The sequence below is a fragment of the Anoplophora glabripennis genome, unplaced genomic scaffold, assembly GCF_000390285.2.
Source record: "Anoplophora glabripennis isolate ALB-LARVAE unplaced genomic scaffold, Agla_2.0 scaffold378, whole genome shotgun sequence".
NCBI classification, from domain to species: domain Eukaryota; kingdom Metazoa; phylum Arthropoda; class Insecta; order Coleoptera; family Cerambycidae; genus Anoplophora; species Anoplophora glabripennis.
The window spans coordinates 71,340-215,518 of record NW_019416540.1 but is presented as its reverse complement, the minus strand read 5'-3'; the positions used below and the strand labels follow the sequence as shown (position 1 = coordinate 215,518).

Sequence of the window (144,179 nt, the reverse complement as noted above, 5' to 3'; positions counted from 1 at the left end):
CAAACATAAGCAGGAAAGTCTACTTGATTGGCACATTGCCGTAAAAACTATATGCAAAAACGCATTCGTTGGTCACAATCCGGGGTTAAAATCTGTTGAACTGGTTGCAGATGATAGGCGTGCAGCAGCTGTTCTCTTAAGATGCGATGCCCGATGTACGGTACGAGAGAGGTTACTACTTGCTGTGCGAGTCGTCGAGTACTAATTGTGGGGTCTTTGTTTCCCATGTTTTCCAACACTGCATCTTCAACATTAAGGTTCACTTGCTGACCAGGTCCTTCTCCTCGAGAAATAACACTTCCCGTATCTCGCAACCGCTGAATGCACTGTAGGATTGTATTTGCACATGGGGGGTGACGTTGTGGCCATTGTACGACATAGTCGCCGCGAGCGCATTTTCTCCGGGTGCACTATACACTAACACCATATCGACACGTTCGGAAATAGTAAATGCATTGTTTTCTCGGTTCATTGTAAAACTAGTTTATGCACAAACTAAATAATTAAGCAAATCATGAAATAAAAATCTCGTTTTTAATGTAATCGGCACGCTATTCTTATTTTTTACTTCTTTAAAAAATTACACTGTCACTATCATAAACAAAAATAAATAAAATAAAAACTTTTGATTGGAATCTTTCACTTTCTAACACTGATCGGTCGATGGACGATGCTTAATATTTAATAATGAAGTGAATAATGAATTCAATACAAATACAAAATCAGTTGACTGCACAAATTTTTTGACAATGTAACCTAACCTTCTTTTAGTATTACTAGTATTAGATTATACAGACTTAAATTATAAGGTTGCATCTCGGGACGCATAAAAATATTTCCAAAGTTTTTAATAAATAACACAGGGTCGGCCTTCATTTTCGTTGAATAAATGAACTTTAGAAAAAAAAAAACGCGAAGATAGAATACATATTCGTATAAGAGTTTTCCATTACCAATATCATCAGGAAGCTGTAGTAAATTTTTATAGGTTATTCACGCCACACCCTGTATATAATTCAGTGTATTATTACAAGTAATAAAATGTGATATTCCCGGCATCCTCATCAACACCTAGTACGTGGGTGATGGTGAGTCATCGTCGTCCGAAAGGACGGCACGCAACAATTGTGGACAGGTGAGTCTATAAGCTTTTTAAAGTAAATATTATACCGTGAACTTTTTTATAATTTTCTGTTCTTTGACCCCTTCTCAAGTAGTACGCCTATGGAATCTTGTCCCCTGCACCCTTCACCTCCTTTATTAGTTCAAGTGCTGGATATGAATCACTGCCCATTATTATGGTACACGGGTATACATGATACTTTTCTAAAGTTGATACTTTTGAAACCTCCAACTTACGTTTGGGTAAATGTTACCAACCTTACCAAAACATTTAAAAGAGCTATTTATTTATTTTTTATCATGATGGCGATAAAGATATTAATGCTGATGATGATGATAACGATGACGATGATGATTATGATGAAGATGACGAAAATAATGATGAAGACGAAAATACGATGATGATGATGATGATGATGATGATGATGATGATGATGATGATGATGATGATGATGATGATGATGATGATGATGATGATGATGATGATGATGACGATAAGGATGATGACAACGAAGATGACGATGACGACGACGCAATATATGATTTCTGGTTTACTGATTAAATTTAAGACCGGATTAAACCGAGGAAACCCGCTCCGCTGCCGATTTGAAATGTTTGCACGCTTTCAGCGTCCATTTCATTAAGGGTATATTTTGTGTGAAAAGGCCGTGCCCGGTTTTCCGCGGATCCGTTGACGCGGCGGGCGTCAGCGGTACCGGGGTAGTGTGGGATTGTAAATGCAACGGCTATTTGTTTGAAACGCGTGTGTAGAAACACGCGGCCGACCCGACAAACGATATATAAAAGGGAGCGTTTCCTTTGGTCACTTTGCACCCCTGTCAAAATATCAAAGTGAAAAATCACACCGTCAGATGCACTTGTGTTCAGATGTTTCGCCGGCGAAAATGTAATCCCGGAAACGTTTACCGGATTCGAAGGAACGTACACGTATTTGTTTCGATTCTGGTCGGCGTCCTGCCACGCCGCGCCGCGCCGTGCCGTTGCTCGCAAAAGATTGTAGTCATGGCCTTGATGTATGGATTTACCTATTTATTTTACATAAAGTACACAAATTCAATAGAATTTTCGTTCGATTTACAGGGTCGAAACAAACAAAAGATGGAAGTATACAAAGCAATTATATATTTAGGGACACCTGCATATTTTATACAACCTTCATAAATGATTACAATTCACGTGACCGCCGAGCTTAGGCAACCAAAATTGCACGGCTGCTACTGTCAATTAAAAGTCCCTGAATTCTTAGCGTCACCAATATTGATGATTGGTTTACAATGAACAATGACAAACCGTTACGCCTACGGTCGAGATAATGCGATCGCTGAATGGTTGAATAGAATCTCGTGAAAAATTACACCAATCATCAGCTGATGAAAGAGAATGAAGTGTTTCAATGTAATCTTGATCTTATTGTATTAATAACGTTTAGTTTTATCGAAATTTAATTGCCAACGTGAAGGATGTAACTTGAGGGGTTATTTCTTTATCTTTCTACCTATCGTTATGACCAGTATCATAACGAGTGTGGATTTCAAAAGAGTTTACTATTGAATTCTCGAAAGGGAGTTTATAATTATTATTATACTTTAATTAATTCGTGGGAACTTAGAAATGTTGTACATTCAGAGAATGAATTTTCAGGCACTTACCCTCTATCGCATACGTAGAATGTAATCCAGTTGCTGGCTATACAGGGTAACACTGAAGTTGAGAGAAACAAAAGGAAACACCAATACTTCCAAGAAGGGTTTTAATAACAATAAACAAAACAAACAAACAAAATAACGACACAATGGCTCGAACAACGTTATTAATTAATTTATTACCGAGATTCAGGAAATGCGCGATCCATAGCAAAATTTGAAATGACTATCCATTATTAAATTAACCCGAGACTCTAAAACTAAGTAGACTGCTCAATGTCAATCCCAAGGAAGAACTGCCTTTTTTTCGTAGATCTCTCCTGAATTCGACACTTCGCTTCGATACGCCCATTTCTTGGGTCCAGTTCTAATTTTACTGGCGAGAATCCTGTATATCGGGACGCTTTGGCATAACTATGCCATGTTAATAGCTGTCTAATAAACTGAATTTTACATTTATCTAAATAATTTTGAGACTAAACTTAAAAATAACCCTAGCCTTCCTCTAGTGACTCCGCATAGCAATACGGGACGGATTAGTCCATCTCATTTAATCTATTCTTATAGCTTGGAAAATCCGCCTAAAAACCAGCTATTTGATCTATTACTTTCTTTTCCTCATAACATTCTAACAACTTATTCTTGGAATTCCTACGTTCTTTGGAATGCATTTCGCGAGGTCTTTGAAATATCTATTTTTCTCTTTACCAGATGCTCAATACATGGCCCCGACAGTCTAAGTGAATTAGTTAAAAAATATTACTAAATTTCTCCTAAGGACGACGCTAAACCTACTTGAGAGCCCTTAACTTTCGATAAATTAGTGTTGACTGAAATGTTTTACTTTTTGGCCCATTCTTTCCGAGAATTAATAAACAAATGATCACGCGTCCCGGCTTTTGTTACAAGGAAATAAATTTACTGTTCCAAACAAAATTACAGGTCACGCACACTTATTTATAGTTATAACTTCGCATTATTTATAAAAAAATAATAATGATGAGAATATTGACTTAATATTACAAAATGTGTTCTTTATAATTAGAATTCAATTATGCTTAATCGTAACCCCAATTTTAATTTCTAATAAAAAAATCCTAAACGATTGAATTTCAACTAATTAAATACTATCATAAAATTTAAAATCGCGATATTTAAAAAGCAAATCTATTAAATAAATGAACTGGGAAATATTACAAAAAGGAAAATATTACAAACAAATGCTTAACTAGTTATTGAAAAATAAGGTACTTAAATAGTTACTCCAATAGTATTTTAAAAAACTAGTTTAGAAAGGCAAAGTTTTACTAAACGAATATAGCTTTTGAGTACGAGCAAGCAGAGCGAGCGAGTAACTTAAAAGTTATATGAATTTAGTAAAACTGTTTTCTTACGAGATTTGCTTATACCATTTTTTCGCATTTTGTGTTAGTAGGTAATTGTAAACAAATAGTGTTAGATATAAAAGGACTGCAAAGTTAGAAATTTAAAAAATTTCATAGTAGGTACCTGTGTAGGATTTCCGTAACCTAGTCCTGAGATGGTTTTGTTTATTTATATAATATCAGTTAAATATTTCATTTTTGTGAGTCGAATTAATTCTAAGTTATACATTAATCATAAAAATAAGTCTTGCTACTGAAAACAACATAGACAATTGTTCCGCTCGAGAAGCATCTTCGAGTTTGCTTCCTTTAAAATCCAAAGAAAAATACGTGAAGATATATGAAATATTTTATAAGTGGAAGATCACAAAAACGCACAGAGAACTGATGGAANATTTAGTAAAATAGCATATTATCAGTCAAGATGCGAAAAATACTACAACAAATCTGTTAAGCTAAGGTAATTATGACTACTGCCATGTAGTTATACAGAACTACTCATAATACACAACACAAGTAGGTTGTTAATTAAGAATAGGAAATTGACAGTTGAAAACACAAAACACTTCATTGTTTTCATAATCTCTAACTACAACGCATTAAACAATTAAAAAAATTGATTGCAATACACAAATAACGAATATTAGATATTTTGTTATTTTTACATAGATATTATTATGTCTCTAGTTACTTAACGTACTTGTTGCTGTTAAATTACTAAATTTATAAACATCTAGGTTAGGTTGGTAATTTAATCGTACTAACAATTTCTAAAAAAATATTTGCTAGATACATCGACAATATACTTCGGAATATGACAGTTTAGAGAAAATTGCAAAGAGATATTAGGCATACTTCATTTGGCTGTCATTCATTTACTAATTAAGGTAATAACTTGATTGTATTTGAAGAATGTTAGAAAACATTGCAATTTCAATAAAAACAGCGTCGAAAATGTTGTTTTGTCTTAATAAATTTAAGATTTTGCTCGGTAAAAATGCCGTATGTGCAGTATGTGCTACATTTTCAACAGAAATGAATAGAAGACCCAGAACATGTACATCCTATACATGATATTGTGGATATTTTTGCAGAGTATTTTACAATTTTTAATATATTGTTAATATTTAATTGTTCTTTAGTTTAAAACAACGCATGTAAACACATACGAATTTAATTTGTTAAAAACATCGTATTTCAACGCTTCTGCTAGAGAAGAAAGCCGTATGTGGTCACATGCGGCGTTTATACTATTACCTCTTTAATGAAATACATGTACATAAATAAGTCTGCTAAGTGACACAATAATAGAAATTTAAAATGTAAAAATTTTTAAATTTAAAGAAACGAAAACGATATTTTTGATATTTATATATGGGTATTGTATAATGCGATATAGATTTCGAAATTGTAATTATCTCAATTTGTCACAAAACTGCATTTACGGTCTTTTTCCGAAGTAGGGCAGTATAGTATAATTAAAGTAACATACAACAAGACAAAATTATTAGTTACATATAAAATTTCACCTTGTAAACACTTTTTTTTCTTGAAAATAAACAGACGAACCAAGGAATTTGTCTGAATAATGCAAAGATCTGCCGATTTTAATCCTTTTTTTCGCTCGATTGATCGATGTTATCACAAGGGAACGGGATGCGCACGCAAACCAAACAGGGCGCTCACGCGCGCCATGCGCTATGTCGCTAAACGGACGTGTTCTATTCAAAAATTTCCCGCGCGGGAACAAAGGTAAGTTTTAGTGTGTCCACTGTTGCTCCATGTACCATTGTAGTGGGATACATTGTATATATATTTTTTAATTTTACTGTATCTTTTTAAAAAACGTAGATACTGTTTATTAAGAGCGGCCATATAAAAAAATTACTTTGATAAAGAAATTGCTTTCCTGACCTTACAGAGATCCACGATTAAATTTAAACACTGTCTATTGTACCATTTTTTTTAAACACATTTCTCTTGTAGAACATTCCCATTAAACGAATTAAAACCTTCCAATTCGGAAAATAATCCTGTTCATCTCGCAGAAAATTAAACGGCTCGAAATAAAAAATATATATTTATTTCATTACTCCCATCCAATCCGGGCCCGGCTTCCTGTCGGACGCAAATATTATCCCCATCCCCCGGCACTCTAGATTGAATTTAATATTTTTCCGCAAATTTAACTCGGAAGACGTCTTAACGTAGCCGTTGCGTTTGACAAGTCAAAAATTATACCGGGGTGTATTTAATTATTCTTTATTTAATAAATTAATCCCCATTCTTTCCCCTCCTCGAGTTTAAATGCAAGAAACCCGTCGCAGAAGTCTTAAATTGCTCGGGAGCGGCGGGATCGGGGGCTTAATTAATTTTTTTTTATACTGCTCCGCGTGAGAAGGACGAATTTTTCCGGTTTAATTAAATATTTTTGATAAAGGAGCGTGATTATTTTGCTCGCGCGAGGAAACGCCGTTTTCGGGTGCTTTATTGCTTTAATACTAACACGACAGTGCCATTAATATAACGGAAAAATATCGGCGAATGTACTTTTTAAATCATCGCCTTCTTAGTTGCCGTCGATCTTCTTGATTTTTTCGTATGGCAGCCAAATTTGGCGTCACAGATTATCTGAAGGAAACCTCAGACCACCTAGACTGGCTTATAGAGCGACTTGGGTGAAAACACTTTGGAGCCTGATTTGGAGCCCAGCGCTCAGTCGTGTCCTAGCATTTGATGTGTATGCATCGCTGTGATTTCGATAATTAGACGTTCTATCATGGGCAAGTGTATTGTAAAACATTGTATAAATGGAAGTGATCGAGTTGGTGAAGAGAGGCGAAAAGTTTCCTTCTTTAGGTAAGTAAAAAAAAGGAATATATAAAAGGTAAATATGTACGCCATTTTTCGGTTAACGTCACAAGTTTCCAGGGTTAGCTTTATAATTTTGTTCGCCCACATAGTGTAGTGATTAACGTGATATTGTTATTATAAAATAATGAATGAATTACTGTAAAATATTTTTAGTAATTATTTACTTTATGTGAGTCTTAAATTTTTATGAAATTTTACCAATTCCCGTCATTTCGAGATAGCTGAAAATTAATTAAATATTTTTTTCAATTAAAAAAATCGCAAACAAAACTAATTTCAGATTCAGTATTCGTACAGTCAATTAATTTTTATTAAAGATCGTGGTTGTTTGACGTATCCATCTCGAGATGTCGTAGTAATATGCTAAGAAACAGAAAAATTAATAAAATTTTTAAATAATGATGAAAGCAGAACACCTAGGCTACAGAAAAATAAAATTGTTTATCATGTATTAAAAAACTTTCTGAATGTGAACATATTTGAAAATTTGCATGAACATCAATTTGATAATTTGCCTAACAATTGTAATCATTTAATAGAACTTGTAAGGGCTGAATGTGAAAAGTATATCGATGTACGAATAAATCATGAAGTCAAATTATTTAATTCGGTAAAATCTACGAAAAGGCAAATATTAAATAAATTAATATTATTTAGAGGACAATAAATATATTTAAATTATTTTGTAGTTTTATTTAATATGACACTAAAATATACTATTTTCTGAATTACAAACTTAAAATTGAATATTTGTCATAAGATGCAATATAATGTTTAATATGTAATAAAAATATTACTTAATCCGGATCTGCTTAAAGATGCGCGCGATCAGATTGCCTTCCACACTCCACTTCCCCGGATTTTGCATTCACTGGTACCCGTGCATTAGAATTAGATACGGCCAGTCTAGGTGGTCTGTGGAAGGAAACCCTTGAGCTCGCTCCAGATCATGTGATCACTTACATGATATTCGATAAACGTGAATAAGTGCCCTATCGTGTGGATGGTGCATATCGATACATCCAGAAGCATGTCTTCACTTATTAGATATTCGTCAAGGCTATACTGGGTGTAACTTAAAGTCGAGGTAAGTTTTTTAGGGGTACCTACGTGTTCCTCTGACACGAATCTGAAATTATTTTTTTTTAATTCAGTATAGCTGAAAACTGCACTGTTTCATTTGGTTACATATTATTTGTTTAGTCTTCGACATTATCGGTTTGGGGAAGGTTGTACATAAAGTAACCTCTACGTATGCGGTGTAAGTATACAGGGTGGCACAAAAGTATGGAAACCCCTGAATAACTCGTCAGGAGTGCATTTTCTTAAAAAATGATAAAAACAAAAGTTTTAGGATTTTTCCCTGGCTATTCAATGGCGCCCTTGTATTCGACCTTGACCTTAACCTTCAAGGTCATTTCAAGGTCAAAATTGATTTTTCAAATGGGAACCCCTATTTTTTATTGCGGATTTGGAAAGAGCAGGAAATTCTACGTCCAAATTTGGTCTCAAATGTGGGTCGACTTCCAAAAGTCCCGATACGGTGAAACTTTCGAAGAATGCATTTTAGGAAAAAATGTTTCAGACAAAAGTGTAAGGATTTTTCCATGGCTATCTGATGTTGATCTTGAATTTGACTTTGACTTTAACCTTCAAGGCCATTTGAAAGTCAAGTTAAGTTTTTTAAATGGGAATCCCTTTTTTATTGCGGATTTGGAAAGAGCAAGGTCACTGTCAAAATCATGATCAAGACCATTTTTGGACGTAAAATTTCCTGCTCTTTCCAAATCCGCAATAGAAAAATAGGGGTTCTCATTTAAAAAAAAATGACCTTGAAATAACCTCGAAGGTCAAGGTCGAATACAAGGGCGCACGTTTCACTGAGTACTAGTAAGAAATATCAAGTCGTACGAATATATTTTTATTAAATTTCAATAATTCTGACCACAAATATGACTGTGATATGATTATGTATAAAACGTTGTATTGCATTCGTGTTTTAGTTGCCTTTTATCCAATTAAGAATATTAAACGCTCGAACTATGTTCACGCGTTTAAACATTCTTGCGTAGATAAAATGCTGCTTAAAACACTTATACAGTAAATAACTATTGTGTGTTTCATTTATCATTATTGATTGCTGTTTGAGTTTGCTGATAGGTTATTTGGTAAATACTATTTCATAGTTTGTCTTATTTAAAAGAATCAAACTACTTTGTTTGTTGTGGGATGGTAGAGCTTGTGGTGAACACCCTCTCAACAAAACTAACGCGTCAAACCTCAAGGCGAGTGGTGTAAAAATTTGCTTTTTTAAAAATAAGACTTGACAACAATGCACAGCCCAGTCCCAAATTGCGCATGTTTTGCGACTAAAGCGCGCCGTAGTTTGAAGTTACACTAGCTTGTCCAGCTACGGACTAAGAAAATTAAGTTTTCACGACGGAATTTTAAAAGATTAACTATTGATACTTGTTTTTAAATATCAAAGGAACCCTCTGTAAAAATGTAGCACCCACACCCTTTATAAATGGCACACCAAGAAAATGTAAACAGTATCTGCTGCACTAACCAGTAGGGCCCATTGTTCATTTCCACATAAATGCCCTATCGTGTGGATGGTGCATATCGATACATCCGCTTTTTAAAAATTATGTGTTTATTTTTATTATTGTTACACGTTGAAACAAACCTTTGTTTGTATTATGTTTCTAATTACGAAAAAGCCTGTAATGAAAAAAATGATTTTAACGGCTCTGAAGATGTCTCAATAATACGGCAAAACGTTGGATAAATTTTCTTTTTGAATAAAAACAGAGTACGACATTTTTAAACACCTATGAGAGTAAAACCGCCAAGTTACACCTGCACCATATAGACAGAAGCCACGTTTTATGCATTTTTGATTGTCCAATTGAATAAAAAAAGGCAGATAAAACCGCCGTATAAATAAGCCGGAGCAGATTGCGCGGCGCGTTCACCGCCAAGGCCTGGCGTGTAAATTATGTAAATTTAATCATTCTAATGAGCCGTGTCGCCCTTATTTATTTTGAAAATATTTTAATAAAGCGACCCACGGGCTCGCGTAACATGATTAGTTACGGGTGTCTTCGGATAATTCCTTTTGTGTCTCGGCGGGAGAGGGCGGGAGTCAAAGGGTTCGGGGAGGCGTATGAAATGTTTCCATTCGCTCGGGTACGCGTTTTTATAATTGAATTTTAATAGTTCCAGAATACGCTTTGAATTTTAAAATCGAAAATAAAACAGATAGACTGTGATAAAGAGCTTGGAGAAAGGTTTAGTTAATCAGTCATATAAATAATCCTTAAAATGCAGAAATATGTTATACAATTTATCATGGCTGAGTTTATTGTTGATATTTGTCCAAAGTGATGTTATAGCTATTAGAAACCAGAATACGAGATAATTCCTTTGTAAGTTTGCAAGATTACTGAATAATAAGGTGGGGCCTTAACTTTAACAGTTGTCTATTTTGACAGAAGCTGTTTTAGAGAAAAAATTAAAAAAATATCTCTCAACAGTTGCTCGTTGTTGTACACAATATTTTTTATTGTGTTGAGTGATGAAAAATTGATATAACAGTAATTACAAATTTTATTAAAATTAATACATATACAGGGTGGTCCGAATTTTATGCAGGAAACTTCGAGGTCAGATAGATCTCTTTAAAATACTATGTGTTTACCTTATAAACATAGGTCTGGAACGGCACCGTTTTAGAGATACAGGGTGTTGAAGTTGTCAAAAAAAATTGATTTTTTGTTTATATCTCCGGATTCTATTAACCGATCTCAATAAAATTTGGTACATATAATGTACGATAGTAGGCCTTATATTCCCTGAAATATGAGCTTTAAAGGTTCAACCAGTGGTGTACAACTGGATAGGGGTCACCCCCTTTTTTACAAAAAAACTTACGCCACTGCATTTTTTACACGTCATTGTAACTGATTTATATTTTAATGCATAAATTACGTAAAAAAGGTAACTTTAATTTTTTTCCTAAGTTTCGCCGTTCTCAAGTTATTCATACCAATACAATCCCCTTGTGGCAGACACTTCTAACGATAATATTACAAGAATATTTGTTTATGTTTAAAAGTAAGTGCATATCAACAAAATTATTTACACTCCTTTCTACACCACCTGTGAGGTAGTGTGCGATATAAACAAAAAATTATTTTTTTTTTAAAACCTCAACACCCTGTATCTCTAAAACGGGGCCGTTCCAGACCTATGTTTATAAGGCAAACACATATTATTTTAAAGAGATCTATCTACCCTCGAAGTTTCCTGCATAAAATTCGGACCACCCTGTATACACTGTGTCCCAAAATGGAACAAAATTCATAATTTTTTTCTAGTTGCTTTTAAAAAATCGCTGAAACAGGACAATTAGTTAATAGAAGTTTCACGTTTCACGTTTCTGCAATATTTTCTATTTTTTTTGAGCCATGTTTGACAGACCTATAACATCACCGACATTTTTTTAAATAGAACACTCTATATTTTATAGTATAAATAGATAGCCCTTCTAAAGACGAATTCAGCGATGTAAGGTTATAGCTGCATAGTTGTCAAAAAATTTTAAAAAACTGTCTTTTATGTCGTAGTGACGACTATTACAAAGAAATCATCATATTTTCAACAATCATTTGTACTTTAAAAAACGTACCTACACTTTAAAAACAGAGAATTGAAATTTTAATTATGGATGCGGAGATAAAATGCGTAGTCAACAGGAGGTATGTGACTTATTTCACCATAAGTATCCAGACCAGAGAATTAGTCGAGCTACAATAAGTAATGTATCCAAAAAGTTTAAAGAAACCTGAAGTATAAATGATTTACCTGGATCAGGTTACCCGTTACTGAAAATCCTCACTCATCCATTAGATCTATCTCAGCCAGCTTCAACTTGTCGAAGTCCTCAGTTCACAAAATTCTGAAATCTCAAAAGTGGCATCTCTACAAAATTAACGTCTAACAAGAACTATAGGCAAATGACACAGACAGAAGATTACAGTTTTGCGAGGAAATTATAAATTCATTTGAAAGACCACTTAAAAAATCACATTAATTTTCACTGACGAAGCAACTTTTTACTTAAACGGAACCATGAACAGGCAAAACAGTTGATTTTGGAGCCCAGAAAATCCCCATTGGATGCAAGATAAATATACACAACGGCCGGAAAAAGTCAATATTTGGGCTGGCATAGTAGGAAATCACATACTGGGACCTTATTTCTTTGAGGGCAATTAGACAGGCGACATTTATTTGTTTTTTTGCGTTTTCAGCTGATTCCAACCCTGGAATAAATTTTTCCTATCCCTAATGAGCACGATATGCCTGCTGGTGATGTCTGGTTCCAACAAAATAGTACCCCTCCACATTTTCTCCTCGTTGTAAGAAATTACCTTAACGAAGTTTTCCCAAATCGCTGGAGAAGAGGACTTCTTGAATGATCATCCACGCTTCCCTGACTTAACGCCACTTTTTTTCTGGAGTTATCTAAAAAGCAAAGTGTATGTGAACAGACCAGACACCATCGAAGGATTGAAAAATCGTATCAGAGAAGAAGTTCGAAACATAACACCAAATGTTAATCAAAATGTAAAAAATAACTTTGAATTGGGCATTGCGCAATGGTTAATGGGGGCCACTTTGAACATTTGCTGTAATAAAATAAAAAGTAGTACTAAATTATTGTTTTCATTTAATTCCTCCATTTTTTAAAGACTATGACAAAAAAGTACGTATAACCTTATATCGCTGAATTCGTCTTTAGAAGGGCTATAAAATATAGAGCGTCCTATTAAAGAAAATGTCGGTAATGTTATAGGTCTGTCAAACATGCCTCTAAAAATAGAAAATATTGCAGAAAAGTGACAATTTCTATTTACTAATTGACCTGTTTCAGCGATTTTTTTAAATTTCAACTGGAAAAAATATGAATTTTGTTCCATCATTTTGGGACATAGTGTATACAATGTTCTTCACACTCAATACTTGTATAAATTTTTTATATCATCTGCAAATCTTCGGGATCTAAATTACATCACATAAGGTAACAATTCGTATAGAAATAATAAATCATATACCTAGTTACTGCATTGTAAAGAGTTGATTAGTTGATGACAATGCAGGGTCGACCTATGTTTCGTGTAATAATTATTGATTCATTTTCTGGAATACATGACACTTTGGATATTTTTTTTCCAACATGGTACAGAAATCACTACATATAAAACAAAGTCCTCCGCCGCGTCTGTCTGTCTGTCTGTCTGTTCGCGATAAACTCAAAATCTACTGCACCGATTTTCATGCTGTTTTCGCCGATGGATAGAGTGGTTCTCGAGGAAGGTTTTAGTATATAATTTGTTAAGTTTTTGTATACATTAACGATATTTGTTGGAGGTGGTGGAAAAAATAAGCCGTCTGGGAGCTTTCAACGAAAACGCTGCCTAAACCCTTTGAGATATAACAAAATAATGTATGGTGGAATTGTGTATCTTATGTAGGTGTACAGAAAAGTCCGCGATGGCATATGTCTATCACTTAAGGATAACATACTATATCCATTTTAATACTTTAAAAAATGGGCAATTATAAAGCGGTAATTGGAAAGTTATTTACACAAATACGGCATTAATCCTTATCATTTTAAGTACGTTGGCTTGAGCATTTCATGAAGATTATTTTTTCCCTTTACACGATGCAAATTAAATGAATACCTTAGGATATCTTAGCGAATGGAGGTGACGACTGACGACTGTGTTTTCTTTCTGGGTGTTGTTGGAAAGTTATAATTGCGTTCGATATTTTAAGGTCACATTTTTGTTTTGTATTTGTTGTCTTTAGGTAGTCGGAACATACATAGATACTTGCAAACATACTTTTATTTCATGAGTTTTAATAATTTGTTTGTTTTTTTCTTATTGTGAATCATTTAAAACTTCATAGTCGCATTTTTGTTTCGTGTTTGTTTTCTTTAGGTAGTTAGATACCTAACTACTTACTTATTAATTAAAATTGGTAGTCCTGAACATAGGTACTTTAATTTAATTAGTTTTGTTTTCACATTGTTGGTAGTTACCTATATTGTTTTAAATTTAAAGGTTTTGCATTTTTAGTTTTGAGTTCGTTTGTTGTCTTTAGGTGTATAGATATATCGTGAATTATTTTAAAATTAATATTAGGGTCGCATTAGATGAAAGATGATTGATTTTTTGTTTGTTACGATTTAACTCAAAAACTACTCAACCAATTTTACCGAAAGCTATATCTCCTCGGAGTAAAATAGGCTATTTTATATTTGCCCGTGCGAAGCCGGGGCGGGTTGCTAGTAAAATATATATGACAAGATTATCACTTCTGATATCGAAATCTTAAAAGATAGATGCATTAATTTTATCTGTACACCTTGACGCTAGAGAAGATTATTTATCATTTCAATTTTTAAATTGGATTAATACAAAAACTAAATCTTTACTTAAAAGTATGAATAATTTTAGGCATTGTATCCATTGTAATCCATGTCATAACTTTAGAGGCGTATTTCTAGGATCATATTAGAGCCTGAATAAAACAGGATTTAATCATTCTGAGGTGCAGAATATTGAAATATTAAATAAATAATACATTTTTTTCAAACATTTTAGAGGCATTTTACGTAGATTGATGAACTGGAATACAAATATGTTAATCAGTAGCGGAGACACCGTCATTGAAAACCCAGAATATCTACGCCATTAATTTTTTTTAAATTCGCAGAATTTTATCCGAAAAAACAATTATTGTATCATTAATTTAAAATAAGTTTATCAAGTTGAATAAATTTAAAATATAGTATACCTATGAAATTCACAAACAAAATTTATAAAATTTTTCATTTAAAACTCAATTTTAGATACAGTGTAACCATCAGTTAAAAAATAAAAACATTGATATATAATAATTAAAAATTGTCTGCGGTAATTATTTTGTTGAACTTTTGATGATTACATTTTATTTAAAAGTGTATTTTCAACAAAAATGTTCTGCAAATATGTTTTCGACACTGTAGATGCTTTTAAAATAACTTGTTCCTAGTGCGCTTTACTTGTATGCCTCGTAATTTGAACCAGTACGCGGTCGAAAATAAACCAAATAGCTGTGATTTATAAAAATTACATCCGACGCTACTTAAGTTGCCCCCGCGGCCTCTTGCTTGCTCCGGTGGTTTCCCGCAATTACTGGCAGTTCGGCCATATTTATACCGCTGCTAATACACAAAATAAATTTCAACCATCAAAACCAGAAGAATATCATTTTAAAAGCCGGGCGAGCGCGAGCTGTTCGCTGTTTTCTTTTAAAAAACAATTTTCCATTAATAATTTAAAAAGTGCAGTTAGTTAAAGTGTTGATTAAAAATTAAACTCCCCGCGCCTGAAAAAAATCACCCTTTTATGATTATAAATTAAATCAAACCCAGGCCGGCGTGTTTCACCATTATAACGGGTGACTAATTTCCAATTTGCTTATATAGATTGGATAAAAAAGGCCAAAATAACGAAGTAAAAGTTCAGGGAGGGTTACGGTAAATTGCCCTAGTCCCAGGTCAGAACCTACTCAGAAATATACGTGCGTAATCGTTATTAAAACAGATTAATATTTAATCTTGTATTTATTTATATATTTTCTTTTGTTTTCGGTATTTTCTCGCGCTTCTAGCTAGAAAATTTAAAAAATAAATTTACGAACAAACTAATTTTTGTTTACTTTGAAATCTCCCAACGAGAAGATATAAATTTATCTGTATAGGGTGTCACTTTCAGTGGGAATCATATTTATACGGAGGCTGATCTTCAGAAACACGTACCAATAGTTTATTCTTCAAATTCCGTGACAACTTAATATTTTTTAAAACTTTTTTTAGTTATTTTCATACCCCGCCGCTAGACAAGGTAGTGTGTCCTCAAACAACGGCGCGCGTTTGTCTCAGAGCATGCACAATTGGGAACTGGGCTATGCATTGTTGTCAAACATCATAAAGGCAGCGTACCTACAAAAAAATCAAAGTGCAATTAAAAAAAACTAATATAACTCGACTATTTTTTTTATTAAAAAAAAAATTTAGATTATTATTCAGGGGAACACATACCATTACCCCTAAAAAACTGATCCCCACTTAAAGTTACATCATGTCTGCACTATACGTTTTCGATCTTGTATTTGAAGATGAAAATGTCCGATGTGAATGTAATTTGTTTTTTAATTTTTTCATGTCTATTATATTGTACTGTATTGTTTTATATAAGTCCTAAATGAAAAGTATTAAGAGGCATTTTTGTGTAGGGGTGAAGGAACACATAAAAATACATAAAAAAATTAAAAACTAGGTATACGAGTATTTTTCTGTGATTAGTATTGTAATATTCCACAATGACTCTGCTGATGGTGGATCAAATTATATTTTGAACCAAAACATATCTTTCTATATCTAGATAGATATTTGTGTGAATTTGACACCTTCTATTTTGCAACTAATCAAATGATGTTATTTTAAATCGTTATCACAGCAACAAAAAAAAAAACAGGTATTGTACAAATTACACTAGGAGTTTTCTGGTATTTACTTTGACTTTATTTTATAAATAACTTTTCGTTCCGCAACCCAATAAACTATTCCATACACCTGCTTTAATTTTTTTTATATTATTGGATACAAATCTTTGACTTATTTACTAATGTTTGGAAAAGAAAGATTAAACAATTAACGTCAATGTGAGAGCGATAACAAATCAAATCCGCATAGATTGTATAACTTTCTTCATAGTTTTGATTACAATGACGACTTTTAAAATATCATGTTTGATTTTTGACTGTATTTACAATTTAATTTGAAATTCACTTACCTGGAAAACATGTGGAGCATTTTTTTCGAATTTCACATGGACATTTCACTAAGATCCTCATATCAGATACAACGTTATAAATACAAAAAACAGTGGCGTGTAAACTTCATTCTCAAGGTCCTTTTATAAAAAATAAGTGTTGCTACGCTGTGTAGAGCTGAAACATTGAAATAATTAAAATTTAAAAAACGTATAATTGTTAGATAACGCATGATTTTAGAAAAAAATAAATTAAATTTTCTATTGCAGTCGGCAGTTACAATTCTATTCAAATGTCAACGTCTAATGAGGTGCAATCGTTTAGAAGTAACGCTGTAAACCAACAAACAGAAATCTTAGAAATCTATAAGATCTCATTAGGTGTTGATAGAGGTAAATCGTAAAAAAAATTATTAATACTAGTGACCGATTAGTAACTGGACACCCTGTATACAAATTAAAATCAAAATTCAAAAAATCGCAAATACAGTATGTACACAATATTCTGCCGGTTAATCTTCGACGCCTCTAAATGTTAGAATTAGTGAACATCAAATAATAAAAATAATAAAGGAGAATTTGAAAAATTAAAAAATTGTAAATATATTTGGGAAAACAATCATATTATTATATATTATTAAATGGAACTTTTAAAAAATGTGGAAAATGAAAACCATAATAGAAAAAATAAAACTAAAGGTATAGGCTATCATTTTGTTAAATGAAAAAATAGTGAATTTGATGACGAAAGAAGGGATAAGTAACAATATGTAAATCATTGACGAAAGGCACAAAACTTTTTTCTATAAGTCACTATTTATTTTTGTATTCGACTAAATAAGTTTGCATCTGAGTTAAATAATAATATGCTCAAAAAATCTTTTATTATGCAAAACTGGGATATATGAATGCGTAATTAATTAATTAATTAATTAATTAACTAAGTAACTAATTAATAAGTAACATTCGAAACGTTTTCCTGTATACAAAGCTATTAGATACATACTTATTACAAAAATAATAATTCTAGCTCTAGTTGCTATGATTAGGTACTGCAAATAAGCTTTTTATAAAATTGATCATTTCTGCCGTTTCAGATATTTGCAACAGTATTTGCAATACAAATAATGTTATGTATATTGAGATGAAAATATAGGCATTCAGAAGACAGCCAAAAATGTTGATGACAAAAAAAAATCAAAGGAACGATATAATTTTTTACATTCAAAGTTTAAAGACAGTACACTACAAACCAACGAGATCAAAAATGTTTACAAGAATAAAAAAGGGGCATCCCAAAAGAAATATTTGTTGATGAAGGTATATTATTTTTAACAACAATGATTCTATTTTTTCGACCTGATCTTAAGTGGTTGCAAGTATTGGGGTCTATGGAGCTTGCCGTAAAGAGGAACTTTTTGAATGGCATTTAAGACAAAAAATATTTTATATGAATAAATATCCCTGAATGGAAATAAAACGCAAGGAACTTACTATCACCGACGATGAGATGGACGTTCATTTTCTTGATATATTTAGAAAATAAGAATTCAAATCTAAAATTGTTAACCAAGAATATAGTTGAAAGAGGAAAATGTGTAAATCAAATTACTTGTGTATTTTCTTAATTACCGTTTAATATTTAAAGTTGTCGAAATTTTGTTAGTCTAAAATTAGACTTGGAACAACCCCAAAAAAAAAGTTCAACGGCGTTAAATTGCATGATCTGGGCGACCAATTCTGATCATCAAAACGGGTAATTACACGACCAGGAAATAACTCATGTAGCAATTGAATTGTTTCTGGGGCTTGCATGGCATGTGACACCGTTTTGTTGAAACAACATGTCGTCTGCATTTATATCTTGCAATTTGACACAAAAACTGGATTATCATGTCGCGATAGCAAGCACCATTAACTGTTATTGCCTGAACAGTGACACGTTGTGGATGCATTTGTTTCTCAACAATCACTCGTGGAATTTCTGGACCTCAAATGCGACAATTTTGTCGATTAACAAAGCCATCAAAATGAAAATAATTTTATTCGAATAATCAGCATCCATTCAATAAACTCGTTTCACTCTGCATGGTCAGTAGACTTCAGTTCTTGAGTCAACTGAACTTTGTAGATGCCAATGTGTGGATACGTTGTAGAGAGCTCCTTGAAATACCCAGTTCTTGACCACATTGACGAATTGATGGTCCTGGAGTCTCAGCAACACTCTCAGGAACTGCTTCGATATTTTGCGTTGAACGACTTGTTTAAGGATGGCCAAAGTATTTAAGATCACTAAATTGATCCAACCTCTCTGACTTCTTCAATTATTAATCTCTTCACTGTTGATGAAGTTAATTCAATATTCTGACCATATTTTGTAGGTACGAAAATTGCGAACAGTAGCTGCCAAACTTTCAGTATTTTTAAAATATTAATCAACAATGAAAATGCATTGTTCTTTCTTGCAGGACCCCATTTTTAAAAACCCTGAACTATCAATTGTCACACTGTCTTCTTTTTCGGTGACAACACCGCACAAATGGCGCAAATATCAAATCTTGCATGAATTTTGTGACACCCACTTGACCCACTTCGCATTGCGAGATTTCTAAATTATTGGCAAACAGGTTTTAAAAACAATCCCAATAAAAGAAAAATTATTATATTACCTGCAAAGTTGAGTTTGTTTTGAAAGAAAATAATAAGTACTTAGGTAATATTCAAATATTAAGAAGATTTAAAACTCTTTTGGAGTGCCAAGGGAGATCAGAGTCGCGTCGGCCCGACCAGTCGAATTGACCGCTCCCCTACGCCAAGTAAAAATAAAATTCATTTCCCGGGATTATAAAAAATCATTGATTTACTGCAAGTCTTTACTGTACGGTGGTGGGGGCAGAACCGAACCAATCAAAATAGATTATTTCCCAGGCACGCCTTTTATAAATGTGCCCTCTTATGTTTTTATTTCTTTTTTATGAGGGTTTTATGGCCCCTACCACCGCAACGAATGCGTTCTGTTTTTATTTTTATAACGTGCATTTTACATAGAGAACACCGAATGGATTGCCGTTCGGAAACGAGTGTTTTACAATGCATTGCCACTTTATATCATGAATAGTAACGGTTTATCATTCCGGGGCCGATGTGCCTTGTTAAGCGCACTGCATTCGCTTAAAATGCCATTACCGAAATAAGGTAAGTCGGAAGTAATCATTGGAAACCGTCTTAAAAGTTTAAAAAAGAAATTGATAAATCTAACATTTGTAAATATTTACACATACTCTTGGACCGACCTATATTGCTATTCACTAAATTCAAGATTTAACATATCTTTTATTTATTCAATTGGATCCTTCTCCTACACTGAAAAGGATTTTTTTTTTTTGCTCCAAAATCCTCTGCCATATCTTAAGTCATGCCAAAAACAGCTTTGATGTTGGTCTCGTCTCTTCTTCGACTCTCATGTCATCTTCATCAGTCAATACGAGTTTTTTCAAAAATGTGTCGCAGGACTGTTCTTTGTATTTCAGCACCAATTTTTGATCACAAACATAGTTTTTTGATATTTTATTAATTCGCAGTTGTTGAGCTTTATTTTCTTTCCTTCTCTTAGAAACTTTTCAAATACCTAACGTTTCCTGATTATGATTTTAGTAACACAACACTAAGCAACTGATAGTTGCGAAACACAAAATATCTAAACGAAGATAAATACTGCGGATTTTGTCGAAGTACAAATGACATTTACATAGATGTGACTTAATTCGCTCGGATTTGTGTTGCTGTATTTTGTAGTTTTATTTTATCAAAAATATTATCAATCTCGCTCATAATATAAAAATACATAAATACGTTTTTTATAATCCATTAATCATATTTCATTAGATAAATACATAATTTTAGTGATTCTTGGTTACTGTCATCTAGCCTATTATATACAAATGCATAAATTAGTCATTTTTTGAAACGCACGAATTGCATAATTTATCTTTTTTGTTATCTGCAAAGATTCTGTAAATTTTTCATTCAATTTAATGAAAAAATAGTATATTGTGTAGGACCTAGTAGCAAAAGCAATATATTGGTGGAAAATGTGCTTTTACTACGAGATACACACACGTACTTACTATTTTTTCTGAAATCGCAAACAATATTAATTAATTAATATCAACTAAGAAATTTTTATTAATTCATAGGTACCTAACATTTCTTCATTACACAATCTAATCGCAAATGAAATAGTTTTCTTGACAACCATTGTTTATTTATTGTTGTGATAAAAGTCAAGTTCGTTTAATACCTACAAGTGCGAACATATATTTAAAAATAATTAAAATGGTCAGTGATGACGATGTTCGGGTGTCCGGGACACCACCAGAGTTATATAGTAGCAATTACAAAAAATGTGACTTTAAATTCGTTACCAAACAAATCTACGGAAAAGTACGAATTCGCTTAGAAACATTTCAAGACATTGCCTTATTGCATAGTTTTCCGATTTATCTACAAAGTTGAAGGCATTTACGTTATGGTCAATTTACTCCATATTGGAGCCAAAGATGTCAAAAGTTTTGTCCAATAAGCAACTTGATGTTGCCGGTGCATGTCGCCGTGATGAACTGTATCGATTAAAGAATGATATGATTTAAGATCAAAGCTTCTGATTAAAATACCGGATAATAAAACGAAAAAAACCGATATCATTTGTGATAAATGAAACTTATATGCCACTGTATGTATAGAAAATATATTGCATGTCGCCCAGAAAATTTTGGGAGTTGCCGCTTTCTCTTTAAATATGTAATCAAATGGGAAAAGTTGCAGGTAAGTAGTAGAAATACGTCAATTTAGTAAAGTTTAATCCCGTCGCATTTTTTTTTATAAAATTTTATTTGTTAGCTTGCCGCTAAGATAAAATAGGTACCTATTTGTTCCAGTTTCAAATGATACCAACAAGTATTACCTAGTTAAAGAAAAAAATATTGTTACTCAGAAGATCAAGTTCTTGGAAGCATTAAAGAAGAACCGCTTTGCTTGCGGCAAAAATTATACAACTTTATTAAAAAAAACTGAACTTATAGGATTTTAGCTTCTACATCGTCATGAATGGTGAACTGAAGATTTTCAGTTTAAATACATTTATGTAATTTCTTCTCAACACTATATTTCTAGAATAAAATATCATTGCGTTGAAAACTATCAATTGTCCCAAAATTTTGCGTCTTTTGTACGGTAATGAAAAAAAAGGAGCGCTACACGAAAGAAAAACGCGTTGTTGCGCAATATTTTAAAAACAATGAAGGTTTGGCAGCTACAATTCGCAATCTTCGTACAAAATATAGTGGAATAGTGATATAACTCCATCAGCTGTGAAAAATTCGGGGAGACTGGATCGATTAGTAATCTTAAACACTCTGGCCGTTCTTCAACAAGTGGTTCAACACAAAACATCGAACCAGTTCGTAAGAGTGCTGCTGAGAGTCCAGGAACATCAATTCGGCATCGTGGTTAAGAATTGGACTTTTTGAGTAGCGTAGCGTACAGCGTATTCTCACAAAAGATTTGCAGCTTCATGCTTTCAAAGTTCGATTGACTCAAGAACTGAAGCCTACTGACCACGCAGAGCGAAGAAAATTCGTTGAATGGATTATGGAGCTATAACAAGCGTATGCTGATTTTTCGAATAAAATCATCATCAGCGATGAGGCTCATTTTCATCTTAATGGCTTCGTTAATCGACAAAAATGTAACATTTCGGTTTCAAAAAATTCAACGTGTCCTTGTTTGGTGCGGATTTTGTGCTGGGGGGCATCATCGGATCATTCTTCTTCGAAAATGCGTTTGGTCAGGCAATAATAAATTAATGGTGCTCACTATTGCGACAAGATATAGATATAGACAGTGCTATATGTCATACAGCCCAAGAAACAATTCAATTACTGCAAGAATCATTTCATGGCTGTGTAATTTCCCGTTTTGGTGGTCAGAATTGGCCGCCCAGATTATGCTATTTAACGCTGTTAGACTTTTTCTTTGGGGTTTATGCCAATTGTGGCGGCATGGGCCGAGAGGGCAAATTTATCTTAGATCAGACAAAGAAACGACATTATTAGTATGGGTTAAGACTTGTTCCCGATCGGTCGTGCTGTCCTGTAAAGAAGCGTTCAATAAAGTTATATTGTTACACGTTGCGTTTTTCTTTGGATGAACTCGAAGCACCCATACCAACAATACCTTAATGAATGAAACTGAGCGCTGTATCAACGAAATTCAGTCGCATTTGTGCAGAATGGTCAGGGAAAATTACATAAGAATGCGTATGTGCCGGTATACTATTCCATACATAACTACTAATTTACAATTTTTACTTAAAAAACCTGTTTTTTTCTATCAAAATTACTTCTTACGTGAATTTTGGAACACGGTTTATTTAATATTATTAAGAAAATAAAGGAACTTGATTATTACGATTTTACTGTATATAACTGTCATAATTGGCACGAACCAGAGGTGTGCGGATCATCAACATAAAATAATGTGAACAATGGTTATAAGATTTATGTCATTTTATCATTGTGAAACACATAAATTGTTTACGCATCGTTGCATCGGTTCCACAATCTGGATAGGATCCGTTATAGATCGCATCATAAGGTATATTTCTACCCTTGCTTCAGCGAAACTTATTCACGGCGGCGATAAGAAAATATCTTAATCTGAAGAGAACAACCATTAGACATCTACTGATGTAATTAAATAGTCTACTTCCACGCTGGTCTGACATGGTAATTTCCACTCGGGGTTGTATTTATTCCAGTAGGAATGAAATGTTTTATTATTTACTATATCAAATGGCAGGTTACATTCAATCAGATTGAAAATTAAATCAAACATAAATTGAGTCTTCTGGTTTTCGCCAGTTTTTTTTATAAGTGTGTTGTGCACTGTTTAATACTTATTACTTTATGTTTATTAATATTTACTTTAAAGGTATTTATACATAAAGAAGTATGTATATTCTGAATTACATTAAGCATTGTTTATAAGCTTTTAATAAAAGAAAATATTGTTTGTTATTTAACTTTCCCTATGATCATATTGACTTGAAAATAACAAGTGTTGAGTGCCGCTTTGTCGAACAAATTTTCTACTGATAAAGCTGTGATGCTAACCTAATTTATTAATTTTATAGCTACTTACCGGTAAATTTGTTTTTTTTTTGTCAGTATAGTATGAATTGTTTGCTGTTTTTTAGCACTAACTATATACATAATTACACACAATTATGCATCAGAAGACGACTAAAATCGTAAAAGAAATCGTTATAGAGAAATAGGCGACTAAATCGACAGCTAGGCAGTTCGCGTGACTAACTGACTGCGCCAATCAGGCCCGGTCTGGCCAGGTCGGGCAGTCGGCAAAACCCGACTTATTTTGGCAGATAGGCCCCCAAACGACTAACGAGGCTCCAAAAGTATAAGAAAATTTTTTGTAAAAAACATAAAAATGAAAATTGAATCTTGTAGAAATGGGATTTTCCCAAGTCAAAAAAATAACACAAGTTTTATTATTTTGCCATATACCCCTAAAACAATGTACCTACAGAAAAGAAAGAGAGAAATACATATATATTTCAAACCATAAGCCCTTTAAACTAATAACTCCTTTATCTATAAGCTGTGGGCCTGGAGGAAAAACGAGTAAAATTAATAACTCCCAAACTGTAAACCTTTTAACCTTATAATAACCCTTTACCCTATAGCCGTATAAGCTATGTGCTCGGAAGAAAAAATGAGAATATAAATAATAACCGAGAGCTTTAAAATTTTTTAAAGCCCTCGGACTATGTCCAAACTATTATTGATTTCCTGTATCCTGTATCCCGGGTCGATAGGTTTAAATGCAACAAAAAAATAAATGAAGAAGCTAGAAAAGTCATTTTTGACGAATTTTGGAACCTTGGAGATCATACTCGGCAGTGGGATTTTCTTGTAAGGTGCGTGACACGAGAAAAAGAGCAGGTTAGGTACTGTACATAATAAATATTCCAGAAGGAATTTTTCTCGCAATTATTATAAGTTTGTCATTGACAATAATGAGAAACAAATTTGCAAAACGATGTTTTTAAATACGCTTGCAATTTCTGAAACAGTTGTAAGCGCCGTTTTGCAAAAAAATTGGTGAAGGTGGTACTGTAGAACGGGACAGAAGAGGAAAACACAATACTAGACTGCATATGAACCCGGATGCTCTAATAAAAAACATTATGGAAAATGGAACACATAAAACTTTTTCCACTTATGCCTTCTCATTAAAAACTCAAAACGAATGTACTTGGAAGAAGGTTTGAGTATTTCACGAATGCACAGAATGCAGGTACCTATTTAGAATATGCAAAACAACAAAAAATGGGATGCAGTAGCTACACTCAGACAACACAGGGATATTCTTAATTCGAAATTTAATATAGCTTTCTTTAAGCCAAAAAAAGATCAGTGTTCCGTGTGTAGTGCCTATAAGAATACAGATCCCGAGAAGAGAACAGAAAAAATGGAAGATGATTATAATAATCATAATTTAAACAAAATCGCGGTTCGAAATCTGAAAGACATTGTTAAAGAATTGCCGAAAAATTGATAAATCGCTAATAACAGCATGCTTTGATTTTTATTATAAAAGTAAAATCGCAACATACAACTTTATAATTTATGATTTAGGCAGCAATCAAGGCTATTGCTATCTATGGATGGCATGAGCAAATATCGAAGAGAGGACCGGATGAAATTGGAAGTTGTTTATGGATCTTTTTAAAACGTGTTAAAGAAAATGGCATACGAAAGGTTATTCTTTATTCCGACAATTGCGGTGGTCAAAACCGTAATCGTTTTGTTTTTGCGATGTTTGCTTACCCATCAATGACTTTGGATTTGGAAATAACACACCGTTTTCTTGAAATTGGCTACACTCAGAATGAAAATGACAGTATGCAAGCTGTGATTGAAGTTGCAAAAAAACGTCACTCTGCTATATACACTCCTGATCAGTGGATTAGTCTAATGAAAATAGCCAGTTACTGCCCCACAGTACAAAGTAAAATAAATTTCTCAAGAAAATTTTGTAACTTTTAAACCAATGGTAAAGAAACAAAACTGGTAAAAAGGTATTACTGGAGAAGCTGTAAAAATCATCAAAATCAGAGAAATCCACTGCGATCCAAAGTCTCCCAAGAAAGTATTTTTTGTGTATAATTTTGGAGAATATCAATTTCCAAGATTGTATCAAGGTTTGCTGCCAATTGATTGATAAATTAAGCGGCCTTTTGGGTCTGTGTAAGGCTAATTTGATACCACCGATGTATAATGGATTTTACAACTCCCTTCGTCCTGCTAGTAAGACTGACCACCAGGAAAAAAGTAATATTGACCAAGAAGATGACTCTGACTCTGAATCGTAATAAATTTTCCTTTTATGTCATTATTAATTATTAACAATTATTTTTTATCTTTTCATTTTTCTGTACCTTATTAATGTAGCAAGTTGTTTCTCAATAAAAATTTTGTCGACGAAAATTGTAGTAACTCATTCAAAATCCATTTTTTTCTTATCCTAAACTATTTTATTTAGATCATCAATAATTAATTGCGACCTGAACAATAATTACTTTGTTAAAGAAGAACGATTTAGCTCTTGTAATAAAAAAAATAATGAACATTATTATTTTCCCGACGGCCCCTGAAAGAGCCAGACCGGGCCTGGCGCCAATGGCTAGCGGACCGATTGTGACAGCTCTAATTATAAAATAATAGATATGATATTGCCTAAAGAATATTTCTGTAATTTTTCGGCTTTTTGGCAGTAATTTGTTTGATAAAAACATTGAAAATAACGAATATGTCATTATTCTTCGAATACTTACAATGTTTCCTCTAACGCGGATTAATGATTTTTTTAATTTTTGAGTTGTTGAAAGTCCCCATTTTCTAAAAACAATTACTACAATCACTATGTCAGTTTAATTATTCGAAATAAATATGTACAACAGTCAAGTAATATAATACATGTCTTTGTGAAAAAGTTGCTCCACTTACAAAGTAAATACGTTCTTATTACTGAAACCGTTTACAGAAATCTGCATTGCACTATGCCCAAAAATATTTATTAAAATTTAAAAAAATGTTAAATAATGTAATATGTTCCCTGTTAATCTAACATCGGCCAATTTTACACTGACATTTCCAAATTTCAATTTTTTCTAAACCTTTTGTGTTTAATATATAATTTTGTTCTATAAATAAGTATTAATTGCATTTGCAAGAAAGCCTATTGAAGAATCAAATCTTAAATAAAATGCAGAAACAGTACGATCTTTCTACGGCTATTTTTAAGTGTTGGTGTTTATCAAGAACAACAACAATAAAAGAAATTTCTTTGAAATAATATGTTATTTTATAATTTCAGTATACCAGGTATGTGCTTTTGTATTAATAATATAGTATAGAAAATTTTTGAATTTATTAGAATCAATTTCAACACCTTTAAAATAAAGTAGATATATAGGATGTTACAAACCAATTAGTTTATCTCAAACCGTGATATGTATAACTATAAAAATAAATAATAATAACAAACAGGCAGAGGACGTAAACTGTACTTCCTATAATGCTGTTATTATGCATATTGTCGCAATATTTGCGAATTATTGACAATTTTGTAATTACTCATGTAAGTAATTACATTGTGAGGTGTTTTTGTGGAATTTGTCAATGATATTATTATTACTAGTTAAATGAACATGTTCTATTTTTAACTAATTATGTGTAGGAAACAACTACTCCACGAACTACAGCCCCTTCCACTTTGAATTACACCCGCAATATCTAATAAACAGTTAAAATCATTCGTCTGTAGAACTACCAAATAGACCTTAGTCCATAATATAACTGTTTGCTACAATATCCTAGTTAAAGTAATGCTTGGCATTGAAGTAAAAGTGACATTAAATATATTTTCGAAGGATATATGTCACCCACATTCAAAACTTATATTTTGTAACTATACAAACTAAGGCGAAGATGTACCATTCTTCGGAAGGTTTTAAAACCCTTAGTCCCTTGTCTAGGCAAGTAAATGGTCCCTATAACACAATAAGGTGAGGGATCAGCGAAATTTCCACGCTGGGGATCTTTAAACAGGAACATCCTGTATATAAAAACCGAAAAGTGTAACTTTTATTGTAAGTTGGAAAATCATTTTAGTTGGATACCTATACTATGCGTGGAACCTTGGTATTTCAAATACAGTACAGTATGTTCTACTTTCGCAAGACATTTTCTATAGTCTGCTATGCTTTTCTAGCAGAATTTGAACTAGTATATTGTTTTCGACATCTAGACAATGTTTACTGATATTTTGTCAAACCTGTCGTTCCTGAAATAAATACATAAAGTTTGACGTAGTATTTATACATTATGCAGTTATTTATCTTCGAAAAATAAGTAACACTATGCTGATAAACATTTCTTGATATGATAATTACAAGAAACAATTACAATTTATTATAATCACTATTGCTACTATTATTACCATCATTACTACTAATATTGTCGTGTAACAAAACCAAAATAATTTCTTGTACACTTGTACAGTCCCGGCAGGGAATTCGAGACGTCGTTCAACCCCCATGCAATAAAACGCCATGCCGATAAACTCCAAAACCAACTATAAATTAATACTCGACGGCATGATAATAATTATTACATTTTCAATATTAAATCCGAAACAGAACTATAGCGGCGTTATAAAAGTACAATTTAAGGGTGCTACACGACTACAATCAAATCAAAATATAAAGAAAACTCCTCCCCTTAAAATACTGCAAGCCCAACCCCCTTTTCCAGTCTAAGGGTGGCCTCTACAACGAATTTATCAGTTCAGTTATAACTACCCTTGCGCACAAGGGAGCCACTGAAGAGCTCTGCCGCTAGATACTATATTCATTGCTTTTTGAACAACTTCCGCAAATTTCTCACACGACATTTTTTTCCATAACGATGACGGTGAACTGAACTGCGCGTAAATATGTTCCAAAACGGCTTGCACTTCGCGAGGGAAAAGATGCTGAAGAGTATCAACAACAACCAAAGTCCCTTTTCCATGGAGAGTTTACTTTCCAGCGGTAAGATGTCCCCTGAGGACTTGGACGGCAACAAAGACGACCTGATCGAAAGAACCTCCGAAGAAAACTTCAAGATACACCACCACCAGCAGGAACTGTTGATGAAGAGGAGCCTGAGTCCCGGCGTCATAGAAAATCGTGGTAAAATCGAGGAGGAGGACGACAGGTTGTCTCCAATTTCCGCCACGAATATCCACACTGATAAAAATGACGTATTCCTAAGATTCAATAATTGCCTGAGGAGTAGGATCTGTTCGAACTGTGGACGGTTAGACTGTAATTTTTTGCAATGTAGACTGACTAGTGACAGTTTAAAGGACTCGAAGCCCGTTTTAAAATTTAGTGTAAGTGCGATCTTGGGGGATGAAAAAATTCAACACAGGAATAGTAATAGTGGTAAGTTAGAAAATATGTATTTTAATTTCTAAACACAAAAATTTTGCAAAAGTCGACTGAATAATGTACCTATTGTTTACATATATTGTCAAATTAGTTTTTTGTGTGAAAACGGCTGAAGTCATTTTGTAAAAAATTGTGTTAAAAACATTAAAAAATAGATTACTAAACTTATTGGATACGCAGGCAAGTCTTAAAAATTAAATTATTTTTCGCGCAATTTTTTATTACCAATTTTGTACTTGATTTAGCAACGCATTTCAAAAAAATATTAATAAAATAGAATAAAATAAACAAAAATTTGATCAATCAAAGTACAATTTAATTAGAATGCAATATAATTTTACCTAAATAAAAGGTACTATGTATAACTATAAACATAATTGAATTTGTCCAAAAAAATCTTGATGCAATTTAATAAGAAATATACAAATATATCAAAATTATTAGGAAAGTATTTTAAAGAAATCTTTTGGTCTTTGGAATGCAGAAATATTTTAATTAATATTAAATTCTGTGTTGATTTTTTAACTAATAGTTCAATTAAATGGGCCTCTGAATCGGTCAACTTACCTGAATTTTTTGTTCTAAGTTACTTTGAAGTATATAATAACAATACAGTATTTTTTTTTCAACGCCCGGTCAATGGTGAAAAATAAAATAAAATGTTTTTTTCTAGATAATTCAACAGGAGTAAATGTTAGAAAAAAGGTTTCTTAAAAAAATTGTAGAGCATGGAATTTTACATAAAAATAATCTATTGACTTTTTCTCCTACAATTAAAATTAACAGAGTTAGGGAGGCTAGAAGTTAAGGGATGATTTCAGAAATTTAAATAATCAGAACATGCACAAAATTTATGAATGAGTGCGACAACAGCGAACATAATTTTTTATCTTTGTAATGTCGTAGGGGCTAAATAAAATTCAAAAGGTAAATGAATTTGTACCTGCCCGAAAATCAAAGATAAAAAAAATTCGAAAGCAAAATTCATTCTTTTAAGTAATGAATCGAATAGTATCGAAAAAATTGTTTTAGTGTTGTTAAATCATTAAATTGACAATTAAAAAATTAAAATTGTTATAACTTTTTTAATTCTATTATAAACCTACAATGTAAGTTCATTAGCCATGACATGTTTTTATTATTAGTAATTAGTTTGTATAATTTAAATAGAGAATCTGTATTTCATTTTACATTTTTAGTAATTATTTATTATCGTCTATATTATTTATTTCTTTAGCAAAGATATGCATTTAATTTGGTATCAATACTTAACTTCATTTGTTGAAAATTTAGGAAAATTTATTATAAAATTGATATAAATTAAATAAAAACCTCAAATATTACTCGAAAGAATCCTATTAAATCACCAATTTCCAATAGTGAACAAACACAAGCATTTTTCAAAACACTAAAAACAACATGTTTGTTGTACCTATAATTTATATATTTCAGATATACAGACTGTTACAATATTCGACTAAGAAAATTGTAAAGATGATTCTCTGATCAAAATAAGAAATATGGAGATACAAGGTGATAAGGGATTATTAATATTTCCAATTAGTTTTGTATATAAGATTAATTACAAAGACAACTATTTATTTCTTTAATAAAATCCAATATAGCATACATACGAAAAAAACTAAGTTATTTTTGCGAAAATAGTGATTACAAAAAGACACTAACTACGCCAATGAAAGAAAAACAAAAAATGACATCAGAATTCTTTCAATCTCTCTACAAAACAAAGTTACTGTTAACTTTTAAGAAGAACACAATTTTTTCTTTTTTTTTAATAAAATGCAGACGAAGTAATGTTTTTTCCAATGCTAAAGATTAAATTATGCATTATTTTATCCATATACCTAAGCGTTTCTGTATCTCCAATAGTTCCTGAGATTCCTGTAGTGATAAGCAAATTCACTATGTATATAACTATGATGACTAATTATAAGATGAAACCAAGAGGGAAAATTTTTTAAATAACTAAAAAAATTGTTTCTATTAATTTTTGCTTATCTAAATACCGAATAAGAGGAATCCAAATATGCTGGTCAATTTTTAATTTAGATGAATATGGGTTTTTCTCAATCGGCTAAAATTAAAAAAATACTTACAGTTCTCGAGAAATATGAGGATTTATTCGTCAACTGTAATAGCTTTCAATTGTTTTGACTAAATTTAAGTTTCCGTATCGAAATCAGACCTATAAGTCATTAACAAAAAAAAAGGAAAAATGTACGTTTTTTTTAATTTTTTTGAACGATGAGTTATATAATAGTATTTTTCTACTCTAGCTAATTAAAATATTGTAATTTTCTCTTAAATTAAAAATTTCCTAGATTTCCTAAAAATTATTAGAAGTAATTATTTTCATTCATAAAAAAATGTTCCTTATTTTATGGTGGTCAGTGTATAATTTTTTATATAATCATATTTTGTTAAATATTTACATTGGAGAAATTTAAAACGCGGTGATGCTTGGAAACTAAAACTGATATAGCTGTTTTACATTGACAATTTATTCATCAATAAATTGACGAAGTTCTTCATCAATTAATTCACGAATTTATTGGTAAACAGTGTGGTTTTACACTGCTACAGACTTTGTCAAGTTTTTTGACGTATGAATCAGTTCTACCAATGAACCAAAGAAGCAAATAAATTTCAAAAATGTCACCTTTCCACTCATAATTGTAGTGATACTACAGCGGTACCGTTCTGACACATATTATATAAATATTAGTTTTTGTAAATAACAAATCAGTAAAAACAATGCAAAACTAGCACGACGCCACACAAATATTTACATATTCCAATAACATAACCTCATTACTGATCTGTTGGGTTGGTACGTCCGAACTTCACGAAGAAATTGACGAAAATTAGAACATGCTCTAATCCGTCAAGAACTTGATGAATAAATTGAAGAAGTTATTTGACAGCTGATTTGGTGCATTACATTTGTCCAATTTCTTGATGAAGCGACTTCATCAATTAATTGATCAATAAATTGTCAATGTAAAACATCTTTTATAGAATTTATAGAACTTATATCTTCACAAACTGGAAATTTTTATAAACTTACTAGGGAAAACTTATCAGGATATTTTTTACTCAAAATTTAATTTAGTTAGATCACCAGATTTGAAACCGTATTATTCTCGTTTTACTTAAAGCCAAAAGACAATATAAAAATGTTCGTATTTTGCTAAAGAACCATCCAAACAGTCGAAGATAAAGGTAAAGACAGTGTCGTCGCAACAAAAAAATTGGATTGCCCAGAAGTTTTCTTTGCCCAAAAAAGTATTATCCTGTAGATTATTTATGGTTATTCGTATATGATAGTTTTCATTTTGACTTTAAATTTCCACATCTAAATAAATTCAATATTAAAAAAAAGAAAAATGTCAGATTAAGTTTTTTTTTATATTTGTTAATGAAGCTTTTATTTTAATTAGAGTACAACTCTATCTGTATTATTAATAATAATATAATAATAATAATAATAATAATATCTCTACTCCTCATTCTAATTACGAGAATTAGCCCAGAAGTCGGAGACTTGTGCGGGAGAGGAGGCGGCATATTATTATTAAGCAGGCCGCATTTGCGCCCAGGAGCGACTTATGTTGGTAGGCCCTAACCACCATTCAGTGCAGGAATGAGGGAAACCTGGAAAACCTCATTAATTAGGGGGGTGGTCAAATGCCAGCCGGTGTCAATCTCTCACATTGACCCAAGCCAACATTCTTCCACCCTACCATACCTGCACAGAGGGCGCCAATCCTCCGTACAAGTATAGATAATCTACGGTCACCGGCCGCGGGATTCGAAACCCGGGCAGTTAGACACATCGATTTAAGTACTGACGCCTTAAACCGTGCGGCTATCGACCGACCATGTACCATAATGAAGTAGATATTAACTTCCATAATAAATTTGTTAATAATCTGATCAAAGAAATAACAGATATTTGCTGATTTTATCATTTTCTCCTAAATGAAAAATTTATTAGAGAAAATCATTTTTTCAACTGTGAAATATATTTTATGGTAAATAATTATACTTTGTTAAATATTTACATTAGAGAAATTTAGGAAATGATGAGTGAAAAATAGAAAAAATATAGAGCCTATATCTTCGCAAACTTGAAAATTTCTTAAATCTACTCGTACTTGGAAATATTTTTTCATCAAAATTTAGTCTACTGTAAATTATTATGAATAGTAATTCATGTAATTTGCTAGTCCTGATAAAAATGTTAAATAAGCCGAGTTAGAATGGACTATCTTAAAAAAACATGTAAAATAAATAAGAATAACTAAAAGAATAATAAAACTGTATCACCCTTTATTTCAAAACAGAGCCTTTTGCTGATTCAGGTTCAAATGAACTTTTTTATATTTAAACAAATACTCACTTATAGAATTTTGTCGGTACATTGCAACACCTTGTATAAAATAAGAACAAACAAACTTATCAAAACTTAGCCTGTACAGATCCTTTTAACGCAGATTTATTAAGGTTTTTTTTAATTTTTGTCAATAGTTCTGACAATTAAAGCAACGTAAACGACATATGCATAGCTTGTTTCCCATCGTAGTTTTTTTAAGGCCAAAAGTGATCTCATAAACCCATAACAATAAAAACAGCGTTTGCACAAACACGAGTAACGAGAACGAGCCCCCACCCAGCAGCCACATGAAAAAAATACATTTTTAATATGCACGCCCATCGGTCCCTATCTATGGGGATCATAAAAATCCAGAGACCAACGCCTTAAAAAAACAACCGACGATCGCGCACCGCCTTATTGAATCATATTGTTAAATTTATCGCAACGAAAAGACCATCTCTATACAATGTATCCATGAACCTAATAAACGGGCTCATTGTAGGGAGGTTCCTTAAATCCTCAGTGTAAATATACCGGGGGATTATCGGGAAAAAACCCTTTGTGGCTTCACAATAGTCCGGTTTGTTGAACATTGTTAATAGATAGTTACATAATGGGATGTTTTTACAAGGTGTTATAAATAAGGGAGGATTTCTCCTTGTTATTTTTTTAGGTTGGCAGAGTGATCTGGTTTAAGTCGTCTGAAATAATAAAATGTGGTACGCGGGGTGCTTTGGAACGGGACAATTTGCTGCTTATTAAAAAAGAAATTGGAAAACATGGAATTTAGTTTTCTATTTTTTGTTGAACACAGTGGCAAGAATATTATGTTTAATAATGTTTAATAAATAACCACATGCATCAAATCAAGAAAATTTCGCGCTACAGTAATTTTTTAATATAGTTTTCATTTACACTAACCTTTTTTAAGGTAAAAATATCCCTGTCTCAAAAATGAACCCGTCTTGCAGATGTATCAGTTCTTTGGAAATTTTTACGTTTTCAGAGCAAATTGGATAAAATTAGCAACGAACCATTTTTATACCGTAGGGTCTCTAAAATTTACCCGTCTATTTAACTGATAATGAAGAAATGGGGCTTATACTGTTTTTTCCCAATTTTTAACTAATAGAAGTAAAAATAATCCTTATTAAATTCAAAAGAAAAATAGTCTAATAATTATTTACCTAATTTTCACTGAATTCGATGAAGCGTCGATCAAAATTGGGGGTTAGTTCCCCAAAATTAGTTAAACCAAAAACTTGTCATAATTTTTACGAAGATTATTTTTACACCTAACAACTTTTGTTGCCAGGGAAAATAAAAGATTTGCATAAACATGCAAGAAACCAGTAGCAAGTTCCCTCTGGGTGATGGTTCCTGAATTCTGTAAATTTTAATTTTTTTATCATAAGGCGTTTACATTAAAAAACAACTGTTTCCATGAATTTCAACTTAAACACCTCGCAACTCGGAAAATAAGCATTTCCCGGCTTATTTTATGGTAATTTTATTCCTATTTTGCACAGTTATACAGGGTGTTTCAAAAAGGTGTTGCCAAAGTTGAGAGAGACATAGAAGACGTTGTGGTAGAAAATGTTTGCATATAAATATCCCTATTCGGAAATGAGCCGTTTTGGCCTGGAGCAATTTTTGCCCAAAAACGAAATTTTATCTCGTTGACACCAAAAGATTGATATTTAAATAATTTTTATTAAGGATAACGCAAAACATAATTTGAGATACGTTTATCTCTTCTGATAAGTATTTACCAGTTGCATGTCCCACACACGATGTTGGTAAAAATTGATTTTATCCACAACTTGTGATAAAAGCTCTATTGCACGCATCTAATCTAGTCATGCAATGTCATCTGTATCACGCTTTGAGGAATAGTGAAACAAATGAACAGAGTTGTGACGTAATATCGGTCCTAAATTGAGTGTTTCACGTTTGTTTTGTTTGCGACGAAATTTGGCTTCTAAGTTGTTGGAATTGACCAATTTACATTCGAAGAGCATGCATACATGCATCTTATTTATGGCGAAGCAAGATACAACGCTAGAGAAACTGAACGCTTTCGGAATCGCCTACATTCTTGCCAAACAACATTTTTTTGTCAATTCATCGACGATTAAGAGAAGACAACTTTAAACCAGATGTAGTAATTTGACATCCACAAAGTGTACGAACAGTGGTCATTGAGGAAGAGTCATCGAACTAAAGAACAACGTACCACAAGTCGTTTTGAATAATTATTATAAATTTATTACTTTTGCGTTTTCCTTAATAAAAATTACTTAAATATCGAAATCTTTTGGGGTCAACGTAATAACATTGCGTTTTTTAACAAAAATTGCTCCAGGGCCAAAACGGCTCATTTCCGACTACACAAATTTTCTTCCGCGATGTCCTCTATAACCCCCTCAAGTTTGGCGACACCTTTTTGAAACAACCTGTAGTGGAAGTTATTTAGATATTGACCTCCATATTTTATGAAATTTGTGTAAGTACAACTATTGAAGAAAATAGTGATGGTGATTGAGCTACGATTCTAAATAATTCTTATATTTTATAGTTATTTCTATACTTTGTATGATTGTTTCTGTCAAATTACACTTCTTTATATGGATATTTGATATGGATTATATTTTTCTAACTATGTTACATCAATTCGACTGTAACTTTTATATACAGGGTAGCCCAACGAAAACGTACCGCAAGGCATTACAGGGTAGTAAAGAACTTTTCGGCAAAATCCAAAAATAGGTCAAATTTGTTTCTGAGGGGGACAACTTTTGACTCAAAAAGCATACCAAAATCTTCAACCCCCTAAGTGGGGGTGCTATCCCCTAAATTTTTTCAAATGGGAATGGGGGTCAAGTGGGGGGTCATTAGAAAGGGCTTTTAATTCTCTATACATCGATTCTTACTTTTTGAAAATCGATTCATTATTTTAGAAAATATGCAGCTTTGAAAATACGAACAATATTTTTGACGAGAAATGCGAAAATCGATTTAATTTTACTTCAAAACTTACGGTATTAGTCAAGTAAATGCTGAAAATGTTGTCCGCCAACTTGCATACAATGATACAGGTTGTCTTCAAACCGTTGTCGAACATTCTGGAGCACTTGCGGTGTTACTTCGCGACATACATTAATGATTCGTCCTCGCAGATCTTCCAAGGTATCAGGTGGAGTGCTGTAAACTTTGCTTTTAATGTGCCCCCAGAGAAAGAAATCTAAAGGATTTAAGTCGGGTGACCGAGGGGGCCACTCAATTGCACCTCTTCGTCCTATCCAGCGTCCTGGAAACGTCTCATTTAGGTAATTGCGCACATTGAGCGAGTAATGTGGAGGAGCTCCGTCTTGCTGGAAAATCAGTTCGTGTTCATTGTAAGCAGGGTCGTCCTCTATGATATTTGTTAGAGCTGGGTCGATGACATTTTGTAGTAAATCCAAGTACATATCGCCTGTCAAATTTCCAGGAAGGAAAAAAGGACCTACAATGGAATTTCCAAAAATACCTGCCCATACATTCAACTTCTGGGGGTGTTGGGAGTGTGTCTCATGGAAAATCCTTGGATTGGTATCAGCCCAGTAACGACAATTATGGCGATTCACTAAACCATTCAAGAAGAACGTACACTCGTCCGAAAAACACACATTAAAGAGGAAATTATCGTTTATCGCTCGTTCAGTCATTATTTCGCAAAATTGCAAACGACGATCAAAATCGTCTTCATTTAGCTCTTGCACTAGCCGAATCTTATAAGGATGGAATTTGTATTTTTTTAATATTCGTTGGACACTTGTACGACTCACTCCTGTCGCAGTAGCCAATTGCATTGTACTCAGCGTACTATCCATTGCCACTTGCCCCAATACCGCTATTTCCGTAGGTTCATTTAGTACCGGATTTTCAACCTGCCTCTTTTTGTTATGAACGGAGCCAGTTTCGCGAAATTTGGCCACCAATTCGCGAACAATTTTTCCAGACGCATGTTTCTCAGGATGCCGTTGGTTGAACAGTTCGGCGACCCGATTTCCGCATTCATTGTTTTTGAAAAAAAGCTCAATAATTTCTACTCTTTCTGGAATTGAGTACACCATAATTAATCAATTTAAAAGACTCGGCAGTATTGGTACTCTTCAACTACAAGTCACAAGACAGTTATCTAGCAACTTCTTGTGGCCTATCTAAATACGAAACAAAAAGCGGACAATTTTTTGCTCACCAAAATCAGGCTAAAGAATTCGCAAATCAGAAAAAAAAAACAGCGAATTCTTTTGAAGGAATTTACCAAGCTAATACCGTAAGTTTTGAAGTAAAATTAAATCGATTTTCGCATTTCTCGTCAAAAATATTGTTCGTATTTTCAAAGCTGCATATTTTCTAAAATAATGGATCGATTTTCAAAAAGTAAGAATCGATGTATAGAGAATTAAAAGCCCTTTCTAATGACCCCCCACTTGACCCCCATTCCCATTTAAAAAAATTTGGGGGATGGCCACCCCACTTAGGGGGTTGAAGATTTTGCTATGCTTTTTACGCCAAAAGTTGTCCCCCTCAGAAACAAATTTGACCTGTTTTTGGATTTTGCCGAAAAGTTCTTTACTACCCTGTAATGCCTTGCGGTACGTTTTCGATGGGCTACCCTGTATACATAATAGCTAATAATAATAAATGAATGAATATTTTTTTGGCAGTTGTCACTTTGGGGGTTGGTATAAAAAAATCACCCCGCAAAAATATAAATCTCGTTTTCTACCGTTTTGAATCGAAAATTCTGGAAAAAATCTATAATATGTAATACGTAGACATGTATAAATAAATTCAATCTCATTAAGTGACTCGAGCAGTTTTGAGAAAAATTAAATTTAACGTTGAGTGTTGCCACCCCCATGTATAGATGTATAAATACAAGACTATACCCTTTATTCACTTTCATCAGTTCTCATTTCATCTACTTACCAGTTCTTTACTGTAAAAAAATTGGTGTGAGTGAAAGCAATAAAGGTTCGGAGTAAATCCATTGATTCAAATTATTGAGTACATTTTCACTCAATATTGGGCATTTTGATCATTCATTTTACTCATTTGTGATTATATTTAAACTAAAACGAGTACTTTCATTCAAATACAGGTGCTCCTTAAATAAATTCTTCACGTAAACTCGTATTTGGTGCACTTGCACCTAAATCAGAGTAAATGTCCCTATTACTGAGTGATCCCACCCTTTTTCATATCCAGATGCATTGTCTTTGTCTGTTCCCATCGTCCCATTAGATTATCTCGTGACCATGGCGTGGTGGATGGCAGTATGGTGTGCTTTGGAGTTGGACGAGTATCGGTTTATCTGGTCATTCTAGTGAAAATTGTATTTAGATGCAGTGATTTAATTACAATTATTAAGTCTCGATTAATATTTGGTTAAATAAACTGATAGTTGAATTCTTATGTATAATTACGTATTTGTAACGTACAATATAGGTTATGGCAAGTTATTTATTCGATCAGTGAACCAATGGAGACCTAAATTATTGTCGCTAAAACAAATCTGTGTTGAAACCACAATTAAAATTTCAAGAAAATATAAAGTGGTACAAAACCACCCTAATATAATATGGAAGCATTTATTAAGTAAATTGTACACATTAAGTAGACTTAATTTCAAATAACATGGCTTTTACCCAAAAATTATACAAATTTAATAAATTACAAAAAATTATTACAAAATACCAATTTTCATTTCTTAACTTCTAGGGTGTGTATATTAATACACTATCAAAAAAAAATTTAGATTTGTGACATTATTTTTACAATATCTCTCCTAATTTTAAAATTCATCATTTGCAGAACACGCGTTTAATTAATTTCAACAATGTATCTACAGGGTGTCCGCAAATTTCACCGACAACGTTTGACTGCATATTCACGACGATAAATAAATACGATCTACGAAAAAAAGTTAAATAAAAACCTTTTGGTTTTTGAGTTACAGGCCTTCAAAGTTGTCAAAAATAAAACTAATTTAATTAATAACTTCATAACCCTTTTACCGATCGCGTTAAAATTTGGTACATTTATTTGGACTATTATTGCGTATTATTTCTTAAAGTTTTAGTCAAATCATGATACTGGGTGATAGTTTTGTCCGGTCACCTCTCCCTCGTATTTTTTTAAAACGGGCAGCAACATTGAAATGGTCGTTTTATTAAAAAAAATAGTGTCCCTTGAGAAAATCGCATACAGAAAGCCATTCTTGGGAAAAACGGCATTATTTGCATGTGTGTACGTTTCGGTTTAAAACTTTGAGTTCAGTAGGCGATGAAAACAAGATCTTGATTGTTGTGGCTATCAGGGAATGGCATTATTGTCGTATTTCTTTAGGATTCTCATCACTCTACATATGCAAATTATGAAGTGTACGCAGTGTATCAAGACAATTAAGCGGAGTTGTAAATTTTCATAATTTGCATGTGTGGAGTAATGAGAATTGAGAATACCAAAAAAACACGAGAATAATCATATTACCTGATAGCCACAACAATCAAGATCTTGTTTTCATCGCCTACTAAACTCAAAGTTTTAAACCGAAACGTACACACATGCAAATAATGCAATTTTTCTCAAGAATGGCTTTCTGTAAGCGATTTTCTCAATAGACAAGATTTTTTTTAAATAAAACGACCTTTTCAATGTTGCCGCTCGCTTTAAAAAAATACGACCACTGTAAAAGTTTTGACCGCTAAAAGGGAGAGGTAACCAGAGAAAACTATCACCTAGTATATCGATTTAACTAAAGCTTTAAGAAATAATATGCAATAATGGTCCAAATAAACGTACCAAATTTTAACGCGAAAGGGTTATGAAGTTATTAATTAAATTAGTTTTATTTTTGACAACTTTGAAGGCCTGTAACTCAAAAAGCAAAAATTTTTTATTTAACTTTTTTTTCGTAGATCGTCTTTATTTATCGTCGTGAATGTGCAGTAGTCAGTGAAATTTGCGGACACCCTGTGTATCCTAATTAATCATTTGAGTGATTTATTTTTGCACTCAATATTTAGTTAATTAAAAACCAAGTCTGAGTAAAAAATGATCAATTATAATTTAAATCGTATTAGAGAAAAAGTCAACTTTAAATTGGTTTCATGTATTCAGAACGCAGTTAAAAGTCACTCAATTGATAGTTAGCAGTAACTCGGATTTGAGCAAAACTCACTCATTTCTGATGCAACAGTTTCATTCAGTTGTGCTCATACTAATAGAGTGAAAATTTCACTAAATCGGGTGAGGACAAAAATTGATACATTATTGAGTAAAATTAAGTGAAATTTGAGTGAAATTTTTTTACAGTGTATTCTTATTCATTCTCTCCAAGTTCTAAATGAGCCGATTATTTGTTTATTTGCTATATTTTTTTTATACCAATTATATGAATTTAAATTTGATTTTGAAGTGAAATAAATACATTTCACCAATCAAGACTGCATCACGTGGAGAACAACGTGCTGCAACCAAGGAAATTTTTAGAAACAACACATTTGACACATTTCGCCAATCGAGACAGCATCGTCTGGAGACCTTCACTCCCAATTTAAGCAGCTTGAAAGCGATTCGGTGCGGATTTCTTCAGATTTTTCAAACCCAAACTACCCGAAACGTGTCCGGGACATCTCCCCAAATAGAAAAAAAGTGCTGCCTCCGGTTCCAGCTCGTCGGCGGCGGCAGTTCCATAATTCAAAAGTGCGAAGCGGGGCCGTCGCCGCCACCGGAGGAGCTAATAACGTCACACACTTCAACACCTCCGTCAAGTGTTCGTGCGCCCTCTGAGCGTTGCCGGGGCAACCGTGACGCCTCAAGTAGTACCGCGGCCGAAGATATTCCCGTATTGGGATGTTTATGTTGCCTTTTCGGCGAGAGAACGCTGCATCGAGGCGCGACATCAGGGGCGTAATCGTTGTGTTTTGATAAAAATACCGTCTTGTTCGACAAATGTATTCAGGCTAGATATTTAGAAGGCCAGACTTGTTTTCGTATACAGGATATAACAGTAGCGGTTCGTGGTTCTAGAAATAGGTCGATTTTAAAAATTGAAGTGAAGATATTGCAGGGAATAATTACTCTACGGACTATATGCCCCTACTATCATTGAGTTACGCCAGTAATAAATACAAGAATCATTCGTCGGCCCAACACGCGAGACTGGTTTCGGAGTTCTTAGTATTTATCAGTACGCCGCGCCATGGTGGCGACGACTAGCGACAGATCCAGCTGGTTTGATTCTTTAAATCCACAAAAGGAGTATGTACTGGGTGGTTGATCTTTTATAGAGTACAACCAAAACGGCGATAGATAACAAAAAATCTGAGGTTTTTTTGAAAAATCGCCCATTGACATTAACCTCTCTATCTCTGTTGTGGTAAAAGGAGAAAAAAGTTGAAACATTAGTTGTTTTATTTTTTATGAGAAAGCCATTGGTGTTCTCAGATTTTTTACAAATATCACAGTTTTTCCCCATATTACATAAACATAGGTTTTTTAAATAAAACACCCTATATTTGATCATCCCGTTAAATAGCATTTTTTTTACCTTTTCAGCTATATACAGTAATAGATACTTTTTATTTGCCTAAATTAAGAAAAATGTGATTTATTTAGTATTCGTTTTTTGTTGTTTAATATTGACAGTTAATTTATTTTTGACTGATTGGAAGCTTGTTGAACGACTATTACTTGGTTTTATAAATTTTGAAAGGTGTTCTAATTTAAAAAAAAACTGTTTATACAGGGTGTTTCAGAAAGACCTCCTGTAAATACAGAGGGTGATAGTACGAAAAAAATAAGAATTTTTTGTCATATGAACTAGATGTCTATCTCCTCTTGGTTTCGACATACAGAGCGATAAAATAATTTTTTTTCTACTCCCATCTTTAAAACAGCACATTTTACACGGCCAATCGGTACGCTAAATATCAGTTTAAATACGACAAATCATTAAACAATGTTTGAACCATATTCGGATGTTCCCGCCTTATTAATCACGGGCCGAAGTTTTCTTAGTCACGTCTTGTGATGGCCGAACGAAACGTCAACTTTGACTTTTGACAAGCAATTATTACATTTGTAAGTGATTCGTAATTTGCAAGATAATGGAAGCAATTGAACAAGAAAATGAAGAGTTTACCGCCACACCCCCAGAAATTAGAGAACAAGCGATTAGAGCCACCAATAATTTGCTGCCCGAGAAATCGCGAATTCAGTACGAACGGGCTTACAATCTGTTCTCCAAATGGTGCAATGAAAAGCAAATAAAAATGTACTCCGAAAACGTTTTGCTCGCCTACTTTCAACAACTTTCAGCAAGTATGAAGCCATCTTCTTTGTGGGCGATATATTCCATGCTCCGTTCAACACTTAACCTCAAAAACAATGTTGACATCAGTAAATACCCAAAATTGTGTTCATTTTTGAAACGCACATCAGATGGATACAAACCAAAAAAGTCCAAGATTCTAACATCCCAGCAAATACAAAAATTTATAACTACAGCACCAGATGAAAAATTTTTATTCACAAAGGTAAACTGTTCATATGCGTTAAATATCGGTATGTATTATTTTCTGCTTTAGGTTGCAATGATATTTGGAGTAATGGGGGCCTGCCGGCGAGAAGAACTAATGAAAATCAAAACAAAGGATATTGATGACCTAGGTACAGCTTTTTTAGTCCACATTCCAGACACTAAAACTAAAACGGAAAGGCAATTTGTCATCGGAGGAAACTTCTATAAGACTTGTAAAAAGTACATGCAACTCCGCCCCTTAAATCTGCCTACTAACTTTACCCGGTTTTTTTAATCTATCAACGAGGCAAGTGTACGAAACAGCCTATTGGAATAAACAAATTTGGTAACATTGCCCGAGAGATTGCCCAGTTTTTGAAATTGCCAGACCCTACCAGATATACAGGCCATTGTCTAAGACGATCATCGGCCACTATATTACGAGTAGTAGACTCTGGAGCTGACATCACTGCCCTCAAGCGCCATGGAGGGTGGCGCTCCACTACCGTCGCAGAGGCATATATTGATCATTCACTCACTAATAAAATTGAAACTGCCAACAAAATTATAAATTCCATTGAAAACACGGAAAATATAATTGAAACTTCGGAAGGTCCTATCAGAAATACCAACAATAATTCTAACTTTGATATTGCCGAATTTGACATTGCTGAAAGTATAAACATAAATTTTGACAACAATGAAGCAGTAAGTTTGGATTGCAATAATAGCTCTGAAAATACTGTTATTTCGAGTTCCAATCAAATAAAACAGTTTGATGGAAAAAATTCGGGAACGTCAATGGTTTCTTTCAATAACTGTAGTAATTTTTCTAATTTAACTGTTAATGTATATTTACCTAAATAAGTTAATTTAGTAAGATTATATTACATACATGTTTATGTTACGATTAATGTTGCAGATTTAATAAAAGACACGTAAACGTTTCAATTTTCATTGTTGTCTTGGTCGTAGAAAAAGTATAGTATACAACTCGTTTTATAAACTCCTCTAGTCACTCGTTTATTAAACACTCGCTCCGCTGCGCTCCGCTCGTGCCTAAACAAACTCGTGACTAAAGTGTCGTTTATAAAACTTGTTGCATAATATACTATTAAATAGAATTTTTACGAAAATTTCCAAACGGTGCGAAATATGTTTATGAAATTTGGTATTCGCGGATTATTAAGGACGCCAAATGCGCTGGTATAATTATTTTTTGGATATTTCATAGAGGGCGCTAGTTATGCTACATTCCTATTACATTTTAAGATCTAATTTTTTTAAGGTTAGGTTTTTTACCATTCGGGCTCCAATTTCTAATGTACCATTTTATTTCCTAAAAATAATGTAGAACGTCCTAATGTGGACGGTGGACTCTTACAATATTACAGTGTATACAGGGTGATTCATTAACAATGGGAAAATCGAAAGCTGAAGATACTGCACGTGAAATGGTGACCTTTGGCGCAGACATGCCTTATGTGAAAGTTGATAGTTTCGGAAATACAGGGTGTTGAAAGTTAAAATTTTAAATCGTTTTTTGCGATTATTCTGAAAATATGTAGGTTAGGAACATGAAAATTTGTAAAACTATATTTTTTTAGGCGACGAATAAGATGCGTGTTGTAATTTCAGCATTGCTCATTGCTTACGACCAATTTTACTGAAAATTTAGTTAATAACTTTTTACCCTGTATGTCTAACATGAAACTTGATTCAAAACCTGAAACAGCAATCATTTTTCCATTAATTGTGTATTATTGTTTTATTTCGGTATCTTGATCCGTTTTCGAGAAAAATCGATTTAACGAACACTATGTTCTGATAATACGAGAAATTAAAAACGAAAGAAACCAAGTGTATTATTACAACAATTAACAATAAAACAAATAAAATACGTAATTATGATTTAAAGTAATTGTTCGAAGAATCGTGACCTCTATCACCCTTTTTAAGGACCACACTTACTTCAGAAACACCCTGTATAATAAATGTAATTTTTTTTTGTATAGGAAGAACGATGTTTAGGCAATATTGTTTAGAGAGACTTTCTATGTTCTTTCCATTTCAGACTAAACATCTAAGACGCTTTAAAATTATCTAAAGATGAAAATTTAATTATTGACCCTTTTAATTATAATTGGTAACTAGTTGTCCGAATATAAATTATTTTAGGCTCACAAGCAGACTTATTTTTCAGTTATTGTAATCACCGGTAATCAGTAATTGGTTAAACTTCACACATTTCCAATGTCTTCTAGATTTTTAAACAAAAACAAAAACTTAATAAATATTAAATATGTGAATTATTTTGATTGATATTTAATAATGGCTTTAAGGTTGATAGAAATTTTATTAAGTGATGCTGATTAAGGTTACGTAGTCAGATTTTTTATAAAAAAAATCGCCGCTAGTTACATTGCACTCTTTACTCTTTACAACCTGCCGTTGTTCTCGGGCTAAGTTTTGTCTGGGCGGACCCACAATCGGAACCCCTAGCCCGCCCTGGTGTCGATTTCGAGACGAAGCTTTTGCAGAGTTTGAAAGCATTAGATGCGACTAGCTACAGAGGCCACTATGGAACTTTTCAGAGGACCACCATCGTTCTCAATTTATAAAGATGTTTTAAATTACCTTTTATTGCCTCATTACCTTTTTCTGTCATTTTAATTGATATATTCTATCAACAAAATATTAAAGCATTGCACTTTTGATATTTCGGAAGCTGTGTCATCAATGTGCATAAAAAATGTATATTTCGACAGACTATCGAGACTGAACAGACCAGATTAGGGAAGAAGAAACGTACTGAAAGTTTAAAACACGCATCTTTATAGCCTCATCCGACTGAACCAAATGACCCTCATTTAATAAAAACTCCATTTTCGTTGTTTAGCTCGTAATCAAGCCCCTTTCAAAACGATTTTAACTCTGGAGAAACAGCAAAACGAGTTTTTAAATGTTTATGTCTAAAAGGGAGACAAATTTTATACATACATATAAAGCGTATTCGCAAAAAGAAAATATAGGGATAGAAAGTTTTTACAGTGTTTACCATAGAAAATATAACTTAGAGTGATGCTCATTAGAACAGGATTCAAATTGGATTGGTTTGATAGTACTTATGAGTCTGATGAAAACTTCAAAATTATTTCCCTGCGACACCAAATCTTTTTATCTTATAACAAAAGGTGGTCACTAAGAACACTTGATCACAATCACATTGACTTCTGCTTATGTTATATATGTATACCCCATTTGCCGCGAAAACTATAAAAATTGAGAAAAGGAATACAAATTCTATTGTACTATTCTTACCAATAAGTGAACACAGAATATTATATTTAGGGCTTCTTCTTAGTTGAATCAACGTAATTTTTTTTCCTTGTAGAAATATGTAATTAAGCGGCCATTTTACCACCAAAATTGCATTTGGTGAGATTTTCAGTACATTATGTAAATTCAAATTGTTCTATGTAATTTAGAACTCATTCTGTCTTTAAGTAAAGATAAACATTCTAATTAAAACACTCTAATTGTAATTTTACAGTAAATTTTGCTGTAACTGCTTGGTAAATTTGCTATCTATTCTATATATTCTTGGAAACTGTATTCCATTTCGTCAATCACTTTTACTTGTAATGTTATACAATTGTAGTTTCACAATAAAACTACAATTTTAGCGCAATTGTTTGAAAAATTTGTAATAACTTAATCTACTTCAAACATGAAATTCCATTAAAATGGAAAATAATTTTATAGAATATAGAACTGACTTACATGATGAAGTTATATTTCTGGAAGAAAAAATGATTTTATGCATCCTAGCCATCAATGTAATTTTATACATTACTGCATTGTGCAGTTTGACGAATACACTTACTTATAAGTTACACAATTGTAAATTGGCTAAAGTCTTTAGTTTATTTCAAATATGAAATTCCATTAAGTTACAGAAAAAATAATTTTACAAATAGATAGGTACCTACTTTTCAATGTAATTTTCACACTTTACTGTATTGCAGTTCGTAGTATCAATGAGACAAACATAATTCAGTGACACCTACTTCTACTTATTTGTAGTATTGTAGTTTTACAATAAAATTACAATTTTTCAAGTGGTAAATTTCCTGGACTTTAATCACTTTAAATAAGAAATTACATTAAACTAGTAAAAAAATTACAGATATGCACTTACTTTTTAGTGAAATTTACTGTATTCTGCAATGTATACCACCAAGATAATCAGATTTCAGAAAAGATGACTTCTACTTATGGGTCACACATTTGTAGTTTAACAGTAAAATTACAATTTTTTAAATAGCTATTTGGTAAATTATCTAGTTTTTAGTCTACTCCAAATATGATATTACATTAAGGTAGACATTTTTTTACCAGTGTAATTTCACACTTTACTGTATTGTACAGTATATACACCGAGATAATCAGATTTCAGTGACACAATAAAATCACAATATTTGGTAAATTAGACTATTCGATAAAGATAATGTAGTTTTACACTTTACTGTATTGTGGAAATAATCAGAATGCAGTGACACTGATTTATGCTTATTAGTTTCACAACTGTTATTGTAATTTTACCATGTTCTTTATTGCGGTGCATGCCCGTGAAATTTTCTCTAAAATTTGATGGTACTAGTAGACAAAATACCGTAGAAACATAATAAATCAGAGCAGTGACACTGACTTCTACTTATTAGATCCACAATTGTAGTTTTACTTTTTAATTATCTTACGGATTTGCCAAATTTTAGTCTATAAAAAGTGAAATTACATTCAGACTGAATGTAATTTTACAGCACCTTATTACAAGTTCATGAAATTGCAAATGCACATTGCAGATGAAAATTCACAACATATATTGCTGGCAACAAGTAACTTTTTCAGTTATTGTAATTTTATTACGTTATTTTTTGCGATGCATGCCCATGTAAAATTTTCTCTAAAATTTGATGGCATCTAGTAGACAAAATATCGTATCTACATAATAAATTAGAGCAGTGACACTGACTTCCACATATTAGATTCACAATTGTAGGTTTATTTTTTAATTAACTTATAGATTTGCCAGAATTTAGTCTATAAAAAGTAAAATTACATTCAGACTGAATATTATTTTACAGCACCTTATTACAAGTTCATGAAATGCAAATTAACATTGCAGATGTAAATTCACAACATATATTGCTGGCAACAAGTAATTTTTTTAGTTATTGTAATTTTTCGCTTTCTTTTTTTGCCGTGCCTGCCCATTCCTCTGAAATTTTATGGAATCTAGTAGACAAAAGACCATATCTACATAATAAATCAGAGCAGGACCGCGGCTTTCGAGATCCAGCGAAATAAATATATCGCCCCATTCACGGGAGAATCCTTTTTGTTCGCCGGCACATAATCGGGCCCTTTTAAAAACAATCTCGACCTCGTTACGCGCCGCCACCGCATTCAGAACGAGAAAATTTCCCTAACACGCGCCCTGATTTATATGATACCTCCGAATAAAATCGGGAATATTCCCGGATGCAAGTCAATTTATTCCCGAATTTAGCATTCCGAATGGCGCGTTTGAATTAATACGTGCGAAATGCGGCGGCAGGTTTTTTCGACAGGCCGCCGCCGGAAAAGATTTAGTTTGGAGCGGCCGGAATCCCGCCCTTAGGGCGCCCTGTTTAAGGGCGGTTACAGTGTAAGCCGGAGCTAAGTGCCGGGCCAGCTGACGCGCGTTCAAATCAACCCCTTGTAGTCCGGACGGGCATCGCGGCCGAGCGGCCTCCAAGGAGGAGGTCGGAACGTTGTTTACGGCCGCCGGCCACCTCGATGCTAACTCTTATTCTCCCGACGTAACTTTTATTGCCGGAAAAACGCCGTTAATTCCGGGGACTTCTTTATTAAAATTCAATGGGTAATAAATCGGGCTGCGATTCGAAACTGTCCTTAAATTGAGTATAAAAAGTTGTCTGTCTCCCCTCCAGTTTCGTAGTTTAACATTATACCTAAAGCAGACTTATTGAAAGATAAATAAAAGTAACTGGAAACAGTAGCAATTTTAATGAAACGCGAGATCAAAAAACCAAATCTGAAAATTAGGTACACCGACAAAAAAAAATTGTTTGTTTTTGAAACGGAACCCTACCTACCTTTAGTAAAATTTTCCGTTCAATCCGAAAATGATAAAAAAAATATCTGACTTGTGGATTCCCCCCTACACACCCTCTATTCCTCCCCAAAAAATTAAAAAAACAAACTACACTGTAAGAAAATTTCACTCAAATTTCACTCAATTTTACTCATTAATGTATCAATTTCTGTCCACACCCGATTGAATGAAATTTTCACTCTATTAATATGAGTACAACTGAGTGAAACTATTGCAACAGAAACGAGTGAGTTACTGCTAACTATCAATTGAGTAACTTTTGACTCTATTCTGAGTGTATAAAACCAATTTAGAGTTGACTTTTTCTCTACTATGATTTAAATTTAACTATTATTGATTCATTTTTTACTCAGACTTGGTTTTTAATTAACTAAATATTGAGTGCAAAAATAAATCACTTATAAATGATTAATTAGGATATACAGTGTTGAAATTAATTAGACGATATACAGCGTGTTCTGCAAAAAGATGAACTATCAAATTAGGAGAGGTATTATTAAAATAATGTCAATTGTAATAACTTTAGGTATTGAAATTTATCAAATTTGTATAATTTTTGGGTAAAAGTCATGTTATTTGAAATTAGGTCTAGCAATGTGTACAATTTACTTAATAAATGCTAGCATATTATGAACGTTTGGAGTGGTTATGCACCACTTTATATTTTCTTGAAATTTTAATGTCAATCTCATTGTCATAAACTACTAAACAGCAGTGGCGGCGCGCTCACATTGATTGAATGTGTTCTGCTTAAGGTTGTTACATTTGTTGAATCGAATTCCGGTATATTAAGTGCCCGGAGTCTGTAACTAATGCCGCAGGCGAAAAATTTTAAAATTTTCAAGGTCATGCGTTTTCCTGACACTTCTGAATTTCAAGGAACAATCCATTTATACAAAAATACAGATTTTCACAAGAACGATTTTTGAAATTGATACTTTTTTGAAATATCTATTCACGAATTACCTACTGACGGTATAAATAAATTGGAATAAACTAAATATATTTTATTAAATTATTGAATATTGTTTATAAACAAAAAAATCGTTTGTGTATTATATCATATTCTGGGAGTTATACGTGCAAATCCGAAATCCGGGACCATACAGCTAATTCCCGGTACAATCACCGAAAATCCCGGTCATACCCATGTAGACAGATGTTTTTTTAATATGTCGTCAAGATCTGCACTAAAATTTATGAGTCCACGAAACACATCAGGGTTGTCCGAATTTTCTGTCTCGTCGTGTCCGCGAAGTGCTAATTCGAAAGCTCCGCAAAATTTTATGCAATCTATGATCTATGATTTTAGATAATATATAACGATTTTTCGTTACCTGTTCATTGTGTTTCTGTATATTATCCCAATATGCAGAATCTAACTGACTTCTTATGTTTATTTTACCTAATGACTTAAATGACTTAAATCTTTCACACTGTATATTGTCCATGCTTTATCCCTACCGAAAAGTAAGCACGGAAAACAAAACTGTATTTTTTATATCACATCCGCACACCCACTTTGCTTTTGTGTATACATTATTGTTAAATTGTCTTTTATAACTTTTACTTCGGCTTGTTCCACTAACAATATTTAACGATGGGAACAGACAAAGACAATGCATCTGGATGTGGGATCACTCAGTAATGAAGATATTTACTCTGATTTAGGTACAAGTGCACCAAATACGAATTTACGTGAAGAATTTATTTAAGGAGTACCTATATTTGAGTGAAAGTACTCAGTTTTAATTTAAATATGATCAAAATGCCCAATATTGAGTGAAAATTTCACTCAATGAATTCACTCCGAACCTTTATTGCTTTCACTAATACCAGTTTTTTTACAGTGTACCGACAGATTTTATAAAAGTTATAGCGGTTGCCAAGGCTTGATTTATGTGAAACAATAATGGCAAAAGTTGACCCAGACCCTAACTTTGTATTTAATATTTGTTATTCCGACGATTGTACTTTTACTGTTAATGGTTTAGTCAATCGTCACAATTTGAGGTACTAGAGTGATCAAAATCCTCACTGGATGAGAGAAGATCACTATCTGTCCAACTATATACAGGGTGTTGCCTGACGTACTGGACAAACGTAAGGAACAAGTCCTTCTGAATAAAAAAGTTATAAAATACATGGGCTCAATTATCCATGGTTAACGAGCTATGGACCTTTAAAGTTTGCCTGTGCTGTTTTCAAACGAGAAGTATGTCGACACAGTTTACATTTATGGATTTTGTGATGAAATTTTGCGAGTTGCCCGTAGAGAGTATCAACGACGATTTCCAAACAGAAGAATGTTAAATCGTGAAACATTTGATTCTGTGTTTCGACATCTGCGAATGCATGGTTCATTTCCAACAACTTCAACTAACTATGAACGTCCTGACCAGCAAAACTTGATTGAGCAAGAAAACAGTTTGCTTTGAAGACAGTCCAAAATTAAGTACAAGGAGAATTCCAGCATGGACGAATGTTCCTCATTGGAGAGTATAGCGAACATTACATAGCAATCTATTGTATCCTTATCCTATATAACAGGTTCAGTGTCTGGAACCGCATGACTTACTTTCACTGGTACATTTTTACCAATGGATTCAAGCAAATTCTCAATTAGTAAGACGTATTTTATTTACTGGTGAGTCGCTGTTTACTCGAGACGGAGTGAACAATACGCGTAACTCTCACAGATGGTCTGATGAGAATCCTAATTTCAAAAATGAATCTACTTTTCAATGATGATTTTCTATAAACGTCTGGTGTGGCATAATTGATGATCAACTAATTGGGTTCTTGTTTTTGAAGAGCGCCTTACAGGATATTGACCTCCTCTTCCAATCCACCGGTTAGCAAAGTTGTTGTTTAGATATTCTCTCACATTTACACCAAACTCTGTTCTGAACTAGAACATCCTCCATTAATCCTGGTAAAAAATTTAGATAATGCTTCGATGTTAAACGTTCTTGAAATACGAATGGCTCAATAAGAAGGTTATTAAAAACACCACACCAAATATTCGCCGAAACGCGATGTTGAAAATGCGTTTCCCTGATTTCCAAAGGGTTCCCAAGTGCCCATGAATGTGAATTTCTGGTATTCTTAATTCCATCTCTATTAAACGTGGCTTCATCCGTAAACATAATTTGTCCACAAAGCTGTGGGTGTGCAAACAACCAACGACAAAAAAGTCAACACAAGCTGCATAGTCTACTGGTTGTAAATCTTAAACAAATTTTATGTGATATCGGTACAAACCAAAATTGTGTAATGTTCTCCAGACTTTCATTCGACTAACATAAACACGATTAGATAGTCTTCGTATACTAATAGAGGGACTATTTTCGATTATGTTAAGAATAGCTTCTTCTTCGGCAAGTTCTTTCTGCACGGGACATTCTGCAGTAGCTTTAGGAAACATAAGTACCTGTTTCTGTCAACTGACATTTATGAACACTTGCTTATTAGGTATTCTTCGATCAGGAAACCTCCGATGATATTCCCGCACTGACGCTCTCGCATTTCCATCACAGTATCCGTAAATAAAGTGAATATGGGCATATTCTTGATTTGAAAACTTAGCCACCTCAAATTAATCTTAAAATTAAATCAACGTCAAAGAATAAACAATGTCACCATAACAATATGGCAAAACAAATATATGGCCTACCAGATATATGTACAATGTATTTCCTCGCACCTATGACACACTGATGAGGTCTAATAAGTCCGAAACCGGTCTGTGCCTGGTGGGTAAACTGACAAACGATCCTAGTTGTTGCACTAGGTGTTGCGAGTTTAATTCAATGCCTGTAGGTGCAAATAGCTCCCCGAGTAGTTGTTTCTCGCAGCACTGACAAGTCTACCAGATCTATTTACTGTTAAATTTAATATTGCCCGTAACACCTTAACTATTCAGTTTTGGACAAAGTGTATAAGGCACTTTTAACTTAAAATTGTCCAAGGAATACGACCTTAAATTATGGCCATCGAGTCACGAGACACCCTGTATATTTCAAAATGAAGGGTTAATATAAAATAAATGTCACTCTCGTTTAGCGGCACTTCAGCTGCTATATACTAAAACAAACACGTTCTTTTGGCTATATTAACTAAATTTTGGAGACAATTAATATATTTCCTCTGAAATTTTCATGAACAGTCATGGAAATTTTTGTTTTGTTCCAGAAAATTAACACTAATAAATTTTCCATTACAAAAGTGACAGACTGTTTGCGTTCGAAATCGCCACCATACTTTTAACCTTTTCCCTTCGTTTTTTTTTCCAGATAATTTAGTACACGTAACGCCGCCTAGTTTATTGGGCCTCTCCACGTACCTCAACAATCACTCACCGTCGATAGCCAAACCTGTTGCGAGCCGGCCCCCGCATTTCAACCCCCATCTGCTGCTGGCGCACTGTAGGCCCCAACCCTATCTGACAGGTAAGCACTCTTAATGAAAAAAAGGACATACTTGACCAAAAAAGGAGGACATACTCATCCTGCCTATTTTTGATTGTTGTGTAAACGGTATACTGATTTGTAAAATTAAAACAGATATGGAAAATAAGGGCATGGGGATAATAAACACCCTGTACAACAAGAAACGCGTTTTTTGCGTATCAATAGTAGTAATTATTTTATTTTGATTTGGGACATGGTAGAATTACGAACGGGATGTTCCTTGAATGCGATGAATTCATATCCTATTTTAATTTTGCTGTCACTTATTAGAGGGCGCCACTAACTTTCTTTCTCCTCGGTATATCTGCCTCTTTGACTTTTTTTTTTCATTTGCTTGTATGCACTCAACTAAGAACTTAATACTAAACTTTCCGTCGAGGAATACTTTTAATTCGAACTTTCCAGTGTTTAATTTTCTTTTTAATTTTTTTTAGTGTCGACGCCGGTGTCCGGCACGCAATCGGCTGTGTTCCCCCTGCCGGGGACCTTCCCTTGGGCGCACAGCGGCCGGGGGAAGCCCCGGAGGGGCATGATGAGGCGGGCCGTCTTCAGCGACTTACAGCGAAAGGGGCTGGAGAGGCGGTTTCAGATCCAGAAGTACATCAGCAAGCCGGATAGGAAGAAGCTGGCGGAGAAGTTGGGGCTCAAGGACAGCCAGGTGAGTCGTTAGGGACAGATGTCGCGGAGTTTGATTCGGACGTGCGAAGGATCGTCCTTTCAGGATAATCAAGTGGCGATCGGTGTTGCGCGTTTCGCGTAGTTTTACGTTAGTTTGTAAGTATTAAGTTAATTTACATTAGTTCTAGGAACTTTCCTTACTTCTCATCAAATTAAGTCACGTACTCATTAGTAATCTTCTAAAATAAAATATATAATTATGGTGTTCCCCAAGATTCCAACTGGGACCGCTACTTTTTTCTATTTTATTAATGATCTGACAAATAACATGCTCCACTCTAGGTACCTTTTACTTGCAGATATCTTGAAAATATACAGGGTGGTCCGAATTTTATGCAGGAAACTTCGAGGGTAGATAGATCTCTTTAAAATAGTAGGTGTCTGCCTTATAAACATAGGTCCGGAATGGCCTCGTTTTAGAGATACAGGGTGTTGAAGTTGTTAAAAAATTTATATTTTTTGTTTATATCTCAGGATTGTATTAACCGATCTCAATAAAATTTGGTACAAATAATGTACGATAGTAGACCTTGCATTCCCTAAAATATGAGCTCAAAAAGTTTAACCAGTGGTGTACAACTGGACAGGGGTCACCCCCTTTTTCTAAAAAAAAACCTACGCCACTGTATTTTTTACAAGTTATTGTCACGGATTTATATTCTAATACACTACATAAGTAAAAAATGTGACCTGAATTTTTTCCCTAAGGTTCACCATTTTCAAGTTATTCATACAAATACAATCCCCTTGTGAGAGACACTTCAATCATAATATTACAAAAATATTTATGTTTATGCATAAAAGTAAGTGCAATTTGTAAGCACATCAACAAAATTCTTTACACTCATCGCTTTCATCTTTTTGGATTAAAACAATATTTGGAAAATCACGACAAAGGAATGAAAGGCACAGAAATGAAATTTTAAAAGCATTTGACGACGATCCTCGGCTAAGTACACGAAGAACGTCTCGGCAACTTGGGGTGAGTAAATTGAAAATTTGAAAAGTTCTACGTAAGGATGGCAGAAATCCGTACCATTTACAACCTGTGCAAAATTTACTTCCGGGAGATGCAAAGAGACGCCTGAATTTGTATCAGTAGTTGTTTGAATTCTTACCAGAAATACTTTGGACCGATGAGGCTACGTTCACAAGGCGAGGGGTAGTGAATTTTCACAATCTGGATATTTGGTCACAAGAAAATCCTCATGAAATTCGGAGTCATTTCTAAACTTTCTAGAAAACCATCTATTTGAATTATTAGAGGATGTTCCATTAAATATACGACAAAATAGCTGGATACAAATGGATGGTGCTCCTGCGCATTTTAGGAGAATAATACAAGAATGGCTTAATGAAAATTATATGAGATGATGGATAGGTAGAAGACCAAATGCCAATGTCAACCATAATGGTGCCGAGGGTCCAGTGTCTTGGCCAGCCAGATCGCCAGATCTAAACTCCCTGGACTTCTATGTTTGGGGTGACCTACCTGAAAAGTTTACTCTACTCCAATAGATACTAGACCACAACTACTGCAGCGAATAGAAGACGGGTGTAATGAATTAAAAGAAAACCACCACATGATATTAGCTACAATTAGTTCCATTAATAGAAAATGTCAGAAATGTATCGATGTGGGTGGTTCGAATTTTAAACAATTGCTGTAAATACTTAACGTTAATTTTGTTTCTTGTTTAGTTGTTGTTGCTTGGTAAAATACATGTATTTTTATTATTATTTTGATTTAAATTGTTCTTATTTGTAAAGATAATGCCTCCAGGGAAAACTAAAACACACCAGGAACACTACCTCACAAGTGATGTGGAAAGAATTTTGTTGATGTGCTTACAAATTGCACTTACTTTTAAGCATAAACATAAATATTCTTGTAATATTATGGTTAGAAGTATCTGCCACAAGGGGATTGTATTGGTATGAATAACTTGAGAACGGTGAACTTTAGGGAAAAAATTCAAGTTACCTTTTTTACGTATTTTGTGCATTAGAATATAAATTCGTTACAATAGCTTGTAAAAAATACAGTGGCGTAGGTTTTTTTTGTAAAAAAGGGGTGACCCTGTCCAGTTGTACACCACTGGTTGGACCTTTAGAGCTCATATTTTAGGGAATACAAGGCCTACTATCATACATTATCTGTACTAAATTATATTGAAATCGGTTGATGGATTCCGGAGATATAAACAAAAAATCAATTTTTTTTAACAACTTCAACACCCTGTATCACTAAAACGAGGCCGTTCCGGACCTATGTTTATAAGGCAAACACCTACTATTTTAAAGAGATCTATCTACCCTCGAAGTTTCCTGCATAAAATTCGGACCACCCTGTATAGAGAAATCTTTTTCAAAATGATTAATTTATTACAAGTTAATGTTAATGGTACAGGGTGTCCTACTTAACTTTCCCACAGCACTTATCTCGGTTAGTTTTGCAGATATAAAAATTTTGTTGAAAGTGTTTTTTATGAAGTTTCTGTTTGTAGCAACAAAAAAACAATTTAAATTTAAATGTCGAAGTGACAGATACAACCAAGGACATTTAAATAAAGGGGACTTATTTATTTACATTTCTAGATGAAGCCTGGTCTATTCACAGTCTAATTGTATCATTGTTGTCAGCTGTATAATTATACTGGAAATGTACTTAATATTTTTATCGCAATTTTCATCACAATTGTGAAAATTATTATTATAGGATAGTATTATTAAGTTATGCATACAATACTGTTAAATTCTGTACATATTAAACTATTTTTCATTTTTCATATTTGCCATGTTTGAAGACTTGGCAACTACGCAATAATTTGTAGCGTGTTCCTCGTTCGTTCTGCCCTGGTTGGCAGAATATGGCGTCTCTTGTTAGAAAATAGTTGTGATTTTAGTAAGTGAAACGTGATTAATGTTTATACATGTATTTTGGATAAACTTTTAAGGTGTGAATATGGTTAGACAGTGCAGAATTTGTAACAAATTGGATTATAAACATCCACATCAGCTATCCTTCCACAGGTAAGCGTGCTTGAAGGTGACTTTGGAATGTATATGCAACTGTGGCCATTGTCGTGCGTGTGGGTAACTTTTATTTGAATAACGGTAAAATTTTATAAAACTGACTTGGTATTTTTTTTAAATTTTTGCTAAAATAGTAAGAAAACAATAATATGAACCACGTTTGGCCATTAAAATCAAAGGAAAATGCTGCACCACAAATAAGTTACAGACATTATTTATATTTAATATATTTATACTACAAATATAATATATACAAATATATATATTACAAATTTTAATCATTCATCATTTTCATTTTCCTCTACGACAAAAACCTTTTCAAAAATATATTTGCAATTATACTAAATGCACGAGCATAAAAACTGAATAAATACAACAGCAAAAATATGGTGGTGGTTCACTTATACATAAAAATACCGAAGATGCAATCGACTGAAAGTTGCATTCATTCAACCATTTGATGTTCTCCTTTGGGAATATATTTTTATGTCTCACTGAAAATTTGCCTCAGTATTCTAAAAGTGAAATGTGAACGTTTTTAGGATGCTTGGGGATGGTGCAACAAGAAAGAAATGGTTGCAGTTATTGGGATTCCAAGAAGTTATAAAAATATTATATATATTTATTATAAAAATACTGAGTAGCTGTTGAAATATATTGACTTAGGACTATAAAATATTTTATTTTGACCCATCCAAAATGTACGACATTGGAGATGTAATCGCGCGCATCAGTTGGATGAAAATAAAGCCCTCTGCTTTCCCCTTGTCTAGCTTCACCCAACATATGAGATAGACTGTGACATGCATAGTCCCCTTTATTTAAATGTCCTTGGATACAACTTATTATTTTTTTTAATGGAACACCCTGCAAATTACTACATTTTTAGATGTAAAATTTTATTCTGAATTAAAGTATATTACATATGTGGCACTTATTTTTAACAGTTTTTGATATACATATTTGCATTTAATCGCGTAAATGAACGTCGCATATTGCATATTCAAGATTGCCATGATTTTATAGATATTTTATTTCCAATATTATTTTGACGTTTATGACAATTAAAATAACAATAAACAGCAGTTGTGAATTAATTTTCGGTAAATTAAAGTGGGAAATATGCATAATATCAAAAAAGAACGTAGTAATACCTTTAGCCGAAGTATATTTCAATCACAACAATAATGCTAGCGGCGCTGGCGCTGTCAGAGATTACGGAAACAAGTATCCTGACAGGTACATGCCATCAAAAAAAACTTTCTTAGATATGGCCCGTAAGTTCAGACATTTTCATATATTGACAAAAAACAAAGAGCGGACTAGAAATATTAATAATAATAATCAAGAAATGGAGTTAAATATTCTTTTATATATCCAAAAAAATCCTAAGTTCTCCACGCCGCTAAAGACTGATATTTCTAAATCATGCATAAACAAAGAGTTCTTAAAAAGGGCAATTTAAAACTCTTTAAAATAAAAATTAACATTAAATGATAACAATCAGAGTAACATTTTGTCAGGAAATGATGGATAAATATAACAATGATCCATGTATTTTCAAAAATATTTTTTGGACGGATGAGGCATATATCTCATGGAAATCCCCATTTTGCGTACGAAATACAATTTCAGGGGAAAAAGGCGGTAGATGTCTAGTGTGGAATCCTTAACAAGCGGATATTTTTTATTATTTTTCATGGAACAGGTAGAAGATACTTAGAGTTTCTACAAAACGAAATAGACGACTTTCTGTCAGAAATTCCATTAAACCAGCTGAGTGTAATAATCCATGTCATAATACTGGTGAAGTTACCAACTTTTTAATAACAATTTCACGGTGTGGATTGATAGGCGAAGCACCACATTGTGGCCTTCCCGTCGTCCAGATCTTAGTCCAATGGATTTTTTTCTTGTGCGGTACTTTAAAAATTAAAGTATATACTAATAGAGTACAAGATGTAAATCAATTAAATTGTGAATATTAATAATAATCCCGACGTATTAGAAAATGTGATCGCATCAATAAGAAAAAGATATGAATTATGCATCCAGAGGAATGGGACTCACATAGAACAATTATTAAAATAATTTATATTTTTTACTTTTTCTATAATTTTGTTATTTGTTCGAACTATTGTTTATGTTTTTCTGTTTTCGATTCCCGAAATTTTACAATAAAAATGCCAAAAATATGTGCCACATACGTTATATACTTTTGTGCAGAATAAAATTTTACATCTAAAAATGTAATAATTTATAGGATGTTCCATTAAAAACATAATAAGTTGTACCCGTCACATCGACATTTAAATTTGAATTGATTTTTGTTGCTACAAGCAGAAACTTCATAAAAAACACTACAACTTTTATTTCAACAAAATTTTTATATCTGCGAAATTAACCGAGATAAATGCGGTGGGAACGTTAAGTGGGACACCCTGTATATGTGATTGGAGTTGTGAAAACATACTTTCATTTCAATATCAGTAAATGCGGTACGAAATCAATCATAATAAAAAGTGTATAACATATCTCTATAAAATGGAAGACGAAATTCTCAACAAAATTAAATATGTTTGAAGGACTTAGAAGTTGGATTTGACAAAAAAATAAATTTAGTTTAAAGACCACTTTGAGAACATAACTTCACCTTCATTTAAACGATGCGATGGTTTTTCCGGTTGTTGTGCCTATTACCGTTAGTTACATTCATTGTATATGCTTAATCTTAGCTAGGAATCCTCGAGCTGCCTTTATTGTTCTCGGACTAGGCTCTGTAGGGGCGGATCCGCTATCAGAATCCTTACCCCCGCCCTGATGTTCATTTCAGTTCTTATTATTGCCTTTAAGGCCGTTACAGATGAAACCGCTCTTCAGGAACTGATTGATAAGACGTTCCGAAGTGACCTTTGCAACTGAGTGCATCCGATTCTTCCAAATGTTTCGATGTTCTTCACTACGTCATCTTCATAGTGACTCTGCTACCACTAAGTTTTTGATAAAATTGTCCTTAACTGTTCTAATATTAAATCTTTTTAATTTTTTTCCAGATAAACCTTGAATACACAATATTTTTACTGCATGTATTTGACAATTGAAAGTTGAAATTCATACCCTTCATTAACTTTAAATGGAGATATAACGACAAATTTATACTATATGTGGGCAATCTCTCGGATTTATTTATTTATTTATTCATTTATTTAAAATACACATCCAACAGGTAGGCTTGCCAGATCTCCGGGTTAACATGTCATTTGTCCGGGTTAACGCCCTACCCACCCTCGAAATCCATTTCCTCCAGTCATATTCCTTTTTTTTTAGACATGATTTGTCTAATTGCAGAACTTAGGATTATATATTTCTTTTTTTTTTAGAGCTCATTTTCTTCGTAAACAATTTCATTCCCAGATTTTCTAAAGACCTTTTTTTTTAGCCATGAATTTCTCCGGGTCAGTCATGAAATAATATAATAAATATAATTTAATAACTTTTAAAATACTGTTGCTATGTTATTACGTCACAAATGAATCCAAACATGCTTACTGAACAACTAGCACAGTTCTACACATGCGCGGTAACATTACACCGGGTGATCACTTAATCTGATTGATTGAGTTAAATCAGGTCGTGTAACCCATTTTTTGTGTATAAAAATCATTACAAATATGTAAAAATCATATGTGAATTTCCATAATTTTTATCAGTGTACCTGAACGAAGAAAAATAAGAAGTACAGAATAAATCAGACCCGATTTGTTTTGGATATTGTATTTTGTTTTGGATTTATAATAAACGCGGCTACTGTTTGATATATTCCGCGTCCAGACGCATAATAGGCCGATGAAATAATAAGTCATTGTATCACAACCGATGTTTGTGATCGATGACACATCACATAAGTAATAGATTCTTCCCCTTAGCCGAAAGTCTCGGCTATTATATTATCCACTGCGTTAGATGTGCAACATATGTTCCTGATGGCGCCCTTAACAAGGGGTAGTTCTATCTCCATTTAAAAACACGATTCTCGGATCCGGATATTCGCCCCCATACGGCCGCTCAAGATATATTACTTTGTGCGTTCCGATTCATACAAATGGCCCCGCTGACACGCTGCTGTTTGTACGCTATTAAGTTAGGGTAATGAGAATGTCAGTAGATTTTATTAAATATTCGGATACTTTTACAAAAGTACTTATTTCCCCCCCCCCCATTGCGAAAAAAATTATTAAGAATAATAGTAAACAATCCCCTCGTCCGCACAATTAATCTATTTCTGTTGTATTAACAAATATATAATCATATACATTTAGTATTTTGTAGAATTGACCACCTTAAAAACAAAAATATGATATAATAAGTCATAGTCAAGTTGCCCCAAGGACCAATTTATACCTGATCAAGCCCCAAATAACGAGCGTTCAAATAAATCGAAGTTGGCTCTGACACATTGGACGTAGGGAGTAGCTTATAGCGACCAACTTAACCTCATTTCTCAACGAGCTGTATAGCAGCTGTCAGTTTCAATAACGTTAACGACTATATAACTTTATTTTAAAGAATAATCATGATAACAATAATAAACAATTAAAGGAGCTGCGGAAAGTGTCCCCTCCTTGTTATAACAATAAATTAAAGCAGCTGCTGAAAGTGTCCCCCTCCTTGTTCCAAGCACTTTTCACACCTGTTCCTCAAAGAATTAAAGACATTTTCTAAGATGCTCGGGGTATTGTTAATTTCACGAATCTTGTCTATAAGTCGAGCCTGCAGATGGTTTAAATCAGGAATAGGCAGTTCAAAAATAGCGTTTTAAGGTAAGGCCACAAAAAGAAATCACACGGCGTAATATCACATGACCTCGGTGGAAATTCATGTTCAGCATTGAGGCTTATTAATCGATTTTGGAAAACTTCCCTCAACATATTCATCGTCTCGCCTGCCGTATTCACAAAATACAGCCCGTCGCGGAAAATCAACTTCATGAAGTTCTTGCTGACAAGTTAAACGATAGGAGAACAAACGCAAATCTTTTTTTAACACTGTGTGGCAGGTACCGACTGATACTCCCGCCATTTGTGATAAAACACGTACAGAAGTTCTTGGCGCATTTTCCATTATTTGTTGGACATTTTCTTTAATTCTTCAGTCCGCTTTTTAGGTCGGCCGCTTCCTTCTTTTCTTGTTACACTGCCCGTTTCACGAAAAACATTAACACAACGCTGAACACTGCACTTTGAAAAATTTTGTACTCAACAACGCCGGGAAATTCAATATGATGATTCAATTGATGGAATATTTCCATATTCCATCAATATTGCGTCCATTTCTAAAGTAGGACTCTATGATAAACACTTTTTATTCTTGAGAAAACACCATTTTAAACGCTTTTTAAAACGAAAATATTCAAATTGATAGCGGCGATATAGCGCTTTGACAGATGACGTTTAAGTTCATTTGCTATACGCTACGCCCTACGTCCAAATTTTCAGAACCAACTTGACCACATTTTTATTTGAACGCTCATTTATTAGTCTATTATTCGGTACATAGAATAGCATGTGGCGTAGCATCAGTTTAGTTATTTGAGTTTTGTCAATAGTGTACAATAATCAGATTTAAAAACAAATAATTACACATAAACCGTACAGCTAAAATATAATTAGACCTCTTAAATAAGTTCCAGATACTGAAATCGTAAGTTACTGCTCGATCATACTTATTTATGTATCTGGCCGCATAATTTTTGTAATTAGATTTTTATAAAAAAATATTTCGAACAAAAGTATTCAGGGGGTCAAATACGGTGATCTTGAATTTGACCTTGAGGACAATTATCAAGGTCATTTCAAGATCAACCTTGATTTTTGAAATGGAAACCCTTATTTTTTGTTTGCAAATACGTATTCTGCGGGAAAAATAACTTCTGTATGAAACATTTTTTTGAAAACGCTTCGTTCTCTCGTCAGAGTGCGCTACTGTTCCGTTTTAATTCTCAGGGTAATATCTCATGAAATATGCAGAATGGTGAAAATTTCAGACAAAAGTTGACAGGTTTCGTGGGGATCAAATTACCGTGACCTTGAAATTAACCCTAAAGTCAATTATCAAGGTCAACCTTGATTTTTTAAATGGAAACCCATATTTTTATTAAAGTTTCGTAAAATATGTATTTTTTCCTACAAAATACGAACCTGTAATAAAAATATGGGTTTCCGTTTAAAAAATCAAGGTTGACCATGAATTGACCTTGATAATTGCCTTCAAAGTTAATTACAATTTCACGGTAATTTGATCCTCCCGAAACCTGACGATTTTTGTTGAAAATATTTTTCACAATCCTGCATATTTCTTGAGATAGCCTGACAATTAAAATGGAACAGTAAAAGTATAGCGCACTCTGGCGAGAGACCATTGGTTAATCTTCCCGGTTCCTCCTATAGGTACAATAAGTATTTTGAAAAAAAGCCGGAAATAATTGAAGCAAGCCTCAGTTTGATCACTTAACGCGAAAAAAAATTAAAAATAGTCGTGTTTTGTTGGTGATGCAAGCAATAAGACCAGAAGTGATTGATGGTGAAAGGATGCACGCCAGTTCTTTGGCGATGTCGAGTCCGAAGAAGAAGCAATCAGAAGCAAAGACAATATTGAAACGGAAACAGGAGAGTGAAACTTAAATAAAAGAAAGCGAAATAGAAGAAAGTGAGGACGAATACGTACGTACCAGCAGTTGCAAAAAATACGATTGAATTTTTAACTGTAGTACCACAAACGAAATCAACAATGGCTCTTTGGTGTAATGTACGGATGTTCATGATTTAGCGAATTAATTTTACAAATCCAAGAAGTGAATGTTCATAGACTCTTTGAAATGTAACTTGAAGGCGGAAATAAATTTGTCTGTATTTTCATTGCACACTCAACCTCACTAAAAGAAAATTATGAAAATATAAGATGTGTACTACAGAAAATTTTATATGCAGTTTGAAAATCATATCAATCATTTTAGGCAGCAGTTAGGATTTACCAAGAATCTTTGCTTCTTGTGTCTGTAGGACGGTCGAAACCAAAACAATTACTACAAAAGAAAAAAATGGCCAACAGGAGAAACACTTAACCCAGGAAATCACAATGTTATAGGTAGAGCAATTGACTCGAAAATACCGCTTCTTCCGCTCCATATAAAACTTGGTTTTGTGAAACTATTTGTCAAGATTTTAGATAAAAACGGAAATTATTTATTACTTATTAAGTAATTAATTGAAGTAAGATTCCAGGGTAGACGGGATGTTAATACGAGTATGATAGCGACCCTCTGTTGGTTACTGAAAAGAGAAACTGTAGACAGTAATTCAAACGTATGAAATAGCTTGGTGTTGAATTTCCCCATTTGCAAATTTACAATCATCAAACTGCGGTTTCAATCATTTTCGGCTTTCTCCGAAAATACGTATATACGAGGAAGAGCTTAAGCACTGTCAGTTCCGTGTTCAGCCCGTCAAAATACATTGCGACAAAACTTGGACTGGTTCAAATAAATTTCTTCTTTCGATATAAACGATTTTCTAGGAATTTTTCTTAAATAACTCAATTATGATCGCCTGATTAGTTAATCAAGCCTTAATCGAGACTCAAAGTACCGGGCCTAAATAAAGTACTACTTATTTCATGACCACCACATCACTAGTTTTCATTAATACAGCTGTACTATGTTCAAAACTTACATTAGTTTTACATCAAAGATAAGATAATACTGTGTACTATCCATGGAAAAGTTTTGTTTCACAATTTCTACATTTTTTTCTCAGTTATGGGCAAAAAAAGAGCCGCACCGTCCATCTTCGCCATATAAATCTCAGTTAAAATGAACAACTTTCAACAACAATATCTCAAAATCTAGATTCGAAAAAAATTTCAAAAAAATATGACGCACAGAGGGAGCACTGGGTAATACGCTATATAAATGTCAAGTACATCTGTGCATTTGAGTATCCCCGATATACCTTCCTTAAACAGCTCACCTTTTTAAAAATGCATTGCAATACATTTACAGTACATTGCAATACATTTTTTTCCTCATAAATCCTTAACTTTTCAAAAAAACTTGAAGAGATCCAAAAGTTAGTAAATAAATGGAGCTTTTTAGACATATTTTTAAAAGGAAAAAAATTTATCGAAAAAGAATTATAAGAAAAAATGTCAGCGGTTGATTATTTCAACCCCTTGCAAAAATACTTCAGGGTGCAAAAAATTTCAAAAAGTGTAGTTTTTTGACAGATAATGTTCACCAAGTTTGGTTTCATTAGCTTGATATACATGGAAGATAAAAAAGTAAAACAATTTTTTTTTTAATTTTTGGAGTTGCGTAACTTTTCAGGGTAGAGTTTTTTCAAAAAAATTTATACCAAAGACCCATATTAATTTCCATCAGAGAATCGCCCTGTACATTTTTTCGGTATTATTTAGATACACCCTGTATAATATGATACAATAATCGCAAGGATCAAGTCAAACGGAACACCAAAAAGAACAAATCATACAGATCCGTACCAACAAAAAGACACTCAACTATTTACACCCCAATGTCCACACCTAGAACACCCCGACGAAGGTAGAACAATCCATCGCCACCGGGACTTTTTCGCGGCACCGCGCCTGCCGCGCTCAAAGGGGTGGCGATGCCGACCCGTCCCTTGTAACCGAGAGAAACGGCCGGCATTTGTTCTCGAGCAGTGGGGAGGTGCGGTTTTCTATTGGCCGCCTTTCTTATATAATCTTCGGCGATGGTCCGCCTAGAGTGACGCCGGGGCGAGTTTTCAACCCCGGCGAGAGGCTCTTAAATACTCGTCTGAATCGGTGCCTTTGCGATTAGATCTAATTTAATGCCGTTTAATTATGATTACGATAAACCCCGATTGTCCGGGACGCCGCGGGGACGGTTGGGGAGAGGGGGCTGTTAAAACGCGAACGGCCGGGGTAATGAAAAACGGGAAAGGAGTCCGTCTGGTGTTCTGTCAGATGGGAGATGATAATGCAGGGATGTTTTATTGTTGTAAGTTTTATTGTGGTGGGACAACAGTTGGTAATGTGAAATTTGCATTTTCATTGGGACCGGCGCCGGCGTCGGCGTCGTAAAGTAACAATATGTTATACAGGGCGTAACTAAAATGCTTGTCGCAAATTAATAAACAAAGTTCCTATAAACATGCATCTGATTCATAGGCTATCGATTATAGGATTGTAAAAGGAACTATGACATTTTAGATGATAAAACCGCGGTGTGTAGATAAAATTTCCTTCAAAATAAGAGGTTGTAAAGTATTTTTTGATGAATATTGAGTGATATATGGCCGCTCAAAGTCACAATTAGCCAGTTTTTCGAGTTTCGGCGCGCTTATCCTTATACGTTATAATTCTCATTTTTTCCAAAAAAGGAAGGATTCGTTCAAGGATTTTCATCACATGACTTGTTCGAAGGGTCATTAAAAATGAAAAAAGCGCTGGATGCTCTTAAATTAGAGGGTTGAAATTGAAGATAGGGGTGAAAATGCACTTTTGCAGTTTTTTAAATACTTATAGCTCGAAAACGAAGTAAAATTTCGGTATAGTTCATAGGAAAAATTTTGTAGAGAATTGAATTTCCCATCAAAATGACTTACTTCAAAAATTTAAAAGAAAAATTTTATCCAAAAAATCGTTAATAAACAATTAAAAAAAAACGAAAAATTATACTGTTTTGACTCTAAGTTATGAGAATAATTTTTTATTAAGTAAAGAACCAATTTGCTGTAAAAATAATAAGAATTATAATCGTTATTATGTTACGAACGACGAAAATCTAAAAAATATTGAAGTTTAATCGGTTATAAGTCAAGTCAATATTAGTCCAAAAACTTTTGAAAAGGCGTCATTTTGAAGGGAATCTCATCTAGTTTTTTTGTACAGCAATTTTCTTTGCCTACTTCTACTAAAAAAAAAGTAAAAAAATAAAAAAATCTTATTATTTTGCTTTTTTAAAATTGTCTATTAACGATTTTTTGCATAGAATTTTCCTTTTAAATTTTTTAAATACGTCATTTGGTGGGAAATTCAATTCTCTAAATAATTTTTCCTATGACCTATAGCGAAATTTTGCTTCGTTTTCGAGATACAATTAAAAAACTGAACGGGGTGCATTTTCACCCCTATCTCCAATTTCCACCCTCTAATTTAATAGCACTCCGCGGTTTTTTCATGTAAAACGACCCTTTGAACGATTCATGCAATAAAATTGCTTGAACGTCATAGTTCCTTTTAACCCTGTTTTTTTGTACATAATCAATAGCCTATCATTTCGAGATAAAGGATGTACACAATCTTTAAAAAGTTATGGTAGGTCTATTCCAAGTTATAATGAACAGTTGGGTAAAATAATATTTAATTTGATTCATGGATAAGACGATTACTTGAATTATTATTATTATCGCCATTTCAAGTCAAGACAAATTAGCAACAATTACTCATATTTCCATCAACCCACCTTTTCCATAATTTCCAATTTTCCATTATTGTTTTCATTCCCTTTAACGTCTTTTGTCTTCTTTTTCCCGCATTTGGTACATGCTTTACCACTTAGTATTATTTTTAATTTATCTTTTACATCATTAAATCTGCCACGTTTCCTGATATTTGGAAAAAGTCAAAACTATGTCCCCCATTTTCAAAAAACGAGATAGAGTGAACATTGAACATTATAAACCGATAGAGATTTTATGTAACTTTGGAAAACCGTTTGAGATGTTTATTTGTGATACACTTTGCTTTCATTCAAATGCGCATATATCTTATTCTCAACATGGTTTTATTTTTGGAAGATCAACAACAACAAATCTTGTTAGGTACTATCACTAACTTAATCGCTAATTCTTTGGATGAAAATGAGCAAGTGGACGTGTCCCGTTTTTCAGGTTAACATACTCTGGAAATGTGAGAAGGCTGTAAACTTTCCGCAAGCCAATTTTTTTACAAGTAATACCCTGACAGTAGGTTATATTCTACTAATCATTTTATTGATGTCACAAAAGCCTGGCCCAAAACGACCCTTTTAAAAAATCGTAGTAGGCCAGGCTTTTGTTATATCAATAAAATGATTAGTAGAATATAACCCCCCTTCAAGATACTATTTGTAAAAAAAGTGGTTTGCAGAAAGCCTTCTCACATTTCCAGAGGTGTTAACCTGAAAAACGGGACACACTGTATACAGTATGTCCGCTGATTGAGTTTACAAAAGGACAAACAGGCCAAAAAGTAATATGAAAAGAGGTATTCTTGATAACAGTTTTTGCTTGTTTAATAAATAAGAATCACCATGACGAACTTCAATTTTGTTATACAGGGTGGGTCAAAAAACACAAAGATGTTATAAGACGATACGAGGAATCCATTTTCGTCGAAAGAAAATTTCTAAGGCCACTAGTTTCAGTTATGGAACATTCAATTGTTTTTTTTTATTATGGGCGCCTTACTAGATTTCATTAAAGTTACATATTGACGTGTTCGTAATTTTATTCTCTTTCTGTTGCTGTCAAGATCCAATATGGCGCTCACAAGAAAAAGAAATAATTGTATGTTGCATAACTGAAGCTAGTGACCGTAGAAATTTTCTTTCGACGAAAATGGATTCCTTGTATCTTCTTATTCCCCAGTAGCAAATTTCAACTCTTTCCATTGTGAAATAAGGACACTAGATATTTCAAGAACGTCAGCAGATATCTTTGATCTGTTTTGTCTAATTTGTGTCACCCTGTATATATATACGGTTTCCTAGATGCCAGTGGTGAACCACGAAAAACGGACCACCCTGTATGACAATTAAAAAGTTGTAACCCTGTATGTTCCTAGGAATTTGTTTTCTTATTTTAATCACTCGCATTCAAATTTTAACGTTTTCTACTGTACCAAGAAACATCCTGTGTAAGCAAGCAGGTGGTAAAAACGTTGACTTCAAAATCTCAGTAGTCTGTAAACCAGTCACAAATCTATCACCACCAACTTTGTTTAGACGAATCTACAGGAACGGGGACTATCAACCTATTTTACATACCTACCCAAATTGCCCACAATTACATAATTATTAAAACATGTAGATAATATTAATTGAAATCTCTCGCCTGGAAGACATTGCGGACCCTCCCCGAAACCGTTAATGTGCAATCCGAACATTTTTGTTTGAGCAATCACTTTCAAAATTGAAATTTAATTGAAACTCGTTCATTAGGAAGCAATGCGCGAGTTTCGTTTGTTGCTAAACTGATTATTTAGCAGTTACGGTCGGTTAGAGATTGTTTATATATTTTTCCCCTTTGCGTGTACAGATTCCAAATCGATGTTAAAGCTGTCCGTATAATATAATTAGGCATACGGAAAAACACATTTTTTAACATAATTTAATGATAAAGTCATTTTTATTTTTGGGAAGGTTTTATCCTTTTCCAAATATCCAGTTTAAACGAGATATCGAAACAGTTATTGTTTCACAACTTAAGTTTCTTAACATAAAATTCTTATTAGCAATCACTAGTTGGTTGATTTGGGTAACAAATGAAATTTTTGAATCAAAGAAGATGGCCATGGACGTAGCTAGGGGGGCAGGGGTGTGCATGGTCCACCCCAGAAAAGAAACGATCCAATAATATCATGAAATTAAAAATATTCAAATAAGTAATCGTTCAATCCTTCACTTATGTAAGAACAAAAAAAAAGTAATACCTAAATAAGCAGCACTAAGTTGCTGATTGCGCGAGTTTTTTTGCTTGAAATCCCAGGCCCACCCCAAGCAAAAATCCTAGGTACGCCTTTGAAAATGGCCAAGTCTTTCACATTATCACGTCTCGTAATGTAAACGTTAAGTTTATAATCATATTTATACAGGGTGTTTCAAAAAGACCTCCCGTAAATACAGGGGGTATCTCCTCTTGTTTTCGAGATACACACAGCGACAAAATAAAATTTTTTAAATAGAATTTTTACGAAAATTACCAAACGATGCGGAACATTTTTATGAAATTTTGTATTTCGGGGTTTTTAAGGACGCCAAATACGCGGGTTTAATAATTTTTTAGATACTTCATAGAGGGCGCTAGTGGTGCTATATTCTTATTACATTTTAAGTTCTAATTTTTTTAAGGTTAGGTTTTTAACATTCGGGCTCCAATTGTGCTCCAAATAATGCTCACTTTTTAGAACTTCCTGAGAGCTTTTAATTAAACTCTTATAATATTGTAGTGTATAAAATAAGTGACTTTTGTCAAAGTAGGCTTATGTCAAAACTTATTGATGGATGTCACATAAACAACGCATACATTCTTAGTAATATTTTAAACTCTATTTAACCTTATATCAAAATTTTAGTGATTGTTAGTGACTGTAGTTAGTAATGACTAATTACAGTCACTAAAATTTTGATATAAAGATAATTAGAGTTTAAAATATTACTAAGAATGTATGCGTTGTTTATGAGACATCCGTCAAAAAGTTTTGATATAAAAATACTTTGAGAAAAGGCACTTATTTTATACACCGTAATATTGTAAGAGTTCAATTAAAAGCCTTTTTCTCGAACGCATTAGGAAGTTCTAACAAGAGTACATTATTTTTAGAAAATAAAATTGTACATTAGAAATTGGTAAAAAACCTAACCTTAAAAAAATTAGAACTTAAAATGTAATAGGAATGTAGCATAACTAACGCCCTCTATGAAATATACAACAAATAATTAGACCAGCGTATTTGGCATCCTTAAAAACCCCGGAATACCAAATTTCATAAAAATATTTTGCACCTTTTGGAAATTTTCGTAAAAATACTATTTAAAAAATTTATTTTGTCGCACTGTATCTCGAAAACAAGAGGAGACAGACATATAGTTCATATGACAAAAAATTCTTTTTTCTGTCGTACTATCACCCCCTATATTTACGGGAGGTCTTTCTGAAACACCCTGTATAATTTTTCTACGAAACGAAACTACGTGACACATGTTAATATGAACAGCACCCGTTAATAATATTATTGGCTTTAATCTGAAAAAGTGTACAATCGTCATGAGTTGGTGAGATTTAATTCTTGAATATATTTAAAAATCACCCGCAAAAGGAAGTTTACAACAAGAGATAATGTTGGGCAAATCATTTATAAATAGAAGAACACCACATGCCATATCAAATCTAAACGAATTAAAACCCGCGTACCCGACAAACTGCTGTCTGTCTGTCAGGTATGATTTAATAACCTTAACAATATTATTAGATAACTCAACACTGTCAAGTTTAATAATCAATATACAGTGTCGCTGATATGTATGCAAACAGTCAATTATCTCCTAAAACAAGATAACTATCGAAAAATCTTAAGATACAAACGGTTTAGGGTTTTATTCTATTTTATAAGGTGCTCAAAGTGTTCACCGTTTGCCTCCTGACAGTAATGAATTCGCTAAACAAAATTTTGTAGTGAATCCAAAAAGGTGTTGGGAGTGGAAATAGTGGAAATGTCATGCCTTATGCTTTCCTGCAACTCGTCGATATTTTGCGGCCTATTTTTGTAGACTTACAGTTTTTTATGCGACCCCACAGAAAAGTCAAGAGGGGTCATATCGGGAGACCTAGCTGGCCATTCAATTGCCGCTCTGCGACTATCCATTTATCAGGAAAAGTTTCATCTAAATATGCCCGTACCACACGTCCAAAATGTAGAGGAGTCCCATAATGTTGAAACCATATTTGTTCTGCCGGTAAATATGTCGTTCAGAGGTCAAATTTCCGTTTATAAAATAGAGGGTCATATGACGTCTCCACCAAACATTTAGGTACTTTCTGTGGTCGTTGGGTGTGAACTTCCTCCATCCAATGTGGATTTTGGTCTGACCAATACCTACAGTTGTGTAAGTTTACATGCCCGTTTATACAAAATGTAGGTTCGTCAGAAAATAATATGTATATGACAAAATTGACATTTTCGTTTAATTTATCTATAATAACCTCGCAGAAGTTGATTCTACGATCATAATCGTCTTCACTTAATTCTTGTAACAAACGAATTTTATGTGGATGTAATTTTTCTCCTTTGCAAATTTTTTTAATGGAATGTCGACGCATGTTATGATGTGTCGAATTTATTTTTATTGGATTTTCTACCGCATCTAACATGACATTCAATGAATTTTCTTCATTTGTAACGGTTACTGGTATTCCCGATCGGGATGCAATTCATGAAATATCTCCACTACTTCGTCGCAATTTGGTCTTCTATCACCATATCTTTAAAACTTTAATACGCTCGGTTTCACTTAAACGTGTCATTTTTGCGAGAAATTATTCACACTAAATGTATTTTTGACATGTGTTGTCAAGATAATCACTATTAGACAAAAGAACGACGCGGCGTTATTATGGAGCTAGATACTATCAATCAACTTGATGGACTAACTTAATATTTTTGTATAATTTATAAGAAAATGATTTAAAGTTAAAAATGTTGTCATCGCCGTTCTTGGTGGTGAAAATTCGAAATATTTCGAATTATTCAAATTCCGTGACTGAACACATACATAGGCATTGTATTTTTGAAACCGAGAGAGTTGCACGAAACTAAATTTGTAAAGGACATAGCTAATATAATGTGAAACATCGCCTTAATGTTAAAAATGCTGTCACCGCCGTTCTTGGTGGTGAAAATTCGAAATATTTGGAATTATTCAAATTTCGTGGCTGAAAACATACATACGTATTGTATTTTTGAAACCGAGAGAGTTGCACGAAACTAAATTTATTATATGCTAATATAAACTGTATAATTAAATAAATTAGTGTTTAAACGTGTTATCCAAAAACTGAATCTTTTCGAAAACGGCTAATTTTATCGAAACAAATGTAGAGTACCCTGTTAGTATTTAAAAATTCAGTTTTCAGCTCTATAAAATGACACCTGTCAAAATTTCGGCTCAACGAGTGTGGTGGCAAGTCCGTTCCTGACTTCCTTGACAGTGCAAAACATCTACCGTAGTATGGCTTTATGAGCTTTTATGGCCTACATTAAATATTAAAATTTCATTAAATTATACAAGTCGGTTCAAAAGTTAGAACCGAAAAAGTAAATCGCAGGGTACCCCTTTGAGGCTCTGTATCTCCGTTAAGAGGCACTTTAGGATTTTTTTTTATGACAAATTGGAGTTATTTTGACCTCCCCTATACACTCTCGAGAGTATGTCATATACTTACCAGACACCCTGTATATTAAAATATTACTACATTTAGCGCTATATTTGAAATTTTCAATTTAATGACGTTACAACACATATTTCTTTATTTTGACATAAGCGTGGTCAAAATGAATGAACAAAAAAATACGATTCTCATATTTTTTAAGCGACTTTAATTTTGTTACGTAGTCAAAAATTTGGAAAAAAACTCATTCAAATTTATCGATGAAACTGAATACTTCCGGAAAAGGCATAGTTACACAAATTTCAAATTTCCAAAAAAAAAAACACAAAGCAGACATCGGTTTATCTCACCGAACCTAAAACTATTACGTATTTACATCATAACAATTATCCAAACACACTCGACGTAAACTCCCCAGAGCCCGACAAATTGAATCGTCGGCTCCGTACGCGCCCGGATCCGAAGGGGTTGCCGGCTCCCCCGCTCGTGTCAAGGGTGGTAATTCGGCGTTTAGCGAGTCAAAGATCAGATAAAGATCGATTGAGTGCAGAGACGGATTAAATTGCCAGTCGAAAACAACCGCACCGATTTACCCGGGTCTTTGTTGGCGCATTAGCGGTCCTCTATTAGTCGGAGTGTATGCCTCGGCGACGCCGTTTGTTCGGTGCGTCCTTAAGGGGATGTCCGTTGATGTATGTACCTAGATCGATATGTTAGATGTGAATTTGGACCATTTTATTTTCGGGAATACAATTTTAACTAATATGAACGTTTATGTATCGTTCAAATTTCATTAGTCGGTAAGGGAGAATATTTGTAAAAAAGGATTTTTAAAATACTGTCGACGTTTCGATTTTATTTAAAAACTTCTTCGGGACATTCTATGAATTCAATATACAGGGTGATTCGCAAACGGTGACCAAAAATGAAATCTGGTATTCTTTGGTGAATTTTAAGGGCAGTCTTTCGTATAAAGTTTTTATGTAGGACGCCTCGTTAAAAAGATACAGGGTGTTAAACTTAAACAAATATTTTTAATTTTTTTATATGATTTAAAAACTAGTAAATGAAATAATTTGAAATTGGGCACATGTATTTCTGTAAACATTGTCCAAAATCTGAGGGCTTTTCCTAAAATTTAGATTCTCCAGTGGCGGAGATACAGGGTATCGGTGGCATAATTTTTCTAAATAAAATAGTACGCCACTGCTCTACGGTAACAATCATGATATTTTCGGATTCGTGTTTCAATTTTCTACAAATTACTACTCTCCTACGTATGTTTTTTCGAAAAAAGCCTGACTATCGAGTAAACCACTTCGATATTCAACTAAAATGCTGTTTAAAATTATATAGTAGGCTGCGATAGCAACTTTGACGTTCTGTCAATAATTTAATTATTATTACCATAACTGTTTTTAAAATATCAGTTACAAACTTTATTATTGTTATTATTTCTAAGTTAATTTCTAATCTGGAAATACTCCCCTCAAAATTCAGCGAAGAATACGAGGTTTTATTTTTGGTCACCGTTTGTGAATCATCCTGTATAGTAGTAATTTAATGTAACTTTATTTTGATCATTTCAACAAAGCTATAACCAGACATAACCATTATAACATTATAATTACTCAAATCCAATATATACATACAGGATGTTTGTAAATAAGTGCGAGATATTTTAGGGGGTGGTTGCCGAAATTAGTTTGTGAAAAAAAGTTCATATAAACGTACCTAGATCGAAAAATGCTTCGTTTCCGAGAGAGAGAGTGTTTAAATTTTAATTTTTTATTTTTATTATGAGTAGATAATTATTTCAAAGAGTTTTAAAGATATTGACTCAAAATTTGATGGTTGCATTTTATTTAGAAACATTGACAACAACCTACTAGATAATGTGTCAATAGAAATTAAAAATAAACTTGCAATAAAATATTTTTTTCTCAAAAACGGTGCATCCTAAGAAAAAAATTGAAGATACCAATTTCATTCATTCACAATTGATAGCGGATTTCTAAGAAAATATCAAAACGGGAAAAAGTCAGTGGCGTACCATTTTTTTTTATTAAAAACAGGTTGTGGCATTCTCGCACGAACGTCACTAGTCCAGGTAGAAATATTCGGATCACCCTAAAAAATTTATCCCTCCAAAGCATTTTTACAATTTCGAGTCAACATCTTTAAAACTTTTTCAAATAATTAATAAAAAATAAATATAAAATTAAAATTTAAACACTGTATCTCGGAAACGAAGCATATTTCGACTAACGTATACAGGCTGTTACAAATTCGCTTCTCGCTATAGGGATCTCGGAAACGGTAAGAGATACGGAGTAGCTTAAATGGCGGCAAAGTTGCGTAATCAGGGGACCAACAATATGCCTCTAAAAAATCGAGGCTAACATGATTAGTTTTCGAAATATTTGAAAAAAAACGAAATTTTGTTTAATTTCAGCCTTGTTTGAGGAGATATTGAAAAACGAAGAACACTTTCTCATGGCCACTTTTTGCCCTCTATCGAATAGCACAATCAATTTGTATATGTAACGTTTCGTCTCTCCAGGACCATCATCATCAACATTTTTTTAAATAGGACCCTTGAAATTTTATTACTTACATTTTTTGCAAGCCTTCATGACCCCCAATACTGTACTGCCTCAGTCCTAACCAGATTCAGACGTTTTGTCTCGAAAAATTCGTCTTCAGTGTATTCGTTCCAAATTTATCTAAATTTTTTATTTAGATTTCTATGTTTCTTGAATTATCGTACACTGTAAGTGTCGTTAGACCTTGTGAAATTATTTAGTTATTTAAACTATTACCACCACGCGTTACAATAAAACATTTATTATTATTAACTATTACCATCACTTGGTCATACAAAACTCAATAAGTTGTTGCGTCAAAATTAAAACATTGTTACAATTTTAATTTTATTATGACAAATTAATTCTTAAAAATGCATATGAACAACCAAAACGCCAACTGAATATTATTCTTTAAAAAATATCAGTAAATGTTCAAAAACATATTAGTTTTGGAAAAGGTTAAAAATTAAGATCAGCATAATAGTATCGGAATTTATTATATCTGCAACTGCTACTGTAAAAGAGCATGTCAGATGTATTTGTATGAATATCCTGAAAAAAATAGATCGGAATTTGTTTGAATTTTGAGCACTCGAAAAGCCTAGAAATAACTATGGACACGGGATTAAAACTCTAATAAAGTTTTATTTTAATGCGTGGTGGTAATATGTAGTTTGAATAACCAGATGGATAACGACCGACACTTACGGTGTACGATAATTCAATAAACAAAGAAATTTAAATAAAAAATTTAGATAAATTTGGAACAAATACACTGAAGATGAATTTTTCGAGACAAAACGTCTCAATCTGGTTAAGGCTGACGCAGTACAGTATTGGGGGTAATGAACGCTTGCAAAAAATTTAATAAAATTTCCAGGGTCGTATTTAAAAATATGAAGTTGATGATGGTCCTGGAGAGACGAAAAGTTACATATAAAAAATTGATTATGTCATTCGATAGAGGACAAAAAGTGGCCATGAGAAAGTGTTCTTCTTTTTTCAATATCTCCTCAAACAAAGCTGAAATAAAACAAAAACGGATTTCCAAAATTTCATTTTTTTTTCAAATATTTCGAAAACTAATCATGTTGGCCTTGATTTTTTAGAGGCATAATGTTGTTCCCCCTGATTTGCCCCCATTTAAGCTACTTCGTACCTCTTACCGTTTCCGAGATCCCTGTAGTGAGAAGCGAATTTGTAACAGGCTGTATAGGTAATGTAAGAAAATAAAATAACTACATTTTCTTATTCTCTTTCTTCTTATAAATTAGACCAAGCAAATTAAATTTTTACTCGAAAAAAGTCCTATCCGCTAGATTATTGTAAAATTGTCTAAAGGAACATAATACAAGACATCTCTCGTCTCGTGAGTCAAAAACTTTTATTAGCTAACTTTTCTATTTAAACAAATAAGTGAGGAAAACAGTTTTTTCACTTTGCAGGGAAAACCATCAATTTTAGCGAAAAGTGACTCTCAGACAGCTNTAGGATTAAAAAAAATAATTCAATCATTTTGCTGCTAGTTGTGGATTTTTTAAAATTTCTGAAATCATCCCTTAACTTGTGCCCCTCTAACTGTTATTTTCGAGTTATGTTGAAAAAAACAGTATTTAATTTCAAAAAAATGCAACAAATCACATTAAAGATTTTTGGCGCGCGTCGTATATTAAGCGGGATCCCTAGAGGCGGCCTTCTTACAGCAGACAGCCTGTATAACTCGATAAAAACCTCTAATTACTAATTAACACTTTAGGATCGTTCACAGACAGTTAAGGTAATAATATCAGACGATTCACTTTTTATTAATTTCTGTTTTTCATTCAGCATCTTTACTTAAAGTGAAACGTCTAAACACAAAATGAAAATGACGAACGAATTCGTTAGTGAACCAATCTAGCGATGTTGGATTTTTTCATTCGACATCATTCACTCGCGCTCCGAATGAACGAAAAATGAAATGTTTAAACACAAAATGAACGTTCACTCGACTTTGATCAGTTTTGGTTTCGCCTCCGTAGCGAATGGAAAAGAGCAGATAACGTTTATTCGTTTGCCATTTTGTATATGTCTTGTGGACGTGCAATGAAACAACACTCAAGTGATCGTTCATCCGATTACACCGTCTGGTATCACCTTTACTTTGCACATAATTCGAGAGCTTTAAGTCGATCGCGATACGTATAGTCCAATTAAATGAACCTTTAAATCGCAATTTTGGTCAACTTGCCTGAAGTTAGTTTGATGTATATAAATAATAACAATAAGTGACAATAATCTTTTTTCCAACCCCGGCCAGGGGTGAAAACAATTAAATAGTTGTGACTGCTTTGAATAATGAACTAATTGTGGTTAACAGTGGACTGTATTTTATTTTTGATGCAAATATGAATTACATGACAAAAAACGTGTTGTCACGTCACGACATTTATTAGCCAACCAACATTTTTTAAGAAAACTGTGAAACTAGCATGCGGTCACAGAGGCGTACCTAGGACAAGCTGCAACGATAATTTGACAAACCTTCAAATTCTAAATAAAAAATGTTTTGTCACATTTCCTTATTGGAGTAGCCGTTTTCGAACAATCAGCAAAAACAACGAAAATAATCTGCAGTCGGCAGGAACTAAAAGAAGCTAAAATAGCAATAGTAGGCCTTGGATATTAAACAAAAATTGTGTTGTTTGAAATGAGCTATCATTATACCCCAGGAAAATTAGCGAAAATAAAAGAGAAACTCGAAAAAAGTCCTATCCGCGAGATTATTGTAAAATTATCTAAAGGAACATAATACAAGACATCTCTCATTTCGTGAGTCAAAAACTTTTATTAGCTAACTTTCCTTTTTAAACAAATAAGTGAGGAAAACAGTTTTTTCATTTTGCAGGGAAAACCATCAATTTTAACGAAAAGTGACTCACAGACAGCTTGTAGGTAGTAAAATTATTTACAAAATGAGACTTGTTAAATTAAAATCGGTTAATAAACAAAAAAATTATTGCAAAAAAATAAGAAAATTGACCAAGTTTAAATTGATACGCGCTGTAAATTTTGCAATATCTCGGCTTCTATTCATCGTAGAAACTTATTTATTTTTTTTGAACTATGGTAGCTCGACGAAAAAATAACAATGGGCATATTTACGAATTCGTAGAATAGCTCGGAAAAAAATAATCTTTTATAATTAATGTTTTTTAATTTACAAAAATGTCACAAAAATTATTTTTAAACGAAATATTAATAAAAATTTCAATTTCGGAATTATTTTTCTATTATTAAATAAATAAATGAAGCTATCGTCCATCCCTACAAGCTGTCTGTGAGTCACTTTTCGCTAAAATTGATGGTTTTCCCTGCAAAGTGAAAAAACTGTTTTCCTCACTTATTTGTTTAAATAGAAAAGTTAGCTAATAAAAGTTTTTGACTCACGAGACGAGAGATGTCTTGTATTATGTTCCTTTAGACAATTTTACAATAATATAGCGGATAGGACTTTTTTCGAGTTTCTCTTTTATTTTCGCAAATTTTCATGGTGTAAATGTAGTTATTTTATTGTTTTACATTATATGGTTAATAGGAAAGAATGTTAAATAATAATTGATGTCCAGTTGTAAGTTTTAAAATGTTTTTAATGTATATTGTCTTAACTAGGTATTTTAGATTTTAATTTTTACATAAGGAAAAATATTATAATCCACGGTTATTATTGTTTCATCTGAAGATGGGAAAAATAATCCCGAAACGATCGTAATAAAAAAATGTTTAAGAAAAATTTGTTTTACAACAAATTATTTAATAATTAAAATTGGGACCTGCTCTCCCAGTAAATTAATAATTATTCAAGAAATTATATGGTCAGGATAAAAAAAATTATATAAGAAAAACTGTTTGAAATTAACCCAGCTACCATCTGTCAACGTTTGTCATAGAGCTTGTAGAACACCCTGTATAAAAAAATTATTTCTAAAAAATACCTATTCGTAATATCAAATTCATTTCTTATTTTTCAGGTGAAGATCTGGTTCCAGAACCGGCGCATGAAGTGGCGCAACTCCAAGGAGCGCGAATTACTAGCGGCGGGTGGTTCCCGGGAGCAAACCCTCCCCAACAAGAACAACCCCCACCCCGACCTGAGCGACGCGAACGGCGACAAGCCGAAGCTCGATCTGACAGACGTGCAGGACATCTCTCCCGCCAATTCGCCGGTCGACCACCAGAGGGCGGGCGAACGAGAGTGCTCGACCGGCAACGGAGGGCACTGCGTGTCGATGGGGTACCAGATGTACGAGGGGGTGGATTACGACAGCTCAAACGACAGCGACGAGGAGATCAACGTCACTTGATTTGTTATTAGGAAGTCTCGATGTTAAATTTTGTTAAATTGTTAATGTTCCTGGATGTTAGAGATACAATATAGAGATTCTGTTATACGGGAAACTCGAAATCAATATAATTCACTGGATTTAGTTACTATATACAGGCTGTATCTCCAAAACGCAACGTTTTTGTGAAAAACGTTACAACTACTAAGCCAAATTGTTTTTCAAATAGAAACCCTGTAAATAAAAGTACGTGTGTATATATTGTACCTCGACATCAAGATGGTTTCTTGTAAAAAGGCACTATGTATATTATTGTATATTGTTTTTTCGTGAGTGATATTTAAAAGTGCACAATCAATTAAACCTTTACGAGTTCATTGTGTGTATAAAATCTCAATATGCGGTATAAATGAAATATATCAGTACTTTATAATCATTAAATCTTATTGTAAATAATATTAGGTGATACTACTAATTTCCAAAGATACTATGTATGTAAAAATAAAGTACCTATACCAAATGATAATCAGTTTGAGTTTTATTCTCGTCTCTAATCGTTTGTATATCCAAGATGCCTATTTTTCTCGCCGCACCATTAAGATCTCAATTAGCTTAACACATACAAAGTTGGTAATTATAGCAAAGGTGCTAAGTTTAATAACGTATAATTTCCCGAAGAGAAATTTTACCTATCTTTCTTCGTTTTGATGATATGGATTGAAGATAGACGTTTGTTTTCGTTTTTTTTTTTAAATAAAAACATAAACAAATAGGCTTTAGATATTGTTAGAACACTTTTTTGTGGGGAACTCAAATTTGTACCAAGACGCAGAAATGCATTCAAATTATGTTTTTCTTATGAGCACCAAATAGTATTTTAACATTTTTTTTTTCACCACATCTTTCTGATTACGGTGATATTATTGATGCAACTTTAGTTTTTGTTTCTAGCGAAAACCAATTGTTTAATTTTATAAAGAAGACCTTGAAAACAAAACATCCAATTTACTATTCCGAAAACGAAACTTTAACAATTCAATTCCATTTTATACAGTTTATAGATAACTAAAAACGTAACATTTATATTATGGATTAATTAATCCGAAGACTATCTTGTTTTGGTGGTTTTATTTTATGTGAATATTGCATTTTTAATAATCTACGAGTATACTTCGATGTCCACCAAAATTTAACGGAACTATCAAGTGTTTAAAATAATAGATGGATGTTTTGTTTTCAAAGCACTCTTTTTGGTAAAAGGTGCATAATTTGGTAGTTTGACAATACTATCAACGAAAATTTAACAGAACTGTCAAAATTTTGTTTAAAGTAATAGATGTGGATGTTTTGTTTTCAAGGCACTCTTTAAAAAATGCATAATCTGGAATTTTGATGAAACTGTAAATGAAAATTTAAAGGAACTGTCAAAATTAGGTTTAAAGTAATAGGTGGATGTTTTGTTATTCGAGGCACTCTTTGTAAAAAATGCATAACTTAGTATTTAAACGAAAATAAAAGATAACCATAGGATACAACATCGTAATCAGGAAAATATTGTGAAATTCCAATATGAAAGCCATAAGAAAAACATAATTATCATATGAATGACATATTAGAAATTTCATACAAAAAATATTCCAAAAAAGGTTGAGTATAAATTCCACTTCCGTTTTCAGTTCAAAAAATTAAAAAATATATTTTCAGATTTATTGATAACTTCAAAAAGAGAAAATACAGATTTCCTGGCTAAGCTATTCGTCTTCAAATTCTGCAGCCTACTTATTCTAATTTGCCCGACCTTGTATCGCTTTAATATAAACGAGATTCCAATTTCCAATGACGCGGCTCGAAAAAACACCCTATGTTACAGTATAAATCTAAATGAAAATGTGACCTAGTAAATGTACCTACTGCCTACTTCTATTTTCTGTTACATGTTACATTATTATTTGCAAAATCTTTGAAAAGACCATACATTCCTGCATAAATTAAGGCAGTATAAATTTGGTATTTATGCATAATTACTGAAATTATTATTATGTTTAAAAACTTATGATTTGTCTATCAAACTTTCGACTACCAAAGAATGGTAAAAATTTGTATAAAAAATTGATTACTCTCATCCCTACTTGTATATGCAACACACATTTCATCAGGCTGTAAAGTAAGTTGCCTATATAAAATATTGTCTCCCTAAGAAAAATTTAAATTATGCAATCAACACATTGTCGGATGTTTTTAACGCAAAGCTCATTTATTTAAAATCCTTTTTAGTATAGTAGAAACACCTAATTAAGTAAAAAATAATAATTGCCTGCATAATTCATGTGTTCTAAAGAGGATTAGAGAAAATAACGATTAAATAGGGTGTGAGATGTGTGATATCGATATTCGATTTTTGTAAAAAAATGCAAAAGCGAATGTTGTCAAACAAATAAAAATTAGTTACTAAAAATGAATTAACAACTATTAATGATTATGTTAAAGTAAAATTAATAGATTATTTTAAAGAACTCAGTAACAGAAATCGAAAAAATTGAATTTCCAAGATTATAACGTCATCTATCGTACGTACTTTTAACCGTAGTATCCGAATTTGCAATAAAAACTAAGGGTTTCTATTCAAAATTTCAATTTCGAAGTTACCCTCCGTCACACTTGCAAGGAGGGTGAGGGGGGGTGATGAACTAATGTATTTTCTACGCGGAATGATTAAATTTTGATTATGAACATTTTTTCCGTAGAGTACTAATTTTACGAGATATTTGAAGTTTCACGGAAAATATCGTAATAATAATAAAAATGTAATTTACAAACTGCTTTCGACAATAACAGGCCTGCAAATGTTCTACGAATAGGAAGTTACCGATTAACGCAATCTTTACTAAAAACGCGATTTCTTGTCCATAAAACGTCGGCCATAAAGAAATATGTAAATCGATAACTGCTCGTTTTCGAAATAAAATGGAAGGGGCTTTTTCTCATCGAAATATGCGATATTTTCTTTAATTATTAATTTTTAGTTATTTTGGTTAAATTAATTTAATTAATTTTTGTGTATTTAAGTTACATCCTCTATATTTCAATATGAAAGAAGTATAAATAAAAAGAAGTTAAAAACATTTTTCTATATTTATTGCTTAACTTTATATGATAAGATTATAGAATATTTTTTTTAACCTTTAAAATAGAGGAACATTCCTAGTCCTAAACTTTTCATACATTTTAAAGTTATTTTTTGTGCCCTTCAGGTCAATTTCGATTAAGGATTGATGAAAGCAGATTGTGAATACATACATAATGTCTAAAGTTATTAAATTAATTTGTGTTTTTTTTCTCTATTTGGGTATTTTGCCACCCGTTAAAAATAAATAAATAAAACCTTGGGTTAAAAGTATCAGTTTTCTGAAACTATGTTTGTCTAGCAAAAAATTTCACACTGAAAGGCAGACACACAAAAAGAAAAAAATACACATCTCTAAATCGCGTATTTCGGAAAATTAACGTTTTAAAAAATACTCTCCTGTAGCTTATTTAATGATAGCTGACGTACTTAATAGCTTTGTAGGATATTCCACTCGAAATAAAGGATTTCATATAGAGGGTGTCCCAAAAGTAACGCACGATTTGAATTGTGCACCATTTTCATTCCGAAGAGTTGGCAGCATTGCGCCGGGTCACATGTCACTTTGCGGTTAGACAAAATAGAGCGCTATACGACGGATGAGCGAGTGAAGATTGTGAAAATTCATGGAGAGTGTGTAGCTGAGACTGTGTACAAATTACATGGAATTTTGGTAGAAGGGTGCTTCGAATGAAACAACTGCGAAAAGATTAGTTGCAAAATTTGAACAAACGAGTTCACTTGCAAACAATAAAAAAACAGACTCTCCTCGTACCTGCCGTTCAGCCGATAATATTGCTACGATGAGTGATAGCGTGGTGGAAATAAGTGACGGCTCGTGACATTGAGAATAGGTGAAGCGTATTCATTGATTGACTAAAAAGAAAAATTTTCAACGTCAAACGGCTTTAAATGAATGTGGAAATTTTTAGTTGCATTTGCAATAATACCGAGAAACTGACGTTCGCGAGAAGGATTTTCATTTAGATTTTATAAAAAATAGAAATATTAGTTCGGCTTGTGGACATCTGCGAACGTTAACACACACCTTATATGTATGTTTCAAAGCAGCTTCGTGGTTACGACAGCCTCGCGTGATGTTCCCAAAATTGTTAAATCCCTCCTTATTCCACACGCCCAACTTTACACTCACAATTAAACAGGGAATACAGAAAAGTTTTTTTAAATAAACACTTCCCCATAACCACTTATACTCTGAATACCATTCATTCCGAAACTTCCGAACGTACACATTGACTTCCCCTTTTTTCCATATCGAGAGAATAAGGCACAGGTCTCTCGCAATTTAAAAAAATCTTTTTGTCCTCAATTTTTCATCTGGCATTTCCAACAAAATACATACAATTACTATACAAAACAAATATTAACAAACAATGCTGCTTCAATTTCTGCGTCACTCGTTCCCCCACGCCGTAGTTTACTCCCGTGTTGGCCGCCTCGTTGGCATGACAACTGCCGTAAACAACGCTACGAAACGAAGCGTATACTACATAACACGTTGTATGGTACAAGGTTGATGTTCCCGCTCAACGAAGGCAATGTTTTTTAGAAAGCGTTCACCGCGCAATTATTCTATTGATTTCTGCATATTAAACAAACAAACACAATACATTTTCAATATAAAATTATACCTAAATTATAAAATGTATATAAAATTAAAAATAATTTTAAATTGCACAACCAAACGGAAATTTTAGGTGAAGCGGTGCGTCACTTGCGTCACCTGGCGAGCCGCCACTGGTGGAAATTCCCGCAAACTCAGTACGCCGTCGCGTCGGTCACTACAATTGAACGTTTCGAAAAGCACAATGCAGCAAACTTTAACAAAAGATCTACATCTGCATACATTCAAGATTCAGCTAACCCAAAAATTGAAATCAGAAGACCATTTAATACGCCAGAAATTAGTCGATTGGATGTTAGAGAATCAACAAGTGGACGGTGATTTTGCTAAGAAATTGATATTTAGCGACGAGGTGAATTTCCATCTTAGTGCGTATGTGAATAAGCAAAATTGTTGAATTTGGGGCAGAGATAATCCTCTGGCCATTCAAGAACGGCCACTGTTTACCCAAAAAGTGACAGTGGTATGGATTTTACGCTGGTGGGGTGATTGGTCCGCTCTTTTTTGAAAATGAGGCTGGAAAGGCAGTGATCATGACTCCATGGAGAACGATATCGAGATGTGCTATTGAACTTTTTATGGCTTCACTTGGATGCCATAGATTTGGATGACATGTAGTTCCAGTAGGATGGTGCCACCTGCCATATGGCACATGAAACTATTCACTTGTTGCAGAAATTGAATGGATGACTCATCTTACGTAACAGTGAAGTGACTTGGCCACCAAGATCATGCAATTTTTTTTCTGTGAGGATTCGTAAAAGTCCAAAGTGTATTCTGCTCAAATAAGTGCCATTTCTGAATTAAAGTCAAAATCGGGGGGTTAACAACGAAATCCGGCCGCAGATATGCAAAAGCGTAATACAGAATTTTCTTAAAAAAAGTCGAGTATGCTAAATGAGTCCTGGAGGACATCTGCCCGACATCCTCTTTCACATTTAATGGCAGTCTCCTCTTTAAAAACATGTAAAAACCTTGCCAACTTTTCAATTAGTAAAATCTTTTTTTCTCATATGAAATCCTGCGTTTCTTTTGGGACACCCTATATTTTACCATTATTACTTTTTATGCTATTTCAGTATCAGAACTACATGTAAGACATCAATGACATAAATATGTATAAAATTTCCTTAGTTTTCATAAAAAAAAGAAAAAATAGAACTATTATAGTTTCTCTTTACTGGAACAGTCATAGTAGGGTTGTAACCGTGACCTTCGCATCACAATCCACCGCCTCTCTAGATACACTGCAGATAAATAAAAAAAAAACAAATTACGACCTGTAACACGTAATTACAACCTTGGAATAATTCTCCAGTTACCACAACTCCTAGACAGAAACTCTTGGCTCACATTGCAGAATTACATACCCATAATTAAAACATATAAATTAATAAATATTCGAGAAGAAATCAGTTTCGACTGCCTGCGCTACCTACACATGCCTGGCAATTAACCATTGAAAGTGACTCGACTCAATATTTACGTTTACCCAAGAATAAGGGAAAGTTGAAAATGTTTCTTGACCTCGATAGTTAAAATTCACTTTAGTTCTGTCCCGTATCTCTCTTATGTCAAAGTACGACAATTTAGCCAACCGATAGGCGAAGAAATGAGGGATTAAGGTAACCGCGGTGATACCGAAAGCAAAAGTGCATTTAGAAACGTCAACCTTTGCACTTAGGCGGTTATTTTGTCGCCTCTTTGGTGTCTTCGTTCATCGCGCGCTCGCATGTTATCTGTAGGAGGTTCGGATTTTTGGTACGGCTAGTGAAAATGAAAGTGCTAGTGCTGAGTGTGTTTGCGGTGCACATTTTAGGTACGATGTTTTTTTATATATAAATTTGGGTATATCAGACTGAATTCAAATTTAAAAAAATGGTTACATCAAGTTCGTTCAAATGTAGAACCATCCCTGTGAATATCAATCTCGACCGATATCTGTTAATTTTCGTATGTTTATTAATTAAATTCTAAAAAGAGCCTATATGAAAAAGTCCTTAAAATCCCTAAAATGAGAGAGAAATATTATTGAATCCTGGCTAAATTGTGTGTTGTTGTTAATATTTATTAACAATACAGTGTGTCCCAAAATTAACTTGCAATATTTTTCCAGCGTATTCTATGACTGAACATAAGAGAAATTTATAATATTTTATAACCATTGGCGGAGAAATGTCGCCTAAGGGGACTATAGCCCATTAAAGGTGAACCCTTGAAAGTTGTTTTTTATATCTCCGAAAAGTTCGAGATAAAGTAATAAAATTTGAAACTGAGTAGCTACTATTGTTGTGTTGTTAATTTAACTTAAAACTAATTCCTAAATTTTAGTTAGGGGCGTACGAGGCTTGAAGGCTTGCTAAAAGTAGGTATTCCTCCAAATTTTTCATATGCGAATCTTTTAAACGATTGAGCCAAAAATTGAAAATTTTAGTACCTTTTACAGTAAATTATATTACCTACATGCTGAAAATATGTGCATCGATATTTCTGAACACACGGTCCATACACGAATATGCTTTGAAAACAATTAATAATTATTTTGTTTAGTAAGGAAATATGAAAGGTAGTTGTAAAACATAATTGGTTATATAAAAGTGTAATAATTTATGAATAGCGAGTTTTTATGGTAATAGTTGGATAACACAGCTTTTATTTGTAAACTGTGGATATTGCAGGAAACAACTAATGCACCGACCAGCATTGAATTATGCCCGCAATATCTAGCAAACATCTTCGCGTCGGACCCACCAGACATATACCGGTTTCGAACTTATTGGTATTTATACTGGAGAATAAAAGACATAATTTAGTTATTACATTTATCAACAGTAGTTTTCTTATTTATATTTTAGTGGCTTTTTTTTGTTATGAAGTCGTATACCGTAACTTATTTTATACAATATTGTTATATTTAAATTCGATGAATTATTACAAAATTTGTAGATAACCGACATCTATATTTTTCTTAATTTGCCATCAATTTAAATATTTTACAATTCAGAACAGATATTTTTGTGGCATGTGACATAAACTTTTAAATCAGTTTTTATTCCAAATGATGCAATCTACAGAAGTCATACAAAGACACGTTTTTACTGCATAATTAAGTTTTTCTAAACAGTAGATAAGTCCACATACAAAAGAGTTAGAGTGAAATTAATCCACAACTCTCCCTAGTTTGGGACGCTCCTGGTTAAAATTTAATAGTTATTTTTAGACCATTATATTACTATAATAACATCCACTTTCTAATATTATTGTTTTATCTTGAACGATTTTGCAGATATCTCGAAAAAATGGGCTGTAGCCCCTTAGAAAAATTTCTCCCCATATGCTAATATAAATTGTTTCTCTTATTTTTAGTAGCAGAGTGCTGGTATAATAGTGCAGGATGATTTCAGAACATGCATATGTTTTTTTAAGTTAATGTCATAACCGTAAAAGAGATTTTTTTTTAATTTTAGGCCGAAAAAGGTGTGAAAATTAAAAAAATAGTTCACATTTTTTGAACAGTTTCTGAAAATGTTTCAAACATGTGAATCAGTGGCGGAGATACCGGGAGGCAAGAACTCCTACGGTACTGAGTTTTTTAGAAATTCGAAGTTCATTTGAAACATAATTATATTTAAACAAAAATAAAGATATACCGAATCATTTATTACTTATTATTCTTTTAAATATCTCCAAAAATACTGGTTTAGACAAAAATATTATTTATAGGGATTTTTTGTCGTTGCCCGTAATACAATTTTAAATAGGTATGTAAAATACAGGGTCATTCAGTCATAATGTCATTAATTTTAATCACGTATTCAGAAGACTTAATAAAGACAGAAAATCGGAAAAAAAAATTTTTTACTCGACTTTTAAAAATAAAGGAAATCAACCCATAACTCCCGCTAAGAAGACGGCCCTGCCAGATGCTGGGTTGCTCGGAAAATTTTGTAACGTAATGTCACGAACAAATCGTCAGCTGAAGCGAACAGCGTTGCCAAGTTCACATCATAATCTGTGGTTCACATTTAATTAATCCGCTTTAGTATACGGATACATATGTATGAAACCAATAAAATGCAAGTAAATAAAGGATCATGCTGCATTTTATTATAGCTAATTTAAATAATTTAGTGCAAAATGTTTTAAGCTAATTTCTTTGCAGCCATAATAGTCACATTTGGTCAGATGAAAACCCGCACACTACTCGTCGGTTTAGCTTTCAGAGGAGGTTGGGTGTCAATGTATGGACAGGAGTATATGGCGGTCGTTTAATTGGGCCGCATTTTCTACCTGTACATCTGAATGGGCCGCGTTACTTTCAATTTTTAGTAGAAAGCTTACAGCAAATTAAAAAATTATCAATATGATGTTAATAAAAAATGATTTTTGGCAAGTCATGCTCAGACCTCCTCGAGATTCTTGCTGGGCAACAATAACAATTTAATATGTTGATTGCATAATTATAAAAAATAATTTATAGCATTTTAAATTATTATTGGCTGACGTGAGCAAACCGTTTATTTATTGTCTTTATATGTGCGAAAATATATAAATATGGCAACATTGCATCTAGGTTGCTTTGTTCATATCGTAGCCGGCTGACGCCAGCCGGTCAGTAACAGCCTGAAAAGGGGGTTAAATAATGATTTGAAAATATTTTTTTCAGCTTAAATATGCATTTAATTTTTTTTAATCACGCCATCGTATTATACTCATTTTTCTCTATCTGCTCTTAAAATTAATGACATTATGACTGAATCACCCTGTATAATCAGCAAAAGACCAAATACATAATTTTCGACGAAGAGATCCTCTACCTGGAATTTCTTCGTAAATCGAATAGTTTTACTTATACGTATTTATTTTAAACATGTTCAACTGTGGAATAAGTTTTTTTAAATAAAAAAAAAATTAATTAATTGAAAAGTACTCGTCCTTCGAATAACATATATTTTTTCTGTTTTACAAACAATTAGGAATCAAAAACAAAAACGAACTTCAAAAAGTCCCAGTGGCGTAGAAATTTTAGGGTTTTCGATGGCATTGTTATCCTGTATTTCAGCCACTGGTTACATATTTGTATACCAATTCAACGAATTTTTGCCATTGATTAGCTAATTCACTAACCCAAATTTTTCAATTTTTATGATTACTTTGAATTACCTTAATACTCTTACAAATGAAAATACAAAAGCCAATAAAGAAATGTTATTAAAAACAATCAAAAAACTATTTCTAACATGAAACATTTGAGGGAAAATTACTAACTTACTACTTATCAATGTTATTACTTATTATATAAAAAACGTAAGTTTATGCCGAGGCCAAGACGAGTACAACAATCCATGCAAAAATAACGTCACGTTTAACATTGTATTTTTTTATAACAATAATAATTGCCAAAACATCTAAACAAAGGCCCCGATGTTATAGCTAGGTAATTGTATGGACAATATTCGAATAATATTGCTAGAAATGCGTTTATACTGAAAAAATACCACACAGAATCTAATTTGAAGAGTACAATCTTTGGGACATTTTACTTATTTTGAACAAAACAAAGTTCTTTACAGTATTATTTGACACCCTGTGGTTATGCATACAAACTGACAAATACATTCTATTTCTAAATATGTATATCACTTAAACGATTCGAACGCAATAATTTGAAAGTAATAAGGTGTGTACATGTTTTTTATAGAAATAACTTTTTTAGAAATAACCTTTCAACTTAACCTCGTAAATTAGTACATGAGAACAGATCTAAATCCTTGAATAATTGTTTCTATGAACAGTTCTGATATGGTTCACTTGTTTGGCTCATCGATTATTACACTAATACTATCGTACAAAGTTGCAGCAGAAGAAAATATAAAACATTCATTAAATGGTTAATAAAATTTAAACCATGTCACAGCCCCTGACAGTAATAACTAGAGATCGGGAATGTTAGGGCGGCTGCAATGTGGTACAGGGTTGGTTGTCGGCCGGGTTCTCTTCTACGTAATTTTATTCAAACCAAAAGTGACACAACCGTTCCCTTTTTACAATATATAAGCATTTGTACAATAGTATGAAACAAAAAGGGGCAGTATCTATTTCTCTACAGTAAACAGTTCACTTGGAACTTACCATAAAATACAATATAAAGTCCGTACAATATTTGCTGAGATAGAATTCCAAGAAAGAGTAAGCCAATAAAGTTCTGTTATCGGAATTACTGTAACAATTTACCACTGCAAGGGCGTACCTTGAAATTTTACGCGTTATTTTCGGAATATTAAAATATAAACATGATACTCTTCGATTGGGAATTAAATTCCTTAGTTTTATTTTTCATCTCCATCGATTAATTTTAATAAGAAATTACCCTGAAAATTCATAGACCGATACATTTACGAAGAAACACAACTTCGTAACTGCAAAACACAGTATACACTGCATTCGCAAGCTGCTACATTTTACATACATTTACGAAGAAACACAACTTCGTAACTGCAAAACACAGTATACACTGCATTCGCAAGCTGCTACATTTTACATACATTTACGAAGAAACACAACTTCGTAACTGCAAAACACAGTATACACTGCATTCGCAAGCTGCTACCGTGAACGCCACGCCGCCAATGTATTTCTACCTCGGGTGTCGAACGCGGTTATTCCAAGAAAGTGACGCAGAGGTTTTCTTGGAATTCTATCTCAACAAATATCGTACGGACTCGTACGTAGGTATAGTACCTACGAAATAATAAATACCAGCAAAAGTTATCAAAATAATAATTTCTTAGTCATAAGGAAAGCTATTCTAGAAAATAATTAACAGTAGTCCTAACGTGTTCCGTTCAAAAACGAAAATGACCGTTCAACCGAGGTCATAGGCGCATATCTAAAATAGTCGAAGTTTTTAATAAATGCTCTATTTTTACTAATGGTGGCGAAGAATGTGAACTACTTCATATTTCAGTAATCCCACTATCCGCGTCATTGTACGATAACATGTACATGTTTGCCTCTGATCTGAAGCTTCCCTTCGATCAATTTATTCGATACTTATCTAGTGGCGCCCTAATGTAAAAATTTGAGGTTATGTAACTTCTTTTTATATTTTTTTAAGACCTTTTATTATAAAATTGATAATAATAGTTTTGATTTTTACAAAATTCTCCCTTACATTTTATGTGTAGAATTCATACTAAGTATGGCAGTGGCATTAACATTTTTCTATTAGATTAACTTTTTTACTTTTTTCTTCATTATTGTTGTTTTTTCAACATCGAATGTTATATTATTTCCATTCTGCATCCTGCTGTTCTGTAACTGGGTGTAAATCCGTAAAAGTATTATTTAAACATAGTATTTTCAAATAAATAAATAAATAAATCAATACTGAGTTTTCAAAAAAGTGTCCGAGGAACTTGTACCATTATTTTTGTGAGCAGAATCACCACTTAAATTTTGTTGTGTTGTACTTTATTTGGGATTATCTGTAGACTCATTATACACACTTTGAGATCGGTATTTGATAAATCTGTGGTTTCTCATCGGAAATTGGAAATTAATCTGACGCGGCTATTAAAGTATTTAGAAGCGATCAATAAGCGATTCATCATAAAAAATCACGTTTCCAAAAACCGCTATAATCAGTCTGTAATATCGACAAACAAAGAGCAAATCCTTTTTTACTATTTTAAAACGTGCAGGAGTATTCGTCATTTTATGAGACGGATTAAATAGTAGTTGAAAAATATTTGTTTTTAAATTATGAGTAGCTAGTATTTATTGAACGACACATCTAAGAACTATATTGCTGACGACGTGGTATAATCTCTAAAATTATACGAACGAGGATGTACTGCATTGTTATACTAGCAGATTTTGTTCTCTTCTGAAAACAGAACATTTTTGTTAATAAAATAAAAATAAAAAACATTTTATTATTAGATTTTGAGTTTTTTACTCTATTTTAAAAAGCATAATTCAGAGACAATCAAATTTATTCTTTTTTAATCTTATCAAATTAATAAACCTGGACTGTCAGCTGTCAACGCTGTCTCTTTTTTCGTTGGTAAAATTTTACCGTGAATTTTGTGACACCCGATATTATTAATACAAAAACACACCATATACATTAAAATTGTTAAATAATGGATTCAAAGAATTATTTTGTATTCTTGCTGCCCTATTATAACCCTTAACAAAGATTATTCACGTAAGAAACAGCTATTACAAAGAGATCTCTTTTGTTTACATTTTTAACCTAGGCTAGGACTGTTTCATCTCTTTGCAGCAGCGATTGTTTTGCGCATTGAAGAACATTGTTTTCTTGTTTAAAAAATGTTTGAATAAGCTTATATCTTAGAAATATAGTATAGAAAAACAGCAGTAATCACACTACATAATGTCAGTCCCGTCAGTTTGTATCTCAGATTAGTTAATTTTATTTGAAGATATACATATTTCAAAATTCAAAAGTTTTGAAGTAAAATTAAATTGATTTTCGCATTTCTCGTCAAAAATATTGTTCGTATTTTCAAAGCTGCATATTTTCTAAAATAATGAATCGATTTTCAGAAAGTAAGAATCGATGTATAGAGAATTAAAAGCCCTTTCTAATGACCCCCACTTGACCCCTATCCCCATTTGAAAAAATTTAGGGGATAGCACCCCCACTTAGGGGGTTGAAGATTTTGGTATGCTTTTTGAGCCAAAAGTTGTCCCCTTCAGAAACAAATTTGACCTGTTTTTGGATTTTGCCGAAAAGTTCTTTACTACCCTGTAATGCCTTGCGGTACGTTTTCGATGGGCTGCCCTGTATGTATTTCAAAAAGTAACAACTATATCTTTATTTCGAACAAGTTATTAGGCAGTTGTCAATTTGGCTTTAGAGAAGGTCTTTCGACAGTGCATGCCATTTCCCAAGTTGTGAATTGCGTGGTAGAGAGAGCTGGTTGGGCTTACCTTATGTGATCTTAGCAAGGCCTTTGATTGCATTTCTCATGATCTCCTCATTGAGAAACTTTTCCGTTATGGTGTTAGGAGAATGCAGTTAGAACTATTCAAATCTTACCTTACTTCTAGAAAGCAATGTGTTGCTCTAAAAAATGATAGATCTGATTTAACTGCAGTAGAGAGCGGGGTACTTTAAGGTTCGGTTTCGGGGCCCCTACTCTTTATAATTTATATGAATGACCTTTCTCTCTATTTGTCTCCTGAGAGGTGTATTCTCTACGCTGACGATACACCCTTGATTTGTAGCAATAATAATGCAGTTTCCTTACAATTTGATGTAAATGTATGAGAAAATAAAGCCATTGAGTGGTTCGCAAATAATAATCTTAAATTAGATTTGGATAAAACCCAACATATAATGTTTTCCTCGGATAATAATATAACAAACGTATCCACAGTAGAATTATTGGGTTTGACTATTGATGATAGGTTATGTTGGTCACCTTGTTCATTCTTTAAAGAAAAAAACTGTCGTTTGTTTCTTTTACTATTCGTAAATTAAAGCCAAATTTTAGTCAAAGTGCTCTCTTAAAAGTATATTTTTCATTGTTCCACTCTCATTTATGTTACGGTATTACTCTCTGGGGTAACTGGGTTAGAATGCAAAAAAAGATTACTATAAGGTTTATTGCTAACGCAAAGTTTTTGGTCCACTGTCAGCCTTATTTTAAAACACTGCAACTCTAATGTACATTATCATAATACTCGACATACTGGTTATTTGCGACCGCCTCGTTTTCGACTAAATCTATCATTCAGAAATGCACCTCAGCTAAATCTTTACACTGTTTTACCTGATGCTGTAAAAGAGTTAAACTCTTGCAAATTTAAATTAAATATCAGGAAATATCTTCTAGAAAATTGTTTTTATTCGGTGCAGGAGTATCTGAGTGCTACCACCAGGATTTTTAATTTTTAATTTTTTGTTGTCTTGATTATTTTAATTGTACTTTAGTCGTAATGTAAGTTTTGTTACTCTGTTATTTTTTGTTTTATACATTGTGCATTATTGAGTTTTTTTTTATTATTTATATATGTTTGACTAACTACAATAACTGTACTATTTGATATATGTTTGACTTACTACAATTGTACCTCTTTGTATAAAAAGTAGTTAATAAATGATCTAATATATCTATCTGTCTATCTATCTATATATCTTAGGATAGAAATGAACATGTTTTGCACCATTATAAGTATATCGCTGTATGAATTTATTTAAGCATACTGTCCTTCCACCATATACATAGTTATATAATTCAAATTAGGTTTCATAATATCGCTATTTTATAATAATTGCCCCATACCCATATAACTGTCACCGATGACGAATAACTGTGTGAAATATATTTGATACTGACATATAAATGTTTTCCGAAAAGTTTTCTAAAATAGAATTGACAAATAATTAACATTTTGTGAAATAGAATTAACTAGTCCGAGATAGAAATAACGTCTTGAACAGGAAAGTGAAATGACATTTTGTGAAATTAATTCATTGTTTCCAAAAGGCTTCGGAAAAAGTATAAAATTACATAATCCTACAAAAAAAGTTCTGTGCCAGAAGACTTGAGATATAGATTTTGTGTATTTTTGAATGCTGAATTCACAGCCCGATTTACCAGGTAATTTTTTAGAATAACGGTAAAATGTCCCCTAAAATAGGGTGAAATCATGAGGATAATATAAAGCTTTATAAAGAAAAGCAACAATTTTTAGATACTATGAGAAAAAATAATAATTTTAAAATAATATTTTGACCAATGGAAAAAATATATGCAAATTAAATCCACACCCACCCCTACAAGGGGGTTAATACGATGCCTAAAATCAAATAAAGAATATTAGTGCAAAACAATGTGAAAAACCATAGCCTTGTATTTTATACTACCAAATATTGACAATAAATGTAGGTTGATAGACAACATGCCAAAAAATATAACTTATCCCTCAAAGGGTTGGAAAACCATCTACAGACCAGAGTCCCACTTAGGTACTCCTTTAAGTCACACATTTTTCTGTTCAATATTTTTATCGCAGGTTTTTGGGGTCACTGATTACGAATCCGGGACAGTTTGCTACTGGAATAAACAAATTTATATTTCTAGTTCAAATATTACTCATTTTGGGAGTCTTATATTTCCCATTTAAACGTATGATGATATCACTCCCTGCTGGGATTGGTAAGAGTATTTGAAAGAGACAGCATACCGCAAGTCGAATTTATATTCTTAGTTTCTCATTTTTACATATACACATTTTTACTGAAACGACTGAATTTTTTAAATATTCATAAAGCATTTCTTTGGGTGATAAATACCAATTCCTATGGTACCTACTTTTCAATCCGCCATAATGGGTCCATGAGGGAGTGTTTTTAGCCGTATTTGTCATTTTAAATAAGTAGATACAAGACAACTCTGAAAAGTAATAAGTCACACAATAAGGTTAACGTACTTACTTACGTACTACAAACTGAATAATTACCTGAACATATGTAATAGGTACTAAAAATTCATATTCAGTTATAAAACAGTGAAAACATTAAGAATATTAAAGTTAGGTTAGGTTTTCCCATTTTTCCCTACCTTTCTTTAAAATTAATGACATTATTTATGACTGAATCACCCTGTATATTAGTTTTACCTCGTCCTCACTAGTTCATCCTATTTTGGGGGATGTTTTAGCGTTCTACTAAAAAATGACATGGTAAATCGGATTTTGGGCTACGCATTCGGGTTCAGCATCAAAAAAGACACAAAATCTACATGTGTCCCATTTTTCAGGTTAACACCTCTGAAAGTGTGAGAAGGCTGTGAAATTTCCGCAAGCCATTTTTTTACAAATACATAGTACCATGAAGGGAGGGGGGGTTATATTCTACTAATCATTTTATTGATGTAACAAAAGCCTGGCCTACTACGATTTTTAAAAGGGTCGTTTTTCCAGAAAGTGGTATTGGGCTTTTTTTATCAGAAAGATAATATTACCAGGCTATTCAACATCCATCAAAATACCCACATACCAAATTTGAACAACAAATGTCTATGGAGTGTTTTTTTACGTGGTGCCAAACTTCGAAAAATTAGACAACTAAACATTATAATAAGCAGGTCAAAGATTGCCATGAAAGTGAAAACAAATGCCTATCGGACAAAGAAAAAATACTTTACAACGGCTATGTAAATTATTTTTAAATTTAAGAAGAGGATTGGAAAAATGTGTTCGACTGAAAGGAGTTTTTAGTGGAGAAAAACTAAAACTTAATTTAGATTAACGTTTTGCAATTTTTTGTTTAACTTAGTATTTATAAATCATTAAATTTTTTTGTAAGTTATTATTTTCATAATTAATTAATAATTAATTAATATAACTAAAAGTATTTTTTCTTTATCCGATAGGTATTTTTTTTCACTTTCATGGCAATCTTTGACCTGCTTATTATAATTTTTAGTTGTCCGATTTTTCGAAGTTTGACACTACATAAAAAAAACACTCAATAGACATTTGTCGTTCAAATTTGGTATATGGGTATTTTAATGAGTGTTGAATAGCCTGGTAATATTATATTTTTAATTAAAAAATGCCTAATACTACTTTCTGGAAATAAGACCCTTTTAAAAAATCGCAGTAGGCCAGTCTTTTGTCACATCAATAAAATGATTAGTAGAATATAACCTCCCTTCAGGGTACTATTTGTAAAAAAATTGGCTTGCGGAAATTCCACAGTCTTCTCACATCGAAGAAACATCAATTTTCAAGGCTTGATTACATGGAAACGGTTCGTCTGCCGAAAATTTTCAATCAGACCTTTTTTGTAGGGCATTCAATTTCCTTCAAAAATATGTAGATAATTTTTTTTACTTCGATGGTTTGGCAGTTTTGACACAAAAATGGGATCAGGAATAAAAAATCGAAACTAGACCTATTAAAACTAATATTAAAGGTTCAAACTCTCACGATATATTTTTTTCGTCATTCTGAATGATATTCTCTATATATCTTTCAAAAAAATATATAAATAGTCGATTTTTTTGACCCAGTACCTAGGTACGTCTCTGGTACAGAAATTTTTTTTGTGGCGCTGTGTTATTGAGGACTATTACTGAGGGTACATTTTATTTAACATTATCAATAAACTTTTACTTTTTTTAGGATCTCATTCACTCATCATTCCCGACGAGCTACCTTCGATATTATCCGTAATATATTCAAATATTCCAACGATAAAGAAAGGTGAGTATTCAAGGTCATCCGACACATAATTATAACACTTTATATAACATATTTGCAGGCTTCGAAGTATAATTTACTCGATGAATGAATTACCTATATAACTCCTTACGAAACAATTACTTTTTTTTCTGATAATAAACAGCCTTCGATTGGACACGGTCCACAGGAACCAATTTGCTTGTTGGGCAACGATGGCCACACTAGATCTACAATCCATTAACGTCAGTCGCTTCGGTGATGGCAACTGTTGCTTTTGGAGTGCTGCCTAGCTTTCAATTATTTCGATTCAAAACAATTCCGAATCAGTTTCATTAAAAACTTTCTCGTGGTAAAAGCATAGCGAAAACGAAAGCATCTGTATATCATTCACTTACGTCACATCAGATACCGTTTTTAATGCAATTCTATTTTTTTGTTTTCAGTAGCATTTTTCTAATATTTCGAAGCGTTTTTGGAAAATAAATCATTTACAGTGCTAGTGTTCAAAGGAAATTTCTCCTTTGAACAAAAAAATACACTACTTTTTCTACAAACACTAAAGTAGCCAACTGCTCTGCGGGCTAAAGGTCCCTACAGCATTGAAAGGAATTATTTAGACCGATTTCGAACTTATTAGTTGTCATGGATACAGGGTGGTCCCGAGGTAATGAGCCAAAATTCATGGGTAGGTTCCCCAAAAATATTGTGATTTAGCCTAACTTACCTTAGTCCAAAAGTTGATAGTTAGAGAGATACAGGGTATTAAATGTAAAATTTTATTTTAGTTGTTTTCATTTATTTCTTAATAAATGCAAATATCCACAAAAAATTTTGAAATTTGGAGTTCTTTGGGTCGAGGAATTTAAATCTGTTCATATTTTGGTTATAATTCATAGAGGGCGCTAGCTGCAGTAGATTGAATGTGTTAAAAACGACATAACCTTTTTATAGGTTATCTTCAATCAATCTCATCTTTGATATCAAATTCTTATTATCCAACTTTTTTTACACAAAAAAGGTATTATTTATGAAAGTAGCTGTCTCGCACCGTTTTCGAGATATTTGGCTTTGAAACTTCCAATAATAAAATTGAAATAATTAAACTAATTTAGAAATGCCAAAAACAAGGATTTATTTAGGATTATAAATTGTAAAGAAGAGTAAAATAGTAAATATTGGTAAAAATATGCCTTTTTGACAATAATTGCTCAAAATGTCTACCTTTAACTTCAATATATTTATCAACGTGTTTATTAAGAGATTATTTTATTTTAAAGTATAAATCTTCATCACGAAATGGCAACATTTAAAATCTGCTGCCAAAGTTCTTCCCGAGTATTTATAAATTCTCCATAAAACCCTGATTTCATGTAACCCGAAAAACAAAAGTCCATGGGGTTTAAATCAGGTCTGCGAGGGAAGCCATGCCATTCGACTTCCACGACCTATCCAACGATCTGGAAAGGTTTGATCAAGATAGCGTACTTGGACAGAAAAATTAACACATCTTGCATGAAGCACCTAGAGATTCTGCCGTAAATTTAATGATAAATTATCCAGGTAATTAACTAAATGGTGCTGCAGGAAATCAATACGAGTCACCGTTTAAATTCGGAGGAAGTTCATGTGGATCCAGAAGGTGGTTCCTTATAATTCCACATTAAACATTTTCATTATTCCATATGTGCTTGTTTCTAAAATTGAAAACTCTTCGACGAGTAAAGGTGGCCTCATCGGTAAATAGCACATTATTTATAAATTCATAGTTAAGGTTTTGCCGAGTGCGCATAAAATGAGCAAACTGAGGTCTGGTCGAACTAAATGTGGAGGTGGTAGAAATGTATATGCCCAGTTGAAGACTGCGCGGGCGGGCAAACGGCGTATAACACAGCTGCACTAGGCGACTGGGCAATAAATCTCAGTTGTTGACAAGTGGTTGACAAATTGCCTAGCAGTGCAGTGCAGCAATGCGAAATTTGGTGTAATTCATGTAATTTTAATTTATTATATGCACCTTCTATTATTCATTCATATTACAATTGCGAAAGAGAGAAATAAGAGGGATATTTTGTTTACTAATAAAAGGAGACCTTTTGAAACGGAAAAAAACGAAATTAACATCAATATAATAAAACTGTTTGAGGACATAAATAATTAAAATATGTTGTTGGCCAAATTAACATATAATAGAAATTCTCTACACATTATATACAAATTATTATAATTTTTTACCTTTAGCAGAAAACTTTTCTAGGGACGCCTATGAAACTCATAAAATTTTATTGCTAGGCGTTTTCATACATGTTCAACTGACTTCGGAAAGACTATAAAAGCTTTTGGACTAGTATAAAATGATAGGGTTACAACTTTTCCTTGTAAAAGATTTTTGGGACTGCTGTTTTACTTACACCGGTGGTTCTAGCTATTTGTCTATACTAACTTCTGAATTTTCTGCCACCCGAGTTAAAATTTTTTCTTCTTGGTCTACTGTAATAGTGCCACATTGTCCCTTTTAGGACGAAAAATGCCAGTCTCTCTAAGTCAACTAAAAAGGTCTTGAAATAGCTTTCGATTTGGCTGCCTCCTATTTGGATATAATTCTAAATACCAACGAGACGCTCTACATCCAACAAAATCTGTTTGGCATAAACGCAGATCATATCGCGCGTTTCTTCATTTGAAAATAAATTATGTCTCGGCATTTTATCTCACATGTAAGTACGTACAATTTAAACTGTAAGCTAAGATGTACCTAATTTGAATTAGGTACGAATAATACTGAATGGAAAGTAGCATACAAATGACAGCGATAAGACAAGTGAAAAACGTCAATTATTTGATTTTCGTCTAAAGCCTGCTTAAGAAACTTTACCACTAAATTAATAATAGGTACTTAATTGTAATTGAATGTAACAACATTGGAAGTTTCAAAGCCAAGTATCTCGAAAACGGTACGAGGTACTTTCATAAAGTATATCTTTTTTGAATAAAAAAATAATTTGATACCAAAGGTGGGATAACTTAAAAAGTATAACAAAGTTATATCGTTTTTAACTCATTCAATCTACTGCAGCTAGCGCCCTCTACGAACTTTAACCAAAATGTGAACAGATTTCAATTCCTCTACTCAAAGAACTCCAATCCACCAAATTTTGTGAGGATATTTACATTTGTTAAGGAATAAATTAAAAAAAAACTGAAATAATATTATACATTTAACACCATGCATCTCCTTAACTATCAACTTTTGGACTAAGGTAAGTTAGGCTAAATCGCAATATATTTGCTTCGGGAATCTACTCATGAATTTTGGCCTATTATCTTGGGACTACCCTGTATATTCACGAACAATTTAGATGTCTATCTATCGACTTGTTTTTAGTTTATGTCACAGTAGCAATGAAAAAAATATAACATCTAGTAAATGTTGTCGACTGTTAATTACAGAGAGACAGTTTCATCAAATACAAAAAAACAGACCACATCAAAAGGCTACAGTAGCGTAACGTTTTTAAAGGGTCGTTTTTGAAATGAAACAAATATTTTTCCAATATTCAATATGGTAAAAACCTAGTTGCCATAGACTTACATGTAATATACTATTACTAAATCATATTTTAACACAATATTGGATTGTTACTTGAAATTCATTTAGAAAAACTATTGAAATAGATCTGACTTTACCATGTATGGTAAGAGTTTTTGTTACCCTTGTGGCTTTTACACTTTTATACCAGACTACTTAGCATTAGTTCTGTCACATAGCAAACGTATTAAGTGTTGTTCCACTCTGTGTGAATAATTGCAGTAGAGAAACTATCATTTATTGACTCTTATTGGTTCAAAATGTTAGTGGTGGTTAACATGATTATGTGATGTACCTATGTCTGCAGATAGTTTAACAACATACTAAATATTTCTCAAATTAAGCCTTTTCTGTGAATGTATCTGCCACCACAACGACTTAAAACTCATTACAACAATAATTTGTTCAGGTACATACATACTTCATTTAAGCTACACAGAAAAGGCTGAAGAATGAACAAACAGAGCAAAATATATTCAAAACGTGACATAAAAAATATGTATGCATTTTTTCCAGGGACGGACTCAAGGATAGGATGGGGCTTTAGACTAGGAAACAGGGCAGATTTCCAGGTCCTGGTGGAGTTAGGACCACAGACTAACACCCAGCCCCTGGCCAACCAAGGCGACGGTAACAGGAAGAGGAACGCACTCAATAACCTAGCCAACACTTTGTATGCCCAACGGCAGAAAGACAAAAGGATTAAAGAAGAAGAAGAGAAGAGGATCAAAGAGCAGGAGAACCTAACGACTAATGACGAGAGTGAGGTACGTACTAAGATTTTTCAACGGCATGAACTTATTATATTATAATGTGACCATAGTATAAAATAAATTTAATTACATACCTATAGTACTATCGTATTCGATGCAAAGTAATAAATCATTGCCTGTCAAGGGAATCAGTGCAACACATTTTATAGGGGGTTTTGGAAATTGAATAATTTCTTTATGCATTATGGATTAACAGTTATATATTTATGAAGGACAAAATGAAAAACAAAGGCATCTCCTTCGCACATTGGGCGGCAGGACAACAATACATTTATTACTCCCTTCATTATCCCTCACATGACTTGTGTCTTGTGTTTTTTGCGGCGGCACGCGTGCCGGCCGGGCGTGGTCAGTTTCGTTTCGGTTGTATTGGTGCTGCGTGTTTCTCGCTCGCGATATTTGTGAGGTTATAACTGTTATAAGTGCAATTATATTTCTTTCGGGCTATATGTGTGTTTCGCGCTATTATTTGAGAATTTGTGAGTGAAATCATATTTCTTGTGCTCCGTAACAAAAGTGTTTTTAGTGTTTTATTTGTGTGCTGTGTGTGTGTTTCGGGCTGTTGTTTGTGAATCGTGAATGCTATTATATTTTCTGTGCTAGTGAAGTGAAGTTTTTTGTATTATTATTGCTCTGTTGTCGTTATATGGATAAATGGAGGCGGTGCCTGGATGTTCGCGAGCCGGATGTACTGCTGTGGGTACAAAAAAAATCTATATTAAGTTACAGAGAAAAAACGATAATATTAAATGTCTATAACCCTTTAGAAAAGGATCATCCCATGAAACTGAAGACTGGTTTGGTGGAAATGTGTTCTGGATATACTGGAGTAAGCGAATTATCTGTTTTCAAAATTTTAAGAGAGAAGAAAATTGAAGGAGACGTTAAGAAACCTAAAAAATGGGGTGCAAAGAAGAAATTAATATTAAATGAAGATGAGAAAAATGCAGTTTGGCGTACAGTACATAAATCATAGAATTTATATTTTGTTTATAATTTGTTAACATTTCTTGTTTGATAGAAAAATAACTTATTTTGTTGAGATTGGTAGAGAATTGTTGTTAGTGTTTTCATTTGATAGAATCATATCATAGGATTTATATTTTGTTTTCATTCTGTAAATATTTATAGTATATCTGTTATACAAGGTTTTTGCTTTGAAACTTCGTTCTCCTTATAAAAAAAAGAATCGTAATGGGGTGCGATGAAGAGATCAGTTCACGTCTGGAACCCTGTTCCTACAAAAATCCCTTTATTCTCATAAACTATTTGTTTTCAATGTAATTTATTATAAATCCAATTCGTTATTTAAATTCCACATATGTACTACATTTCACCTCTGTACGCGCCACTGTTTATTGTTCCCTGCTCTACGATCAAGCTCGCCAGGTTAGTATTTGACGTATAACCGACCACTTCGTACACTCGATGCACCTGGCCGACTACAGCTAGTACCAGAACACAGTGCGTATGCGGCGGTATTTCAGATTCTACATTCAATTTCATTTTAAATTTGAAACGGTTCATCTTACGCCTCCTAAAAATGATGACACGATTTTCCTTGCTCTACTTTGCATCGTATACGATCGTACTATATTATTGATCAATATTTTGCAAAAACTAAGTGCTTTTTCTATCGAGCCCTGTATATGTATCTCTATTAAACACATAACTGTACAATTTAGAAGTGTTGCAAGAATAGACAATTATAGTAAGGGGTGTTCCAAAAGTAACGCAGAATTTGAATTGTGCGCCATTTTCATTCCGAAGAGTTGACAGCATTACGTAGGGCCATATGTTGTAGTAAACACGTTACGGTTAGACAAAATGGAGCGTTATACGACAGATGAGCGAGTGAAGATTGTGAAAACTCATTACAAGTACGGAGAGTATGTAGCTGAGATTATGCGCAAATTACGTAAAATTTTCGGTAGAAGGAACGCTCCGAATGAAACAGCTGTGAAAAGATTACCTAACTGCCAGATCCGAACAAACAAGTTCGGTTGCACACAATAAAAAAAACATACGATCTTACGAACTTTTTTATTAATAAAATCTTTTTTCCTCGTATGAAATCCTGTGTTTCTTTTGGGACGCCCTTTAATACTCAAAATTTCAACTTTCTAGAGAGCAAGGGACAAATTTCCGCGCTACTGATTACAGATTATTAATTAAGTACATCGTGTTTAAAGTTGTATTTGTAATTTACTAAAACTTACCGTATATCTGAAAGGGACAGTTTCGGAATTAATTTCAAATCATTAAAACTGTGTGTAAATTCATTTTTTGCTATAAAAAATAACTCGAAAATGATCTCGCTTTTGTTTTGAATATTTTTTTTTCCCGAAAGATCAACTGCCATTCAAATAACTAACGAAATGTATAAAATACTCATAAAATTGATTTGATCCAACTTTTACTTGAAACACTTTTTGTTTTATTATTGATATTACTAGACTATAAAAGAGTACGTCCTAAATGTAACACTCTGTATGTTGATATAATTATTAACAAATCCAATGAATGTTTACATTTATCTATGTAGTTGTATTAATCAAGTTTTCTCAGTTTACGTCACATAATCTATCGAGATATATGCGTGGAATTGAAATTTTTCAAAAATTTTAACACCCTGTATTTCCAAAACTAATCTGTTTATTATATAAATTCGCAAATTTTGTTTTTCTTTAAAATAATCTAAAGAATCACCTTCTTTATTATCGAAACGTACTTAAATATCACCTCTTACGTAGATATCAATGACACAATACTCTCTAGCTGTATAAATCCAAGTCAAAAAAGAAAAAGAAACATGGATACTCCCGCAAAGCTTAAAAAGTACTAATTACTCCCCATGAGCTACTATAATACCACAACGTTCAAAGCACCCAGTTAATTATTTATAACGCTCACGATCTCTACTTTGTATTGTACAAAAGTTATACTCCAGTCGAATTAGATGAATTGAAAACATTATTAATAGGCATTTCATTGCACTTCATGATGGGGAAAGGTATGTAGAATGATAATATCAAAAAACTAACTCGAAAGAATTAACGTTAAGTTGGCAAATTGCAAGTAGATGGCAAATTTACGGGTTTTTTCACTTTTTATTTACTACCCATGAAAATCTATATGACCTATCGGAAAACTAGTTACTTTATGTTGTAGACAATTAAATTACCTACAATTTAATGTACCTGAAATCACTTTTCACCTATTTGTTAACTATAAAATCAAGGTCAAACGCAGAAATATCAGTTTTCGAAAATTGTGCATTATTATTGCAAAAAGCAATAGATGTTGATGAAATTTATGGAAAAGACGGTCAATCCAATGACCAACATGTGTACCAAAAGCCGATTCAATTGACCCTGAAATTGTTACTCCAGGTATTTGTTAATTAATTTCGTTGTTTTTTTTTGCAACTAATTGTTTAATTAGTATTAGTAGCTATAGATTCTAATTGATCCAAAGAAGCGTATCGAGAAAAAAAAATCAAAAAGTAGAAATTAAGTTGCTTTTTACAACTAACAAAGTAGGACGTGCAAAATCGCGTTATAAACAAATTATCCCAGGGTCGATCAAAAACCGCTCGGGAATTCGCCCTTTTTGCATTAAATGGAGCTCATTTTCGCATACAGCTTTTTTTTATAATGTTAATTGTTAATTAACGTATTGGACGAGGATTTTAGAGACAATTAAAGAAAGGGTTAAACTTTTATTTTCAAAAAGTTTTACATTGATAGTTCATGTAATAAATAGATTTTTGACTTGAACACTTCAAATTGCGCGGGACCAAGGCTCCTTTTTCCGCGTGCAGGCCGTTCACTATCATTAACTTTTACTGCTGCTAGCGTGTTAATTACATGAACTATCAATGTAAAACGTTTTGAAAATAAAAGTATAATACTTTCTTTAATTGCCTCTAAAATCCCGGTCCGATACGTCCAATAGTTAATTAACAATAATTAACGTTAAAAGAATAAGGGTAGGTGAAATAGGTGTAAAAATAAGCTCCATTTAATGCAAAAAGAGCGAATTCCCGAGCGGCTGACCTTGAGACAACTTAATTTCAATTTTTTGAAATTTTTCTTTTTCGATACGTTTCATTGGAACAATTAGAACCTATATCTACGACATTAACTTCTAAAATTAACGTTTAGTAAATAAACAATTAGTTGCAAAAAACGAATGAAATTAATTAACAAATAGAACAAATTAGTGAAAAATGACTAGATACCTTAAATTGTAGATAATTTAATTACCTACAACATAAAATAACTAATATTCCGAGAGGTCGTCTAGATTTTCGTGGGCAGTAAAAAAAATGAAAAAAATACGTAATTTTGCCAGTTATTTGCAATTTGCCAACTTAACATCACTCCTTTCGAGTTAGTTTTTTGATATTATCATTTATGCACTTTAGTGCAATAAAACGTCTATTAACAATTTTTTCAAGTTCAAACTCTAATTCGACTGGAGTATTATTTAAGAATCTCAACAGAAGACAAACCGTATCAGATTTATCTCTCCCGTCTTAAATTGGTTACAAAATATAAACGGTTTAGTTAAAGACTGCGAAAAACAGAAATCGGGAAGTGTTATGGCCCATCGATAGCCACGACGTTGAAAAACTGGATAATTTATTACGAAATAAATCTCGTAAAACTTATCAGAGACGAACCATTCCAATCGTTTTAGAAGCTAGCGCTACAGTCACAAAAACAAAATGCCATGCCATTTTAACGCGTTTAACTCGATTCTGTTCCAGTTTTAGCCAAGATTTTTTAAAGGAAGATATAAGTTGACCCGCTGAAACTTTAAAAATTAATATTCTGGCTTGCAAAGAACGTAAAGCTATATTTTAAGTGCCATATCAGACATATTAAAGAGTTCGACCATGTCATTTTAAATTATACAGGATGATTCGAGCAGGCTCAGGGTAGCCGAGTGTAGGGGGCCCTAAAATATGGTGTTTTGGCGCAACTTACCTCCGTACCAAATTGCTTCGTTTAACCGCTAGATGGCGTTAAAGTCGAAATAAATTTTAGGTTTTTTCCAAATAAATCTAAAACGCTTTGTCTGATTTAAGGAGGTTCGATACCGAAAAAAAAATGGTAAGAAAGTTTTCAAAATCAATGAAACCTGTTAATAAATATGCCAACTGGCTCGTGTAAAAATATCAGATCGATTACCAATATAGTTTTTTTTTGAAAAATGATATTAAAAATTATGCTCTTATACACAGGCTCTTATGGGAGTTGGGAAAAAACTTTAATCAAACGTGAATATTGCTCTTAAAAATGGTTAGGATCGGGAAAATAAAATTGTAATTAAATAATTAAATATTACTAAACGTTTTAAAACAATAAAAATATGCACTTACAATGTAATTATTGAGATAATGGAATGAATATATAACGTTTTGACAAATTTGAACACACATCTGATCCAATAAAAGGAAATATGGCAACACTGTACGCTGTATTTAACGCTTCGACTGACGCGCTATATTTGAATAGCTCGATTATAGACTATATAATTATTCTAGTTGAAAACATATGTAGTAATAATTAATATTAAATACATTTTTCGTGATCTAATGCAATATAATAGCAATTTGAAACAAAAATTGAAAGGATTTCGTTGCAAAACGAACAGTATAGATGTTCTGTCATAATTTTCAATTTGACAAGGCGACGTATCACTGGTATCACTATCATACACTGAGCTTTTTTTCACTTTTTTCTCATCAATCCACATTCTGCTTCATACGCATTTTATATTGCTTTTCAGTCATTACTTTTCCTTTGTATCTTGGATGTTCATTCATGTTTACGGAATACGCGCAAAGCACAGGTGACAGTAATGAATGACAGTTGACCCAACTTTTACCACCACGTCATGGCAGTGGCAATGATGCCAGATTTTATCAATAATTTTACAAGCTATTAGTGAATAAATAGACACTTTTATTCAAATAAAAAGTTAATTGCCGTGCATTAAACACAAAAAATGTAAGCAAGCTAATATGTGTTGTATAAATTTCGTTCGTATATATTATAATTAGTTCGCTCAAATTAGTTTATGTAAGGTTGGTACTACAACGAAACTACCGTGTATAAGCATAGGCTTCCCTCCCGCACCGCCTGCCCCGCAAGAGATGTAAGGAACCTCCTTAAATCAAACTTGGTATGCTAGTTTTTATGTACAGTTGTCACTTTTTGACATAATATCCGAAGTAACTGCATTTATAGAATTTATATAAGGAAAAAAAACCCCGCCACCAAGCAAATACGATCATATCTTTTTGAAGGTAATGTCACAGCCTCAACTTTTATTTTATACCTTAAAGACACGGGTTTCTGAAATTTTTTCTCTCTTGTGCATTTTTTGTTTTCGCATAATTATTTATGCTTAGGAATGGTGAACTTTTGATAGTATTTATGCACACTATTATGTGTTCAGTAAAACGACTGTTAAACTCAAATTTTTCGGAAAACGATTAATAAAATAATATTCTCATATGGGGTGTACCTACTTTATCGGTGACAAAAAATGCTTATTAAAAATAAGTAAACATCATTTGAGGAATATTAACAGAAAATTTTAGAATTAAAATAAACACAAAGTTCAAAAGTACTTTAAAAAACAGGCCCCTAGTATTTTTATTGTACTACTTAGGATCAATTATTATTATTAGAACTATACGTGATTTAAAATAATAGGTAATTAAGATTAAATTTCTCGGCAAAACATTTGCAACAAGTAAACAAACCTTTTTGTATATGTATTTATACAGGGTGGTCGCGATGTAATGGGCCAAAATTCATGAGTAGGTTCCTGACGTGAAAATATTGCGATTTAGACAAACTCACCTTAGTCCAAAAGTTGATACTTACAGAGATACAGGGTGTTTAATGCAAAATATTATTTTAGTTTTTTCTTATTTATTTCATAATAAATGCTCATATCGAGATGAAATTTTGGTGTTAGGGGTTTTCTGGGGCGAGAGATTGAAATATATCCATGGTTTGCTTGTAGCTCATAGAGAGCGCCACCTGCGCTAGGTCGAATGCGTTGAAAACGGTAGAACTTTTTTATCTTTCAAAAATCTAATTCTCAGGTAGCAAATTCTGATTTTACAACTTCTTTTACACAAAAAAGCTATACTTTTTGATCTGTTGCCCCAGAAAACCCCTAACATCAAAATTTCATCTCGATATGAGCATTTATTATGAAATAAATAAGAAAAAACTAAAATAATATTTTGCATTAAACACCCTGTATCTCTGTAAGTATCAACTTTTGGACTAAGGTGAGTTTGTCTAAATCGCAATATTTTCACGTCGGGAATCTAGTCATGAATTTTGACCCATTACATCGCGACCACCCTGTATAAGCCCTGTACTATCATCATTATAAATAAAATATGCCTCTATATGCAAATAAATATTCCTTATTGTTTTTATAGGAAACAATTCCTTCCGACAATGACGGGGCGAAATGGCTGAAGTCTTGGAGCAAATCTGTAAACAAAAACAAGCAAAAAGATACCCTTGCTTTCAGACCCAAACCAGGGTTGGGCGTAGGAGAGATAGATGCCAAATCTGTTATCCCAGAAGATACCGTACTATTAGATCAAGAGAAAAGGAAGAAGCAGCAAGAGAAACCAACAACAACGGCTAAGGAAGGTGCCTTAGATAGTGTCAATTTAGAATAAACCACGGTGCTATATTAGTTACTTAGAATTGTACATTTGTAAATATTTTAAGAAAATAAATAAATTTGGGTGCTAATGGAGACCTTGGCCATGAAAACTGAGGTGAAGGTTAAATCTAAGGTCACCATCCGATTTGTGATTTAATAAACTACAAATTTTGCTTTAAATATTTTCCTCTACAATTCAATCTTTTCGAGTTATTCGGAGAAAAATTAGTTTGACTTTCAAATAACCTGCGAAAACATACTGGACGAACTTTTCTGACCCTATATTCGGACGTATTTGGTACTGTATAGATAGCTGGCATAGAAACAGGTTTATGTTCAGGTTAACCTCGATTTGACCTTGAAAATAAAAGGTCAAAGTTAAATTCGAGGTACACAATTTTTATCTGAAACTTTTTTAATAGTACTCAATCTGGAAAAGTTCTCGATATAGGAATTTTTTAAAACGAGTGAGAACACATCAGCCTCAACACCAAAGATAATAATTCGGTATGTAAAAATAAAATGAAAATTTTTATAATATTGAATAAAAATTAGAAATAGAAAAAACAAAAACAAACAAAAAAACAAAACGAAAAACAAAAAAAGAAATAATAAATAAAAATAACAAAACAAAAAAACAACCGTTTTAAAGTCTGCTACCTTGACGCGGTAAAAGGCCTCAAGTCTTATATACTTAAATAAAGATAAAGAAATGCAGTCCATCGAATAATTTCCGTAAATAATAATTCTTTAGCTGAAATTGTTGAAATTTTTATAATTTATTGAATGAAATTTTATCTATATATATATATCAAAATATCCACAATTTTTTGTGGATTTGAGAATAAGTTTGAAGGGTTTGAGGTTAGGTTTTCATCGACACAGCATAGGTTTGAGGCTTCAGAAATACAAAATATTAGCTCCAGAATAGAGTTTTCAAGGAGTCGCATTGTTTGGTTTGGAAAATATCCTTCGTTTGACTTTCTAACTCAGATTTCTTGGATTTGTTGTAAGATATTTAAGAATAGAGGTGAGGGGCTTCAAAAATAAAAAATATAAGTTCCAGAAAGTAGTTTTCAAGGTCTTTTATTCTTTGGTGGGGAACATATGGGGCGTTCCACGCCAAATCGGACGGTTCGAAAAATTTTAATTTTCGATTTCCTTAATTTTTTTATATTTTTTAGTACCCCTCAAAAATGCCTTTCTGGTAAATTTTCAGATTTTTTTGATTACTTGTTCAAAAGATATAAAATTTTCAAGAAAACGCTCTTTTTTTGGTTTTTTGATCATAACTTTCTTAATAATGGTCCAAATTAAAGCTTTTTTTATAAAAATATTTGTTTTTAGATGGCCTTTACAGATAAAAATACAAAAGAAATATTCAAAGTGTTTTTGATTAAGATTTTTAAGTTTAAAATTTTAAATCGTGTTTTTGAAAGTGAGTGTATCTTTCGATTTTTGTGAAAATTTTCTATTTCAAACTACTATTCTTTTAACAACTTTTAGGACCGGTCCGGTCGTGGGCCCTCCATAATTACTATTTTTTTTTTGATTTTTGAAATTTAAAACAAAATTTTTCTCTATAAATCATTATAAGTACCGATTTTTGTATACCCTTTTTTACTTATTTTAAATTAATATTAATACTTTTTAATTATTAATAGGTGTTTAAAATCAATAAGTAAACGTTGTCTATTTATAAACAATGATAACAAACGTTTTTATTTATTTTCGTGTTCTTTTAAAAATTGTTTCAAAATTATTTTATCAATGTTTTTTTTTGTTGCAAAGTATTTTTTTTTATTTAAATAATAGTATCTTTATGAATTTCTATTCTATTTAAAAAGAGTCGCACATCTTATGATTATTATTGATGTCAAATTTTCACCTGAGAAACACTATTTAGATGCAAAAGAAAAATTAAATTTGCGATACAATATAGGGACCCAAAAATTTCATTCAATCATTCTAAGGAGCAATGGAAATATATTAGGTAAGGAGTATTCTAGTTTACAAAATAATATTTTGTTCCTTGGAATGATTGAATGAAATTTTGGGTTTGTTTGGGTTTGGCTGTATTGTAACGCAAATCTAATATTTTTTGCATCTAAATAGTGTTTCTCAGCTGAAAATTTGACAGCAATATTCATAAGATGTGCGACTCTTTTTAAATTGGATAGAAATTCATAAAGATACTATTATTTAAATAAAAAAAATACTTTGCAACAAAAAATAGCATTGATAAAATGATTTTTAAAAGAACACGAAAATAAATAAACACGTTTGTTATAATTGTTTATAAATAGACAACGTTTAATTATTGATTTTAAACACCTATTAATAATTAAAAAGTATTCAAATTAATTTAAAATAAGTAAAAAGAAAGTAGACAGTGACAAAAATCAGTACTTATGATTTATAGATATATTTTTTTTAATTTTCAAAAATCAAAAAAAAAAAATTAATTATGGAGGGCCCATGACCGGACCGGTCCTAAAAGTTGTTAAAAGAATAGTAGTTTGAAATAAAATATTTTCACAAAAATCGAAAGATACACTCACTTTCAAAAATACGATTTAAAATTTCAAACTCAAAAATCTTAATCAAAAACACTTTGAATATTTTTTTTGTATTTTTATCTGTAAAGGCCATCTAAAAACAAAGATTTTTATAAAAAAAAGCTTTAATTTGGACCATTATTAAGAAAGTTATGACCAAAAAACCAAAAAAGAGCGTTTTTTTTGAAAATTTTATAACTTTTGAACAAGTAATCAAAAAAATCTGAAAATTTACCAGAAAGGATTTTTTGAGGAGTACTAAAAAATATAAAAAAATTAAGGAAATCGAAAATTTAAATTTTTCGAACCGTCCGATTTGGCGTGGAATGCCCCATATACATTCTATAAATTTCTAGCTCAAGTTTATAGGTTTGGGCTAGGTTTTTATGGGTGTAGGTTTATGGCTTTCGAGTTAGGAAATATAAGCTCAAAAATATAGTTTTCAGGTAATTATATACACAGATTTAGAAAAGAGTCAGTGTATTACTTTGAGGTTAGGTTTGATGAATTTGAGGTTATGTTTTCGGGTTCAGGTTTAAGGTTGAAAAGTATTGTGAAGCTACATGATTTTTTCGTTGTTTAATCAACCTCAGATATGAAATTTTTATTTTTAAATTCCGTATTATCGTTAGTGTTGAGGCTGAGGTTTTCACTAGATTTAAAAAATTCCTATAATAGACACATCAAAGTATCGCACCAGGATCAAAGCCCTATTTTCAACATTAAATTTGAATTATAAATAATTACGATAGAGATTAGGGTGTTGGGACATTTTTATAGGAGGTTTTCTCTTCTTTTAGGATCTTTTTTCAGATTGACGCTAACGCGTATATTTTTCGAATTATTTGCAAAAAAACAAACACCTTTTTTAAATTTTTAACTGTTTATAACTTTTGCAATTGTTTATGTGCGAATACGATTTTTATGCACATTTTTCTAGACGTCATCCCGAATCGAATTAGCCCTGAATCATCCTTTAAATCGAATTATCAGTATTTTTCACGGTTTTGAAGTTGTTAACAAACTAGTTTTTGTTTGTTTTTCGAAATTATCAGTATAAAGTGTCAATTCTGCACTGACTACAAGTAGATATAATTTAAAATTGATATTTGATATTTACTTCACAAATATTGTAGGCCTAATTTGTGTAAGAATTGAAGTAGAAAAATCTATACATATAAACACAGCAAAATCACTTTTATAAGAGGCTTGATTTAAGTGATAAAAAACTAAATCACATATAAAACCGATTTTAATAAAAAAGCAATAAGGTCATTTAAGCAAAATAAAATTAAATCTGACACGTCACATTTTTTTTTACAAAAAATCAAAAAGATCAACCTTCTGAAGAGAGTACATATTTTTTCATAACAAAATTTCCCTGTTTTTTCCTGGTTTGGATTTACTATGACCCTCCAAAGTTCCGTACATGAAAATTATATCAAATTTTGATTAAATACCGACTAAATCGGGATTAAAGTAAAGTAATATGGTCCATTCTACTTACACAAAGTTTCTGTAGTAGTTCGACAACGTGGTCAAACTAGTACACAGCATAGTAAAAAGTTTCCATAGAGTTTCTAGTGGTCAGAGAACAATTCGAACCCCTAAATGAGTATTTACCCACATTCGACCAGTGACGTACGTCGCCGGTTCCTAATTTTTTTACGTAAGTACACTTTCGACCCCTTGTCGAAACTTATTTAATTATGTAACTATCCAATCATTATTTATTAGTAATTCTTGTAGCACTTTACTTTGATATCCCTTGAAGTATTCGATAAAAAGAAATTTTAAAGTAGATAAAAATTTAATTTTTTGTATCGGGTGCACTCAGTGGGCTAATGGACATCCATGGGTCCACATGTAATTGTTTAAGAACCACTCGAATACCCAACTATCACAAATTTCAATTAAAATACATTCATTACCACACATTTATCTCCTACGATTGAAGTTACCTGCTTAACTCTACCTACTTCTAAGTGTGTTTTTTGTGTAGTACAAGGTAAAAATCGAGGTAAAAATAGTGATAAGGTGACCGATATTTCCACGTCCTTTAGGTAGGTAATTTGTAGGCCATCCATTACACCCGACAAATTGGGGCTATCTTTCAACAACCGGTCAACTGGAAAATGGATAAAACAATATACTTACGTAGAACCGTTTGCATGTTCTCGTTCTAAATTTAACATAATCACTTCTGTGTTTATATACACATACAATAAAATTTAACAACTTTAAAGCAAATATGTTCAAAACTAATTTTAATGACTAATACGAACCAGACGACAGCAATTCAAGGAGTTTATGATGCTGTTAGCGCAAACTTTAAATTTTTAACTCGTATATTTAGGTAGGTATCTAGTAATCACTGACTAGTACCTACAAACCTACATAGATATTATCGAGATGTAAACCAGATGCTTTTTTGTTTACAAAAATGATTCATAATTTGCATATACTATAATAATTATGTTAAAATATATAGAATCTTCTTTTGCGCCATGATTTAGAATCACGATGAAATAGTAGTCAATCCCCTTGTCGAATTTTTAAAATTAATTCGTCGCATTATCTAGTTTCAAATCATGATCACAAAATCACAACCGAAAGAAGAGCATTGTTGCAAGAAGTTGTTTACCTTTTTGAAGCCTAGGTATCTAGCTGACATTTTGGAAATAAGTATTTCGGCCGAGGTTTTAATATCTTCCAGTGCCTCGAGAAATCACGATTACCCGGGATCAGGGAATACCCAGGAATTTAATTTACATCACTTTATAACAGTCCGAGAACATTTTTAAACATTTAAAAACAGAACTTAACCGCATCACAATTTGGAGAATGTTCACATTTATGTTTCTGTCTCACTCCAGCCAACGTGATTACGCTGTTCCTACCTTTTCTAACGTATTTCGAAGGAGTCTGGCAACTTCATTCCACATTATTGATACAAGTTTATGAGTGATCTTCAATATTTATGTTTATAATGCGCTGTCTACATAAGTTCATTCATAACAATACAGAACAATAATTCAACAATAAGTGATTCTTACTGGTTGATATTAGTGTGCACTAATAAAATTTTGAATTTCAGCTTTAGACTTGTTTCATTCCATGATCAAGTTAGGTGTGCTGAAATAGGGAAGGTTCAATATGGCGAGATCTCTGTTGTTGAGAAGTGCAGTGTGTCAGTGTTCTGGGTATTTTTTACAAGTTTCTATGTTTTTTAATGTGAACTGTGAACAAGAAAATTAACGAGAGGTATGTAACTGTATTTAGTTAAAGTTGTAATTCGTTTCTTTTTATTTAACAAATGATTTTTAATTTTATTATTTTACAAGTAAAAAATTTATAAAATCAATTACAATTAGGTTAGATTCGTTAGTTGAATACATTATTCATTGTTAATTGAATTAGTGTTAAATTACACCAATTTAAAGTAATTTCCCTATTGAAACAATGCAATAATTTTAAATAATCAGTATGCATAAAGTTAATTGTTGTAGTGATAAATCTTTGGATGAATCTTGAAACGTATCAAATCTAGTTAACTATATTGCACGTATCACACAAGTATTTGCATTTTGTTGTGATGTAACACATTCGCTAGATTTTTCAACGGTGTATTTTTTAACGTAAAAGAGGGTAATGTCCCTATGTTTACTTTCGTAAAATAATCGATAACCCTCATTATTTTAGGGGGCCCTACCTTAAAATTGCATGTGTCTACATTTACCTTGTAGTAAAAGTAACTCCGGGTTGTAGGAAATTACCTTGCAGACTATATAATTGCATGCTAATTGAAAATAATAATTCAGCTGGTTCGTAATTATTCTTAAATATACACAATGTAAAACCATCATAATCGTTACCAAAATGCGTCAGTGGCTCCACGTGTTGTATTGTTTATTACAAAAACAAATAATTAGTTACAGGCTTTATTTACGATCTGTAAAGTAGGTGTATTAATTAGTTCGTAATATTTGTTTTTAGATTAACTGGAAAATTCATTAACGGATTTTGTTTAAGTGGTTTTAGAACAGAGGGTTCAGATAATCTCTATCTGGCGTTGGCATTATCTTGCCTATTACATGCTTGTTTTTATTTTGAAATGTATGTAGTCCAACCTGCATATTGTGTCACAAAAACAGAACTGATTGAGTTATTTTTATTTATTTTATTATTTTCCACAATCTTCGTTATGTTTTAATGTGAAAATATTCGGTTTTCGAGTTTAAACCCTAATAAAGTGTAATTATTATTTCATAACTATTTTGTTTATCAATATTTATTGCTATTTTCGTTAAACAATGAAAGTACTAGCTTATACCTATAATAAATATGAAATTTTTAATATTGAATAAAATATCTGCCATAATTTTCTAGTCTAGCTACCACTGAATTCACTATACAGGGCGAAAAACTCCAATGGTACTCGTTTCACAAAAAAAAGTATATAAGTACCTACCTACCTATTAAGTTTTTGTTGCAAATACAATTTTAACTACAATGTAATTATGTAATTTCCCGACTAAAAAATTTAAAATTACTGTACCAACAATTCGCTTTTTTTAATGCTGCTTTATATACAGGGTGTCCCGAAATTGATGTGACACAAAACAAGGTTAGATTCCTTACATAACAATAGTGCGATATAGCTAAACTGACCTTAGTCCTTTTGTGGATAATAAAAATTTTACAGAATGTTAAAGTTAAAATTTTGAAAACAAAATTCTTAAAATTTTTCGAGTTTTCAAAGAATTATTTCGAAAATTTGGATTCAGGAGTTTTCTGGATCCAGGAAAACGAGTCCGGACTTAACTGTGCTGTAGACGCTAGAGGTCGCTACAAAATGTACTCTTGCTTGATAAAAATTAGTTATAACTTTTTTTCTCAGTGTGTGTACGAAAGTTTTAATAGAAAAATATTATTTTCTTATTATCTATTTTCCACAAACAAAATATACTTGTTTTATGTCCAGTAATTTAACCGTTTTCGATTTATTTGCTGTTTTCAATGTTTAAAAAAATATATTTTAATAACTTTTCCAATTTGTATCACCTCAATTGTTGTTGTAGAGGTAGATTGTAATTTCATACATTGGCCAAAAAAAATGGCAATCGAACAGCAATTATCAAAATGTGCAATTCTTACTTAATTATTTGCATTGTAAAGTGTTACAACTGAATCGTCTCTTCTTCCATGTTATGTCAACATAAATGTCATAAAGGAGATCTTGATAATTTGTTCAACACAAACATCTTATTGTGTCACACGACATGTGAAAGCTCGATGTGTTTAGGAAACAATTTATTTACCTAATATAGCCGGCACAACATTATATAACACGTAAAGAATACATTATGAATTTATTAGCCGAGTTAGCTGTGGGGGAGAGCCTTCCTTTCCATTCTTATTATAAGGACGATCTCTTGTAAGCTGTATGCACCCAAAGGCATATTCCAATCATGTTTCACTTTTGTCGGGATCGAGGCTATGTTAATTAATTTTTAGATTAATCTTTCAGTGTATCATTAAAAGTATTAATAGATTTAATTGTGATTCGATTACTAAAGTTCGGGTGAAACTTGATTAGATCCATATTATTTAAATAATAGTCCAATTTAAAGAATGACTTGCATTATTTTTGACAAGTAGATTATAAATAGAGATGGTTTGTTAGCTGTAGTATTTAGAAATTAATAAATAGATACCTTAAAATTTTGAAAAAATTTTAATCTTCTAAACATACAATGTGAAACTTAAATGTGTGATTGCCCCAAAAAATGTGTATTAAAACTACTACAAAACCGGTACAGAAAGAGGAACAAATCAATTATTTGTTATTAACCTTTATTAAAAAAAATTGTGAGACAATTTTAAATTTTTTTTAATTTCCAGTCTTCTACAATTATTTTCTGTCAATGTTTTGTGAAAATTACATTTTCATTTTATAACAAGAATTTTAGAAAAATGTAAATTTTTTTAATTTAAAATTTGGCTATATTGTAGAAAGTTGGACAATGAAATACATATCTCTGTTTAAACATTTTTACAACCATACAAAAGACAAGATTTCAAATCAATTTCTCTCTCGGCAATCAATTTTTTTTTATTAAGTAAGTTAATATCATTATTTCTTTCATTGAAAAACAAACATACTGGACTATAGGCGTTTTTTCCAAAACCCTCGCTTTGAATTGTTTGACATATAATCAACTGATGATTGTAACTTATTTTTCTTTTTTTAATGAGAATAATAGGTTAACGAATATGGGAAATACAGGGCGTTTTGTATACAATAATATAATTTTAAGAAAATAATAGGCTACCAAAATGCCGTAACGTCTTAAATTTTTTAATTAGAAGTTGTGTTTCTTATAAAATAAATTTACTGTAACTGAATGTGATATCACGAAACTGAAAAGGAAGAAATATTAATAACAATTTTGTCGATTGATGAAGCCTCATCGTTGAAGATGATTTTGTTCGAAAAATTAGCATCCACTTGTTCTTCGATAATCCATTCAACGAACTCTCTTCTCTCTGCATGATCAGTAGGCTTCAGTTCTTGAATCAATTGAACTTTGTAACCATGAAGATGTATTCTTTCGTGAGAATACGCTGTAAAGAGCTTCTCGAAACGTCCAATTCTTGACCACGATGCCGAATTGTTGTTCCCAGACTCCCACCAACACTCACGAACTGCTTCGATGTTTTGTGTTGAACGACTTGTTGAAGGACGGTCATAGTGTTTATAGTCCAGTCGATAGAGCAGTAAAAGTAGGCTTTGGCGTTTGTATTTGAAGTCATCTATTTTGTTGTACAGAAAAATCCAAAATATTATGTAAAATAAGAATCCTAAAAACCCTTTGCCAAATTCAGGGGAGCAACAAATATACAAAAAGAACGAAAACTTACCCGTTTTTCGACATATTCGTCGTATTTGGCAAAAAACATGGGGTTACGACGTAGTTTTTATGTATGCAAGATTTTGTCGATTGCATAGAAAATTCCCTGGGTAATAAATAATTGTTTATAGAGTAAAATGTTGAAAAATTTTAAAAAATTTCTAAATTTTTAGTATTGATCATTGTTTATTATGACAACAAGTATCTCTAAGGAATTGTGTGCCCTTTCTAAACCTTTATTTATGTAAATCCGCGGTACGTGATAAAATTTTTGAAATTTTCTTAATTAACAATCCTTTCAATCGAAAACCATCGTTGTAAAATTTTTAGGGTAGAATTGACATATGTTTCAGTATTTGTTCAGTTTCATCAATATTTATAAATATTTACATTTTTTTAAAAATTGCTCAAATATACAAATTATTTTCTACTATTTTTCGCCCATTGTTAATGCAAAATTCATTTTTTTTATTCACAGTTGTTGGAACTTAATAGAAAATCGTCAAATAAACAAAAAATAAAGAATGACTTTTTTTATTTAGGGTTTACTTTCAATGTTACAGGGAAAAATATGTCGAAAAACGGGTAATTTTTCGTTATTTTTGTACGTTTGTTGTTCTCCTGAATTTAGCACTGATTTTTTGGAATAGGCAAACTCGGATTCTTATTCTAAATAATATTTGGGATTTTTCTGTACAACAAAATAGATGACTTCAAATACAAACGCATCGAATGCTCTACCGCCTGGACTATTAAGATTACAGTTGATGAAGTTAAATCACCATTCCGACTATATTTTATATGAATGTTGCGAACCTGCCAAACCTTCATTATTTTTAAAATTGCTCACCAATGAAACCGCTTTGTTCTTTCGTGTAGCGCTCCATCTTTAATAACCATGAACTGTCAGCTGTCACTTTACGACACAACTGGCGCAAAATTTAAATCTTTGAACTTTTTTTGGGACACCCGACAGTTAAAATTTATTTTGTATGAGAATTAAACTATGCATAATTTTTCGTTAGTTAATATTATCAACTATTATTTTTTGATGTACCCTCTTATATTTATAAGCGACAGATTAGTTTTGTTTCGTTCTTTTTTATTTTTCAATTTTGACCAGTATTTCTATCGGTATTTTATGACAAAAATAATTCGATATATAGTATATAATGTTTACATCTGTAATAACTAAAAATAGAACGATTACGATAAACAAGACCTAATGGCGTATGATGTAGAGATAATCTAAAATATCTGCATCTGCAATGTCATGCCTAATAATGTCATTAATACAGAGAAACCGAAAGCTAACTACTGAGATGATTTACATGGGCAATTACGTAGGTAATTATTTAATATATTATCCATCAAGACGTTGAATTTAGGGGTAAATTAAAATTTACAGCCGCTTCCAATTGCTATGATAAATGACTTAATCGTGGAACGTTTCCGCTGTAACTACCCTGGCTCGTTTACAGCTAAATATAGAATTCATTAGTGGAAAAAATCATCCTTCACCTTGGCCTGTGGTTTCCAGGGATAAACTTATCTAAGAATCGATCAAATTTCATGTATAGGGTAGGTTTTTAAATATATTAACTGCTTAACCATGAATATAAACCGTTAAATAAGTGAAACGCATCAGGAGTGGGATTTAGCTTTTATATGTGAGGCCAGTATGGCCCTGGTTTTGCCCGACAGCAGAGCATTAGATTTAAATTGAATGCATTCATTCAGAGTTATCATTTGTTTCAAATCCAAGTCGGGTTTGACCTGTCTTTTGAAAATTCATCAGAAATTGTGTATTCCTAATAATTTTTAATATGTGCCTCAAATTTATTAAATGAATGTAATGTTTGATCGATACAATCGGACCCTACAAGCATGTGTTTTTATTGTAACACTTTTTATCAATTTTGATGAGGGGATTGTGGGAAATATGGGGTGCAAACTCACGCTGTCCCCAGAAAAGTCACGGCAAGGTTAAGGTTGTTTTTCTTTACACGAAAAGGGGATTATGTCGCTATATTTAGGTTCAAATGAACACAATAGTTTATAGGTGCTGTCAAGGCGGCTTTGTAAACTTTCCGTGGTTATGGCAATTATCAAAATAATGAGAATTTCTTCCATTAACTTTTTTTATTTCGCTGGAAACATATTCCGAAGGTATGCAATTAAAATAAATTTCTATATGCGTTAAATGGTCCTTCTGAACCGGATATTTTTATAAAATTTATTAAAATTTGATATCTAAAAATTTTATTTTATTAAACAGTTAAAAAAATATCGAAAAGCAATTTTTAATGATATTTCAACGTATGAATTTGATATATACATAGCAATAGTATGAATTGGATATGTTCGTATAGAATATTGGGTTTCAGAAATGGTCGTAAATTTTAATAACTTTTCAAATTCAATACCTTTAATGGGCAATGTACCTATTCAATAGCCATGTCTTTAATTACCAATATAAATCATTTTAATAAACCACGAAAGCTTCATTGAGTTTCTCTTTAGATATATATAAGTGGATTATTATTTGTTGCAGGTAAATACGTTTTCTTCGAAATTGCATTTTTTTTTTGTCTTACCAATGTTTTTCTCTGACTAATTATTAAAAAGCATTACTAAACTTAAAAGCGAGAAAAATTATGGCAGTACATCTCCAATTTTCAAAATAGAAGATATAAGTATGCCAATTTTGGTCAAGATTTACTTAATATAGATAGAGATTTTAAAAATATAGCTGGTACTTAATAATTTTTTACTTCAGTGACTGTGAAATATGTAGAATTTTACATTTCTAGGTCTGTCTCCGTCATGTTTCGTAATTGTATTTAAAAAAATATGTGTGCTTATATTTGATCTAGATTGCGGTGTACCAAATTGCTGCATTTTAAACCTGTCTATCGAGTAAAACAAATATCAAGGTTGGTGTTTAATTAACTTTTTATTATTTAATTAAAACTACTTTCAGGAAATGGCACAGACACTTGAAAACCTGTTTTTAAAAGATTTCACATTTTCTGTGAAGTACGTTTTCAGCTTTGATGTATCAGTTGCATCCATAAGTGACAATCTATATGAATATAAACATAAATTGGTTATAAAATAAATATAACTTGAACTTTTTTAAATTTGTTGTTTCGTTAGAATTCTTCGAAGGTGTAGAAGGATAATTATTTCCAACTTTAAACCGAAAGTTAACAAAAAATGTCATGTTCCGATTTCAAATCGGACTTTAAGTCGAAATTGCGAATATCTAGAAAATTAATTAAGGTTGCGATACATGCAATTATAGAAATACATACTACTATTATATTCAAGTCAAACCATAAAATTCTAACTAATTTGTCATGGTAAAGCTTATGTTTAGGATGAAAACAAATCTTTTATCCTTTTTTATATATCCACTGAAATTTTGAAAAGATAAAATAAATTCTATTGAATTCTCCAAATTTCTCTTGAGTTTTTGTGAATTCTTCACGTTACATCATGAATTTCTGTAAATTTCTTTGAATTCGCTTGTGTTTTTAATAATCTGCCGAAATTGTTCTGAATTTTTGAGAATTTTTTATTTGCTCACGGCAATTATCAAAGTAATTTACTGTCCATTATATTTTGTTTCATTGAAAACACATACATAGATCATACATTAAAAATAAATAATTTTCTGAAATGTTTCTCTGAATTTTTAAGAATTGCCCAATGTTATCCTGAATTTTTGGGAAGTCTAAAATATCCTCCAATATTTTTTGGGTTTTCCAATTTTTCATTAATTTCTGAAAATTTCCAAAGATTTCCTTGTTTATTTTTGAGAATCTTCAGTGACGACTCTGAACGTTTGAAAATGTCGCAGATTCTCCGTGAATTTATGAGAAAGCTGGAATAGTTTTTGTTTTTCAGAATCATAAAATCAATTACGTATTACGTTCTGTCATTACAGTTCCTAAAAAATAGGAGTAGTAAAATATTTTTTACACTTTTTAAAAATTTAATAAATGAAATACGTCCGACTTTAATTTTCAAGTAAAAACATTCGAATTTTTGAGAATCTTTCAAAATTTGAAAATTTTACATCTTCCTGCTTACCACATTTATAAAAATAACTTTCTTCTAATTACATTTTTGTTTGTATTTCATTAAAAACATATAGTGAAAGATTGTAATTAAACTACATTTCTGTCTACATTTAAAAAATGACAACATATTTCTCTGAATTTTTGAGAATTATCCAAGATTTCTGTAGAATTTTTGGCAAATCTTTAAAACACCCTTTAAATTTTTAACCATTTACATTTTCTTACATTTTTAAGAATTCCTCCAAATTTTTCCCGAATTTTTAGGAATTCTCAAAGATGTCGCCCGAATTTCTGGAAATTCTTGACGATTTGTAAATTTCCGTCCGTTTGTTGAGTACCTACAGAAGTGACCCTTAATTTTTGAGAATGTATCCATATTTCACGTGAATTTACGAAAATTCATCAAAATTTCGCATATCTTTTTTTTAAATTCGTCGATGAATTTTTGAGAATTATCCAGGATTTCTCTTGAATTTTTGGGAAATCTTTAAAACACCCTTCAAATTTTTAAGCGTGTCAATTTTCTTACATTTTTAAGAATTCCTCCAAATTCCCGACCGATTTTGAGAACCAAAGGTGACTCTTAAATTTTTTAGAATTTTCCATATTTCACGTAAATTTATGAAAATTCATGAAAATTATCCCAGAAGTTTTCCCTATCGCTTTTTATATTCGTGGATATTATACCTTAATATTTGAGAAATCTTTAAAAGACCCTTTAAATTTTTAAGCATTTACATTTTCATACATTTTTTAAGAATTCTTCTAAATTTTCGTATGTTTGAGAATTTTTTTTTATACTCAGCATTAATTTGAAAAAGTTAAAAAATATTTCTGTTTCTGCTGTTTTGGAAAATCAGCGAATATTTTGCAAATATTGCGAAAAGTATCAATGTTTGCAGTTTTTTTTTAGCTCAATACATGCACATGAGGCCTGTACATTTTGAAATCGATCTGTGAACCGTTTCCTTTCCTAAATTGTCAGTTTTATAAAAAATTAAAGGAGCAGGTTTATTGCTCCTTCAATTAATGATTAAGATGAAACAATTTTTTTGTGCTATTTTTCTCACAATTATGAAAAAAAAAATTCAAAACTTCTTTATTTAATTTTTTTCAAAATAGATTTTTTTTTTCAAAATTTTGATATTTGATGAGTATTTAACGGAAAATTGTGAAATCTAATTATTAATTGATATTTAAGGAGCAATAAACCTGCTCCTTTAATGTTTTATAAAACTGACAGTTCAGGAAAGGAAAAGGGTTCGACCGATTGATTTCAAAATTTTCATGGGCATGTATTGAGCTAAAAAAACCCTACAACGTTGGTACTTTTCGCAATATTTTCAAAGCAGTCGTTGATTTTTCAAAACAGCACAAAAAGTAATTTTTTTTTATTTTTCAAATCAAATGGTCCTTGAAGAGGATTTATTCAGGTTTCTAAAACCCATCTTCATTCGCTGTATGATATTAGTTCATGAGATATCGATGATCAAAAAAAAAGGTGACTTTTGACTCAATGGCCGATATCTCAATGAGAAATAATCGTACAGAAAATAAAAAAAAACAAATTGAACCTGATGATTCAGGCTAAATGACCCTGACATTGATTAAGCCAGAATAAACATTTCTGAGCCCCTGGGCAGTTTTGAAAAAAAAAAAAAATTTGAAAAATTTTTGCTTTACATTATTTCTTCTGATTGTACCGAGTGATGCTTAAAAAAAAATTATTTCAAGTTTTCGAAAATATAATCTTCGATACGACCATTATTCACGAAGTTACAACCTTCACTAAAAAAATTAAGAAATGTACACTAATGCAAACAATTAAAGGGTCAAAAGAATTTCCGAAATTTTTCGGTGATTTTTGACAGACTGTATTTAAGTGAAAAATAGTCGTATTGAGAATTAAAAAAAGCATTTTGAAGCTCTAACATTCTAGTTTTTAGATCTTTCGGTCGAAAATTTTTAGTGTATTATTATTTTACCATATACACTTCTGCAAAAAATTAAGGGAGCAAAAAAATTTTTCGAATTTTTAGTGATTTTTCAAAATGCTGTATCTCGGTTAAAAATGATCGTATCAAGGTTTTAAAAAAGCATTTTAAAGCGCCGAATGTCTAGTTTCCAGATTTCTTAGCTCAAAATTTTTAGGAGCGACAGTCATCGCGAAATTCTAAGAAATAAGACTAAAAAATTTTTTTTTCAATTTTTTGCGTTTTTTTTCTCGGTCCACGGGCTTGGAAAAATTTTTTACACAAAAATCATGATATGGACTTGATAGCCTGTTCATTCAGCTTTAATTTCTTTTTTTAAATTTTTCTCTACGTTAATTTGACCCGGAGATATTCGACTACGAATACAAAAGCATCCTTTTGGCTTTAACCATCGATATCTCAGCAACTAATGATCAGACAGAAAATTGACGGGCAGTTTCGAAATCTCGAATAAATTTCCTACAAGGCTATGTAGCGTTCTTGGAAGAAAAAAATTTTCTTTCATCCTCGACATTAACTTGAAAAAAGTGAAAAAAAGTGACTTTTTGACTTGTTTTGCTAAGTCGACCGCATCTTTGCTAATATCGATGGAGAGTCTAATGCTTGTACGAATTTTTACACCTCGATGTACCCCCAAAAGCTCCGTAAATGGGCAGATCGATCTATCGAACGGTTTTTCCGGACCGCTTAATCAAAATTTCAGAAAAATTTAAAGGAGCAAAATTTACATTTCTGAGCACCCTGTAACGTTCGTAAAAATGAAAAATTAGATTTTTTTTCAATTCTTTCACAATTGGGCATTTTTTGCTCATTGAATTTGAAAAAAAAAATAATTTTTGAAAAAAAAAACGTTTTTTTTTTAATTTTGAAAATTTTTTGAAAATTTACTCTTCTTTATTTTTTCACAACTCAAGATAAAAATATTGAGTCATTTTTGAAGCGGTGTACTCTTTCCGTACCGTAATTTCCTTGATTTTGAATTAACGAAATTTATTAAAAGTTGATACCCCCAAGATCGGTGTAGTCCTCGATCTGCGAAAAAATAGTGCGTATTATCCTAAACTTTCTTACGAAGCTAACAAGTGTGAAAAAAAAGTTTTTTTAAAAACTCTATCTTTGATTCAAAGGAACCAACCAACAGTTTTTCTCAAAACTAACAATATTTTTTGTAATTCTAGTGAAAAAAATTAATCAAAAGTTTTTGTAGACTTCAATTTTTTTAATTTTTGTCATGCCTAGACGGCATTTATCATTTTTATTTTATTTATCAACTTTTAATCAATTTCGTTAATTCAAAATAAAGGAAATTACGGTACGGAAAGAGTACATCGCTTCAAAAATGACTCAATATTTTTATCTTGAGTTGTTAAAAAATAAAGAAGAGTAAATTTTCAAAAAATTTTCAAAAATTAAAAAAAAAGTTTTTTTATTCAAAAATTATTATTTTTTTCAAATTCAATGAGCAAAAAATGCCCAATTGTGAAAGAATTGAAAAAAAATCAAATTTTTCATTTTTACGAACGTTACAGGGTGCTCAGAAATGTAAATTTTGCTCCTTTAAATTTTTCTGAAATTTTGATTAAGCGGTCCGGAAAAACCGTTCGATAGATCGATCTGCCCATTTACGGAGCTTTTGGGGGTACATCGAGGTGTAAAAATTCGTACAAGCATTAGACTCTCCATCGATATTAGCAAAGATGCGGTCGACTTAGCAAAACAAGTCAAAAAGTCACTTTTTTTCACTTTTTTCAAGTTAATGTCGAGGATGAAAGAAAATTTTTTTCTTCCAAGAACGCTACATAGCCTTGTAGGAAATTTATTCGAGATTTCGAAACTGCCCGTCAATTTTCTGTCTGATCATTAGTTGCTGAGATATCGATGGTTAAAGCCAAAAGGATGCTTTTGTATTCGTAGTCGAATATCTCCGGGTCAAATTAACGTAGAGAAAAATTTAAAAAAAGAAATTAAAGCTGAATGAACAGGCTATCAAGTCCATATCATGATTTTTGTGTAAAAAATTTTTCCCAGCCCGTGGACCGAGAAAAAAAACGCAAAAAATTGAAAAAAAAAGTTTTTAGTCTTATTTCTTAGAATTTCGCGATGACTGTCGCTCCTAAAAATTTTGAATTAAGAAATCTGGAAACTAGACATTCGGCGCTTTAAAATTCCTTTTTTAAAACCTTGATACGATCATTTTTAACTGAGATACAGCATTCTGAAAAATCACTAAAAATTCGAAAAATTTTTTTGCTCCCTTAATTTTTTGCAGAAGTATATGTAACTATTTTTGGCAAGACCCTTGGAATTTTTTCCTTTTAAAGTTTTCTTCTTATTTTCCTGTAATCTGTCCACGAGTCAATTAGTAAATGATGGCAATAGCCTCGTATCGTAAATCAAGTAAAACAACTACACGTAATAATAGACATCGACTATTTAATTTGTGACCAACATTGAAGGAACGGTGTTCTGTAACGGTTTCAGGGGATGCCACAATAAATCCTGATTTTATTGGGCGCGCACAATTCCGGACGGCAACTGAACCAGATCGGCGGCCAGATGGGTGCAGTCTTCGGTCTTTGATTGCGCGTTATTATTTTTTAATTAGATGGAGTTGGGCGCAAGCACGCGGCCAAGGTGGAGCCTTGCGTAACGCTGGAATGTCGGTTTTGGTCGTTTTTTGTTTCTAAAGTCGATCGGACGTAAAATTAGTTTGTGGTGGACCGTCCATACCGAAAAAGAACGGAAATCAAATTTTATACTCCGCATTTTCTTCTGTTCGATTTGATTTCTCCTTAAACTTGAAAAATTATCCAAAAGTCTCCTAATTTTAAACAATTTTTAAAATTCTGCTAAAGACCTTTTGAATGTCTAATAATATCTCAAGATTTATTCAAGATTCCTAAAATATCACTTGCATTTTAGACAGCTTATCAAAATTTCGTCGCATTTTCAAAGTTCTCCAAAATTTCTGCTTAATTTTCAAGCATTCTCCAAGGTATCTCCTGAATTCCTCCAAATTTCCCTGAATTCTCCTGTTATTGAAAATCTATTAATATATTTTATAATATAATTTTATAATTAATTAAAATTATCCAAAATTTCCTCCACATCGTTTAGAATTTCCCGATATTTTCCCTGAATTCGAAAAATTTCACCTGGGCATTTAACAACTTACCAAAATTTCCGCGCATATTTTGAGAATTCACTAAAATTTTTCCTGAATTTTTGAGAATTTGCCCAAGTATCTCCTGAATTTTAGAAAATTGCCATGTCCTTGAAAACATCAAATTCTTATTAATTTTTACACCTTTATAAGTCTTTGGCTTATGGCATATTGGAAATAAAACAATTAATAACACGCTGACCATGTTTTTCTGAATTTGTTTAGAATTCCACAAGATTTCTTTTGTTTTTGAAAAATCACCAAAATTTTGTAGCATTTACTGAAATATCCTCACTTTTAAAGAATTCTCTGAAATATCCCTGAATTTTTTAGAGTTCTCCAAGGATTTCCAGAATTTCTGTGCATTTCTCTGAATTCCTTTGTAGTATGGAGAATCTGCTTTAATTTTGAAAATTTTGCAAGGTCTTTCCATTATAATTTTGTTGTTTCATTAGAAACGTATAGTGAAGGGATGTAATTAAAATACATTTATTTCTACATTGAAAAAAATAACTTGCTGAACATACTTATCTGAATTTTTGAGAATTATCCGAGATTTCTCTTGAATTTTTGAGAAATATTTAAAGCACCCTTTAAATTTTTAGGCATTTACACTTTCTTACATTTTTAAGAATTCCTCCATATTTTACTTTAATTTTTGAGAATAAATTTTTCCTGAATTTGTCAGGATTCTCCGAGATATCTGCTGAATTTCTAGAAATTGTTTATATTTTCCTTTGTCCTTGGGAATCCACCAAAATGCCTCTGATTTTTTTTAGACATGAGATTTATCTAATTTTCTTTCTTTTTATTATCAAATTTCTTGTTTAATTAGAAACATATATAAGTTGTGTAATTAAAATGTTTTGCATATTAAAAATAAATAACTAACGCCCTAACTGTGTTTTCCTGTATTTTTTAAATTTCTCAAAAACTTCTTTTAGAGGGTTTTTGAAAAATCCCCAAAATATTCCCTAAATTTTTCAATATTCGCCGAAAGTTCCTCACATTTTCTCCGGAATTTTCCTCGAATTTTCGAGAATTTTCCAAGGATTGCCATAATTTCTGAAAATTTCTCTGAATTCCCTTATTGTTCTTGAGAATCTACTTAAATTCCTCTAAAATTCCGAGAATTTCCGGGTTATGGCAATTGGACATCTTTCTTTGAGTTTCTGATAATTCTCCTGAATTTTTGGAAATCCCCAAATTACCTCCTAAAATTTTTTAGTCTACCGAATTTTTCTCACATCTTTAAAAATTCACTCAAATTTTAGGAAAATCCATATGGTACCTAATTTTTTTAAAATTACCCCTCCCCCAAGACTTTCTCTGAATCTTGAGAATGTACAGAGGTGACCCTGAACTTCGAGAATTTCGCAAAATTTCAAGTAAAATGAAAATCCCTCGAAATTACTCCTGAATTTTAGAAGTTGTTATTAAATTTGAGAATTCCTCGAGAATTTATCCTCTGAAAATTTTCCAACATTCCCCTGAATTCGATATGTTGAAAAATAAACTACAACAAACGATAATTTTAAATTTCAGCTCTTATTGTGGTCCTTATTTATTACTCAGGATAAAATTTCGAAAAGTCGAAATTCCATTCCTTTTACTTACTTCCTTAAAATAAATTTCGATATTATTGTGATTTTCTTCAAAAAGTTACAAAAAGTATCTCTAAAATAAAAACCTAGGACACCCTGTGATCATCTGACCTTTATTATCTTAATTTTGCTTTTTGCTTTTTTATTACTAATGCCTTTTACTTGTACCGACGACGATAACTCGTGGGACTCTCATCATAACACTGTTTTGCTTTACACCTCGATCGTACACCTTTCCGACGTCTCTTGTTTTATAAATATGTGAGTGAAAGGGACATTAGCCTAATCCCAAATGGCCCCGGAGCACAATCTGAGCTCTGCATTGCAGACACTGAAATACGTCGACCGTTCACGAACAGCCTCACAAGTTAGACTTGAATAAATAAATACAAACGTGTAAATTACTGGAATGACTAACGACCACGGTTCCGGGGGCAAAGCTGAGAATGGACAGTTTCTATGAATCATTTAGGCATTTTGTGTATCTACTGCTAAATTAGTAAAAAAAATGCGTCTTAGGAAATGACTGAAATTGCTTTGGTAACGTTAGAATTACTATAAATAACAAAATGGAACTAAAAAATACTAAAAATCACACAGGAACTATGCAGAAACAATCTGGGCAAAAAATTTAAGAAGGAACATAAAGAGTAACATTTTGAAAATGCTTCTAGTTGTTTTTTTGCCTTTGACAAAATTTCTCAGAATTACGTTAGTGATAACTTGACATCGGAAACTTTGTGGCGACAATCAAATAAATAAACAGTTGTAATCTGTATTATGCTAGTAAGCGGCAAAAAATAGGCTAAATCTGTGTCAAGCCATGTGCCGCTCTATACTTACGATTCACAATACTACTGACTGCCATAAAAACACGTTCCACACACTCGACCAAGCAACGCGTCAAACTCACATATGCAGAAACGACAATGAAATGCACTGTCAACGTCCCTCGGCAAAATAGCTGGATTGTTTACCGGCACGCCAGGCTGACAGGGCAGGCATTAGGGTGCCGCTAGATACGTATCGAATAAATTGATCGATGCGAAGCTTTAGCTCAGAGGCAGACATGTACCTGTACCACATTGCAGTCGTCCTAACATTTCCAATCTCTAGTGATAACACAATATTAGTCACTATAGCGATATAACTTGCTTCCAATTACAAATAAAAAGAAATAATTCCTGAAAGCTTTCTCCAGTGTACTAGTGTTCTTTAACCTCGTCATCACTTCTAATATTCGTTTTCCCAAAGCTTCTCAAGCAAAAGACAAGATAATCAAAATTATTAAGTTCACAACTCTGCGTAGAAACCTACAAGAGCGGTCCTGGAAATTTACCGGTAGATATTATTCAAAATTTGAAAAACTCCCTGGATTTTAAATATAACACTTGTATAAAGGTGAAGGTAATGCTTTTTCACGTAAAGTAAAAACTTGTTTTGCAATTTATATGCTTTTAGTCGCGTACAAAGGGAGACAGGCTTTCAAGTTTACCAGAACTATCGGTGTCATCTCTGATAATGAGACAGATAACAAATGAAAATTCTCACTTTGCAGTTTTCACCCCAAGTGGCCGCTGCTCACGTAAACTTGCATGTTGGGAGTTGCAGCAGAACTTCAAAAGGTCTACGTGCTTGAAGTGAACAGAATTGTTGATTAGCTGTGTTACAAGAGCTCTACAAATTAGGATAAACACTCCTAAGTAACACGTTTGTTCAATTAAAGCTCAAATAAAATTTAGTTTAATAGCGTAAATTGTCTGTAAAAAATTAAAATACAAAAAAAAATCATTCGAAAAAAATAAAATGAAAAGAAATCCCACTGCCTGTCTCATAAGTTTACATATTGAGACATGATTTTTTTTTAAACTGATTTTTAAATACCCGTGTAAATAAATATCGGAATTTGATTTGTGAGTCAGTAACAAGCGATAAGAATATGATACGTGATAAATTACGTATAGGTATACGTAAGTAGTAAAATATGTATTGTTTGCTATTTTATTTTCCATTTTATGGACACGATATACGAGAACGACACGGCAAAAATAGTAAGCCGTAAATCGATCACTATCTCGTTATATTTCACTTGGTGCGACTTATATGCGGTCGAAAATGTATAGACTGGTTGGTGTCACCAGCTGAATTTTTTAATAACCTTATCGTTCAATATCTAGTAAAGTATTCGTCAGATCAGAGTACAACTGATAAATTTTTATTTATAGAATAGTGCATGGAATGGTATTAGCATTTTGCGAGGTATACACAATGGGATATAGCTATTATCTTAAAATACCTTATACTTTAATCAGTTAGATATACTTTAACCCTTTTAATATTGAAATTGGACACATATATTCTTGCAGATAATGAAACAAATTTTCATATTTAAAATTTGAATAATACACAAGAATTAATTCGACAGGAGGTTTTCTCTCTTTGTAGAAAGATCTCTAAGAAGTATTTAAATATAATCAGTCATTCACAGAACCTTGAAAACTGGTATTAGAAGTAACAATAGCCAATTTGTCAAATTACTTGGACTTTCCCATAATCTTACAGGCATAATTGCGATGTAAAATTAAAATAAAACAAAGTTCATTCCATCTGCTTGAAAAAAATGTAACGCAGTTTGAATTGCTTTGTTGTGAATTCGAAAGAATATGCTCACTCATACAGTAAATATTGTAGACAGGAGAGGTAGAAACACAGGAAACCTGATAATTTAGCTTACTAAAGCAGAAATAAAAACCTAATTATTTAAAAATTTAAAAAAAACTTTTCTGTATAAAATTAAAAAGAGTATTAATATAGAAATGACAATGTTACCTTATCGTGTCGGCTTTGTTAAAATAATATTGAATATATTGAATAACTGATTACAAAATTGTATCACTTATAATACCACTAGATTATTATTACTGGAAAATTTTTCGAGCACACGAATATTCTTAAAAATATTCGTGTGCAAGAAAAAATTTTCAGTTTTTAATTGAAGCTAGAGTGGTATTCGGTAAGAAATTTTCACAATATGTAGTTAGTTGTATTTTATTTAACCTTATGTTATATGTATGTAAGTTACTTTGATTATATATACTGCTTCAAGTTTTTTTGCAATAAAATATATTTTTACCAACTTTAGTTAAGCAAAATAATAAAAAATAAGTCGATAGTAGATCAATCCCTCAGTTTTCCACATACTCATTTTACTAAAGTTGGTAGAAATATATTTTCTTACAAAGAACCTTAAGCACTATGTAATATCAATAAAATTCATTTGTATATATTGTTAAGAAGGCCATGGAATCCATGTCAAACAAGGTAATCGTGACTTTTGACGTTATTTGACCATTTTCTTTAAAATCGTTCTGTTGTACAATTGAAAAATGGAGCGGTTTGAGAAATACGTTTTATGCAAGTTTTGCAAAAAAGTTAGTGAAATTAAAATGTATCATCGGAACCTAAAATTTTTAATGTATTTATTACAAGAATGCGGGCCAGAAATTTATTCGCCAAACTTGTTTGGGATTATTAAAAATCATTTGCTTCTTGTGTGTAAGAAATATGGAGCTCTTCGTGGATCACAGCAGAATAAGATTGTTTCAAAGTACTACATTTATTTTTTGAAACATAGACATTTTATAAATTTTAGTGAATGTGTGCTTGTTTATTCCCCATTAAGAAGACGTGGCTGAGGAATTTCTGCAACATTTGGACGCTTTAATTAAAACTACTAAAAGTACATACTTGGTAAATAATTATTTATAAATGATTTGTACTTATTAAATTATGATAGAATAAATTTGAAGTTAAATATAAATGTCATTTTATTTATAAATGTCAAAAAATTCCCAGTGTAATTTCATGCTCCTTACCCCAAGGAAGAGAAAAATTTCCGGAAATTTTCTTAGTTGCTATAGTAACGCTACAAAATACAGGCCTTTAATTGTCTGAAAAATACTATTGTGAAATTTTCACTAAAATTTCATTATTTCAGAAGTCGGGGAAATTTAAATGCATGAGTTATGTTACTAGTTCATGTACTATTAGTGTTTATATGAAAAAGAAAATTTTAGTTCCCATATAATAATATAATGTTGAAAAAACAGGCTGAAAAAATTTTATTGTTAATTCAAAAATTGAGAAAACTTTGACAATATAATTAAATACCTATAGTTCTGTAGCTGGTTAATATAATTTCGGTGATTCTATATAACTTTTCAAAACGGCCACAAAAGAATAGAAATTTTATCTGACAGTAACGCTAAACTACAGGTAGAGCAACTTCCTTTAATTTGTCGCATTGAAAGATCACGAAGAACAAGTAAACATCAGAATTTATTTTGAATGTATTGTCAGTTATCCTGAAGAAAACTTATGTAACTGGTACAGTTAAGAGATATTGCACTAACTTGCTGCTGGACAAAAAATTGCGCATATAAAAAAGTCTGTTGGTCTATAAAACGTTACTTATGATAAAAAACCACATCTGGCTACAAACAAATAGGTATCCTTTTAAGGTCTGGAAAAACCTACCTAAACAATATCATTCTATAAAATTTTGTTGTAATTGTTATTTGCCTACCGATGCTTCAAGACGTAATTCTTTATACATTTCCTACAACAGATCAGGAAGCAAAAAAAAAAATCGGAAATTTTTTTGTAATTTTTGATAGACTATATCCCAGTGAAAAATTGTCGTATCGATTTAAAAGAAAAGGCTGTTTGAAGTTTCAAGTCTCTAACTTCAAGATCTAACAAAAAAAAATCTGAACTCCGGTTATAGCGCAGTCATAGGAAATTGCGCGAGAAAAAATTAAAATATATATATATATATATATATGTCGGACCCAGCTTGGAAGTAGATTATTTAATTATGGAAATATTACATCAGTAGCTGTCAAATGAAAGATACTTATTACCGCCGCGAATAAGTTTCGATGAAACAAGGGTAGAAACATACCTGATGCGATCTATAATAATGGATCCCATCCAGATTGTGGAACCGATGGCAACAACGATGCGTAAAACAATTTACGTGTTTCACAATGATAAATCTTATAAACTTATAATTATTGTTCACTTTATTTTATGTTGATGGTGCGCGGCTAATTACGACAGTTCTATTAATGTTTGCACAGTAAATTTAAGAGTAGTTTTGAAAACTTGAATAATGTCTCCACAAGGATCTTTTATGGTGTTTGAAGAAAAATTGTTTCATCCTTAACCCTCAAAGCTGACCTCAGCCTCAGCCTGTTATTGTCGGCCAAGTTAGAGAGTCTGAAAAGAGCGAACAGTGCGAATTCGCACTAGTGTGACGTTAGTGTGGGCAAAAGTGTGGCTGAATTTATTTTATATGATCTAGAAATAAATTGAATTGAAATGCAAATTTCCGATATTTTTCACTTCATTTTACTTGTCGAATAGTATAGAACATATTTTTTAGTTATTATTAACAATTTTTCAAACATTTTTTTTCATTAATAGTTTATTGTAACATGTATTTGTCAATATTTATGGATGATATATATAATAAACATCAATTTACAGAAAAGAAGCCACAAAAAATACATCAAAAAGTGCCTATACTCAAGATACTGGAAAAAATCGATGTCATTTTATCAATATAGGGTTTTTTTTCTTAAAAATATAGACTTAGAACTTCAAAATCCTTTTTTACTTTTTCTCTAGCCATTATTATTTATAAAAAAATACGAATTTAAAAATAGTCATTTTAATTGCATTTTTTATTATTTTTTTTTCAAAATTAATTGCATCATTCGATTTCTCGGCAAATTTTACCCCAGTTTTGATATAAATACGCCGTTTTCGTTAACAAATAAAGAAGACATAAAGGTTAAAAGTTGGCAAAATCCCATTTCGCACTAGTGTGACCTTTAAGGTGGTCCACCCCAAGTGTGACATTAATTTGAAAAAGGGGCAAAAAAAAACGTCATTTTACGGTTATTTTAAAATCTTCAAAACTAATTTACAAATATTAAAGAAAAGACTAATGCCGATAAAAATTTTTTCAGCTCAATGTACCCATAGGTAATATACCTGTAAATTGACTAGTTGATCCATTGAACCGTTTATCTATTCCAAATGATTAAAGTTTTGGAAACGATTAACACGCTTATTTCTCCTAAACATTACTAATCTTTATTTAAATGCAAAGTTGAAGCTGAATTTCGTCCTCGATTTACACACATTTATAAAGAAATTTAAAAAAAACACCATTTTTTTCGGAGAAACATCCTTTCAAAAATCATTCATAAAATTTTTTTGTTTCCTTAATTTTTTCCAGTAGTGTAATTAGATTTTTTTCTCGCGATTAGTACTTTCCTATTGCTTTGTTGCTCATGTTTCTGTAAACGAAGTTACTTTTATTTAACAACTTTAACCACCTCACTTTGGAAAAATAAAACGTTACGCGTTTACATTACATCTCACATTACTTACAATCGTCAAGATGGTGTCGGATTCCATCTTATTCGTGTAGATATTATACCGCATTTCACAACATTTTCCTAGGTTGCGGTATATCTTTTACGTCGACCCAACACCGTTAAAAAACACCTGTTCAACCTGATACTTGGCTTTGTTTATAATTGTACAGTTATACGCGTGCAATCTAGTTTTACCACATACACTTATCCCATCGTAATACCCATACTTTTCAAGTAGGTGCGTAAACGGTGGAATTATGAGAACCTACGAGGTGTGTATGATAAGATGCCACGTCAGATACAATCTGTAGCAGGGTATTTATTAGTTTTACTCTATTTCAAAGCTGTTGGACATAGATTTAATATGCAGTAGAAGTAGCAGCGGCACATTTCAAATTGTCATTCGGAACGGCTTGTATTTATCCGGAAGTCGGCAAACCACATGATTCTCTTCTTGTAAACCGTAAAATTTTAAATGCTCATAGAAATACCAGCTCTTTTAAAGATAATAAACAACATTGATGATTCGGATTACAAAAATTTTGTGTACTTGTTCCAAGATTAACAGCACGTTCTCCATTCCCAGAACAAATGTTTTGGTAGTCAATTTATCTTTTATCGATAGAAAATTAATACTTAAAATTCATCTAAAAATGCTTAAAAGTTTAGTGAGTTCCGACAGTGATGATTCGTCATTATGCAAGTTTTCGTGTAGAAAATTTCTATTGTACAACATATTTTAATTATTTATGTCCTCAAACAATTTTATTATATTGATGGTAAAGTTTGGTTGACATATTGAAAAACATTTACATTTTCATTAAAAATATTACTGCTCGGCAAGAACCAAAGGGATGGGTATGAATAAACCCTTGCCAGGAAAGGATGAGGAAAGGTTGTTAGTTTAGTTTAGAAAAGCAATTAAATAAAAATAATCAATAATAAAATAATTCCGCACTGCTGCACTGCAGCTAGGCAATTTGTCAACAATTGAAATTTATGGCCCAGTCGCCCAGTGCGGCTGTGTTTGTGCGCCGTTTACCCGCGCGTGCCTTCTTCAACTGGGCTAACTCTTTGGTCTTCAATTGAGATCGAAAAGACTATACCACCCACTTTGTTTCCATATCATGTTGAATATTACGATTAAGTATTTGTTCAGTATTCTGAAATATTTATTATATTTTCACTTATAAAACAATATTTTCGCCATAAATCAACACTAAGTTGGCCCGTTTTATAGTATATTCCCTGTATAACTCAGAAAATTTAATGGTATATAAAATACAAACGATAAATACTGGACAGAATTGCCATATGTGCATATTTTATTGATTGTCAGGATATCTAGTGACCACTGCAAGTTGTTCCCCTGGCACCTCCGAAAACAAAAGACAATACCCTTTGTGCGGCCCACTACAAAGCTATTGTTCGCTTGCAGATTCGGCGTTCGGTTTTTGTTTCAAGTAGAACGGTGCATTTCATTAAGTACGTGCGGTGGCCTATGGGTTAGGATTATGTTGTTAGAAATGTGCATATAAACTAGAGGACGTTTGTTAACAATGGAACATCCTTATCAACTTAACGGATACAATGCACTGGAGTCAAAAGTTATCGTAACCGTTGTTGTTTCCTTAAAATATATGGATTTTTCTGCAGATATGCTCGATTGTTTCAACGCAACAAAGAGAAATTTGTATTAGTTGGTAAACACGTCCTTTTTAGCTTGTCTATGGAATCGTTTTAAATGATTATTATTTACCAAAGCTGGACTGGTAAGGGCTTTTTCTGCAAAATTGTAGGCGATTTAGCAATTTAAGTGACTTGATTATGATTACTGTATTGATTTTTTTGCTACAAACGAAGTAAATAATTGACTATTGACACAACAAGTATTTGTACGAATATGAAGTTTATAAAATATGCTGTTTCAGCTTTGTATTTACTTTAACACTGTTTCAAACTATGCTACAGTTTACCTTGTGGGATATACAGGGCGTTTCAGAAAGACCTCCCGCAACTACAGGGGGTGATAGTACAACAAAAAATAAGATTTTTTTTGTCTTATTAACTATGTCTATCTCCTCTTGTTTTCGAGATACAGAACGACAATTTTTTATGAAATTTGGTATTCCGTGATTTTTAAGGATGCCAAATACGCTGGTCTAATTATTTTTTGGATATTTCACAGACGGCGCTATTACATTTTAGGTTCTAATTTTTTTAAGTTCAGGTTTTTTACCGTTCGGGCTCCATATCTAATGTACAATTTAATTTTCTAAAAATAATGTACTCTTGTTAGAACTTCCTAATGTGGGCGGTATTCGAGAAAAAAGGCTTTTAATTAAACTCTTACAATATTACGGTGTATAAAATAAGTGATTTTTCTCAAAGTAGGCTTATGTCAAAACTTATTGATGGATGTCTCATAAACAACGCATATATTCTTAGTAATATTTTAAATTCTAATTAACCTTATATCAAAATTTTAGTGACTGTAATTAGTCATTACTAACTACAGTCACTAATAATCATTAAAATTTTAATATAAGGTTAATTAGAGTTTAAAAAATTACTAAGAATGTATGCGTTGTTTATGAGACATCCATCAATAAGTTTTGACATAAGCCTACTTTGAGGAAAGTCACTTATTTTATAAACCGTAATATTGTAAGAGTTTAATTAAAAGCCTTTTTTTCTCGAAAACCGTCCACATTAGGAAGTTCTAACAAGTGTACATTATTTATAGAAAATAAAATTGTACATTAGAAATTGGAGCCCGAATGGTAAAAAACCGAAACTTAAAAAAATTAGAACTTAAAATATAATAGGAATGTAGCATTACTAGCGCCCTCTATGAAATATCCAAAAAATAATTAGACCAGCGTATTTGGCATCCTTAAAACCCACCGAATACTAAATTTCATAAAAATATTTGGCACAGTTTGGAAATTTTCGTAAAAATTCTATTTCAAAAATTTTATTTTGTCGCTCTGTGTCTCGAAAACAAAAGGAGATAGACATATAGTTCATAAGACAAAAAATTCTTATTTTTTGTCGTACTATCACCCCCCCTGTATTTACGGAAGGTCTTTTTAAAACACCCTGTATAATTAAATAATAATTATTTGGAAAAAAATAGGGCCGCAAAAATCTAGTTTGTAATAAATTGGCTCATTTTTTAGTAAAAAAAAAACTAATAACCGCCGATTTTTAATGTAGTACATAATAAGCATAAGTTAGATCAGCTATACAGTATTGTAGGAATTTCTCTTTTAAATTAATAACACAATTAATTCAACGGAAATGTATGCTCGGACTTCTCCCGCGCGTTCGCCTATTTGCCTGTGCCAACAGAAATTAGATCCTAAAATTACGCATATTTGAAAACTATAACTTCTTCAGCATAGCAAATCTACAACATTTTTTTAGGATTTTCTTACCAAATACCACACCACAAGTCACCACATCTTTGCTGCGATTGTATGTAAAATAACGTAGTTTTGCCAGATTTCGGTTAAACACTCATTAATTAATTTTTTTAATTCAGCTCCTATAAAAAAATATTATAACGGTAGGATTTGAAGAAGTTATTGTTCCAAATATGTACATTTTTAGAGTTTATTTAAATCATATTTGAGCTTTGTTTGTTTTTTACTTATTATGTCAACGGCTTGCGTATCTATAAATTTGAACATTCTGTGTAATATTTAACACGCTGACTACATTTTGAGAGAGTGAGCAGAGTTCGACCCTGTTAAGAGCCGCACCTCCCTAACTAAAGATCAGCAACCAGCAGCGTACAGGGTTTTGATCATGTTCCATGTGGACAGTGGTTCTCAAAATGAGTATGTGAATGGACGGATTTTAAAAAATCAATGCCTTCGTAGATGTTTGTATTTTAAAAAAACCTTCACCGGACTTATTTTCAATCAGAATTATAGACGCAGTTAAAATATATGTTCACATTTAGGATTCACCCTCTATATCAGCGCTAAGGTCAAACTAATCATAGCGACGTCATAACTCAAATAAAAAATACGTACCAATTTTGATCCCTTCTATAAATCTTTAAAGCCTATTATCGACTAAGATCCGTTTACAATATCTAATACTAAAATAAGTAAAACAGATTTCTGCCATTTTTTTTTTCTGGGGGACAGCGGAGTAACCCATCCACAAAAAAATTAAAGTTAAATAAAAATCAGTGGTGCGCGAAATGACGATAAACAGTTAGTCCATTGAGCTGTAATTGCAATTACGACCTGTAATTAGTGTGTTTAGATAAGGTTTATTAAGCAAGTAGTGTACGTTGGAAACCTTGATCGTGTGCAATCTGTTTTTATTGAATCGGATTCGAGAGTAACGGCTAGCGATATGTCAATGGAATTGTTTTAAAATAATTGATGATTTAGATTAGAAAACTAGAAAATATATCAGTATTTAGTACCAGCAAGTCATGGATTGTTATGAATAAAATGGCCCTAAGTAAAAAGGGAAATATGCAACTTACCAAAAGGATGATGGTAGCCAGATAACATTTTTATGACAGCCAAGGATACAAGAAGATGAGATAGGGAGAATTATATTTAACTAATTGAAAAACTATATAAAATGAAAAATGCTCTTCTACGAATGTTTACTATATTGATCAGTTCGAATTATATCACCCACACACGACTTTTTTTTTACTTAACTGTTCAGTTCGTGGCTACAAAACAGTACCTACCCACAGATGTATTTATTATTTGTGGTTTGAAGTAGCAAATGATTTCTATTTGTTTGAACATATTTTAATGGGTTTGGCTTAAACAATCGGAATATCTGTTAATTCATTTCTTTAAAGACATAGACCAGGGCGGATCTGTTTTGAGGTGGATGTGAGAGGGGGCAAGCCATTTTTTCTCACATAATAAAAGTGTAGATCCCTAGATCTGGGCGAGCTCCGGAGTATTTTCAAATTTGCAAAAATGTTTAAAAAATTTAAAAAAATACCTATTTTATCTCGGTTTTTTACTTATATCTGGGAATCTATGCATTTTGGGAGAATATTGTTAGATATTTATAAGTATAGAATTAAAATAACACACTTTTTTCAATATTAGATTGACAAAGTCAGACAGATGTTCTCTCTGTCGTCGTTGTGTTTTTCGACGTCAGAGCCAACTGTGTGAAAGTCCTATCCTACCGCGCGCAAAGCGCGTCTTTTAAGCCACCTCCCTCTGGTTACCGAATTTTGCAATGAGAGCGCTAAATTTGAATTTCTTATCAGAGATCTAACAATATTGAAGAGGAAAAAAGTTTTAGAATTAAATTTTGCACAATATACTGTAAGTTAAAAATGTTTAAATTTATTACCGATGTCGCAAAATAGCAATAATTGATGAAAAAAAGGCAAAATAATCAAGTTTTTTGGATAATTTTTTAAGAATATTTTAATTGCTCCGAGGGCAATCTAATTTTGGTAAAAAAAAACTTTATGGTATAATAAAAGAACATACCAAATTTTATTAAAATCGGTTCTATAGTTTTTGAAAAAAATTAAAAAAAAGGATTTTCGAATATTCAAAATGTTGCACAGCCTCAAATAAAGCATCTAAATACTTTCAAATGGTTGTAGAAAAATTGAAATCGGTTGATTAGGACGGCCACAGTAAATTTTTATAGTTAACACTCTTTTTTATATTTTTAAACAATTGGATTAGGTACATTTATCAATTTGCAATTTAGTTTTTTCAAAAATTATAATTTTAAAGTAGGTACTATTTTTCCTTAATTTTATCTGTATTTAACAAAAAAATCCCTTTCCAAATATATATATTTTTTATTTGTTGGAACAAAAATTATTTAAATAATTGTAATAATTATATCTAAATATATTCAGTGTTGAAATATATACGTAAACAAATTTTTTCATTGAAAAAATGCAATAGCATGGGGTAGAATATACAGTATATTTAATGCATAAATAATAAACTTTGTTTATAACAAAATATGTTCAAATTTGGCAGTTGGCGTTACTATATTCGAATTCCTTGGCTCGCGAGACATCGGAGTAAAAAAAATGATCGAAATTGATCCATTAGAAGCCGAGATAATGCAATTTTTTGGTATCTTCGCATTTTGAATTTCCGAAAAAACTAAATTGCAAATTGATAAATAGTAAGTAAGTAAGTAAGTAAGTAAGTTTATTCAGGTGCAAGTAACAAATAAAATATAAATACAGGAATAAATTTCGATTATAAAACAAAGTAATTAAAACATAAGTAGCATGAATCGCACCTAAGTGAAACTTGTGTTGTGCGATTCACTCCACTATACAACAAGAAAGAAAAATAAAAGAAAAGACAAAAAAATACAAAAGAAAAAAC

The 144,179-nt window shown here is 32.2% G+C and overlaps 2 protein-coding genes across 2 annotated transcripts; both read left to right on the top strand.

Moving 5' to 3' along the window:
* The first annotated feature begins 29,019 nt into the window (after window positions 1-29,019).
* LOC108907550 (homeobox protein DBX1) lies at window positions 29,020-80,994 on the top strand. The gene is made up of 4 exons (XM_023454902.1): window positions 29,020-29,512; window positions 53,968-54,123; window positions 54,579-54,802; window positions 80,662-80,994. The coding sequence occupies exons 1-4, from the start codon at window positions 29,020-29,022 to the stop codon at window positions 80,992-80,994; spliced, it is 1,206 nt and encodes a 401-aa protein (XP_023310670.1).
* A 6,285-nt stretch (window positions 80,995-87,279) lies between these two features.
* LOC108907551 lies at window positions 87,280-111,134 on the top strand. Its single transcript, XM_018711288.1, has 4 exons — window positions 87,280-87,561; window positions 98,910-98,990; window positions 103,072-103,322; window positions 110,806-111,134. The coding sequence occupies exons 1-4, from the start codon at window positions 87,519-87,521 to the stop codon at window positions 111,052-111,054; spliced, it is 624 nt and encodes a 207-aa protein (XP_018566804.1). The 5' UTR covers window positions 87,280-87,518; the 3' UTR covers window positions 111,055-111,134.
* The last annotated feature ends 33,045 nt before the right edge of the window (window positions 111,135-144,179 follow it).

What these genes read in the sequence shown, in the direction of transcription:
- LOC108907550 (XM_023454902.1), top strand. Translation starts at nt 29,020, where the DNA reads ATGTTCCAAAACGGCTTGCACTTCGCGAGGGAAAAGATGCTGAAGAGT. An exon ending in ACACAGGAATAGTAATAGTG is followed by an intron (nt 29,513 to 53,967) that starts GTAAGTTAGAAA and finishes TTTTTTTTCCAG; the next exon opens with ATAATTTAGTACACGTAACG. An exon ending in TGGGGCTCAAGGACAGCCAG is followed by an intron (nt 54,803 to 80,661) that starts GTGAGTCGTTAG and finishes CTTATTTTTCAG; the next exon opens with GTGAAGATCTGGTTCCAGAA.
- LOC108907551 (XM_018711288.1), top strand. Translation starts at nt 87,519, where the DNA reads ATGAAAGTGCTAGTGCTGAGTGTGTTTGCGGTGCACATTTTAG. An exon ending in GTTTGCGGTGCACATTTTAG is followed by an intron (nt 87,562 to 98,909) that starts GTACGATGTTTT and finishes TACTTTTTTTAG; the next exon opens with GATCTCATTCACTCATCATT. An exon ending in TATTCCAACGATAAAGAAAG is followed by an intron (nt 98,991 to 103,071) that starts GTGAGTATTCAA and finishes CATTTTTTCCAG; the next exon opens with GGACGGACTCAAGGATAGGA.